This window comes from Xenia sp. Carnegie-2017, unplaced genomic scaffold, assembly GCF_021976095.1.
Source record: "Xenia sp. Carnegie-2017 unplaced genomic scaffold, XeniaSp_v1 HiC_scaffold_19, whole genome shotgun sequence".
Classification (NCBI taxonomy): Eukaryota; Metazoa; Cnidaria; class Anthozoa; order Malacalcyonacea; family Xeniidae; genus Xenia; species Xenia sp. Carnegie-2017.
Window position 1 is genome coordinate 634,017 of NW_025813481.1, and position 125,654 is coordinate 759,670.

At 35.2% G+C, this 125,654-nt stretch overlaps 13 protein-coding genes and 3 long non-coding RNA genes across 21 annotated transcripts; 8 read left to right on the forward strand and 8 right to left on the reverse strand.

Moving 5' to 3' along the window:
• Nucleotides 1–17,393: 17,393 nt before the first annotated feature.
• LOC124439157 lies at nucleotides 17,394–17,728 on the forward strand. Its single transcript, XR_006946292.1, has 2 exons — nucleotides 17,394–17,497; nucleotides 17,644–17,728. It is a non-coding gene; the product is annotated as an uncharacterized LOC124439157 (long non-coding RNA).
• A 6,974-nt stretch (nucleotides 17,729–24,702) lies between these two features.
• LOC124439666 (probable cell division control protein 7 homolog 2) lies at nucleotides 24,703–29,210 on the forward strand. The gene is made up of 9 exons (XM_046989960.1): nucleotides 24,703–24,751; nucleotides 24,906–25,035; nucleotides 25,626–25,719; nucleotides 25,880–26,022; nucleotides 26,111–26,187; nucleotides 26,327–26,651; nucleotides 26,758–26,840; nucleotides 27,900–28,049; nucleotides 28,449–29,210. The coding sequence occupies exons 1-9, from the start codon at nucleotides 24,721–24,723 to the stop codon at nucleotides 28,739–28,741; spliced, it is 1,326 nt and encodes a 441-aa protein (XP_046845916.1). The 5' UTR covers nucleotides 24,703–24,720; the 3' UTR covers nucleotides 28,742–29,210.
• LOC124439671 lies at nucleotides 26,199–27,073 on the reverse strand. Its single transcript, XR_006946406.1, has 2 exons — nucleotides 26,887–27,073; nucleotides 26,199–26,479 (listed from the first exon to the last, which is right to left on the reverse strand). It is a non-coding gene; the product is annotated as an uncharacterized LOC124439671 (long non-coding RNA).
• Nucleotides 29,211–33,780: 4,570 nt separating the features above from the next.
• On the forward strand, nucleotides 33,781–34,458 carry LOC124438675. Its single transcript, XM_046988867.1, has one exon. The coding sequence runs from the start codon at nucleotides 33,781–33,783 to the stop codon at nucleotides 34,456–34,458; it is 678 nt and encodes a 225-aa protein (XP_046844823.1).
• A 58-nt stretch (nucleotides 34,459–34,516) lies between these two features.
• LOC124439670 lies at nucleotides 34,517–38,513 on the reverse strand. 2 transcript variants are annotated; one of them, XM_046989968.1, is made up of 6 exons: nucleotides 38,142–38,513; nucleotides 37,824–37,942; nucleotides 37,539–37,658; nucleotides 36,413–36,470; nucleotides 36,154–36,256; nucleotides 34,517–35,327 (listed from the first exon to the last, which is right to left on the reverse strand). In XM_046989968.1, the coding sequence occupies exons 1-6, from the start codon at nucleotides 38,167–38,169 to the stop codon at nucleotides 35,105–35,107; spliced, it is 651 nt and encodes a 216-aa protein (XP_046845924.1). In that variant the 5' UTR covers nucleotides 38,170–38,513; the 3' UTR covers nucleotides 34,517–35,104. The 2 variants fall into 2 exon arrangements, with proteins under 2 accessions (XP_046845924.1, XP_046845925.1); XM_046989969.1 differs by having other exon boundaries at nucleotides 38,122–38,162.
• On the reverse strand, nucleotides 38,405–39,079 carry LOC124438678. Its single transcript, XM_046988872.1, has one exon. The coding sequence runs from the start codon at nucleotides 39,077–39,079 to the stop codon at nucleotides 38,405–38,407; it is 675 nt and encodes a 224-aa protein (XP_046844828.1).
• Nucleotides 39,080–42,030: 2,951 nt separating this feature from the next.
• LOC124439664 (cell division cycle 7-related protein kinase-like) lies at nucleotides 42,031–46,478 on the forward strand. The gene is made up of 11 exons (XM_046989959.1): nucleotides 42,031–42,188; nucleotides 42,262–42,312; nucleotides 42,380–42,457; nucleotides 42,613–42,742; nucleotides 43,317–43,410; nucleotides 43,584–43,726; nucleotides 43,815–43,891; nucleotides 44,031–44,355; nucleotides 44,453–44,535; nucleotides 44,906–45,055; nucleotides 45,456–46,478. The coding sequence occupies exons 1-11, from the start codon at nucleotides 42,146–42,148 to the stop codon at nucleotides 46,085–46,087; spliced, it is 1,806 nt and encodes a 601-aa protein (XP_046845915.1). The 5' UTR covers nucleotides 42,031–42,145; the 3' UTR covers nucleotides 46,088–46,478.
• Nucleotides 46,479–47,081: 603 nt separating this feature from the next.
• On the forward strand, nucleotides 47,082–58,864 carry LOC124438679. The gene is made up of 18 exons (XM_046988873.1): nucleotides 47,082–47,257; nucleotides 48,449–48,932; nucleotides 49,720–49,974; nucleotides 50,327–50,451; nucleotides 50,540–50,690; nucleotides 50,984–51,088; nucleotides 51,366–51,680; nucleotides 52,408–52,548; nucleotides 52,628–52,747; nucleotides 52,938–53,141; nucleotides 53,429–53,526; nucleotides 53,863–53,882; nucleotides 54,304–54,413; nucleotides 55,288–55,595; nucleotides 55,901–56,246; nucleotides 57,240–57,409; nucleotides 57,686–57,917; nucleotides 58,474–58,864. Exons 2-18 carry the CDS (start codon nucleotides 48,602–48,604, stop codon nucleotides 58,482–58,484), a joined length of 3,042 nt encoding a protein of 1,013 aa, XP_046844829.1. The 5' UTR covers nucleotides 47,082–47,257; nucleotides 48,449–48,601; the 3' UTR covers nucleotides 58,485–58,864.
• Nucleotides 58,865–58,872: 8 nt separating this feature from the next.
• LOC124438680 lies at nucleotides 58,873–60,527 on the reverse strand. Its single transcript, XM_046988874.1, has one exon. It carries the CDS (start codon nucleotides 60,525–60,527, stop codon nucleotides 59,415–59,417), a length of 1,113 nt encoding a protein of 370 aa, XP_046844830.1. The 3' UTR covers nucleotides 58,873–59,414.
• A 15-nt stretch (nucleotides 60,528–60,542) lies between these two features.
• Nucleotides 60,543–61,394, reverse strand: LOC124438681. The gene is made up of 3 exons (XM_046988876.1): nucleotides 61,186–61,394; nucleotides 60,760–61,122; nucleotides 60,543–60,628 (listed from the first exon to the last, which is right to left on the reverse strand). Exons 1-3 carry the CDS (start codon nucleotides 61,343–61,345, stop codon nucleotides 60,543–60,545), a joined length of 609 nt encoding a protein of 202 aa, XP_046844832.1. The 5' UTR covers nucleotides 61,346–61,394.
• Nucleotides 61,395–61,480: 86 nt separating this feature from the next.
• LOC124439669 lies at nucleotides 61,481–65,009 on the reverse strand. Its single transcript, XM_046989967.1, has 5 exons — nucleotides 64,715–65,009; nucleotides 64,234–64,503; nucleotides 62,403–62,522; nucleotides 62,288–62,320; nucleotides 61,481–61,752 (listed from the first exon to the last, which is right to left on the reverse strand). The coding sequence occupies exons 1-5, from the start codon at nucleotides 64,824–64,826 to the stop codon at nucleotides 61,577–61,579; spliced, it is 711 nt and encodes a 236-aa protein (XP_046845923.1). The 5' UTR covers nucleotides 64,827–65,009; the 3' UTR covers nucleotides 61,481–61,576.
• Nucleotides 65,010–66,878: 1,869 nt separating this feature from the next.
• Nucleotides 66,879–67,850, reverse strand: LOC124438683. Its single transcript, XM_046988878.1, has one exon. The coding sequence runs from the start codon at nucleotides 67,848–67,850 to the stop codon at nucleotides 66,879–66,881; it is 972 nt and encodes a 323-aa protein (XP_046844834.1).
• A 152-nt stretch (nucleotides 67,851–68,002) lies between these two features.
• LOC124438685 lies at nucleotides 68,003–69,490 on the reverse strand. The gene has a single exon (XM_046988880.1). It carries the CDS (start codon nucleotides 69,488–69,490, stop codon nucleotides 68,003–68,005), a length of 1,488 nt encoding a protein of 495 aa, XP_046844836.1.
• A 7,825-nt stretch (nucleotides 69,491–77,315) lies between these two features.
• LOC124439668 (rhodopsin, GQ-coupled-like) lies at nucleotides 77,316–83,487 on the forward strand. The gene is made up of 4 exons (XM_046989966.1): nucleotides 77,316–77,400; nucleotides 77,895–78,119; nucleotides 82,245–82,913; nucleotides 83,170–83,487. Exons 2-4 carry the CDS (start codon nucleotides 77,946–77,948, stop codon nucleotides 83,200–83,202), a joined length of 876 nt encoding a protein of 291 aa, XP_046845922.1. The 5' UTR covers nucleotides 77,316–77,400; nucleotides 77,895–77,945; the 3' UTR covers nucleotides 83,203–83,487.
• LOC124439667 (rhodopsin, GQ-coupled-like) lies at nucleotides 77,411–109,335 on the forward strand. Of its 4 annotated transcripts, none has more exons than XM_046989961.1 (4): nucleotides 101,719–101,895; nucleotides 101,980–102,040; nucleotides 102,389–102,613; nucleotides 108,077–109,335. In XM_046989961.1, exons 3-4 carry the CDS (start codon nucleotides 102,440–102,442, stop codon nucleotides 108,968–108,970), a joined length of 1,068 nt encoding a protein of 355 aa, XP_046845917.1. In that variant the 5' UTR covers nucleotides 101,719–101,895; nucleotides 101,980–102,040; nucleotides 102,389–102,439; the 3' UTR covers nucleotides 108,971–109,335. The 4 variants fall into 4 exon arrangements, with proteins under 4 accessions (XP_046845918.1, XP_046845921.1, XP_046845917.1 ...); XM_046989963.1 differs by having other exon boundaries at nucleotides 101,816–101,895; nucleotides 102,392–102,613; XM_046989962.1 differs by lacking the exons at nucleotides 101,719–101,895; nucleotides 101,980–102,040 and adding an exon at nucleotides 77,411–77,545.
• Nucleotides 109,336–117,841: 8,506 nt separating this feature from the next.
• On the forward strand, nucleotides 117,842–119,945 carry LOC124438725. Of its 2 annotated transcripts, XR_006946159.1 has the most exons (6): nucleotides 117,842–117,988; nucleotides 118,144–118,348; nucleotides 119,010–119,144; nucleotides 119,211–119,439; nucleotides 119,759–119,791; nucleotides 119,921–119,942. It is a non-coding gene; the product is annotated as an uncharacterized LOC124438725 (long non-coding RNA). The 2 variants fall into 2 exon arrangements; XR_006946160.1 differs by lacking the exons at nucleotides 117,842–117,988; nucleotides 118,144–118,348; nucleotides 119,010–119,144 and adding exons at nucleotides 119,521–119,577; nucleotides 119,658–119,678 and having other exon boundaries at nucleotides 119,419–119,439; nucleotides 119,921–119,945.
• Nucleotides 119,946–125,654: the final 5,709 nt, after the last annotated feature.

Here is a 125,654-nt window from a genome sequence, read left to right on the forward strand (position 1 = left end):
GACAGAGGAAGTGAGAAGAAAAGAAGGATGCTGGTGTTTGTTGTATGCAGATGACATTGTCTTGGTGGCGGAGTCGAAGCAGAAAGTCATGGAATGGTACAGAGAATGGAAAAACGGCAATAGAATTAAGGACTGAAAGGAATGATAAAGACGAAAGGAATGAGATGCCGGTAGGTGGAGGTGAAGGACAGTGATAAATGGCGGTGGTGGGGAAAAGAGTTAGATGAATCAATAATGTGGGAAAATGCAGTAAAGTGGGTCTGGGAAGATGTTCAGGTGTCCGTGGTGCATTGACAAGAGTAACTGATTTTGAGTGCGGGACGTGTCGAAGTGGTGGGCGAGTTGCGATTGAACGGTTTGAACTGGGTGACGTGAGTTTGGAAGTTGTATCGGAGTTTAAATATCTGGGCGATGTGTTAAATGATGGTGGAGGCTGTGAGCAAGCGGTGAGAACAGAGTTCAAGCAGCGTGGTGAGTTTTAGAGTTGTCGGGAATGTTAGGTGGAAAGTCGACTCGTTAGCGAAGGAGAATTGCAAGGCATGTGTTAGAAGTGTTTTGGGATATGGAGCAGAGTGTTGGGCGCCGAAAGCAGAGGACCTGAGAAGATTGGCGTCGACGGAAAGGAGAACGCTTAGGATGATGTGGTGTAACGTTGATGGATAGGATTCGAAGTAAGAGATTAGAGAAAGAGTTGGTGTTGAGTGTATGAGAATTTGCAAGGCGCAGCGTTTGAGTGTTTGGGCATGTGGAAAGGAGGAAGAAAGTGCTGAAATTCGTAGAACGTTGCATATGAATGTTGATGGAGTCTGCAAACGAGGTAGACCGAGAAAGAGATGGATGGATGCTGTGAACAGTGATATGAAGGCGATGGGTAAAACGAGAGATATGGCGAGAGATAGAGACGTTTGGCGTGGAAAAATTCATGCACCGGTCAATCCCCCTGGCGGGGATTAATACTGGCCGGTATACAAATGTTGTTTGTTTTGTTGTTTGTTTGACTACATGCTTGATAAAGTATAAACTTTCATTCCAGTAAGGGCAATGGAGGATTGATAACTGGGATGCCAAAATTCATATAATTTTGTTATGTAATCTTAATGGCAATTGATTTCAATAGAATACAGTAATACAGTAAAACAGGCATTTATTAATATTTGTTTCATCTTACTAGTTATTATCAATCCTTGGTCACCCTTGTATTTGAGACCTGTGAGTTACTTGGCCTGAAACTAGCTTCACCCGGCTTCAGAACCTGATCATTATAAAGATCAGTGAAGCTAGTAGAACAGTTAACAACAAACATTGAAATTTATTAAAACAACCTGAATTAAATATACTTTCAACTCATATAATAAAAAATTTCCATGAATATAACTGATTATAACACCGTCAATTATTATCTTCAAACATTTTGTACTGACAAAAAGCAGCATAGCTTATTCAAAGAATGCCATTTGGTCCACGAAATTCAGTTGATGAGAAAATTATTGCCTGACTGTCTGTCACCACAAATCAAAATATGACATTGTTTACATCATCGATTATCAACAACCATTTCACAGTATTATAGACTTGAATATAACTGTAATACCAAAATCTTCTCTGGAAGAATATGAAAAGCCAGAAGCTTCGAATTACAAGCAGGTAAATACAAAGTCACACATAGTAATACCACGAACGACAAAAAAATATAATCAACCGAACGATAATCGACGATAATGCTCAATGAACAGTTGTCAAATGACACGAGCGAGCACCCTTCGGTATTTGACGATAAGTAACGATTGTCAAATTGCGATTTGCAGTTTTCCCGCCTGTTTTACTCTTTCTCTTGTGAATTGTACCAACAAGTACCACTACAAAGTTTCAGCCGCATCAAAAAAAGATTATGGACAATTGGGTTAAAGAAAAACTTGACGAGTGGAATCTTTCCTGCTTAAAAGATGTTTTTGAAGGTAAATAAATGCAGTGTCAATATTATTTAGTTCTTAGCTTTAGCTGTATTCTTTTGTATTTTACCTTTTTGTTCCTGAACGGATGTCTTTCGAATTGCATTTTTTTAGAAAATATGATTGACGAGGAGGCCTTTCTCATTTTAAACGAAGAAACCTTGAAGGAGATTAAGATTCCTATTGGACCACGAATCAAACTATTGAAAAAAATCAAATTTCAGGTATACAATGCTATCTTAATTCTGAATTTGGACAGTTGAATCGGTACACGAAAAGCCTACCTAGCAACGCCATAGCAACCGTAATTTCAAAGAGAGTACAAACATCTAAAAGCAGTTTTTTATAGTTTCATTTACATATTGTTGTTTCAATGCCGACTTTCAAAGTGTTGATAAGTTTGTACGTACAAAGAAACATGAGATATTATTGGCTTTAGGTGTTTTTACCACCTTTTACGAGATTCAAAACTACAAATTGCTTTGAGTAACATAATTTGAAAAGTTAACAAACATGGCTTAAACTCAAACCAACTCAATATTTTTTTTCTTTTCCCGATAACATTACGACGAAAACTTTAAACAATCGTACGCCAAAATTCCCGAAATTACATCAGTGAATGTATATATGACTGATGAAAACCAACAAATTTAATATCAATAACCAAAAAAAAAGCACCAGGGACATAAAAATGAATAAAACTCGCAAGCTTTAGACAAAAATAGGCTAATAATCACAAAAACATAAATAAAAGTTTCATAGCTAAAGTTCATTAACAAATATACCCAATAGTTTTTATAACTCAGTTTTTTGTACAGGCAGCATTAAGAACAAATAAGTATTTTGTGTATAAAGTAAATGGTTTGAACCCGAGTATCAAAGAGTGTTTAATGATGACGTTCAGGAAATAAAGTCCTGAGAAGGACTGTTTTTGATGTTGTTGACTGACGTTTCGACAACCTTAGCGGTAGTCATCTTCAGAGTCAAATGAGGAGTAAACGTTAGTCCTTCTCAGGACTTTATTAACCTGGACGATCATCATTTACAAACATACAACGATACTCCCGGGTTCAAACCATTTACTTTATTACGATCATTTGGACGACAGAGCGAACAACTTGCTAACGACTACATACGTTTTGCAAGCAACGTCAGACGCATACGCCAACAACTCTGGTTCAACCACCGCTGCAAGGACACATTTCCTGCACATTTCCTGTACACACAATACAATGACGTAAGAACCAGACAACAAATACGGCTAACCTGACGTTTACTCCTCATTTGACTCTGAAGATGACTACCGCTAAGGTTGTCGAAACGTCAGTCAACAACATCAAAAACAGTCCTTCTCAGGACTTTATTAACCTGGACGATCATCATTTACAAACATATTTTGTGTATAGCTGTGAATATAACATGTCACAAGCAGAGAAAAGACAGTTGCTGGATTACATGGCTACTAACTATGATGAGTCAAAGAAATGTTTTCTAATAATAGAAAACTTCATCACTATCATCTTTTACAAATATGTGTGACTTATGTCTGTACAAACACATTTCTTTCAAGCATTTTACCCAGCTGTTATAAAGAGAAACGAAACGACCTTTTCTTTTGTTACCATCAATCTCTCAGTTTAAATTCTGTAAAAGCAAGGCCATTCAAATATTTAAATCCTTGCACATAGAACACAATATGAATCAATTTGAGAAGAGTTCATTATTTAGTTTTCCCAAGTCCATTATATATAATTGGTACATGAAATAAGCAGTCCATGCAGTTTGTAAGTTTTAAATCTCGTGGAAATTGGTGAATGTTCATAACGTCATAATGGGAGTAATTTATTAAGCTCTTTTGCCTGTATAAACTTATTAGGACACATTTTAAAAAGTCAAAGTGTTTGTTTTATCTGGCTGCTAAAAGTATGAAAGTACTTTTTGTTACAAGTAATGTCAAATTCTTGGGAGATGAAGTGCTTTTTTCTTTTTTCTTTCTTTATCCTATACACCGTTTATATTAAGGTTTTCAATGTCGAATAAGGTATATAAAAAAAATTGAAAACAACCGAGTACCATCGACATACTCATTCGTACGCAATTGAACTGCCAAATGATCCAAAGTGCTCGATCATTTCTTTTAACGATTTCTACAATTATTTCCCATACCATGCCTCAGAATCATATGATGAAAAAGACTTGCATTCACATGTCGTACTTCGTCACCGCACTCCTTGATGCCGCTCAAAATATTAATAAAGAAGTTTAATATGCTAACATTATACTTAATAGGAAATAGTTTTAAAGGACTTAAAGAGAGTAATGATTTCTTTATTCCGTTGACTATATGCTTTTTTTAATGATGTTTAAGATTAGAGGCTTATTATCTGTAGTGTCTTTTTTTGGTTAAATGTTCGTTTCTAAAATAACATGAAAAATTTAAACAATTTCATTGGTCAAGAGCTATAATTTATAAGAGGCCATGCACTTTTTTCATTACATAAACTACGTCATCCCTGCGAGTAATTCTATAGGTAATAGAACAGTTTTGAGTGCAATTAGGGATGAACGTGCCCAAGTGAGTTTTTTAAAGAGTAGCTCAAGTCCATTTTAGCCGTGATAGTGTAAGAAATTATACTTTCACTCAATAATAATATAGTTGGAGGTATATCTTGATAGTACCGTTAAACTCTTTCTTGCTTGGTTACTCTATATCTTCTCGTAACTGTATGCTGTTTTGTTATCGTCTTTGCATTTTTTGCAATTCTTGAATTTGAAACGATTGCAGATTGCATTTTGTAAAAATCTTTCTTTATTACAAATGCCATCATGTTGCTTTTTGAAATGAAAAGAATGATGTTTTTGGTTTCTTGGCTTTCTTTGCATTTCAGCTAATCAGGTTACATGATGTACGGAGCAACTACACTTTTCACAGTGCATTTCCACATTTTCACTGTACAATTACACTTATTCACATTAAACACTAAATTAAATTGAACAATATAAACTTTCTATTGATGCTATTTATTTTATCCAATATAGGCATCTTCAAGTCCCGAGTTTACTTGTCAGCCAAAAGAAAACGAGACAAAGCGTTCAGTAGCAGCAAATCAGTCTATATTTCAGAGCTGGGTAGCTCAAACTTTTTAACCGAGAAAGAAACCCAGGAATGATTTTGTAAGCATTAACACGTGTAGAGCAATTAAACATCAAACACATTTTTTTATCTTTTTCTTTTTTTAAAGAATATCAAATCGATTTTGGAAGAGTACGAAGTTGGTGTTCAAGTGATTTGCGAACTGGATACGGATAAATTAAGCAGAAACAGGAGAATCAAGATGGTTCAAATACTACTGGCTTACATAATTAATCAGTTTGGAGGAAGGTTTGTGAAAATATGAAAGACTCAATTCACTACTTTTCCTGCAACATGCAAGTCTACCTATGATGTCATCGTAACAGGAAAAAATCGTAAAAATAGAAAATCAAAGAGTTGTACAAATTAACACCATAGTAAAATGCGATTTTAGCGATGAAGCATCGTGTTCGAAAAAAAAGTAAATGTTTGTACTTTTTAAAAAAAGATAAATTTTTTAGAGGAAATAAGCAAAATGTTTCTATGAACTTATTATAATGTGAGATTGAAAATCCTAAATTTGACATTTCTTACATTTTCAACGACATTATAAGTACACATGCACGCTACCGTAAAAGTTCTGAAATTGTTCAACATCCAAGTTAAAATTTAAATAATTCTAAAATACAGGCCTCATGCAGACATCAAAATCCAAATGGCAAAGGCAGTGGTAGAGCAGTTTCCTTTCCTTAAAGACGAAGAGGGTAAAAGATATGTACGCGTTTCTCATTACGTTTAACTTTTGATTTGGAATCAAATGATGTATTTTACAAATGATGTATTTTACAATGATGTGTTTGTTTCTTTCTTGTACGTGATCACTTTTTCAATTTTTAGGAAACTTGGTACACGCCAGGAAAGGGAATTCATTCTGCTACAGGGTGTTTGGGAGAACGGCTTAGAAATGTTAGGAGAAAGAGCATAAAACATCGTGAGACTGAAGAAGAATTTAGCTCAACTTCAACTTCTCTAAAACACTTGGCAAGATCTCTACCAGGTTAAATTCGTCAATTAAAAAGATATTAGAAGCTTATTTGATGGTGCTTGTAGGAAATTTGCTTTTTTTTCTTAAAAAGAGCCAGTCTAAAATGAATCTGACCATATTGGAATGATGCAGTGGATGAAAGACAACTGGGAGCATATCGCAACCCTAAAAAGCTATATGCAGAAGACAGTCTTAAATCGATCAGAATGGATTAGAAAAACACCGCAACTTACAATACGAGAGGTTATGCAAAAATACCCTCGTCTTTTTGATGTCCCTTGCATGGTAAAGATAATTCTTTCGTTATACATCATCTTGTACGGCTAACCAAATTTATTCAGGTTGAAATAGACTTTGCAACATTGTATCCAGGTGTCGCGGATAATCTTTTTCTGCGATTTACACCAGAAAAAGTTGAGAAAATAATTTGTTACGCAGATACACAAACAGAAAAATAGACAAAATACTTGAAAATCGCAACAAGAAACCTAAATTCCGGTAAAAAATTTCAAAAACGTTTACATGATGCATGAAACATATGTGATACATGAAATACTTTCTTCATCTAAACTCCAAAAACACTGACTTTTATTTATAAACTACTTTATAGATGAAGAGAAAAGAAATGCTGCGATTGGTCTCCTTCCATGCGTTTTTCCTACTGGAAGAAAGAATAAAAAGAGGTGTACAACTGATGAAGCATTATGTGCTTTTATCGATTGCCAACCGGTATCCATTAAAAATATTTTCATTACTTAATCACAGTACCTAATTATACGAATTTGTCAAAAAAGCACGGGCGTCAATCCATTTTTAATTGAAGGGGACCATATTTTTATACTCTGTCATGCCAGCCTGATTTTTTTGCAAGGGAAGTTGTTTTGAAAAGAAATTAGACTGGTGTATGAGTACATGAATATGTCTGTCCCCATGCATTAAAGCAAGATTGCTGCCATTGCGAAAAAAGATATAACAAAACCATGAATTATTGAATTTTGGTACTTTATTGCATTGCCTCGTGCTGTTGTCAGTAAAATGTTTGAAAAAATTAGCATTTTTTCCCCTGAAAAAGTTTTCCTTATGTCCTATGAAACAGTGACAAAAATCACTTATTTAAAAAAAGAAGAAAGTCAATATATGCATGGACTGTTTTGCACAAAATGCTAGGTCATCACCATTTTAAAAAATTTAGGTACCAGCTCTGCTAGAGAACAATAAAGTAGCAAAATCACTAAAAATTTGGCTTAGTTTTTGGATTTTATTTTTTCTGATCATTTCTTCCAGCAGTATCTATATATTGTCACTTTTAGATACACCATGTAAGTAGTCGCATAATCAAACTCGTGTATTTGATGTAAAGTCTCAATTCTACTGTTTAATTATTTTTAGGTGGATACAAACATACCTAAATATTTAGAAACAGCCTCAAGATGGCCATTTGTTTTAGCAATTGGTAGTCGATACAGCCCGACGCAAGTGTTTGTTATAATCGAAAGCCAGGTCTTGGAGCAGCCTAATCTTTTAAGGGCAATTGATGTTTGCTTTAAACTATTTTCCGTACTTGATGTTAATTATAATTAACATCAACTACGGGAAATGGTTTAAATGGGTATACCCATGGCAGAGCTGTTCGTCGTGGGAGTTTATACAAAAGGTTTTGTATGGCATTGAGGACCATGGAAAACAGAAGACCACACCTGCTGTTGTTGCAATGAGAGCAACGTTAAAGTAATCAGACCATTGACGCTAAAAATATATTGATATAAATCTAAACTTCTCCAGCTATTGCATGTACCTGTTGTTAATATACATGATACTTGTCTATCTTCTGTTTGTAGTTTTTACTAATTGTAAGTTGTGCCCGTGCAATGTTTTTTTTCTTAAATAAATATACTTTTTGAGCATGAATATACTCTCTCAATGAATCACTAAGAATCGCCAAGGAATTTAGCAAGGCAACTAGTTAATTTTAACTGGGACAAGTGTCAAAATTTTAACATTAGGTCGTGGTTGAATTTAACCAGAATAAGGGTTAATTAATTTAACCCCGATTCCTTGTTAAAATAACCAGGATTGCGTTAGTCCTATTGGGAATACTTTCCTGGTTAAAATTTAACCCCCATCCTGGTTATTTTTAACCAGGATGTTTTTAGAGTAAACTGCACTGACTTAAACATCAAACTAGTTTTATCTCTTTGTAAAATTTGCAATCTCATTATCATCAAAGATGCCATTTCAACTTTTTTGAAATCCACTTGTTAGTTTTGAGAAAGTAACTTGTAGTACAAAAATTGTACAAATATAGTACAAAAACGTTAGTGTGGACGAAAATTAATCAATGCGTTTTTGGTGTTGGGAAAATGTGTATAAAGGTCTTAATTGAGCCAATGTTAGCGACTACATTTTTTATGTTTACGCTTATATATATGTTTATACACTGACACACTCACATGTCAAATCACTTGTTACCCTCAATAAAACAAGCTTCCGACTTGACAACCAGTTTTTTAAATTGAGCACTGATATTAGACAGCGAACGTTGTTCTGGTTCTTCGATATCACCATTCTTGGAATTCCCTTCTGATTTCGAACTCTTGAACTCACCCATATGGTTGCGGAGCTTCTTGGAAAATCCGTCTGCAGATTTTTAACCTTCTTAAAAGAGCTTCCGTCGCTAAAACACCTTTTTGTTTTCGGCTTTTTAGTGGCATAATTTTTAATTTTAAGATCCATGAAAACTTAAAATTCTTTGAACGATCTGCAAGAAGCGCAGTTGTAACTGTTCTTTAGTTTTGATTTTACTATCTAAAAATGCAATAGAAAACTTGACACTTTGTCTGGGATGGGGCATGGTTAAATCAGCTTGCTCGTTAATCGATACCTTACATTTCAAAGCGCGTGAAAGCCAACTCAATTAGTCAAAAAGTTCTCTTTTGACAAAAAGTGCGGAAGATAGTTAAATAGTGGTGGAGCTATTTATATATTTATATATATTCAACTTTATTAGTTTCTTTTGAAATCAATTCTGATTTTGGATTTATAAGATATAAGAACAAATGAATTTGAGCCCTTCCCCCTAAATTATTGATCTTCCGCAGTCTGTTGGAACTTCATAACTAATATTGTTCTTATGTAAGTATTTTGATGTGACAACTTAGCCGCAGCTGCTTGAGTTTTTTTCATATATTTAATTATTTTTGGCCCTATTGATCTCATGCAGTTCAGTTAACTTTTTTTACTGATATTCCACTTTGTTTCAGGTTTTAAATGTTTGATGTATAGAACTTTCATTTTGGAATTTTAAACTAGTTCTAAGTCGATAGATTCTGAATGTTATAGTTTCAGAATAGTTCCAATACACCATGCACTAACCAATATACATAGTTATTGAAAATATTATTTGTTGAAAAGCGTAGTGTTTTGTCTTTATTTTCAAGATATCATCAGACGGTTAAATTACAAGGTGTAAAATATTTAAATGTTAGTTATAAGTATTTGCAGCATGTGCTTTTTTATACATAAGACATAAGTAATAACTTACTGCAGTCACCATGAAACTTCAATCATTCTCTTGGTGTCTTTCCCCTCACAAACTTGCAAAGAGAATACGTCTAAGCCTGAGACCCTATATTGCTGTGTCTTTAAGTTGCTTGAGATCCTTTTTGGTCGTGTACGTAAGTGTATTTTAGTTGCCTTTTTGCCTTTTTAACATCTATTCATGTTGTAAGTATATATTCTTCTTGTAAATATATAAGCTTGTTAGGGGAAAGACATGCTCTAGGAAAATGATTAAAGTTACTCGTAACAGACGTAAGTTATATCTCACGTAAGTCAGCAAAACCTAATCCATTTAATGTTCTCAGAAACACTGACCTAATATTTAAAGCATACTGAATGACTTGGCTGGATAAAAGATAATAAAGATAGTATATAAACATTCAGATACGATAAGACGGTATTAAGTTGGACTTGGAGAAGTACATAAAAAATATGGAAAAGACCAGTGAACTTTAATATAACCAGGGGCAAAACTAGAAAGTTGGGAGGTGTGAACATTTATATATTCAGTTCTTCCCTGCAAACTTTCCTTTGCAGTAATAATCGTTAACAAACCAAATTAGTCAAGCAGAGCTGAATATATGAATATTCTCTCCCTTCCCCCCACTTAACATTTCAGTTTCGTCCCTAAATAGAACTTGGTTATTTTAGAGTTCATTGGAAAAGACATACCAGCACTAGAGAACAGACATAATAAGGCTACATCAACTAAAGGCAAATAAAGTATCTCTAGACATTAAGAGAGGATTTCGTTGTGTCAATTGAAGAATTCAAGTGGGGACCACAGAGCCTGCGCTGCGCATTTTTTTCTTTGACCGAAAATTCTGCTTACATCATAGCTTGTGGCTTGTTTATTGCAAATTTTAGGTTGATATTTTGATATTTTGGAAGAAATCCGTTTAAGTACACTTGATAGCTGTCTGTTGTGACTGAAACAATGGAAGAATTTCTTTATTCATTCGTGTTCAAAAACCTATTAGTCCTATTTTATATAATTATTTCAAAATTATATTTCACGAGCTTGATTGGTTCTTAGAAGAGAGCGGTTCCATCACGAATCGCATGCAAAGGGAGTTTTTCAAACTTTCTTCTTTTATTGGAGTTCAATTTCATATTTTATTTATTATTAAAAAATATCACGAATGTCCATGGATTGCGCAGCTGAAACCATTTTTTGCATTAACTCTAAACGTTTAAGCGATGCATATGAACTTACTTTTTTATTTTGCATTGTTCAAGTTAAGATTTTATGAGCTGTTTTAATATTCTGTCATGGGATTCTTCGTGATATTTTATTTTTATTTATTTTTGGTAAAACTTATCTAGGTCTTTAAGGATTTTTGATTCTATAGGTGGCTACACTTGAAATTTTCGGCGTTTGTTAAACTTATCACAACAAAAAATTTACAATTTCATGAATCCTACTGGTTCTTACAAGAGAAATTAATTATGAATTTCACGCAGTTGCAATATTTCAAATCTCCTGCTACTGCAGGAGTTGAATTTATGACAAGAGGTTTTGCTATCAGTCGAACATTTAGTAAGATTCCGCTTTGACTTTGTAGCTATTTATTCGTTGATTCAACTAAGAATTGAAAAAACAGCAATACAATTGTTCCAGCATAAAAAGTAGCAAGATGGAATATGAAATTTTCACAATCAAAAAAGCGGATGAATTTTCCATTATTTTATAGTGAATGCCCTCGATCAACCAAAGTAAAACATTGAAATTTTCTGTTTTTTGATTAGCTAATGAGCTATGCTTGCAGCTGCTTTTTAAAAGTTCACAAACAATTTTCATTTTTATAATTTTCAACAACGAATGTAACGGGTATTATTTGCATATCTCTGAATGCGACGACGCCGTCACACTGGAGCAGGTGCTCGGTAACTATGATCGTTTTAGTCAAAACACAGTTGCCTTGTAAAAACCGAAAGTAGTATGTTGTAACAGAATTATGAATGTTTTCTATATAAGTTGCAACCAACTTTAAAATACAATCTTCAGTACAATTCAACTGGTGCATTCTTATAGTTATGCTTCCCTTTCTAACTATCAAATGTTCAAGATGAAGAAGCTAGCGCCATCGTAATTCATGCTTATTTGTTGTCTAAGAACAGCAACATTTAATTTTTTCATAAGTTTAATAACTTTGGTAGCCACTCCAAATCATTTGATGTTTAAGTCATAAAAATAAAATATTCCCCGAACCTTAAAATTGCACATTTATCTGTGGAAATCAAGCGATGGCAAGTGGTGGTGTGCAAACTTTTTCCTATAGTCATGTGAATTATGTTGAAATTATATGGGTGACTTACCTTTTGTTTAAAGTTTGGTTTCGGTTTTGTGAACAACTGCTCTGTTGAGCGTTTGATATCATGTGACCGTCTATCGTTACATGTTGTAAATATAAAATTCTCCTTAATATCTTAATTCTTCTTTGCTATTGGTTGTTGTCGCAAAACAAAACTGCTGGGCCCCATGGGGAAACTTCACTTCACTCCACATATTGGACTAAGTTTTTCATATGCTGAGCAACTTCTTTTTGAGAGCGGGATGATTTTTGTTGAAATACATAGTAAGCATTTCATTTCATTTTTGACATTTTACAGATCGTTTTGAGCTATAATTACAATATGTCAAAATTTTCGCTCAAACATGGTATTTTTGCTTGTTTTGTTGCAAAATTGACTTTGAGTACGTGACGTTGTTTAGAAGACGGAAGTTCAATTTGAAGCTTTAAGTATATAAACATATTACCTATATATAGATACCACAACTTACCTAACTTGGGGTCTTTGTAAAAAGTCTCACCTAATTTGCAGAAATTGTGCATGATAACGGGGGGGGGATTAGAAATACGCACCGGTAACTAACATTTAAAATCCAACTAACCTTCACAAACTTCTCGAACAAACTACTTAATTTCGATAAAATGGGTGCAGGATATTTGACTCAGTCTGTCGTTTTTAAGAAACTCGCAATTCAGGGGGCGGAGTGACGTTGTCCAAAACTTACTTCCTGATTATCAAATTCCTCATAATACTGCTCGAATTCCATGGTTGCAACTTTGTAGGAGAAAATTAGCATTGCTAATAAATTTTTTTATTAAATTCGCCTGTGTTTTCTTGGTTTTTCTTCCGTGTCTAGAATTGGTAATTCCAGAGTAGCTCACTCGTCGCGCATACGAATTATAGCATTAACTAGTCGTTATTTTTGCCATTATAAAGTATAAGTTATCGAAATTTTGGGAACAATTCACCAAAGTTTTTTAAAGTTTACAACTATATGATTCCATAATTTCGTGAAAACACAATGGTTATTTTATAGACAATGCCCTCGATCAACCAAAGTAAAACATTGAAATTTTATTTTTTGATTTGCTAATGAGCTATGTTTGCAATTGCTTTTTAAAAGTTCACAAACAATATTCATTTTTGCAATTTTCAACAACGAATGTAACGGGTATTATTTACATATCTTTGAACGCGACGACGCCGTCACACTGGAGCAGGTGCTCGGTAACTATGATATTTTTAGTCAAAACACAGTTGCCATGTAAAAACCGAAAGTGAGTATGTTGTAATAGAATTATGAATGTTTTCTATATAAGTTACAATCAACTTTAAAATACAATCTTTAGTACAATTCAACTCGTGCATTCTTATATTTATGCTGCCCTTTCTAACTATCAAATGTTCAAGGTGAAGAAGCTAGAGCCATCGTAATTCATGCTTATTTGTTGTCTAAGAACAGCAACATTTAATTTTTTCATAAGTTTAATAACTTTGGTAGCCACTCCAAATCATTTGATGTTTAAGTCATAAATATAAAATATTCCCCGAACCTTAAAATTGCACATTTATCTGTGGAAATCAAGCGATGGCAAGTGGTGGTGTGCAAACTTTTTCCTATAGTCATGTGAATAATGGTGAAATTATATGGGTAACTTACCTTTTGTTTAAAGTTTGGTTTCGGTTTTGTGAACAACTGCTCTGTTGAGCGTTTGATATCATGTGACCGTCTATCATTCGGTGTTGTAAATATATAATTCTCCTTAATATCTTAATTCTTCTTTGCTATTGGTTGTTGTCGCAAAACAAAACTGCTGGGCCCCCTGGGAAACTTCGCTTCACTCCACATATTGGACTAAGTTTTTCATATGCTGAGCAACTTCTTTTTGTGAGCGGAATGATTTTTGTTGAAATACATAATAAGCATTTCATTTCATTTTACAGACATTTTACAGATCGTTTTGAGCTATAATTGCAATGTGTCGCTCGCAATTCAGGATCGGAGAAAAGTTGCTTTGTTAAGTGAAGAACGCCTGGTTTACTTAATAATTCTTAATAAAAACTCATACTCAAAGACAATTCAGAAAAACAATAATAATTGAAAACCAAAATCTCCATAATCTTAAAACTGTGGCATTTTTGCATTGTTCATGAAAATGCACTTTAAATAAATTGATTTTAGTATGCATGAAAAGAAGCAAACTGCTTTATAATTAGTTAAAATACACTAAACTTTATACTTTATATATTATATATAAAGTGTAAAGTTTTCATTTAATCAGTGTTATATTAAAGGCTATGTGCATATCTTTCTGCTATTAGCTATAATGACCTTCTAAGATCTAAGGAAACGATTGGTTAAAATGTATCATGCATTCCAATAAAAAGTGCCCCACATGTAGTTTTCCCATCGTCCCCCAGCAGTTTCGTTTTGTGACAACAACCAATAGCAAAGAAGAATTGTGATACTAAAAGAGACTCACCCGCAGCCACACGTAACCTCAATAAATCACATAATACCTAACGTTCAAGAGCAGTTGTTCACAAAACCGAAACCAAAGTTAAACAAAAAGTATGTCACCTATACAATTTCAACATAGTTCACATGAATGGGAAAAAGTCGGTAGACCGCCACTTGCAATCGCTTACTTTCGACAAACAAATGCACGATTTTAATGTTCCGAGGGTATTTTATAGTTAGCTATAACTTACTTATGTAATATCGAAGTTATTACACTTTAAAAATTAATAATAAAGAAGTAAATGTTACTGCTGCTAGACCACAAATAAGCAAGAATTACGAACATTTGATAGTAAGGGAGGAAAGCATTTAAGGACACGAATGCACCTGCTACTATGTGATGGCAAGTTGAAAATTGCAAATGCGAAAATTATTACACCTGTGATGTTTTAAAAAGCAGTTGAAAACATAAAATTTCGATTTTTTATTTTGGTTGAGAGCATCGCCTGGTTTGACTATTAAATAGCTAATGAAAAGTTCAATCGCTTTTTTGATGGTTTTATGAAAAATATTCAATCACCTTTTTATGCTGGAACAATTGTATTACCGTTTTTCGATTCTAAGTCTAGTCAAACGAATAAATAGCTACAAAGTCAAAGCGGGATCGTATGAAATGTCCGATTCAGAATTAAATCGCACATGGTGAGTTCGACTCCTCAAAAACAGAAAATTTGAAATAGTCTAGCTACATTCAACTCGTGACTAAATTTCTTTTCTTACAACGAAAATCATGTACAATTCAGTGAATTGTGATTAATAAGCTTTACAAACGCCTACATATTCAAGTGTACACATAGAGCTTATTAAAAGAATCCTTAAAAAGTAAGTTTTAAAATGAACATCAAAAGTCGCAAAGTTGATGGTAAGTTTTACAAATTTAGTTATTGCATTCTAGCTTTAAAATAGCTACTAGTTTCGTCTAAGAATATTTTCCTATAAGTATATGAGTACAAAGAAATTTACCCTTTCACTTAATACCCAAGAGTCTATCTGCCTATAATTTATTTCACTAAATTGATCGATTCGAGCCAACAACTTTTCAAATTGAAACAACTTTTTACAAAACGAACCTTCATCTAACGTATTATTTAATGACCATACGAGCTCCAGACATGTGAAAACCCTAAACCATTTTGTTGACATCACTATTCATCGCTCTAATGGAAAGTTCTTCACGTCCATATACAGAAAACCTACGTTCACTGGTCTTTTTACTAATTTCCACAGCTTCATCACACTAACATATACACGCAGTATAATATTATGTTTAGTTCATCGCTTTTTTAATATTTTCTCCACTTATGAAAACTTCCATACTGAAATCGAAAAAGCACGCAGATTCTTTATTTCCAATTTATTTCCCTGTCACATATTTGATCACTGGGTAAAAATGTTTTCTGACAAAGTCTTTCAACCCAAACTACCTCTTCATACCGTACCCTAAAAAATACTGTATTTCGGCCTTCCATTTGCTGGCTTACACTCATCCCAAATCCGCACACAAATCATTACCCCTTTGACTGGTAAACCTTCTAAACATCCCAGTCATTCCTCCATACTATCACACCTTAAATCCACAGGACACACCGCCACCTTCGAGGATTTTAAAATACTTTCTTCATGCTCAGACTCGCAAGAGCTTCTTAGTCACGAAAGCCTCTTAATCAACAAAATGCAACCATTTCTTAACGTCCAAGGAAACTCCATTGTCCTTCAGTATCTTTAATCTAATTTCGTCCGCCCTCATGTCTGTATACTTTATGATTGTGTGTGTTTTTTGTTTCTGTCGTGTTTCTACTTATCCCACGTCATACCATCTTATCCCATATTTACTTTCACGTTTTCATTCCACCGTGTAATTTAATATTATGTAAATAGCTATTATATATATATATCCCTCTATACTTGTAATTTAATACTGTCTGACGATATCATGACAGTCAAGACGAAACGTTAGGGTTCTAAATAAATATTTCTTTTTATACCTTATTTTTGTATTGAATGGCTCTTTTAAAAGCACTTTGCTGGACTTTAATATTTATATTAAGGACTTTGCTATCAACTTTAAAATATACTCCTCTGGAGCTATATTTCAACTCGTGCATTCTTGTACTTATGCTTCCCTCCCTAAATATCAAATGTTCAAGGTGAATAAGTGCCATCGTAATTTTTGCTTATTTGTCCAAAAATGTTGAACTAATCATCGCTTTTGTTGACATTTTGGGCTATGATCCCATCAGAACGCCTTATCAGGCTAAAATATAAACTAAACAAGCACTTTGTTCAACGGATTTGCTGCAATTCATTATTGATTTTTTTTGACAATATTACCGTTTCTTATAATAAAGTCAGTACTTCTCTTCAATTTTGCCTCGTGAAGTGTTTCTAATTGATCCGAGATCACAACACATATTTAAGTTCAAAATACGATATCGTTAATTATTACTTGCTGTCAAATGTAGAACGTTTATTGCATTGTCACTGAAAGAGCTTGGCGCATTTTATAAATATGTAACTATTTTGGCGGATATCGACTAATTTGAGCAACTATAATTAAAATTTTCGAGTCGTTTGGCAAGAATTGTTGAAATGAATAAGCGCTTTATATGGACGTCGGAATTGATTTTCGAGTTTTTTCAATTTATGCATATTTTCGTAGATCGCAATTCTGTGATCTATTGACAAGGCTTTAAACGAATATAAAAGCTAATACTTGTACAAATAAATGGACAGTTCCAAAAATGGTCATACTGATTCATAAAATGCAACAAGTTCCGATCAGTTACAATGTAATAAATGTTATATATGTTTAATTGTAACTAATATGTAAATTTTTTATAGAATATTAACATTTTTGTTTGTTAAATTGAGCATATAAACAAGTCTCATTTGCGGTTTTATGTTTATAGCTACGTGTGCGAGACATTCGCGATTCGAGACTTAGTTAAAAATTCCTGTTTTAAATGGCATTGACTTCAGCTGTGATGAAACAATACCGTGAAATTATGTTGAAAGAATTGGAATTGGAAAAATATAAAGAAGAAAAATTTATGAAGGTTTTTTAAGAGGCAGCTGATTTAATGTTGAAACATTATGCAAAGAATGTTTCTGATTTTATACCGAAATCAAAATAATATCTTTTGTTTTCTGAAACACTTAAAAAATATAATAAAATATTGTGGAATGAAACTGATGAATATAGATCATCGAAGAAAAAAGAAAATGCGTTAAAACGTGATGTGCAAAATTGTTATGAAGAGCATGTGTTGGAAGAAGATAGTAAAGAAGACTTTAAAAGAAAACGTTTGGAACAAAGAAATACAGCGATTAATATTTCACCAGATGTTCATGAAACTGATGCACCTGTCGAAACAGTAAGTATTGTAGTAAGTATTTCGGATATTAGGACTAAAAATTTTTTGGAAAAATGTTATGAGAACAGGTAAAAAATTGAAGAATACTTTGAGAATGTTGAATTTTATGATAAATGTTTAAATAAGAAAGAAATGATAAATTGTATGTTTGTGGAAAAGGGCTTATAACATTTTTGTCATCGTAGAATATAATAAAGCTGTATTAGTGTTGTATCATAGCACTCAATAAACAGAAGCGACACTTCTTCGAAGTTTTTAGTCATGCCGACAATCACCGGAAGTGAGCACCGCCATGTTTTTGGGTAGTGAAATGGGATACTTATAAACAATATGACAAAAAGTGGATAGTCATGTTCAAAAATGCTTTAATGGAGTGTAATTAGATTTTTAAGTAAAAAGAGTCAACAAAGTAAAAGTATGTTACCTTCTCTTTAATTTTCGGCGTGACCAAAAACTTCAAAGGAGTGTCGTTTCTGGTTAGTTCGATATTCTGTGATAAAGCTGTATAAACATTTGTATCACGGATCGCCGTAGCATCTAATATTACTAATAAACCTGTATAAAACATATTCAGTATCATCGTAGCATATATAATATATAGCTGTATGATCATTTGTGTCGTCATAGAATTTAATTGTAGTTATTGTGAGTATTATTTCTTTAATGAATACTTGTTATTAAATACTTGTATTTAATGAATCGTATTAAATAAAATAATTTTGATTTGTGCATATTTTACAATTTTTATTTTAATCCAAATCCATCGGATGTATTTTAACGTTTGAATATGTAATCTGTAGATTTCGATAACGTTGAGAATAATTTTCATTTTTCGACGTTTTACTGATCAATTTGAGCTATAAGTTGCAATGTGTCGAAATTTGCACTCAAACATGGTATTTTTGATTGTTTTGTTTCAAAATTGACTTTGAGTTCGTGACGTTGTTTAGAAGACGGAAGTTCAATTTAAAGCTTAAGCATATAAACATATTACATATATAGATACCATAACTTACCTAACTTGCGGTCTTTGTAAAAAGTCTCACCTAATTTGCAGAAATTGTGTATAATAAAGGGGAATTAGAAATACGCACCGGTAACTAACATTTAAATCCAACTAACTTTCACAAACTGCTTGAACAAACTAATTAATTTCGATGAAATGGGTGCGCATATTTGACTCAGTCTGTCGTTTTTAAGAAACTCGCAACTCAGGGACGTTGTCCAAACCTTACTTCCTGGTTATCAAATTCCTCATAATACTGCTCGAATTCCATGGTTGGCACTTCGTAGGGGAAAATTGGTATTGCTAATAAATTTTTTTATTAAATTCGCCTGTGTTTTCTTGGTTTTTCTTCCGTGTCGTGAATTGGTAATTCCAGAGTAGCTCACTCGTCACGCATAACAAATATAGCTTTAACTATTCGGTATTTTTGCTATTATAAAGTATGAGTTATCGAAATTTTGGGAACAATTTACCAAAGTTTTTTAAAATTTACAACTATATGATTATTAACTACAATAATTCCGCGAGACAAATTCTAATATAATTATGAAACAGTTTGCTTCATGCATGCTGAAACAATTTACATAAAGTGTTCACGAACCAGCAATCCCTCTGAATTGAAGATTCGTGAACCATATACTGCAGTTGAAAGAATGTATGAGAACTTTAGGTGTCCAGTTTCTGCATCAAAGCACTCCATGATTAAAATAGTAGCGAAAGACTTGCCGAGCGGAAATCGAATTCGTATAATAAAAACTAATGCCCAACATAAAGTTCTGATTAGAGCCACAGAATAGACCAAAAAACAAAAGTAAAAAAAAGACGAAACGTTACAATAAATTTAATTTTACAATTTGTTCTTTGGTCTATTTCTATGGCTCTAATCAGAACATGATGTTGGGCATTAATTTTTATTACACGAACTCCATGATTAACTTAGAAACCTTCAGGTCGTAGCCAGAGATGGATTTATCTTCGGGATTATATGTTAGTTTTTTGTATGGTTCATTAATTTCTTCCTTTTCCAATGCTGCATGGTGCTCGGATTTCTATTATTTTAGAACGTTTTCATTTATCATCGTAAGTGGTTACTCTATGCTTCACAGGTTTCTTACGATATATGTAAGTAGCAAGTATCGTGCTTCCGTCAAGGAAAATAAAAAACAAGAAACTTGGCATTACGATTCTCGTCTTTGATTTGGAATGATTTTCATAATTTACCTTTGCTATCACAAAATGCCACTGTGAGACCGTTGCTTCCAAAAACCTCGTAAAAGGCAAAAACAATAACATCCTTTGGTAATTTGGCCATGAATAATTTTGCAGTATCAGGCAAGTTTCCAAGAACATCCAAAGTAAACTGATGATCAACTTTATACTCTTCTGAGTTGTTGACTCTATCTCTTTCCATCTTGTAAACTGTTAACAAATAATTGATATTTTTTCCCAAAATAACGTACACTAGTTCATTCTTGCTCATTGTTACACGTTGTACTTCGGACGACTTTACTTGATCGAGTGTATTCGAACCTTTTTCGTTTGTGGAAATGCTTCGTGAGTAGGCTGCACCTGTTCGTGAGGTAATGGTTCGAAGACTGAAATTTTCAAAGGCAACTTGTTCCCCTTCTGAGTTTAAACAGGTGCGTTTCTTGAACTTCAAAATATTGAATGAACCAGAATCGTAGAATCTTCATTAACGTCCACGGTATCGCATGGTGGAGTTACATAGCCAATTTCATCTATATATCTCTATGATGCATTGGATGAATTATTTGCTCATCACAGCTGATCACTGGCCAATCAAAAACAGCCATTTTATAATTTATGTATTTTGAAATTAAATTAGCCTAGACTAGGTTAATTGTGAGTACAGTTTTGACAACACTGCATATCTCGCCAATTTGAGTAAAACTTTGATTTTAATGAATTCTTCATTACAATGGAGAATGATTTCTTAACTTCTGGCAAGGAGTTTAGCTCAGCAAGAGGTTGCATGAAGTCACATCTTGCTTGTTCGATGTCATCTAAACCATGTAAAATGGCGTTGGCAATGTGGACCTTGCTTGCTATTGTTTTTTCTTCTGGTGTTAGAACAGTGGTATGGAAAGCTCTTCGGGCTTCGCTTCCTGCTTGCTCAAAGGATTTTTTGCAAGATTTATCCGTTGCAACGATTGTGTATCTGTAGTACTTTCTGCAAACATTTCGGTATATCTTGATGCGTCATCTACAGATTTTCCTTGTAAATCTTCTCCTCTTAAGTCAACAAAGATTTGTTGTTGTGACATGAATCCATTTTAAGATGGCTCTTCAAAACTGAGACATCGTCTTCGAACACCCTGCTTACAGCAACTTAGACTGCCAAGGAGATCATTTCTTGCTATGTTTTCAAGAGTTTTTAATTTGCTGTCAAGCGAACCAAGATAGGGTAGGACTGTTTATATATTAATATACTAAGAACGCCTGCTGCTATTAGTGCTTCCGCCATACCTATCACAACACTTTGGTTTGTGTCGTTTCTGCAGTCTTCCTTTTCGACGTGTATCAGTCAAATCGCCATTGAACCAATCTACAACGTTGTTTTTATTCCTTCTAAGAATTGTACTTGCATCATATACAATATTTCGTTATTTATAATTTTTCGTTCCCTTATTGCATTTATATTCAATATACAGATAAACGAGGTAAGATTTTTTCCACCATGATCTACTTTAATCCATTAACAAAATTTTCTTGCTTGATTAAATTCTAGCTGCAGAAATAATGTCTACAGTGGCTACTAAGCGTACTTTGAAACTTTGAAACTAAATAAAATATTACAGTTGCTTGTGTAGGAAAAAGTCTGCAAAGTCTCATGTTTATGCATTGATGTCAATCGAATGTATGGTGACCATATTCATATGTTCTGCTATTCCAGGCTGATTTCTTTTGATTGTAAAATTATTTTATAACGAAATTAGCCAGGCATAGTAAAATATATGAAAATGGCCTCCCCGATTCATGTTCGATTAATACCAATGTGTTAATATCAGTTAGTTGATTCTGGAATAATGGAAGGGTTATAGTCATTGAAAAACCGTTCAACATTTTGTAGACACGTAATCAAGAACAGTGAATTTAACGTAACAATACCAAATATTGTAGAGTGTAAACGACTACATAATGCTGATAAAAACATTTCTATTTGAGATACTACATTTAAATCTGCAACGCTGATATTTATTGATTATTTCCTTTAAAAGTCCTCTTTAATAAAATAGGTAAAATTTTCTCACGTAGAATGTTTGAAATTAAAAACTCCGAACATTTTGGCAGTAACTATGTTTAAGTATTCATTAAAAATCATGTGTATTCTGTTGCATATAACTTTAAGAAAAATGTAAATCACTCAATAAAAACACGAGAAATCGCAATCGAAGGACTCCATATTTAGAAATTTCGCAGGGAGAGTATGCCGAAGAAAGGCTCACGCCTTTGACGTTCGAGAATATGTGCCATGAAAAAAAAAACGTTCCTGTCTTGCTACGCCATTGAAATGTACATGATGCATTTGCTTGATTTGTCAAAAGTTTTTTTGTTGACCGCATTGACGACAAAAATTGGTTGCTACACTTGTTACATTTGCCACATTTGTTAGGCTTGCTACATTTGCTACACCAAACTTGCTACACTTGCTACATTTCCTACATTTGCCATATTTGTTATGCTTGCTACATTTGCTACGCCACACTCGCTACGTTTGCTAAATTTGTTACACTTACTACAATTCATACACTTACAGCAAGCCATACTTAATACTTACTGTAAACGTTCTTGTCTTTGGCAATAAAACATCAAGGTTAGGATAAGGTTTTTTGACACGTATGACACTCGGCCTCAAAAGCAGAAAATTAGGATTGTTATACAGAAAAATGTGCTCTCTATAAAGTGTTAGTTGTAGTTAGATTATGATCACGTGTAATATTTTAGAGGTGAATTTACATCATTGCTTCAATGTTGTGCTGTCAATATTATGTGTTAATTTAACTGGCAGATTCATGCTTTTCAACATGTTCATTCTTTTGGTCATTAGATACATGTTTTGACTTAATTGAACATGCGCCTTACCCGGATGTTAATGGCATTATATTGCTTTTAAGTTTTCGTGAGCTCTGTTTACTTCCGATTCAAAATTCAGTCATAAGAGAAAGAGCTCTTGAATTTACTCTCTGATATCAAGAATTTCCTTTTTATCGTCTTGTGGAAAGACTAACACGTGTGTTTTAAAGCACACATCCGTACACAGAATGAAGCTTCAAAATCTACTCCTAAATTCTCGAGGAGTGTATAGTCACTTCAATCATTGCTACACTTGGAATTTTTGGAAAGAATCATGCTGTAATTTGCGAAATGAGTTTGATATTGTCCACGGGTGCATTGCCAAAGTTTTTACAAAGGGGTTTGTATAAACAGTTAAAATAAACAGTCATGTTATAATGATCTAATAGCTTGCATTTACTCGTTACATATAGGAATGATCAAGCGTTTAAAATAACAAAATCATAAGCTTATATTGGAGGTGAATCATTTAAATAAGTGCTTTACAAATTGAAAGTATGGCCTGTTTAATACGTCGCATTTTACATGAGCCGAATGCATTCAAAACAAAAGATAATGAGGAATTTTATCTTCATTTTCGTCTCTTATGCATTTGGCCTATGAAGTGCTGAAGAATTATAAAGAAGGGGCAGAGCCCCCCTAACTTGACAAAAAATTCTAACAAGGGGAGCCGAGCCCTCCTGAGCCCCCTTTCCAATACACCCCTGATATTGTCCAGTGAGTCAACGACAGACTAGAGCTTTGAAAACATCTTACATAATCTTATGAATGTTTTATACAGTGCGGTGTTTGAAATTAAATGAAGATATGATCTTCGCACTTTGCTGGACAATTTAAGCAATCGTCTCAGGACCTAAAAAAATCAGGTGACTCAACGGGATTCAAACCCATGACCTCTGCGGTGCCGGTGCAGTGCTCTAACCAACAGAGCTATGAAGCCACACAGTGGTGAGCAGGTCAATATTGTTGGGCTCATGTTTTCTCGTGAAAGGAATGTCGTATGAATGTTTTATGCAGTGCGGTGTTTGAAATTAAATGAAGATATGATCTTCGCACTTTGATGGACAATTTAAGCAATCGTCTCAGGACCTGAAAAAATCAGGTGACTCAACGGGATTCGAACCCATGACCTCTGCGGTGCCGGTGCAGTGCTCTAACCAACAGAGCTATGAATGTCCTTTCACGAGACATTCCTTTCACGAGAAAACATGAGCCCAACAATATTGACCTGCTCACCACTGTGTGACTTCATAGCTCTGTTGGTTAGAGCACTGCACCGGCACCGCAGAGGTCATGGGTTCGAATCCCGTTGAGTCACCTGATTTTTTCAGGTCCTGAGGCGATTGCTTAAATTGTCCAGCAAAGTGCGAAGATCATATCTTCATTTAATTACATAATCTTACATAAAGTATAGCATAAGAATGTTGAAGAAAAGCGCGGGAAATTCGGCCATCTTTTATAATTGCTTATTGTTTGATAAAATAAAGCGCAATATAAAGGTTGGAAGTTGAACCTGACGAATTCTTTATATGTTTGCTGTGTGATGGCAAAAAATGAGTGCTTTGAAAATGTGATTTCTACTGAAAGTAAGTTCAAAATATCAATACTTTTAGTTCGCCAACAGACGGTTTGAGAACATTGTTTCATTTATTTATAGATACTGATTTGGATGAACATGTCGACCAAACTCACTCAGGCTCGCACTCAGGTATGCGTTCATTTTTTGTTCTGCATGTTTAAGTTCACTTGTACAATAGAAAACTTTGAATTCTTAGATGTTGAGAAAGTTCCTATTTTAAAAAATATGTTTCTCATGAAGTCTAAGATTGGTGAAGGTAAAATGTCATTACTCTTATATTAATCTCAAAAATATCAATTCTAGCATGCACTGTGAAGCAGCTTATGGAAGTCTATTGGTGATTGTTTCTTTATAAAGTCCAGCAGTAATATAATGCATTGTAGTAATCATAAATCTTTATACATTAATAGGTACATTTAGCAATGTTTACCAGGCTCATCTTGTTGAACATCCAGATGAATTGTTTGCCTTGAAGCACATCATACCTACAAGTTCACCAGATCGTGTTGAAAGAGAAATACGATGTCTACAGGAAATGGGGTAAGTTCTTACATGCTTTGCAAGTTGCAAGACTTTGGCTATCTGATTTTTTTGTAAACTTAAAACAGGAAGACATGATCCAAACTATCTTAGTGTTCATTTTCCCATGATTAACTTTGTCAACATCAGATGGCTATTTATGCTTGCGAAAGGGAATTGGAAGCTGCATTTAGCAATTGTGAAAATTGACTTTTTGATACGAATTTGTCACACACGTTTGAACATTATATTTTTCAGATATAAATCTCTTTCAGCCCATTACTCATTCTATTTGTTTTTGCTAAATGCAAATTTCACCTTGTATAATGTTGTCTTCACAAAAATGTTCTTTTTGTTGTTCACATATCAAGTGTACTTTTACGAATTTTCATGCAAGCTTAACAACATTGGGCATCTGTAAGTTTCTTATAGTCTTGGTTTCAATAAAGCCAACAGTATTTAACATCTACCATATCCCTTTTTGTAACATAAGTCAAAGTCTTATGAACTGTAAAATTTTTATGTCTGTGTGCACGGTTTGATGTATGTACATTGAAAGGATAAAAATATGCTGAATGACATATTAATGAAGTTTGCTTTTTTTTTGCCAGTGGAAAGAATAATGTGATCGGCTACAAAGGAGCTGTACGACACTATGATCATACTGTCATCATGTTATCATATTTTCCTCATGATAGATTTCAGGTATATGCTTTGCAGCATGTGAGAATCGTTGAATGCAAAATATTTTGTTCTATGAAAGTTTAGCTAACATTTGATTGAAAAGGTTATGTCAATATGATAGTTTGCACTTTTATTAAAAACTATAGCTTTGAGTCAAAGTTTGTTTATTGATTTTTTATAGACCTACTTTCTTGAGATGACCACATCAGACATAAAAGACTACATGAAGAATCTTTTCATTGCTCTGAAACATATTCACAGTTTTGATATAATTCATCGAGATATTAAACCTGGTAATTTTCTACATTCACGACAATCTGGAAGGTATAGATTTCACATTTTTAAAAATCTTGTGGATTATTTATAATTTTTTCCCACCAAAATAAGCTATAGTTTTGTATATTTCTTACAGATATAATCTTGTTGATTTTGGTTTGGCAATGCATGAATCTCAGTCTAAAAAATCATGGCAGATAGAAAAGAAAAATGGTAATTTGGACTTGATGCTCACCATCTTTATTATTGGAGGGGGAAGCAATATTCATACATCTATATGTAAAAAAAATGATTTCTTAGAGACGTAACACGGGAAAAAACATGATTCACGATTTTTCAATTTTTTCCTTAGATAAATACAATCCATATCCAACAGACAAAACTACAAGACCTTCGTCACCAAAAAGGGCGAAGAGAAACGGCCAACCAACGAGAAAGGGACGAACAAGTCCAAGATTTATGAAGATCTCGCACAAACTTAATTCGCGTTCTCATGTTTTCGTTCCTAAAACGAAAGCAAAATGTACGAAGTTGAAAGACATCACGTTCGTTGCGTCCAACAAACACGCAAAATCAAACCTAAACCACGAAACGAGGAAAATTTCTTATAAACTTCCCGTAGGACTGTGTCAGACTAAACACAAATCTTATGAAATATGTTCTTTGTGTAGTAAAAGGTTTGTGGATTTTGTATCAATTTGTGAGCTGAATGTTTATTTACACGAATGTAAGTGTGTGGAATTTTGGTGCAGCTTAACGTATCGTTAATGTTAACGTTTCTAGAGCAGTACAAAACGCTCCTCGAGCTGGTACATCTGGATTTCGGGCTCCAGAGGTCTTGTTGAAACATCCGGAGCAGACTACAGGTATTTTAAGGAGTTTCATTTTATAAAATTACATCTGTATACTTACCTTGTACAGCCCCTGTTGTTAAATTGGCATGATCGTGTTTGAGAGGTTTCACTCGTAAAATTTATGGAAAGTGTAACACTGCATCCATCAAATTTTTTGTCATGTAGAAATGTTTATGGAAAGCTTACTGTATTGTACATAATTCAAACGAAACTCGCGCAGAACCATTAACATACTTAGGCCCTGTTCACACGATACCGGATTCGTTTGATACCGGATTACTTTTCGTACCGGATAGGCCTTGCGTTCACACGGCTCCGCTGCTATCCGATACGCTTTGTATCGTTTTTCCGGAGCGATTTGACTCCGCCGTGGAAGTGGTATGAAAACCAATCCGATACGTTCCGTTGTCGTGTGACCGCTCGAATCCGATACGTTCTACTTTGGCAACTAAGAAGTCCGTGCGATTTTTCAAAAATGAGAGCAAACATAGCGATACAAACTATGTTTTAAATGAATAATCCGCCAGCAAATATAATATATCTTCAACATGGCATGTTTAAGCTTTTAACAATGTATTATCGCAGTGTGAAAAGCTTCTTTCTAGTATTATTGTAATGGCAACATATATTCGGTCGTATTTGGACTTTACACTCTTCCAGTCCTTGCGCCCATTCGTAAAAAACCTTAATACGCCTAAGAAAAAACTCTACTTAGTTATCTGTCAAAAAAATTCTCATTTTCTTACGAAATATTTGAATTAGCAACCATCGTCGTTATCGCTTGCACGCACAAGTACTGGGGCGATATAAAAACTTGTGTATCGTCTTACGAATCCGGCATCGTGTGAACAGAGTGCATTTTTCGTATCGGATTGCTCAGCGAATCCGGTACAAGACGAATCCGGTATCGTGTGAACAGGGCCTTAGTTTAACATGTAATCACATATATAATACAATTACAATATTGGTCATGTTTTTCTGTTAGCCACCATACACAATATGTGGTATACTTTAGATAAGTTCACAACAGTTTGTGCTCCAGGAAATTTACAGTTCTCGTTGTTTATTTAGCTGTCGATATGTGGTCAGCTGGAGTAATACTGCTATGTCTTTTGACTGGAAAGTATCCTTTCTTTCGCTGTGCAGATGATATGACTGCTTTGGCTCAGATAATGACCGTCTTTGGTAAGCAACGTGTTGTTGAAAGTGCGAAATTCCTGGGTAAGTTTATACAAGTGATATAAGTTTGTGCTGGCGTATGTGCTTCTGGCTTTTTTTCCCTTATTTTCTTTCGAAAAAAATTATATTCGAACTGTATGGTTCTTGATCCGCAATACAAATTAGTTGAAATCTTTGGAAAGATCTTTTCTGCCATGATGATACAACATATTTTCAACATTCTTCTATGTATGTATGAAAAAAGCATTACCACAGTTGCTTTCACTCTCTCTGCTCAAAATTAATAAACTTGGGCTTCTTATGAATTGCTGAAAAAATTTTTAAGCTTATCATATTACTTGGTGAATTTTATTTTCCATTGTAAGAGCAAGAAATTGCAAATCTTTTTTCTTAACGATGACAGAACATATACATAACTCAGTAAAATTCCAATCTAATCAGGTAAATACATGGTTAGCAACTACACGTGCCCTGGTTATGAACTAAAGGAACTTGCACAAAGATTACGAGCATCAAATATGGAGGAAGAGCGACCTATGAACTGCTGTAAATCCTGCAAAGCAGGTTCAACTGCAGAGCAAGCGTTTACCTCTACAACGGATAAAGCAAATATCAACGGATTGGATGAAGAAGAAACGTTTTGTGTTACATTGAATAATTGCAGATGTAGCCACGATGTAAATGATCATGCAACTGGCAGAAGAAAATTAGATGTAAAAATGAATAAGAAATAACGTACATGCATTCAAAGTAAATGCATCGATGATTCTGACTCAAGAGTTGGAGTTCTCAATGATAAAGATGAAGATCGTATAATGTCGGAAAGTGGACGGTCCTTTTCGAAAGAGACGACTGAACGCGAAGGAGGAAAACTTTCCGTGAAAGAACATCTTGATGGAAGCCCATGTTTTTGTGTTTGTGGTTTATGTAAGAATTACGTTCCTCTGACCGTGTATCATCTTCTTGAAAGGTGTCTGGATTTAAATCCAACAACAAGAATAACTGCAAGCGAAGCTCTTAGTCATCCTTTCATTTGCGAAAACATCAACTCTTTAGAGTGTGCCAAGTTATATTTTATAGTTTATTTTTACGCTCTGATCAAGATCCGAACTTGCGCAGAACCATTAACGCTTTTAGTTTAACATGTCATCGCTTATATAATACAATTACAATATTGGTCATGTTTGGCTGTTAGCTACCATACATAATTAATGGTATACTTTAGATGAGTACACTACAGTTTGTGCTCCAGGAAATTTACATTTCACGTTGTTTATTAAGCTGTCGATATGTGGTCAGCTGGAGTGATATTGTTATGTCTTTTGACTGGAAAGTATCCTTTCTTTCGCTGTGCAGATGATATGACTGCTTTGGCTCAGATAATGACCGTCTTTGGTAAGCAACCTTTTGCGAAGAGTTGGCCTCGTGTGTTGTTTGTCGTGATGTTGTTTATATGTTTATGCTTTTGCTATTTCTATTCAAATTTATATTGGCCGTGTATCTTTGGCACTCAGGGGAATAAAACTGACGTACAAACCGCGTGAATATTCGACTTTAAAGGACTGAAACGGACGTACAAACCGCGCAAGAGACTAGGACTTTGGCTTCAATTTTATATCTATAAAATGTATTGTCGTTATCATTCCAATATATATATATATGTTTAGGGCAGTGGCTAGACTTAGCTTGGAGCCGGTCTAGAATGGAGCCGTAAGGCGCCTCCTTCCCTCCACTAGCCTTTGGTGTGCACCTTAGGCAAGTGCTAGTACACCCTTTGCCTCCCTTGCCAGGGTCACGGCTGGGCAGATGAGCTACTAGAGTGCTAGCATTGGCAGTTCTGATAGTCAAATCGGCTTCAGTTTCGGCAAAATGCAACGAGCTTCTCTGTGGTCACCGGCCAGGGCGGAAGGGCTCCACAACGAGCTCAGCGGCCATTATGTCCTTGTGCCTCCGAGGTAGGTTTTTGAGCCAGAGGCTAGGACAAGGACAGTCTGATGTAAAACCTATGACCCGTGGATCGCGCTGTCACCGTCCCAGCTCGCTGGACCATGACAGATGAACCCAGGTGTAAAGGGTGGGGACAGTACTGCGCACACTGCACTTCACTTTAAAATTCATCTGCGCAGGCTCGAAGGATACGTTCACGTCTGCGACGCCTTCAAATCTATGCAGTCCTGTAGCGATGGGAAAGGTGCGAAACCGGAAGGTGAAAGATGCCACTGGAAGCCGCAGTCTCAATCCTGCATGCAGGCGGTTTGAGATATTGGTCGCCTGATGTTGACCCGAGATGACAACATCACTCGGCAGCACCTTGAACGACCAAGAAGCCCTTTTTAGGGACAGCACTGCTTGCTCCACAAGGAGAGGGGCCTAGAATAGGTGGCCTAACCAAAGCTCGTCTCTATTCCCCCCAGTTGGCTTGCCGTGGTCAACGGGCATCTTTACTAGCGGTCGAACAACAACAAAGAAAGGAAGGTATGCACCCACCGGTATGGGTGCAAAAGCACTGAAACTGGCATGTTGGAACATCACAACCATGCTTGACAAAGCTGACAGCAACAGACCTGAACGTCGCTCTGCTTTGATTGCACATGAACTGTCCAGGCTAGATGTCGACATTGCTGCCCTCAGCGAAGTTCGCTTCCAAGAAGAAGGCAGCCTTCAGGAGCATGGCGCCGGATATACCCTCTTCTGGTCAGGAAAACCTACAACAGAAAGGCGTCTCGCAGGCGTCAGCTTCATGGTTAGAACCTCCATCACTTCCAAGTTGGAAAACCTGCCAACTGGTTATTCTGACCGCATCATGTCCATGCGCCTCCCTCTGAACAACGAAAAGTATGCCACGCTCTTCAGTGTGTATGCCCCAACTCTTCAAGCTGTGCCTGCAGAAAAAGACAAGTTCTACTCAGAGCTCCGCAGAGTTCTTCGAAGCACCTCCGTAGTCGATAAGAGGATAATCCTTGGCGACTTCAACGCCAGAGTGGGACAAGACGCTGTTGCCTGAAAAGGAGTGCTTGGCAGACATGGCGTTGGTAACTGGAATGACAACGGGCGCTTGCTGCTGGAGTTTTGCATGGAGCAGCAACTTGTCATCACCAACACCATCTTCCAACAAAAGGGCAGTTTGATAACAACCTGGATGCATCCTCAGTCCAAACACTGGCACCTTATTGACTACGTTCTAGTGCGCCAACGAGACCTCCAAGACGTCTTACATACCAGAGTGATGCCCAGCGCAGAATGTCACACTGACCATCGCCTCGTGCGCTGCAAACTCAGACTTTACTTCAAACCTAAACCAAGAAAGGGAGGGCCCCCAAAGAAAATGTTGAAGCTCAGTAGGCTACAATCAGCTGTAGTGAGGGCTGACTTCCAGACGTGCTTGCAGCTCAAGCTTGAAAACGACGGCTGCCCAGAAGATACCTCACCTGATTCACTTTGGCTTCATTTGAAAAGAGCCATACTGCAGAAATCAGAAGAAGTCCTGCGGTTCACCACTAAAAATAACAAAGACTGGTTTGAAGAACACAACAAGGAGATCCTGGAATTGCTGGCTAAGAAGAGATCCGCCCACCAGGCTCACCTGGCTCAGCCGTCCTGTCCCGTGAGGAAAGCTGCCTTCCCTACACTTGCAGCAATCTACAGCGCAAGCTTTGAGAGATTAAGAAAGAGTGGTGGATCAACCTCGCAGTGGCTTCTCTCAAGCAATGGTGGATCAACCTACAGAGGCTTCTACGACGCCTTTAAGTCAGTGTACGGCCCTACGCACCACGACCAGAGTCCTTTGCCAGTGCGGATGGTGAGGCGCTCCTCACAGACAGGACGTCTATCCTGAGTCGCTGGTCCGAGCACTTCCACGCCCTCTTCAGCGCTGATCGAGTCGTTCAGGACTCAGCAATCCTTCGAATCCCTCAGCTCCCAGCTATAGTGGAACTGGACGAACCACCCTCTATGAAAGAACTCACAGAAGCCATAGAGAAGATAAAGAGTGGCAAGGCAGCAGGAGCTGATGGTATCCCACCAGAAATCTGGACTGGAAAGATAGAGGCCCAGCGTTGCACAGAAAGCTCCACGAACTCCTCGTCTTTTGTTGGGAACAAGGAAAGCTTCCAAGAGACCTCCGTAATGCAGTCATCGTTACCTTGTACAAAAACAAGGGGGAAAGTCAGTCTGCTCCAAGTACCGGGGGATCACTCTGCTTTCGATCGCAGCAAAAATCCTTGCTCGTGTGCTCCTGAACAGGCTAATACCTACCATCGCAAAAGACCACCTCCCAGAAAACCAATGTGGCTTCAGAGCAAACAGGGGTACCACAGACATGGTCTTCGTCCTCAGGCAATTCCAAGAGAAGTGCCGGGAGCAGAACAAAGGACTCTATGTAACGTTTGTGAACCTGTCGAAGGCCTTCGACACAGTGAACAGGAAGGGATTTTGGCTCATTATGGAGCACCTCGGCTGCCCCCCAAAGTTCCTCAGTATGATCATCGAGCTGCATGAAGACCGGAGCGGCCAAGTCAGGTTGAACAGCACCCTCTCAGAACCCTTCCCCATCGTAAACGGCGTGAAACAGGGTTGTGTCTTGGCTCCGACTCTGTTCATCATCTTCTTCAGCATGATGCTTAGGCAAGCCACAGAAGACCTTGACGAAGTCCCAGCTACGTTGGGCAGGGCACGTTTCCAGAATGGATGATCAGCGCCTGCCCAAAATTGCCTTGTATGGCGAACTTTCCACAGGCCACCGTGGCAGAGGGGCACCTAAGAAACGCTACAAAGACTCTCTGAAGAAGTCCCTAGGAGCCTGCCATATCGACCACCGCCAGTGGTCTATTCTTGCTGCTGACCGTGATGCCTGGCGTCGTACTGTCCACCCGGCTGTCTCCTCCTTTGAGGACTCTCGTACAGAGAACTTGAGGGAGAAACGCCGCAGGAGGAAGAACTGGGAAGCTTCAGCAGCTGTACCTGACGTGACCTTTGACTGTAGCCGCTGCGGCCGAACCTGTTTGTCTCGCATCGGACTTGTCAGCCACGAACGTGGCTGTAGTTGACGTGGACAGCCCCCTTCATAAAATCTTCGTTCGCGAAGCCAAGCCAAGAGAGAGAGATATATATATGTGGAGTTCACTAGCCTGGACTCAGTTGTCAAAAACATGGCGATGTTGGCGACTTTTCGCATCGAACTTAACACAACCATTGAGTTCTGTAATAACTGGAGCGGCTAACTGTAATGGGGCGAAGACGACAAAAAAATGGTAGCAAACAGATGTATTTCCGTTGAAATGATTGCTTTGCAGAAAAATTATAACAAGGTTAAATAGTTGGAATGTAATTAAACAAAAAGAATGATAGCACAACGCTATAACCAACAACTACAAACAATAACGACTTTAAATTAACCTTCCACTCCTCTTCTTTATAAACGAGACAGGTCTACTCAAAAGCAGCGAGCCTTGTACGCTACAAGTCCAGGGGCTTGTGACCGGTATAGCAGAGTTAAAAGGTGAAAGGTTTATCATAGATTAATCAACTGAATATTCCTGCTCATTTTTGTTTGGAAGCATGTTGAACAGTTCATATGGTGTAGTGATTATTACATGAAGTCATGAAGTACATCCACCTTAGTAACCGCGCCTAGTTTAAGATAATTACTTATAAAGAGACATTTTGTAGATTTTAATTTAGTGTTGAGTAAAGCCTTATTTCGAAAGGTTGTTCTTTGGTGTTTACTTGAATTTAAACTTCTACTTCAATTTACTCAACACTACTCCTTATACCTATGGATAAAGTTTTGAGACCTGAACGGTTTGATGTTATTCCGAACTCGCAAGGCGCTGCAAAACGTTGGACGCACTGGCTCGCGACATTTGAGAACTTCATCGATGCAATACCGTCCATTCCTGATACGCGAATAAATAAACTACACATTCTGGTGAATTATGTCACCTCTGATGTTTATCAACTGTTCTGTGATACTGAAACCTACGACGAAGCCATCACCACGCTGAAAACCTTATATGTCAAGCCTCCGAACGAGATTTTTGCTCGGCATAAATTAGCAACACGAAAACAACAAGCGGGCGAAACCCTTGACGAATACCTACAAGAACTGAAACACCTAAGTAAAGACTGCAACTTTCGTCAAGTCTCTGCTGTTCAATATCGGGATGAAGCAATTCGGGATGCTTTCATTAGTGGTCTATTGTCGGGAAGCATTCGACAACGTTTACTGGAGAATAAACAGTTGGATTTACAAACGGCATTCGATCAAGCTCGAGCTTGGGATTTGGCACAAAAATCATCGGAGACATACAATTCGAATCCCTTCACAAGCGCTGTTGTTACGGCATCTAACGGACATGACGAAAATAATGAAGAAGGACTAAGCGAGAGATATTTAGCCTCCACTTCCTACTTCATATGGACAAAGCTTGAATTCCATATTAAATATCAGTAACATAATCCGGTGTTGATGTTGGACAACACATCATTGCCCTTCAGTGGAAAGCGGATGCTTATAACAATCTATGTTTAATATCGATATTAGATTCATTCTTTTTCAGTGAAAAGCGGGATGCTTTCACTGTAATGAGAACAGCTTCGTTTTTTTATAAAACCCTTAATGTTATTATTTTGAACTACATGCACAATTTCCTTCTTCTTATCGATTCTTTCACGAAGCTCTCTATTAGCCTCATTCAAATTCAAGGCAAAGCTCTCCAACTGATCTCCACCAAAGTGCTTGATATGACGCCCATCACCGACAAGAATTTTAACAATATCCACTTCGCTATCAAATTGACCAAACACGCCATCTTGAAAAGAAGGAAATTGAACTTCCTTTTCACTACTTGGCTGTTTGTAAAAATATTCAATTCGTTCATTTAGGTGTTCCACTGCAACACGAATTGCCAAAAAATTTTCTTCTATACTTAAAGCAAACAGATCATCAACGCCTAGAGCAACGTGGGCGCATGTCAAGGCGAAAAAATCATCATTCTTGCGATAGAACATTGTCAATGTACCATGAGAACCTCTGGCATTTTGGTTTTCATCCTCAATATCATTCAAAACATGTATGAAATTTGATGATTCATCTATTCTTACAGCACGAAAATTTGATAAATATCGAATCTTTGGTTCTTTGTAAAGTTTACGTCGAAATTCGATAAATTTTGATGCCGCCATTTAAAAATTTCGTCGATTTCTTTCTTCAAATCTTCGTCTGACTTTTGTACATCGCCATCGACTGTGATGAGCATATGGGAATATGGTATAGCCCGGTTTTCACCAATTGGTTCATAATCACCACATATCCATGGCAACCTTAAATATGATGTACTTTTTCAATTGACGACATTATTTTCATATTAGAAACATATTTATAATGTACGTAGGGTATGTAATGTCAAAGTAATCAAAAAATTTTAATTGGTCTAATCGTGATAAAACTGGAAAATCAGCATGCGAAATTGATCTTAAAAAGAAGCCAAAACTTATTCAACAAGAGCAAGTAAAACAGTACAACAATAGTTATCTTAACGGAAAATTATTCCCTTTACGACATTCATGCTTTTTTGTTTGTTCAATTGCATATTTAAATTATATATCTTATCAAAATTATAATGTCGTAATTCCTAACGCATTTATATTACGTTAAGAAGACAAAAATTGTTGTTGATCTTTGTACACGCAGATGAAGCATGTAAGGTTATTACTTTGACAATCATGATGATTGAAAATTTTGTCCATTTTGTTTGACTGTTTGAAGTTATATTGAAAAGTTTCCCTCACAAACACTCACAAAAGACCATGCATCGGCAAAATATATAAAATAAGACAAGCAATGGTGGTTATAAACTGCAACCAACGTTTTTTCATGATGAGAATACTTTGTATTTTCTCAAGAAGAAAGAAGAAAATTTTGCCCCAATTTTGCAAACCTTTAGAGTCTTGTGTTATTGACACAAGACCTTAGGACCTTAAAGAAACCCTTATTTTTTTATGTGTTGAACTTAACATCCATTGAAATTTAAAATATTTCATGCCTGGTATCAAGGACCTTTGGAGAAAATTTTGCTCTGGATCCCAAAGTTTTTCTCAGTGGCCTTGTTTATGTCATTACATTTACCATAGAAAATGAATAAAATACCTCTCGAGTAGATCGTGCACTTCATCTCCAATGTTGTAATCTTTATCAAGAAATTTGTTTTCGAAAATATCTTCCATATTTGCCACTTCTTTACAATCAACATCTACAAGGATATGTCAGATTTTAAACTACACGCTTGGTCTTTATGTAAAATTACAGTGAAACCACCGTGATCATGATGTCAATTGATAAAATGACATGATGTCAATTGATAAAATAATCTGCACTGAATGCATATAAGAAAAACTTATTTACATACCAAAAAAAATATTATTTAGTGCCCCTTCTTGTGTCTTCTCCGGCAGATTCTTCTTTATCTATAGATAAATGGTTTGTGGAGTTATTTATATATTCATACATATTCCACTTTATTAGTTTCTTTTGAAATCAATTCTGATCACGGATTGATTAGATATACGAGCAAATGAATATGAGCCCTCCCCCCTAAATTATTGATCTTCCGCGGTCTCTGTTGGAACTTCATAACTAATATCGTTCTTATGAAAGTATTTTGATGTGACAGTTTAGCCGCAGCTGCTAGAGTTTTTTTTTTCATATATTTAATTATTTTTGGCCCTATTGATTTCATGCTGATCAGTTAACTTTTTTACTGATTTTCAACTTTGTTTCAGGTTTTAAATGTTTGATGTATAGAGCTTTCATTTTGGAATTTTCAACTAGTTCTAAGTCGATAGATTTTGAATGTTATAGTTTCAGAATATTTCCAATACACCATGCACTGACCAATATACCTAGTTATAGAAAATATTATTCGTTGAAAAGCGTAATATTTTGTCTTTATTCTCAAGATATCATCAGACAATCTCAAATTGGAAGGTGTAAAATATTAAGTGTTAGTTATAAGTATTTGCAGCATGTGCTGTTTTATACAAAAGACATAAGTAATAACTTACTGCAGTCACCAATAACTTCAATCATTCTCTTGGTGCCTTTCCCTTCACAAACTCGCAAAGAGAATACGTCTAAGCCTGAGACCCTATATGGATGCGTACTTAAGCTGCTTGAGATCCTTTTTAGTTGCCTTTTTGCTTTTTAAACATCTATCCAGGTTGCCAAGGTTATTACATATTCTGCTTGTAAGTATATAAGCTTGTGAGAGGAAAGACATGCTCTAGGAAAATGATTGAAATTACTTGTAACAGAGGTAAGTTACATCTCACGTAAATCAGCAAAACCTAATCCATTTAATGTTTTCAGAAACACTGACCTAATATTTAAAGCATATTGAATTACTTGGCTGAATAAAAGCAATATATAGTAAGCAGACTAAATGCTTTTAAGCTATTTCATGCAAAATGGGAGCAATGGTTCATCTGGATCCACACAATTACAAGACAAACAAGTCAAGCTGGGTTGCTTGATACCTCATCATAATTTTCTTCATGATCAGCTGAATTACTCGGAATGTCTGGATTCACATCCTTGTTGATGGTTCTGATGTTGTTGGAAGTGACACAAGAATGTGTTGTTAAAGCTGATGACCCCTATTAATAGATGAAGCCTGAAATTTTACTTCTGGTGAAATTTTACTTCTACTTTTATAACGACACAATCAAAGCACATGGCAGAAAAAATATTATCAACAAACCAATAACAAACCAAGTATTTTGAACCATTTTATGAAGAAAACCTGTAAGGCTTCAATTTACCTTTTGAGTAACGACATTCCAAATACACGTAAGCTTCTTGCGAAGTTTTATTCGAGGAATCATCTGATAAATATCATGTGGTTCTAAATTGAAAAAATCCTCGCCGTCGACTTGATTAGCTATAAAAGCAAAACGTCAATGAAATTACGTTATTGCTGTTGGTATTTTCTAAAAGCGCTCGACCAAATCTGCCTGCTAGCAAAACGTAAACAAGGCAAGTCATCTATAAATCTAATTTTGAATTATTTTCTACACTAGATTTATGCACGAGACAACAACCCTTACACATGCGACCTACATTTCAGGATGAGACAATACCTTCAAAATCTTCGACAATTTGATTCATTTTGTTGTTTTTCTAAAAAAGAATAATGTCAGCGACAGATGATTGTTTGTTGATTTCCATTTTGCCCACAATAGAAGAGTTTAAACGCTCATCATCATCATATCTTTTCGCGCCAGGGCGATCCAAACTCGGGCTGAAGTTTAGAAGTGTTGCGCGTGTTGTAGCAATCAGTCGAAATCAAGGACGGCACGTGAAGCCTTGCTACTTGTCACCGTTTAAACGCTTAAAATGCACTTCAACAAAGCTCAAGAAGTTTAGAAACACGCCACGCGACTACATACATCAGCAACAGGCAGTCAGGCATGGTTTTGTAGCACCTCAAGATGGTGACCGGAAGTTGATCGGAAAGTCCAGATTTACCTATGGATACTTCTCTAATTTTAGCAGGATGACTACAATAAATATGGTTTAAGCACGCATCAGAGGCAGGTCTTGTTACTCTATTTACCATCTGCGTTAATCCAAGATTGTTCAGTGCCTTTGCGAGAAAATGTTTTGAATAACAGTTGAAATCAATATAATCTAAATTGAAGTCTCCCAGAATAATCAATTTATTGTGTTGGAGATGGGCATTTTCAATATTTTTACCCAAGCTCTCATTATAATCTTTGTTGGCTGAAGGTGGACGGTAAACACCAGATATCAAAATCGGTGTCTTTGATTTATGAGGACAAATTTGAAGGCAGTGAGTTTCAAGATCATCCAGTTCCAAATCTCTTCGATGTGAAGCTATAACTTTCTCATTTAAATACGCAATTATGCCGCCACCTTTCTTCCCGATTCGATCTTTTCTGTGTAATGTGTAGCCTGGTATCATGTAAAAGCTGTCTGGAATTTTACTTGATCCGAACGTCGCAGTGAGAATTAAGACGTCGAGTTTGGCAGCACTGTTGTTGTTCGGGGTGAGCATTAGAGATAGTTTTTCCAATTTGGTGTCAGTCAGTCTTTGGATGTTCCAGTGGCAGACTGATAAACCTCTGAAGCCTACAAAAGGTTGAAGGTTATTAGGTCCTGGATTAACGGCAATATCGCCAGATGGAAGAATACACAGACAAGACTGTAGAGCGATCGAATTCAGGTGTAATTGAAGTAAATAGGCCAAGTAAAACGCTGATAATAGTCAATAGAAGCACGACTGCAAAAACATGTCTGCACGCCATGACTAATTTATGAATATGAAAGCTCTTCGGGCTTCGTTTCCTGCTTGCTCAAAGGATTTTTTGCAAGATTTATCCGTTGCAACGATTGTGTATCTGGAGTACTTTCTGCAAATATCTCGGTATATCTTGATGCGTCATCTACAAATTTTCCTTGTAAATCTTCCCCTCTTAAGTCAACAAAGCTTTGTTGTTGTGACAAGAATCCATTTCGAGATGGCTCTTCAAAACTGAGACATAGTCTTCAAACACCCTGCTTACAGCAACTTACACTGCCAAGGAGATCATTTCTTGCTATGTTTTCAAGTGTTTTTTATTTGCTGTCAAGCGAACCAAGATACGGTAGGACTGTTTATATATAAGTTAATATACTAAGAACGCCTGCTGCTACCTTTACTGCTATTGGTGCTTCCTACATATCTATCACAACACTTTGGTTTGTGTCGTTTCTGCAGTCTTCCTTTTCGACGTGTATCAGTCAAATCGCCATTGAACCAATCTACAACGTTGTTTTTGTTCCTTCTAAGAATTGTACTTGCATGATATTCAATATTTCGTTATTTATAATTTTTCGTTCCATTGTTGCATTTATATTCAATATAAAGATGAACGAGGTAAGATTTTTTCCACCATGATCTACTTTAATCCACTTAACAAATCTTCTTGCTTGATTAAAGTCTAGCTGCAGAAATAATGTCTACAGTGGCTACTAAGCGTACTTTGAAACTTTGAAACTAAATAAAATATTACAATTGCTTGTGTAGGAAAAAGTCTGCAAAGTCTCATGTTTATGCATTGACCTCAATCGAATGTATGGTGACCATATTCACATGTTCTGTTATTCCAGGCCTATTTCTTTTGATTGTAAAATTTTATAACGAAATTAGCCAGGCATAGTAAAATATATGAAAATGGCCTCCCCGATTCATGTTCGATTAATACCAATGTGTTAATATCAGTTAGTTGAATCAGAAATAATGGAAGGACTATAGTCATTGAAAATTCGTTCAACATTTCCTAGACACGGGACCAAGAACAGTGAATTAAACGTGACAATACTAAGAGTGTAGACGTCTTCATAATGCTGATAAAAACATTTCTATTTGAGATGCAACATTTAAATCAGCAACGCTGATATTTATTGATTATTTACTTTAAAAGTCCTCTTTAATAAAATAGGTAAAATTTTCTCAAGTAGAATGTTTGAAATTAAAAAATCCCAAACATTTTAGCAGTAGCTATGCATAAGTATTCATTGAAAATCATGTTTTTTCTGTTGCATATAACTTTAAGAAAAGTGTAAAATTACTCGCTAAAAACACGAAAAATCGCAATTGAAGGACTCCATGTTTAGAAATTTCACAGGGGGAGTATGCTGAAGAAAGGCTTACGCCTTTGACGTTCTAGAGTATGTGCCCGCAGAAAAACGTTCATGTCTTGCTACGCCACTGAGATGTACATGATGCATTTGCTTGATTTGTCAAAAGTTTTTTTGTTGACCGCATTGACGACAAAAATTGGTTGCTACACTTGTTAAATTTGCCACATTTGTTACTCTTGCTACATTTGCTACGCCACACTCGATACGTTTGCTAAATTTGTTACACTTACTACAATTCATTTACTTATTGCAATCCATACTTAATACTTACTGTAAACGTTCTTGTCTTTGGCAATAAAACATCAAGGTTAGGATAAGGTTTTTTGACACGTATGACACTCGGCCTCAAAAGCAGAAAATTAGGATTGTTATACAGAAGAATGTGTACTCTATAAAGTGTTATTTGTAGTTAGAACATGATCACGTCTAAAAGTCTAGAAGTGAATTTACATCATTGCTTCAATATTGTGCTGTCAATATTATGTGTTAATTTAACTGGCAGATTCATGCTTTTCAACATGTTCATTCTTTTGGTCATTAGATACATGTTTTCACTTAATTGAACATGCGCCTTACCCGGATGTTAATGGCCATTATATTGCATTTAAGTTTTCGTGAGCTCTGTTTACTTCCGATTCAAAATTCAGTCATAAGAGAAAGAGCTCTTGAATTTACTGTCTGATATCAAGAATTTTCTTTTTTATCGTCTTGTGGAAAGACTAACACGTGTGTTTTAAAGCACACATCCGTAAACTGAATGAAGCTTCAAAATCTACTCCTAACTTCTCGAGGAGTGTATAGTCACTTCAATCATTGCTAGATTTGGAAATTTTGGAAAGAATCATGCTGTAATTGGCGAAATGAGTTTGATATTGTCCACGGGTGCATTGCCAAAGTTTTTACAAAGGGGTTTGTATAAACAGTTAAAATAAACAGTCATGTTATAATGATCTAATAGCTTGCATTTACTCTTTACATATAGGAATGATCAAGCGTTTAAAATCACAAAATCATAAGCTTATATTGGAGGTGAGTCATTTAGTACGTCACATTTTACATGAGCCGAATGCATTCAAAACAAAAGATAATGAGGAATTTTATCTTCATTTTCGTCTCTTATGCATTTGGCCTATGAAGTGTTAAAAAATTATAAAGAAGGGGCAGAGCCCCCCTAACTTGACAAAAAATTCTAACAAGGGGAGCCGAGCCCTCCTGAGCCCTCTTTCCAATACACCCCTGATATTGTCCACTGAGTCAACGACAGACTAGAGCTTTGAAAATATCTTACATAATCTTACATAAAGTATAGCATAAGAATGTTGAAGAAAAGCGCGGGAAATTCGGCCATTTTTTATAGTTGCTTATTGTTTGATAAAATAAAGCGCAATATAAAGGTTGGAAGTAGAACCTGACGAATTCTTTATATGTTTGCAGTGTGATGGCAAAAAATGAGTGCTTTGAAAATGTGATTTCTACTGAAGGTAAGTTTCAAAATATCAATACTTTTAGTTCGCCAACGGACGATTTGAGGAACATTGTTTCATTTATTTATAGATACTGATTTGGATGAACATGTCGACCAAACTCACTCAGGCTCGCACTCAGGTATGCGTTCATTTTTTGTTCTGCATGTTTAAGTTCACTTGTACGATAGAAAACTTTAAATTTTTAGATGTTGAATTCGCCGAACTATTTGAGAAAGTTCCTATTTTAAAAAATATGTTCCTCATGAAGTCTAAGATTGGTGAAGGTAAAATGTCATTACTCTTATATTAATCTCAAAAATATCAATTCTAGCATGCCACTGTGAAACAGCTTATGAAAATCTATTGTTGATTGTTTCTTTAAAAAGTCCAGCAGTAATATAATGCATTGTAGTAATCATAAATCTATATACATTAATAGGTACATTTAGCAATGTTTACCAGGCTCATCTTGTTGAACATCCAGATGAATTGTTTGCCTTGAAGCACATCATACCTACAAGTTCACCAGATCGTGTTGAAAGAGAAATACGATGTCTTCAGGAAATGGGGTAAGTTCTTACATACTTTGCAAATTTAAGTTTTTTTGTAAACTTAAAACAGAAAGACATGATCCAAACTATCTTAGTGTTCATTTTCCCAATATTATTTTTGTAAACATCAGATGGCTATTTGTGCTTGCGAAAGGGAATTGGAAGTTGCATTTAGCAATTGTGTAGAATTGACGCTTTGATACGAATTTGCCACACAAGTTTAAACATTATATTTTTCAGATATAAAGTTCTTTCAGCCCATTGCTCATTCTATTTGTTTTTGCCTAATGCAAATTTCACCTTGTATAATGTTGTCTTCACAAAAATGTTCTTTTTGTTGTTCACATATCAAGTGTACTTTTATGAATTTTCATGCAAGGTTAACAACATTGGACATCTGTAAGTTTCTTATAGTCATGGTTCCAATAAAGCCAACAGTATGTAACATCTACCATATCCCTTTTTGTAACATAAGTCAAAGTCTTATGAACTGTAAAATTTTTATGTCTGTGTGCACGGTTTGATGTATGTACATTGAAAAGATAAAAATATGCTGAATGACATATTAATGAAGTTTGCTTTTTTTTGCCAGTGGAAAGAATAATGTGATTGGCTACAAAGGAGCTGTACGACACTATGATCATACTGTCATCATGTTACCATATTTTCCTCATGATAGATTTCAGGTATATGCTTTTGCAGCATGTGAGAATCGGTGAATGCAAAATATTTTTAAGCCATCTTTTGTTCTATGAAAGTTTAGCTAACTTTTGATTGAAAAGATTATGTCAATATGATAGTTTGCACTTTCATTAAAAACTATAGCTTCGAGTCAAAGTTTGTTTATGATTTTTTATAGACCTACTTTCTTGAGATGACCACATCTGACATAAAAGACTACATGAAGAATCTTTTCATTGCTCTGAAACATATTCACAGTTTTGATATAATTCATCGAGATATTAAACCTGGTAATTTTCTACATTCACGACAATCTGGAAGGTATAGATTTCACATTTTTAAAAATCTTGTAGATCATTTCGAAGTTTTTCCCATCAAACTAAGCTATAGTTTTGTATATTTCTTACAGATATAATCTTGTTGATTTTGGTTTGGCAATGCATGAATCTCAGTCTAAAAAATCATGGCAGATAGAGAGGAAAAATGGTAATTTGGACTTGATGCTCACCATCTTTATTGTTGGAGGGGGAAGCAATATTCATACATCTATAGATAAAAAAAAAGATTTCTTAGAGACATAACACAGGAAAAAACATGATTCACGATTTTTCAATTTTTTCCTTAGATAAATACAATCCATATCCAACAGACAAAACTACAGGACCTTCGTCACCAAAAAGGGCGAAGAGAAACGGCCAACCAACGAAGAAGCAACGAACAAGTCCAAGATTTATGAAGATCACGCACAAACTTAATTCGCGTTCTCATGTTTTCGTTCCTAAAACGAAAGCAAAATGTACGAAGTTGAAAGACATCACGTTCGTTGCGTCCAACAAACACGCAAAATCAAACCTTAACCACGAAACGATGAAAATTTCTCATAAACTTCCTGTAGGACTGTGTCAGACTAAACACAAATCTTATGAAATATGTTCTTTGTGTAGTAAAAGGTTTGTGGATTTTGTATCAGTTTGTGAGCTGAATGTTTATTTACACGAATGTAAGTGTTGGTGCAGCTTAACGTATCGTTAATGCTAACGTTTCTAGAGCAGTACAAAACGCTCCTCGAGCTGGTACATCTGGATTTCGGGCTCCAGAGGTCTTGTTGAAACATCCGGAGCAGACTACAGGTATTTTAATGAGTTGCGTTCTATTAAATTACATCTGCATACTTACCATGCACAGCCCCTGTTGTTAAATTGACATGATCGTGTTTGAGAGGTTTCACTCGTAAAATTTATGGAAAGTGTAACACTGCATCCATCAAATTCTTTGTCATGTAGAAATGTTTATGGAAAGCTTACTGTATTGTACCTAATTCAAACGAAACTTGCGCAGAACCATTAACACTTTTAGTTTAACATGTAATCGCTTATATAATACAATTACAATATTGGTCGTGTTTGGCTGTTAGCTACCATACATAGTCAATGGTATACTTTAGATGAGTACACTAAAGTTTGTGCTCCAGGAAATTTCCATTTCATGTTGTTTATTTAGCTGTCGATATGTGGTCAGCTGGAGTAATATTGTTATGTCTTTTGACTGGAAAGTATCCTTTCTTTCGCTGTGCAGATGATATGACTGCTTTGGCTCAGATAATGACCGTCTTTGGTAAGCAACGTGTTGCTGAAAGTGCGAAATTACTAGGTAAGTTTATACAAGTGATATAAGTTTGTGCTGGCGTATGTGTTTCTGGCTTTCTTGTCCCTTATTTTCTTTCGAAAAAAATTATATTATTCGAACTGTCTGGTTCTTGATCCGCAATACAAATTAGTTGAAATCTTTGGAAAGATCTTTTCTGCCATGATGATACAACATATTTTCAACATTCTTCTATGTATGTATGAAAAAATCATTACAACAGTTGCTTTCACTCTCTCAGCTCAAAATTAATAAACTTGGGCTTCTTATGAATTGCTGAAAAAATTTTTAAGCTTATCATATTGTTTGGTGAATCTTATTTTCCATTGTAAGAGCAAGAAAATGCAAACCTCTTTTCTTCACGATGACAGAACATACATAACTCTTTAAAATTCCATCTAATCAGGTAAATACATGGTGAGCAACTCCACTTGTCCTGGTTATGAACTAAAGGAACTTGCACAAAGATTACGAGCATCAAATATGGAGGAAGAGCGACCTATGAAGTGCTGTGAATCCTGCAAAGCAGGTTCAACTGAAGAGGAGGCGTTTACCTCTATAACGGATAAAACGAATATCGACGGATTGGATGAAGACGAAAAGTTTTGTGTTACATTGAATAATTGCACATGTAGCAACGATGTAAATGATCATGTAACTGGCAGAAGAAAATTATATGTAAAAATGAATGAGAAAAAACGTGCATGCATTCAAAGTAAATGCATCAATGATTCTGACTCAAGAGTTGGAGTTCCCAATGATAAAGATGAACATCGTATCATGTCGGAAAGTGGTCGGTCCTTTTCGAAAGAGACGACTAAACGTGAAGGAGGAAAACTTTCCGTGAAAGAACATCTTGATGGAAGCCCATGTTTATGTGTTTGTGGTTTATGTAAGAATTACGTACCTCTGACCGTGTATGATCTTCTTGAAAGGTGTCTGGATTTAAATCCAACAACAAGAATAACTGCAAGCGAAGCTCTTAGTTATCCTTTCATTTGCGAAAACATCAACTCTTTAGAGTGTGCCAAGTTATAGAAAAGTTGATAGTGAGAAGTTAATATGATGAATTGTTGAAGTTAAAATGTGTAAGCCTGTGTCTTGTTAGTTTAAACTGACTACTATTAAATATTAGCTAAATAAACTGTAAATTACACGGCAGATATTCAGGCATCTAGGAATTTTAAGTGCTTCATCTGTGTTTGTCATTTCTAATACAATGCCATATCTGTCTAGGATTGCTATATTTTTGTTCACACCATGAATAGAAGTCAGTATTTGAATTATAAAAATGCATTATTTTTGTATTAATTAACAGTTATAAACTTAGAACTAAATTCTCATTACTTCAATTAGATGCATCTCCGTAATCTTATAATGATAGCATATTAGTTTTTTCCATATCCAACATATTATATAGAAATTTATACTTTGGGTTGTGTTATCTTTAAATCTACGTCGTATTTGACAGTCCACATCATGACAAGATTTAGATTTTAAGAGGTTTGAAAGCATCAGAATTTTTGCTAAATTGTTAATATTAATCCTCTTGGAAACTGTGATATAAACAACTCTATAGCAGGTTGTCGTGGGACGTGATGTGGCCATTTTGTTTCGTCAAATTTTGGACACTTAAAAGAACGTCATCTCTTGCATGAGGTCAAATTAGTTTGCCTGCTAAATTTTCTCAGTATGTTTTAGAAAGAGTGCATTCTGACGACTTTCCCAGAAGGGAATGATCATCAAATAAATAGGTGAGTATAACTATGTCTTGTATAATTCTCATCTTCACCAAGTATTAAGATATCCACATTTTGTCGGTTAAATGAGCCCAGTTTCATTGCAAGAAACTGTTGTCGTAATATATTTCGGCAACATCCGGTCAACTTCATCCTACTCTAAGTTTACAGTGTTTTTTCAACCATTGTCTGCTGTCTTGCTAAGCCTTGCTTTCTTTTTCATGATTTCTGACGTAACAACGATTTGCCACCTGTTTTAACTATTTTATACATTCAACCAAAAGACAGCTTCGTCAGCGTTGGCATTTTTGGTCACCAGCGATACATCTTCGGGCTTAATCTTCTTTATTTCATCCACCATATAGGTCGGTAGAAGACATGGAACTGATTTATCTCTTGGCAATGTCCATTGGCCTGATTTTCATCTTTCAACATGGCAATTGTGCCCCAACGTCGAGTCCCATAACAGGTATGTTAGAGCTTTAGCGTGTTTTGCGTTACAAGATGCAGTATATGCGAAGAACAGGACACAATGTTGGAACATTTGTTGTACATTGTATTAAGTTTTATTCGTGGCCCTTTTTCCGGCAAACGTATTTTTTATTGAAGTCTTTCGACATTTTATTTTATTTTGAAATTCTCTGGGAAAATTTAGCCCCCCCCCCCCAAGCGTGATGCTTGACAATACGCTTGTGTTCATAATTCTTTTTGCGTGAACTATTAAAACATCAGTGGACTACCGCCAGCATAACTTATCGAAGCACTAAATATCATCAATAATTTTTTGAATCATTGTTTATGGCGCTGCTCTCTTGGATTGAATCATCCAAAATTGAAACATTATTGGATGCGTGGAACAAGTCTTTGAAGAATGAAATTTGTTTGGCTTTAAATCGCCTTCTGACATTCTTAAATTGCATTTGGAAAACTTTAGGGAATAACATTCTTATGCATTTACTATTGTTTCCTTAATTTACTGGTTTTCATAGGGTCATTGCGGAAATATGCTGCTTTTGCTACTATGTCAAATATTTTGTATTGGTTTTTACCGATTTGAATTCACCTTAACGTGAATTACATCCTGCTTTTTGTAAACAGTTTGAGTGTTTTAATACTGGAGCCTGCTGGTCAGGGACGAGACACTGGGAACTTTTGTGGGCCCCTGTAACATTATTTGTCCCTTACACAATGAATAGAAAATTGTTAAGTCAAGAAATTACTAAATGAACATGAGTTAATAATTCAAGCAACTTATGTAAAAGAGTTGTATACTCCTTATATTGTGTTTGTTTGAGTTTTAAACCTGCAATCATCTGTTTTAAACCGGCTCATCTGTTATTCTTTGTGGAGGTCCAGCACGCCCCTGTTGTAATTTTGTGATACCATATCAACCGAAAGTGCATACTGTACACACATGCCCTGCTCTGTGTGTATATGCCCTACACTGTACATATATTCCTTCGTTTTTGATTGGTCGATAAGGTTGCCGCCAATCGTTTTGTTCGTTCTAAATTTCCTGATATTGTAAGTGAAAGAAAGTTCATTAAATGAAAGGAAGTTGTTTGTTACATATTTCTTTTGATGGGTATAGATATAACTCAAACACATTTAATTCGCATGGCCAAGATATTTTATGTCGTTTATATAATAACTAATATAGGATTGATGAATGCAACTAAAACAGGATTGATGAATGCAACTAAAACCGGATCGATGAATGCAACTAAAACTGGATCGATGAATGCAACTAAAACAGGATTGATGAATGCAACTAAAACCGGATCGATGAATGCAACTAAAACCGGATCGATGAATGCAACTCAAAACAGGATCTGATGAATGCACTAAAACAGGATCGATGAATGCAACTAAAACCGGATCGATGAATGCAACTAAAACAAGATCGATGAATGCATCTAAAACAGGATCGATGAATGCAACAAAAACAGGATCGATGAATGCAACAAAAACAAGATCGATGAATGCAAATAAAACAAGATTGAGGAATGCAACAAAAACAGGATCGATAAATGCAACTAAAACAACATTGATGAATGCAACTATGAAGAGTTTAGTTAATGCGAATGTAAATAGGACTACAGTGGGTAGAGAAGATCCTGGTCCAAGCTCCATACTATATCCTGGTAAGTTATGATACTTTTGTAAACTGTTTAGTTAATGCTCTTTCTGCAACTTGATTAAACTCATTTCCATCTTGAAAGGAACGTTGGTGTTTGTTTCATCTTGACGAGAAGTGCAAATTTCGGTCTTTTAGACTTTCGTATTCTTTGTAAGTGCAAGTTTCCTCATAGCCGCCATGTTGGATGATTTTAGCAAAGGATTTTCTTTATTTACAATGCAAATGCCATCCAACATGGCGAAACTTTCATTATCTCACTCCCACCTATAAGGACCCCAAAAATTTGTTTTATTTTAAATCTTTTGATCATTTCTGTTGGCTTATGATGCTTTAAATGTCCCCTGGGTTGCGTGTTGCATCTTCCTCCCTTTTCAGCAAACTTTCTTCATTGCTCAAAGAATTCAATGTTATCAACCAGCTGGTATGTCCGTACGGAAAATGTTTTTTAAGTACGTACCGATCAAAACAGTAAATAATATTTTTATTTTTTTTTATTTTTATAATAAAGCAATTTTTAAAATGGCCGACATGTTGCTTGTTTATTCTGATATTGGATTGTTTTCTACGAAGTTCGCTTCGTCTGAATAGTAAAATTCACTCTTGCTATGATAACTACCATCCGAATATATTTTCTCTTTGAACAAATTACGTCGCTTTCAAATCAATTTTAAAATTCAAATTTCACTTTATAAAAAATACATGATCACTTCCCAGAAATATCAAAATATCATCAGATTGCAGAAAATCAAAAATAATAAATTATAATATAAATTATAATTTTTTTTTTGCAGTATGCAATCAGTACCTCGGTATCAGCGACATGAGGCTCCTCAAAGACGACCAAATGACCTCTAATCTCATGAAATACAACGAACATACGTTAGACTCACAGGAGCGAGTGCACAATAAGACCTCCACATCATCTTCATCGTTCAATTTTACTATCAAAGGAAATAAAACTGCTCCATCTGATGGGAGGCTTGGAAACAACGAGGGCTCCTGGTGTACGAATCCTTTAAAAGTGGAGCGTTTGGTTGTCGACCTGGGTATGCTATAGTAGGGGATGCATGTGTGTGGCAAAATAATTATAACCGCTGATTTAAAATGCAAAACAACGCAACAATTTCATTGGTTATAAATTTCTAAAGGCTAAAATCTGACCAATCGATGAGCTGTTGTAATATATTTTGCGTAACAATGGAATGATGGATCCACCAATAGTTTACACCATTTTCTTTTATCAATGTACCTGTAAACGATGGTATTGAAATGTTTGGGAAATTGGTGGCTATTGTATGAGCTTTTTGCTTGCGTATTATAATTGATTAACCAATTTTAATCCTACCCCTAACTTGTTCAATTGCAGATCATTTAATTCGTGTTGCTTTCATTGTACAGGTGATATTTACATACTGGAAGGAGTATTAACTCAGGGAAGATCAGATTCTGACAATTGGGTGACAGAATACAATATTGCATATGGCGTTGACGAGCATCCCAGACACTGGGATCATATCAAAGAGGTATGATGCAGATAGAGGAAAAAATGGTTCAAAGTTGCGGCTATAGTTTGAGCAATACAATTGAAAATGATTTCATATTTTTCAATAGGTATTCAAAGGGAACAAAGATCGTAACTCTATCGCTGTTGCTAGCTTTCCTACACGAATTGTGGCACGATATTTGATGTTCACACCAAGATCTTATCATGGAGAATTGATTTGCATGAGAGTTGAAGCTATTGGTTGTCATCCTGATGCTGGTACGTACTTAAGGATCGATAGGTTGTCACCTTTATGCCGGTACATAGTACTCCATAGGTTATCACCCTGATGCCGGTATATAGTGCCCGATAGGTTGTCATTCTCATGCCGATACATGATACCCGAAAGGTAGTAGCCGACTGGGCTTAAGACAATAAACATTACCGAAAAGCAAAAATACATACCAAGCTAATCTTCAGTTGATTTCCAAGCACGTTTGTGAAACCTGAAACACTTTTCGTAGAAATGTTATTAGTTTGTCAATGCTAAGCAATACTCATTATTTCTCTAGTGAATGTAGCAAAAAACCAACCCGTTTATCTCTCAAGTATCAATGGTAGCGCAAAACTGTCACCAGAATTAGTTGATGGAAAGTTTGTGACAAATTCTGTCAACGGTAAGTTTGATGAGTAAAATTATTTCGCTCTTTCCGATTAAGTACTATTTCATTTTGCAATGAAATTATGTTTACTATTGCTGATTGGTAAATATGGTGAGTTTTACAAGAATTTGTCATTAGATGACAGAATGACATGTGGAGTGTTGCAATACATACGAATATCTGCCATTGCATTATTGATGATTTTGTAGGGGGCACGTTCAAATAGGACTTTGCAACTTTAAAGTACTTAGAAATAAAAGGCTTAATGATTTTCATCATAATTTTCATTTAGAAACCTGTGCACATATTCTTAATGAAACCTATCCATGGTTACGCATCGATCTGCGTCGTCGTTATTACGTGAAAGAATTATTCATTTCAAACCATGATCACGGAAATGACTTGGACATGCGTGAATTTGAAGTACGTGTTGGAGATAGCCTTGAGAACAACGGAAACAATAATTCTGTTTGCTGTTTCGAGAACACCATACGGCAATCCCAGATTCGTACTGTTGTCTGTGGAAACAATAGTGTTGGACGCTATGTAAATATAAGGGCCTCGAAAGTGCAACTGGCCTTGTGTGAGGTGACAGTGATTGGAATTGGTAAGATATGATTTTTTATAGATTGTGTAGGTGCTTCTTGTAGATTCTAGATTTTTCTTCATTATTCATATGCTACGTGGTTATGAAAAAATTTTCATGTACATTGCATCATACTGATTATTTATTAGTCAGTTTTGTGGGAATTCCTTCACGAACCATTTATCACAGAGATGAATTTAGTGGAGGGGTACCCACCCACCTCTCCCTAGCCTTGTCTAAAATCACGCAACAACTCCCACAAACCAACCACCAAAGTCAAATCCAAACAACACTGACCATCTTATAAGAACTAGAGCACCCCTCGCCCTACAAAATCATTCTACACCATCCCTGGCTTATCACAATTATTAACTATAAGCAGTCGCTCACCAATCCAAAATAATTATTTATATTTAACGAGCTTTCGGCAGCCAGACTGTGCTTTTCTACTGGATCAAGATTAATGTAAACAGCTAACGTGTGTACTTAGAATATACATATTACATCATAGTTTTGAAATTTCAACTGCTTTTGACAAGGTGATTAGCGTTGGTTTGTTTGTTTGTTTGTTTTTTTTGTGATTTTGATGTATTATTTTGGTAATGGTCTAGAATAGTAATCTTAGTCTTTAGTAGTTTCTTCGTTCCAAAAACTCCAAAGTTTTTCTTTGTCTGAAATTTCCTTTTTCAATTTAACCGCATTTCATCCATATTCACTCTCAAGTATTTTATTAAATTTACTTTCAAAGCTGATACAATTGTCAAACTCAAACTGGATGACATCGCCGACAGTCTAAAGACAGGAGCGCGTATTACTGAAAACGGTGAAAAAACAGAGGCTTTCGTTGGAGGTCTTATTGGCCAGTTACAGGAAGGACAGCAACAATTAGGTAACAGTCTTCATGAGTACTATGTCGTTTGCTTTATTCATTTTACAAACGTTGAGAGTTTCCTGTTCCGTGTTTGTAGGTGGAATGTTCTTTGGCCAAGGCATGAGCTTTTTGAACAATATTGGAGGCCAAGGTCTAAGTATGTTCAACAGACTTGGCAAACAAGGAATGGGAATGCTAAACAATCTTAAAGAGCAGGGTATGTATGTGCTAAGTATTAGTTTTTTAATCGAAAAGGGAAGGGCAGATGTGGAGAGGAGGAGCGAAGATGTTGCGTGAAGGAAAGACAGCTTGTAGATTAGACTGGATCTTGATATTTGCCTCACAGTTTCATTTTTCTGTGTCGCAAATCATTGGTGACGACGAGACTATGCCCCATTTTTATTCAGGTCAAGATCTTACCAATGTCAAAAAATTAAAACAGCAAGGCTTCGATTTGACCAATCAGATGAAAGAACAGGGAACGGGGATAGCTAACCAAGTGAAGGAAAAGGGGGTGGACATTGCTAATCGGGTGAAGCAAAAGGGAATAAAAATGACAAACAAAGCAAGAGAAGAGGTAATGAAGGTGGCCAAGGAATTACAAGGACAAGGTACATACATATGTTAAGTTAACAGAAGAAAAAAATATTTGCTATTTTTTTCTCATGTGTTTCGAGACGTGAATTTATGTTTGACTGTATATTTTTCCGAGGTCTTAACTCGACTCTTTTTCTAACGAAAATTATCTGTTACCTTAGTTATCGTGATTTAACGGCGTACCTCAACCAATGATAACGGTCATATTATGTACATCATAACTTCTTTGTTTCGCCACGTCATTATGTATTGCCATCTCCCAATTAATGATAATTATGATTAAAAAGTCATGATATCCTAGGTGAGAAGTTGACTAAAGATTTGCGAAATCAAGGTTCAGTTGTGGTCGACGACATACAAGGACAGGCGAATGAACAAAAAGATACATTAAAAGACAAGGTATTTGTTGATGTAATTATAGAATATACGTTCTCCGTAACCTTTATTTTCACTAATTTTGTATCATACATATATCATCTTCTGATTCATAATCATTCATCACACACCCACTGAAGGTTACAGTTTTTTTAGTCGAAAGTTCGTGAAGAAAAATCAATAAAATTTAAAACTAGAGAATGTTGATTTTATCATTTTATCTGCAACTGGTTACACTTCATCTGAATTATTGATGTTTGTGCATAGGATGAAAGAAAAATTGTTATTTTATAAACAGACACAAATAAACACGCCTTTTAGGTGGAATTTTCAACATTTATTGGAATATTTTTATTTTAGCTCAAAAACTCTTGGATAAGGTAAGTGTGGCCACGTTTCGTGCACGAATGAAAAGTTTTGTTTCAGAAGTAGACCTCTGGTGAACTTTTTGCGCAGCCGTTGAAATTATAAAATAGGAGCATGGAATAATATTTTTGGATCTTGAAAATAAATATAAGTCAAATTAATATCACGGTAAATGTATCAAGACATTTCAGATCTTGGAAGTCTTTCAAATGAAGGAAGTTGAAGAGTTCTCATACTTGGAGTAATAGAATATCCTGCGTTACACTTAATTAGCTACCTACATGCCCGTCCCTCACCCATAACCTTAATTATTAAACTTCGTAATCCTAACCTTGCCCGAGTTGTTGTTTAGAGTCCTTTGTTCCTCTGTATTCTATTTTCTCGCACTCTGCTGGTTATATAACATACGAAAAATGTCGACTGATAATTGTTATTGTTAGAATTGTATTCAGGCTTATTTATAATGCAGGCTAAAGAATATTACGAGAAAGCGAAGGAATATAAAGATAAGTTTATGGAGGAAGGATATTTAAGCACGGGAAAAGGTATTGTTTACATCAGACCACCTCACTTTGTGTGGGGATTTTCAGGAGCATAGCCAGCCCGCAAGTTTTAAATGTTTTTGCAGTGAGTGAACAAAGAAAAATATCTTTGGCAGGATAAAAATTTGCATTTTGGCTACGTCACTGTTTATGATAACAGCAACTGCATCTGAGCTATAGTAGTTACAAAAATTATTTTTGAATTATGTGTGAAGTTAACTTGAAATTGACTTTGCTAAAGACAGAATTATAAACAATTGTAAATTTGCTTTTACGGTCCATAGTTATTAATATATAGCTTATGTATGAACAGCTCTAATTTAAAGTGTCTGTATATCAGGGGCAAAGAAATAACTTTTTCGATAGCGTAGTCGATTTTAAGTACATTTGCAATATATCTCATTTTAGGTCACTTCCGGTGAAGAGTCACCTGAGCCCTATTTACACGACATAAACCCGGGTTTAACCGAGGTTAGTTTTTTTGCATGTAAACACCACTTACCCAGGTTTTACCTTGGTTAAACTCTACCCATCTCAAGAGGTAGGTTGAGTTTATCCTAGGTAAAACCTGGTTAGTAGAGCTTACTCGCAAAAAAATGCACCTTTGTTAAACCTGGGTTTATGTTGTGTGACTAGGGCTTTATGCTAGACCCCAAAAGCATATGAACATAAAATTTTCGACGCATGAAATTTTCCTAAATTTAACTTCTAAAGAAGTTATTTCCTGACCCTGACATAGGTACTTTAATTGTTTATACATGCTGAATTGTATTGTTTTGGTATTATCTCTGGAGTGGAGATTTAAGAAATCTATAATGGTGAAAGTTGTCAGTTCATTTTTTTAACCTTCAACTCAAACTGCCGTTTTATTCAACAGAATATCTAGATATTGGTATTAGTATGACGATGAAGGGACTTCGTTATTTACAAGAGAAACTCACAGATTCATTAAAAAATATTGCCGGTGATTTGACGGGTCAAATTACGGGCAATATAGACGAGTACAACACTGACGGTGTTAATGGTTTGCTTGACAATGTGGACACTGATAAGGTCAGGGATATCGTCGAGGAAGCGAAACCAAAGATCAATGATTTCATTGATGAGATGAAGAGGTTGATAAAGAAGTACACGGAAGTTGTTATCGATAAAGCTAAGGAGTTGAAGGAGGATATAGAAAGCGAGGTAAGAGGTTGATAAAGAAGTACACGGAGGTTATTATCGATAAAGCTAAGGAGTTGAAGGAGGATATAGAGAGCGAGGTAAGAGGTTGATAAAGAAGTACACGGAGGTTGTTATCGATAAAGCTAAGGAGTTGAAGGAGGATATAGAGAGCGAGGTAATAGATTTATTGACGATTTCATTTCAAAAAAGATTTTAACGCAGTCGTCTGCAGATAGTTTTCTTGTCTCTTTTGAGACCTCGTGAAAATATTTTTCAGTACGAATCTCCCCGACAGTAAATACGTAACGCATATATTGTTGTTTCAGGTTGACAGTGCGCAGAAAGATGTAAAAAGTATTGGGGAAAAGGTAGCTAAACAGGCTAAAAATACGGGTAAAAATATTGCGAACAAGGCCAAAACTGTTGCCATCGATACTGTGTCTAAAGCGAAAACTGCTATCACAAATGCCACGAACAAAGTGAAGGATGCTGGGATGAAAACGTTCAATACAGCACAAGAGACTGGAAAGAATGCCGTCAATGAAGTTAAGGATTCTGCCAAGGATGTCGTTGATAAGACAAAGAAAAGCGGCATAGATGCTGTGGATAAAAAAAGGAAAAGTGTCATGGATGCCATGAGTAAGGCAAAGACAAGTGGCGTGAATACTTTTGGTGAGTTTAGATGGTGTCTACAAAATAGTATTATATACAGAAGGTAGAACTCAGACTGTTTAGTGAGTTTAGATTGTGTACACAATAGTATTATCTACAGAAGGTAGAAAAAAGACTGTTTGGTGAGTTTAGATAGTGTACACAATAGTATTATCTACAGAAGGTAGAATTCAGACTGTTTGGTGAGTTTAGATAGTGTACACAATAGTATTATCTACAGAAGGTAGAATTCAGACTGTTTGGTGAGTTTAGATAGTGTACACAATAGTATTATCTACAGAAGAAAGAACTCAGACTGTTTGGTGAGTTTTGATGGTGTACACATTAGTATTATCTACAGAAGGTAGAACTTAGACTGTTTGGTGAGTTTAGATTGTGTACACAATAGTATTATCTACAGAAGATAGAACAAAGACTGTTTGGTGAGTTTAGATAGTGTACACAATAGTATTATCTACAGAAGGTAGAACTCACACTGTTGGGTGAGTTTAGATAGTGTACACAATAGTGTTATCTACAGAAGGTAGAACTCAGACTGTTTAGTGAGTTTAGATTGTGTACACAATAGTATTATCTACAGAAGGTAGAAAAAAGACTGTTTGGTGAGTTTAGATAGTGTACACAATAGTATTATCTACAGAAGGTAGAATTCAGACTGTTTGGTGAGTTTAGATAGTGTACACAATAGTATTATCTACAGAAAAAAGAACTCAGACTGTTTGGTGAGTTCAGATGGTGTACATAATAGTATTATCTATATAGAAGAAAGAACTCAGACTGTTTGCTTTTTGGCTTAGATTTTTTATCAACTTGCGCTGTAAGCTTCGAAATTTTGAAGTGAAAATCAAACGAATATAATATGGCGTGAAATTTGGTGCAATTAATCGAATTATTTTATATGAATTGTTTTATTTTAGTCTATAGTCATTTTAACTATCTAAAGTTTAGACTGAATATCTGTATTGTGACAATTTTCTGTTATTGTTTGTTAAGATCAGGCAAAAGATGTGGGAATGGGAGCGTTTGGTAACTTACAGACCGCTGGCAACAATGTTTTTGGACAGGCGAATAACCTGGGAATGGGTGCTTTTGGTAAGCTCAAACAAACAGCAGGGAGTGTATTTGGTAACGTGCAAGGATTTGGCCAAGGAATGTTTGGAAAGGTGATTGCAGTATTGATTGAGTCTTGAAGCATATTTTACTAAACATTAAAATGTCGACCTTTTTTGCCGTTGCACCCTGTATTATACAACAATTTTCATACAAGAGAATGGCCACCAACGTCGTGATATTTTTGCCTTTTCTTTTTTTTGCAATTATACACCGGCCTAATTTTTTCTTTCATTGCTTAAATCTTAAAAATTTATGTCGAAGCGATAGTTTTGGGTGTTAAAATCATTCGCCTTAATAACCCAGTTTTTATTTTTCCCTTTTTTCAGCTCAGCGATGCAGGAATAAAATTGTTGTCCAAAGTTAAAGATGCCAAACCAAAACAAGTGAAGGAAATGCAGCAGATCTACACGCTTCAGCAACTCAAGCAGATTAAACACATGCAGGATCTTGTGAAGGAGTTACGTATGAAAGAAGATATACAATGGCAAAAGTTGGAGGAAATTATTGCTGAAGTCGAAGAAAGGAGGAGGATGGTAATGGAGAAGACTAAAGTGAAAGGTGCGTTTCAATGAAATTTTTACTCCGCTTACCTTTTTATAGTATGTTGTTTGAAAGGAAGTTAACTTATTTATGATTTTCAAAACGAAAATTTTGTGAAAGTTTGTGTTTAACAATGTTTTTTCCGGTGTGGAAAATTGCAGTGTTAGGATGTTCTTTTGTAAAAGGCAGATAATCCCAGTTTTCTTGAAATTTGTCTCGATGGTATGTTTTTATCGGAGCAACAGCTGTTAAGTGTTTTGCTAATCCAAGGCAAGGATGGGTGCACTATGGTTTGGAAAGAGGTTCCTCTATTTTGGATTAGATTTCGGTGGCCACTTTTTTTAGTAGTATGTCAAACTTCTTTTGTTGAGTTGTTTTTGTTTAATTGTTTGGTATATTAGTATTTTGTACGGAAATTTTCTCTCTCCAATCCCCTAAATCTATTCCTGATCCTACGGTGTTTTGTCTATTATTGTTCCTCCTATTGATTCAGTTTGAAAGGGTGTGCTGATTCGTTCTATAAGAAAATTATTGTTGTCAACTTAGCCTTATGTGAATTAGTTTTTCATTACAGATACAGACTAAGAATTTCACTCTTTTGACGAAGACTTGTAGGAGTCACGGCTTAAGCCTAAAGTGTACTAAAGTAATTACATTTATCAAAGTTATTGTGAATTATAAGACAATCTTTATATTTGTGTACTCTGTCGAAGACCTTAGTATCAATCGTGATAAAAACTAAAGTTGAACATTTTTAAAATGTTGTCATGATTTTTCTTTGCTTTTGTAAACTAAACTGGGTTTTATGATCTTACGTTAAAGATTTTTATTGTATTTATTGCTTAAATAGTAAAATTTTAAACAAATCATAAATTAATGTTTAGCTTGAGCTGATCGTTTGTAAATTTATGAAATCTCTTGCTGTAAATTTTAATGTCAAAAAGTATCAAACCGTAAACTAAAAAGCCAAGAGTAAAAGAAGGAATTTATCAAAATATTTTGTTTTTCATTCTTTCATCAATATTAACAACTCTAATGCAAAACAATCGTTCACTATAAACAAAAATAATTCATTTCGACGAGGTTTCACAAACTACATTACATTATACCTTAACCTATACTATACAAACTGTGCTTCATTCGTATTAACAATACTCTTAAACTTCCTTCAGAAAGGTGTTTCTGTGTTTATCATTATTGTGATTAAACCGCCCATTCTTTTTAAGAGTTCCTATTCTGCTACCCCATGTATTACTAACCTTTGCTGTAAGGTGAGTGGTTTGAAACCGGGAGTATCGTTACACGTTTGTAGATGTAGATCTTCCAAGATAGTGAAATCCTAACGAGGACTGTTGCTGTTTATTTCTTACTCTGAAGATGACTACCGCTTAGCAAGGCGTCAGTCAACATCAACACCATCAGACCTTCTCAGGACTCCAGTAAACTGGAAGATTTACATTTACAAACATGTAAACCTTTGCTATCAAATGCTTGGATAGTTCTTGCTATATCCTGCTACGGTGTGATATATGATCTTCTATGTGGGACCAAACAACATCGAAATGGACAAAACGTTCCACATTTTGATCTACACACATCTGGGCATATCCATCTCCTTGCTTTAGATTGAGTTAATTTTGAGGCTGAGACTCTTAATATTTTATTTCTTTTGTAAGGCATTGTGGAATCGACTGGATTACTTTTTGGTATCCTGTTTCTTCGGTATGGAAGATTGCAGCAGTATGGTGGACATTGGGCGGTACAATAGGTTTTACAAGACGGGATACAGTGGGTCGACTGTCCCAATTGAGCTATGTTTTGGCCTAAGTTTCTTATTTTTACCGAAAATTTATTGATTTTCTGTTTCAGTTTTGTTAGTTTTAGAGCTTCTCTTGCTGAAGATCCACCCTTGTTAGTGTTGATGTAGGGTATTGTTTTTCCTCGGAACACTCTTGTGTTTTGATTTAAAATGTTTTTCATGTTTGCAATCACGTTTCCGTGCTTTGCTACAGAGCTCTGTTTATAAGGTTGCATTATATTTCGAAATTGCTGTGACCTATAGGAGTTAGGGAAACTTTTTCTTGGAGCTGGTGTTGGCGGGTTTACTTTGGAGGTGGAATTTTCACCTGTTTGTTTCCATCCTGCCTTGTAAAACGCAGGTTTTGATGGTATTGACGATCGCTTGGAAATGCAGCAATGCCAAGGACAATCATAAGTACAACGAGAATTGCACATGTTGGGACATGACACTGGACTAACGACGTTTACACGAAGTGGGGTTCTACAGCATTGCGTCGCACAATGCGGAGAACATTGTGCCGAGCATGAGGGGTGACAAGGTTTTTGGTATTTGTTGATTCGTAAGCGAATTCTACAGCACACCTGTGGACATGATGCCGAACAGTGGTCTTTGCATGTATTGGGACACCACGAGAATATTGTTGGACTTGTTGTGGTTGCTATGATAGAGGGTGGAAGTGTTGGTTGGGGCATAGGAGAAGGAGGAAGGGGCTGCGGAGGAGGAGGCGGTGGTGGGGGAGGACATGGTGGCGGACAAGGAGGAGGACATGTTGACGGACATGAGGAGACATGGGGGGGAGGAGGACATGGTGGAAAGGAGGAGGACATGGTGGACATTGAGAGTTATCTGGAGAGGGAGGAAGTGGTATTGAAGGAAGAAGACATGGTGGACAAGGAGGAGGACATGGTGTTGGACATTGAGTAGTTATCTGGGGAGGTAAGGAGGAAGTGGTATGAAGGAGGAGGACATGGGGACAAGGAGAAGAAATGGATAAGGAGGAGGTAATGGGATAAAGAGGAGGTAATGGGAGGAGGAGGTAATGGAAGGAGGAGGAAATGCAGGATAAGGAAGGGGGAGGAGGTGGTGGGAATGAATGGGGGAATGGTTCGGAAGGATAAGTCTGTGGTTGATAGTATTTCTTGTATCCAGTTTGTAGGAAATTTCTGACCTCGGGACAACATTTCACCGGGCAATCTGGCATACATGATTCTGTACACACTCTGGGACACGGAAGTGGCACGGTCAAAGGCTCTGTCGATGTACAACATGACTGCGGGCACACTGTGCTGCAGTGTGTATAACAGCTCGGTGAGCATATGTTTGATTGAGGTTCACTTGGTGTGTAGGACTTTGGTACCATGTCAGTTGATGGTTTCTTTGTTGTTTCATAATCTGTGTGATGAAGAACTTCAATGTTTTTTCCTGAAAAAGATATTTTATTATCTTTCCGTGAGAGTCGTTTCCTGTCCCACACAGTTACACTACCTGCGCAATACGCCCAGACACCGTCATTGTCGTAGTCTTTGGTTAATGAACACCACGGTCGGGATTCACCGTCAGTAACACAATGATGATGTAGAATTTTCTTATAGGTGAACGGTAACTGACAACATTTTTCATTTCCATTACCGCCTTCCGTGTTCATACAATCTGAACAGGAATTTTTTGTCACATGGATGATTCTATCAGATTTTGGGTGCCATTATACATCTTATGTGAGTGACAAGCATTCATGATTGCTTATTTAATTGGCTGTGCGATCGATTGGAAGAAATTGTTTGTCCCTTCTAGTTACGTATAAAGTACTTTAGTGTGACGTGCTAGGCCTGTATTGTAACTTGAAATGAACTAATCCTAACTTACCCTGTCTACACCCCTACTTACCCTGGCAATACCCCCATTGTCCATCTCTATCATAATCGATTGTTGTCGCGCACCATATCCTGTCATTGTGCTGAGATTTTGTACATCGATCATAAATTTTGTCGCGATATATGAAGGGGAAATGGCAACAGGCTCCCATTGCGTTTCCATCGTGAGTGCTCTGACATCCTGTTGATATTGAATTACGGGATATGAACGTCGAATCTATCGTGATTTTGTTTTTGTGATTTTATCGTCAGAGAAAAAACTGAAAGAATGATCTACCGTACGAGATTCATTCATATTGTATTCCGAGTCTTTATTTAGCTATAAATTCATTTTCAATATTGCCTACTACGAAAAAAGGTTTACTTCCAATACACGTAAACAATCAAATTTTAAATTATATGCAACTGAACCCAACCTGTTGAAATGTAAATTAATCAGGTGAGTGAGTTGGTCATCAACAAATATGCCAACCAATCATGTTCTTTGTTCTTTGCTGATAGACTTTATACAATAACAAAAATAAAACGCGTGCGATGATTGGTCTATAGCTGAGTCTGCATTAGCCTGTACAAACGATCTTAGCTCAATCAATTAAATCAATCAAAGAGAATTTACTAATCAATCACCAGCAACTGAAAACCCTCGACCTTCGGTCTTGAGTCCCCTGGATTTGCACGAGTTGTGCACATCCGGATATTACTCATATCTTTCTTACCTTTCTCACTGGAGGGCGTCGTCTTTATTGGATCTATATGCGTGACATACACATCTGGTTTAAATACATTTGACACTTTGCTTTGTAAAACTCATAACTTCTTGCCTTCTCTCACCTAGATTGTCTCCCGATGGCGTACTTATTTGTTTTGTTGGTACGCTGTTACCTGAAACTTGACCGTTACTTCCTGGAAGACTGGTATCTAAGAAAATGGCATCTTGTCTGCGTGGAGGACCTGTTGACAGAAAGTGTTGACATAAGGTATGCATATTGAACTAAAATACATGGAACGCTGTCTGTAATGCAAAACCCTAATAATTTTTCGAAGCCGTGACTTTCCCCAGACACGCGATATTTTACCCCAGACACGCCTGTGTAGTCAATCAATAGAGAGACTTAGCAAGAGTACGACTACGACGACGAATACGAAGTTTGACCGTTTAAGGGAATGGCACGTGGTAGTTTGTTGTCGTTGTCTCTTCGTCAAAATTTTGTTTTAGTTGTAAACAACCATTGAACTAAGATACATGGAACGCTACCTGTAATACAAAACCCTAATAATTTTTTGAAGCGTGATTTTACCCCAAACACGCGAGACTTTACCCCAGACACGTGTGTGTACTCAATCAATTATTACTCCGTGAGAGAATAACGAAACACTAAACACGCGAGTCTAGGGTAAAATCTCGCGTCTGGCGTAAGATATGGCTTTAATTATTTGCTTGAGGTAGCGTTCCATGTATTTTAGTTCAATGAAAACAACAGAACGAGCCTCTTTATTGTATAAAACACCTAAGTTTGCGAAGCAAGTACGGCTCTATTTGTCAATAATGATATCAACGAATCGGTAATACTGATTTTGCGAGAATGTAGGACTCTTTAGACTGAAAAATCTCCACTATTTTAAGTTTTATGTACGATATATGTGTACTATTTTGTTGTTTGTCTACCTTTCACTTTGCGTAGGAAATGCATGAAAGTTTTCAAGGTCACATTTTCTTTTTGATGTACATCTGCGCTCAAAAGGTTCTAAATTAAAGCCTGGATGCTCGAAAATAGTACTGTAAACTAATTTCTTACACAATGAAAAATGTGCCTACTTTCTTTGCTTAAAAAGACATCATAGTCGCGACTACGAATTATTTACAAAACATCGTACTCAGATTGATGACGGCTACGTCTTTTTGTTGTCGCAACAATGTTTTCGCGTTAAAATGACGTAATTCGCACTCGTAGTCGTACTCGTAGTCTTTGCTAAAGCTCGCTAATTATTACTCCGCAAGAGAATCTCGAAACACTACACACGCGATTTGGCTTTAATTATATGCTTCAGGTAGCGTTCCATGTATTTTAGTTTAATGCGTATGTATCATAACAAGTTCCTATTTTTTTGCGACATTTTTTAAAACGTGTGTTTGAGAATTGCGATAATCTGCAAAATTGCAGCGATTGATAAGGCAATGTGAAGTTACTGGATTAGTAAGTCGGACATTACAAAAACTTCATTATCTTATGAACCAAAAATAGATATGACTAAATTCTTTTTGAAAGTCCGCAGCCATTTTAAGGTTCTCATGTAAACAACAAGTTTGTGTTTTACTATAGTTTATTAATTGTACGTTATTTATGTTATTTGTTTTTAAATTGTGTTTTGTGTTAAATGTTACACACTTATTCTTTGTATAAGTTGTTTATGGAATGTACGTTATTTATGCTATGTCTTTTTTATATATTGTGTTTTGTATTAAATGTCACACACTTTCTTGTTGTATACGCTGTATATTGGATGTGCGTTGTACATGTTTTCTGTTTTGAAACGTTTATGCATGTTTTTCTGTTGTGCATGTTAATTCAATCATCTTATATGTAAAATGTATACTTTGCCATCATGAGTTCATAGATAGTATATTACATTATATCAAAGACAAAGAAATTGTAGAACACACCTTCTCTTGCTGTGACAATGACATCAGCAAAATTGTCGCAGTCATCCTGTGGTGACACGGATATTGTTCTCTCTCCATCCAGTAAGATTTCTCTGTTTATGCTGTCATCGAATCCGTGAAATATGACGAAATGCCTTAGCTGCGAATGTCTGAAAACTGTTTTGAGTTTATACTCGTCCGTGTTGATCATGTATCCTTCTGGCTTCATTGTCGAGATGATTTTGAAATGTCCCCCAGCGTGATTCATGAACCGCAAGGCAATGCATTTGTCTAAGGAAATATTATCATGAATAGTTGGAGTGGTTTGCAGCCGAGGGGGGGTTGCTATTCATATTCGTTTCTGCATGCACGAGAACAAGATTAGTTGGAAAGCTGCTGTTTCTTTACCTGCTGCTCGCCAAATTAAAGCAAGATTTTGATCATTCGCGTATTTTTAAATCAATTCATATTATATGGTAAAGGGATTAGTTTATGGTCTTACATTCCTTGTTTTCTCTCGTCAGAACGGATCCATTTCCTTTGTGCAAGTTTAAACATAGTATAATTTGTATGAAAACAAATCTATTCCACGCTTCTTGTCTTTTATACACCATTGTGTGCTGATGAAATCATTGCAAAGAGGATTTCCTTTTCCTAACGCATTGCGGGCTCAATTTTTGTAGATGTTTCTATATGATGTGATATTCTGTTATGATTTAACACCAAGTCTTTGTAAGTCGCGACCAGGTCAGGACTTGATATATTTAAATGCTCTCCATTTTTATATAATCGTGTTTGTCTTCGTCAACAGGTAGAACGGCAGGAATTTGGATTAACCTTTTGTTTACCAAGTGAATTATATCTAAACATGTACAGGTGGCAAAACTGTTCACCAAATTAAATAATTTCTTATGATGGGCTTATATACAGGAAGTTTTGAAACAAGGTTATTTCCACTAACTGACTTGGACATGATACTGACTATTTATTTCACAGAAATGCAGCAGCATTGAAGGACAATGTAGACTACAAATTCAGTGTGTCGTTTAAGCAACACTGCTGTTATTTTTCATGAAACCTAATTTTAAAGTAAATGGTTTGAACCCGGGAGTATCGTTATATGTTTGTAAATGATGATCGTCCAGGTTAATAAAGTCCTGAGAAGGACTGTTGTTGTTGACGTTTCGAACCTTAGCGGTAGTCATCTTCAGAGTCAAAGAAGATGACTACCGCTAAGGTTGTCGAAACGTCAGTCAACAACCAAAACAGTCCTTCTCAGGACTTTATTAACCTGGACGATCATCATTTACAAACATAAAACCTAATTTTATTGGTCCTTTTATTACGATGTGTTATACGATGGTAAACTTAGCACTTAACACCTTTGATGTTGGTAATCACTTTTCCAAGTGTTTCCACATGATATTTTGAAAGCTTATGATTTTCGAAATGGAAAAGGGAACTTTTATTGTTGAGACCATGCTACCTCTTATGGATGCTTAAATTTGAGGCGAGTTCTATGTATGCATATCTTAAGCGATTGCTTTGAGTTGTTAGAGTTGGTGATATTTTTGTGGTAAGACCGGTTGAAATCAGTGAAAAGGAAGAGAAGTGAGTTTCAAATATACTTTTTGAAAACATTTAAGATATGCATAAAACTTCTAGATAATGCTTTCAAAGATGCAGAAATCCTTGACATCTGTCTAATGAATGATATATAATGCATGTTCATATCGCTTGTCGTATGTCTATGGTCGATAAAGTTAAACGTATATGCAATGCAACAACATTAATGTGCAATCTGCATATTAGTAGATCAGATTTTATCACAGCAAGTGGTCTCTATGCTTGAGTAAACACTTCTTATCAATTATGGAGCGAAATAGATTTATAATTCAAGTCCTGTAATTTAATCAATGTAGGAGTGAATGTTGCAGCGTGTAGAAAAATTGATTTGATAGAATATAGAATTTCTTTACTTTTTCAGATGCGATTGTCAGGGCTTTAAATGAAGATAACTAAACTATTGACCTTGTGATCGCGGTCAGAAACGGTCATGTATTTCTGTTAGAATACCATCTTGTTGGTTGTTGTCGACAACTCACAGACATACGTTTTATGTTTGTAAATGATGATCTTCCAGGTTAATAAAGTCCTGAGAAGGACTGTTTTTGTTGTTGTTGACTGACGTTTCGACAACCTTAGCGGTAGTCATCTTCAGAGTCAAAAATTTTTTTGAACAGTCCTTCTCAGGACTTTATTAACCTGGACGATCATCATTTACAAACATATAACGATACTCCCTGGTTCAAACCATTTACTTTATTAGACATACGTTTATTCAACTAAATATATTGTACTCATGCAACCCCAAGTTGCCGTTTTGAATACAGTCACCGCGGACGAACGTTTGCTCTTATTCTAATCACAGTACAGATACTAATGAATAATCGTAATGGTACATCACTATTTCACTATCATAAAAAACAACCCACTTCTAAGTCCCTCCCAATAAATGTCAATCATATTTACTACGGTATGTCCGTTAGTCCCGACACACTCCCCTATATATTAATTTTAAAATATATAACAGAATAGACTGACTTCGTTAAAGTTCAAAAAGGGATTATTATGCATGCAAATGTTTAAATATAATTTTATAAATGTCACCACTCTTCAGTTTCCACATGTTGTTGCATTGTCACTTCTGCAGCGACTGCTGCATCACGTCGTGGTTTCGGTTGGGATTCAGGAGCTGCAGGATTCAATTCGCCTTTGGGATCTAAGTCACACGATAACTCTAGAGGGTAGAGTTGCTGCACAGCCCGCTCGAGTCTTCCCTTCGCTGTTCTCAACCTTACTCCCCGTACAACTCCGTCCCGTCCACGGATCAGGTCTTCCAAAATACCTATCTTCCACATATTCCGGTTCCTTTCTTCACCTTCAATTGTTACCACATCCCCATGGTTCGGATAATCTGATTGCTTTCCACCATTCCTTTGCTTGTGGTGCTCTCTCAATCCTCTGATGTACTCTTGCGTCCATCGTCGCCACATCTGATCTTTGTATTTCTTCAGCTGTTTAGCTCTTTTCCGTAGATCGGTCGATTCTTGATGATGAGGTTTGACTTCAGGAAGATCATTTGGGTTTATGTGCAGCAGCTTGTTGGGAGTGAGCACTGGTTGCTCAATTTCGTCTTCTACGTAGCTTAATGGGCGATTGTTAAGTGCTACCTCAACGTCCAAGATGACTTCAGACAACTCCTCCCATGTCAATCTACCATTTCCAACGCTCTTATAAAAGCTACGCTTAAAAAGACCAATCAGTCGCTCAAATGCCCCCAACCACCAAGGAGCTCGACTTAAGTTAAACCTCCATTCTATCTTTCGTTTAGTAAGAAACAAGTTGAGCTTTTCATCTTTCTGGGCCAATCTAAGCCACTTTTCTGCAGCCTTAAATGTAGTAGCGTTGTCCGAATATATTATTTCCGGTCTTCCTCTTCTTGCAATTAATCTCTTCAGGCTCGGGACGAACTCTGCAACTTCCAGTGATTTCAACAACTCCATGTGCACTGCTCGGGTTAGACTGCACGCGTAAAGAACAAGGTATGCCTTTCTTTCCATTTTTCTTTTCGCCATGTATCGAATAGGGCCAGCGAAGTCGACTCCTAGCACTTGAAATGGAGTTGACCCTTGGGTTCTTGTAGTTGGCAATCTTCCTTCCGGTGGGTTTTGGAATGACTGTGCTCGAAACTTTACGCAACCATAGCATTTGGACCTCACTTGCTTCACTAGTCGACGCAGTTTCGCGATCCAATTTCGCTCTTGCACTTCGGCCATGGTTGCTGAGACTCCCCATGGAGCGTTGTTAAATGTGCTTGTTCCACAATTCTCCTCGTAAATGTGGATTTTGTCGGTAGGAATATGGGATACTCCCCCTCTCTTCCACCGCGACACTCTAGTGTTCCATTGCTCCTTGGTTGAAGGTTTAATTCCAGCTTTTGGGTTTGATAACAAGACTGCTCTCTAAAACTATTTTGTTCACGTCTGATCCACCACAGTGTGCAGTTTTCAATTTCGTGGTACTTTATAGGACCTGTCTTTCGTTCATCGCGTGTGCGCCTGCAATTGTTGATGAATCTTCTTATCCAAGCGCAGATACGAAGGGTTTTGCATAATGGATACGATTCGACTAACTTGTCGAACTCGTTTTTCTCCTGGTCTTCCGCTCCAACCATGACGTGTGCCGAAGATTTTTCTTCCTTTCTTACCTCCTCAGTGACTACAGGAAGTATCTCTTGCGGCCAATTCCCTTTATTGCTTAGCCACATTGGTCCACGTCTCCAAAGCTCGTTGTCGACAGCATGCCCACCGCGGCTCCCAATGTCGGCTAGATTTTCAGTTGTTGGAACATGACGCCAGACGATGTGATGGTGCTGTTGGATCTTTCTCACTCGATTTGCTACAAACTGGCGATATTCACCCTGACCGTTTATCCAGCATAACGCTACCGTGGAATCGAGCCAACAATGAATTGATGTCACTCTTTCTTTACCAATTGCACGCTCTACATTGATCACCAGGTTTGTCACCATATGTCCAGCAACAAGTTCTAACCGTGGAATAGTAAGATTTCGTTTCGAGATCCGCGATTTAGAACTGACGATGCCTTGAGTGAGGTTATCTTCTTGATCCGTTACAGCATAAACTACCGCAGATACACCATCCTTGCTAGCATCTCCAAATCCGTGTAGATGAATAGACCGTACAGGCACATGAAAGGGTGCTAGTGGACGATTGACTGTATATGCAGTAGGCAGTCTGTTGTACCAATCCCGCCATAACTTTCCCATGACATCATCAATCTCCTGATCCCAAGATAAACGACTTTCGCACATTTTCCGATACAAAAGTTTCCCAGTAAGCATTGTCGGAGATATAAGAACAATTGGATCGTAAATCTTTGCTAGTTGCGACAATGCTCCTCTCTTTGTCGTCGCTGCGCTTCCTTCCTTTTCTACGACGACACTGAACGTATCTTGCAGTTTATTCCAAGTCAGGCCCAGTATCTTTGCTACTGTGTCCACTGTTCCGAGTTGTTCCTTTGCGTAGGTTGCGTTTGTTTGTTCTATGTCTTGTTCGGGTAGATCATTGTTGGATTTCTCCAGTTCAGCTGCATTGGAGTGCCATTTATGAAGCTTAAAGGTAGCATCACTAAAAATTTCTATCGTTTTCTTCTTCTTCAACAACACTTCGCCAACATTTGTGCCGCCTTCCATAAGGTCATCAACGTAAAGACCGTCCTTCACAATTGTTCAAGGTCATTTTGAGAGTTTGTGGTTATCGTTAGTAGCATCATATTCTGGTCAACTTCAACGCCAGGGTTCATGATGATCCATCTCAACTTTGTCAGCTCTGCTATTGGGTCCCCTTCGTTACCAACCAACGGTTTTGTCCTGGTTTTTATGCGAGCATACTCGCCGCTTCCAAGCACGAGATGTAACCTAGCCTTCGAATAAACATCGTCCGTTTTTACCGAATTTAAATGTTTGTATTCTCTCACGAGTTTTTCATATTGGGGATTACTAGTAGTTAATAGTTCTGGGCGTTCTACTTTGTTCAACTTTACCCTCATCACTTGAGAACCGTCTAGTGCACTAATCGTCGCGCGATGAATTTCGATACGTTTAGTTTGTGATGTCATGAGCATGTCAATACGCTGGTGTTTAATATCGCTAGGTTTTGTTTGAAGTGCATCAATTAGCTTTGCAGAGGCGTATGAGCTTCCAGCACCGGAATCAATCAACGCCCTACACTTAACATTGTTCACTTGAACTACAACAACAGGAAATATACCCTCGGCATGCACGCCATCGGTCATTAATGCTTTACTGTCACTTGCGTGTTTATCGTCTTGTTTTCGAATATTGCGTGGCTGTTTACAGATTGACGTATGATGACGTTTGTTACAGTGCCGCACGCAATCTTACTTTTACACTCGGATGCCCTGTGAAATCGTGGCACAATTGAAACATAGCCCTTCTTAGCTAAAATTCGTTTGCGTTCATTCGGCTTGACTATTTTGTGGCACTTTGTAGCTTTATGATCCATATCACCGCAATAAACGCAGCCGGATAATTTCTCTTCGTTTTGTCTGGCATGAAATACTTTGTGCGTTCTATTTCCTTCGTAACGCGAGTCGTTATTGACTACTGGATTTCGTTTTACCCACTGTCTCAAAGCGTCAGAAAGCTGACCAAAACTCCAAGACTCCCAATCTGTGTCGGTACGGACTAAATCTTCCCTTATCCCTGATAATTTTTCTAAGTTCATGGACACGTTTCCGTTTATCTCATCAAGCTTCTATGTCAATATGTAAGTTTTTTGCTAAAATCTGCAATTTTACGCGGATTGTTGCCTGAAATGTGCGGCAGTTCGAGGATTTCCTTGACATAGCATTTTACAATAGTAGTACATAGCATTTTACGTAGTCCTCGACAACTCACAGACATACAATTTATCAATTATGGAGCGAAATAGATTCATAATACAAGTCCTGTAATTTAATCAATGTAGGAGTGAATGTTGCAGCGTGTAGGAAAATTGATTTGATAGAATATAAAATTTCTTTACTTTTTCAGATGCGATTGTCAGGGCTTTAAATGAAGATAACTAAACTATTGACCTTGTGATCGCGGTCAGAAACGGTCATGTATTTCTGTTAGAATACCATCTTGTTGGTTGTTGTCGACAACTCACAGGCATACGTTTATTCAACAAAATATATTGTACTTATGCAACCCCAAGTTGTCGTTTTGAATACAGTCACTGTGCACGAACGTTTGCTTTTATTCTAATCACAGTACAAATACTAAAGAATAATCGTAATGGTACATCACTCTTTCACTATCATAAAAAACAAAACACTTCTAAGTCCCTCCCAATAAATGTCAATCATATTTACTACGGTATGTCCGTCAGTCCCGACATTGTCTTGCACACTTGGGAAATTTCCCTAGAATTCCACACGTAACGAAGCAAGTCTGTTTCGTTTCACCTGTTAAACAATTCTGGATTTATTAAGGGAAAATAAAAGTTTGTCATTTTTCAACGAGATGGTACGACGCAATATATATGGTAAGCAAAAGTTTTGCGATATGATGTCTAACGAAAAATTGGAGTGAGTTGCGGTGATTTAGAGAAATTTTGATTGACGAGATTTGTAAATTTTTCTTAAACTTGTCCGACAAAATTAGATGGAATTCGTAGTTTGGACCCAGATTAATGGTCTATTTCTTATTAAAGGAATCTATTCTTTTCCGAGGTCTCCGTTCATCACTGACATTAAAAGCAGAAATTATAGTTGGGTATTTTTGTCGCTTAAAATTGCATAAAATTTTAGTTTTATCCTTTTTCAATAAGCTAGCGTTAATAAAAAGAAAGACCGAAATCGTTTTTAAAATATTTGTGGAAAATTATATTCATTTCACAATTCTCATTTTTACACGTGGAGTTGTGGGAACGTATCAAGCTGACCTTTACTATAAAAAAAATATGTGACTTTGTCATACATAACTGTGTTAGGTCGTCATTCTAAAAAGGAAAACTTTGCTGGATAATAAAGCTTAAAAGACTAGAAGTAACTATCGCAAGGGAGGAGTCCTGCCCTGACCCCTTGTCTGGAGAAGATTGCACTGTACAGACCGTACACCCCTTAGAACCACCTCTTCGTTTACAGCAATCTACGTGGTTTCATACATACGTTATGATTGGCTGATTTTAATGATAGACAAAGAAATTCTACATGTGGGTCTTTTTAACTTTTAACATTGAATTGGCTAGATATATTTCGTCATGTTTAAAGTTTTCTTTCTATCTTAAGGCCGTTCACAGGCTCCAATTTGTCGGATCCGATTGTTTTGGTTGCTTGTTCAGACGGTCAGATAGTTTTCTTGATATTTAGGTATGTTTACATATTTTTAGTGTTGTTCAGTATCGTACTGTGCAATCAGTGGTATTTGATGGATGAACTGCTAGGTCCTTTGTATGTAACATTGACAAATATGATGGCTCATTCACACATCCATAACGGCCAAACAGAACCATTTATGTAGTTTTGGATGTATGCCACATGTTGAAGCTAGCCCGAAACAGCTTGGGAGACAAAAAATATTCTACACAGCCACTGGTGGGAAAATCTGCTGGAATCACATCATAGAGTTGTATAATGTTAAAAAAATGATGTATTGCTTATTGGACACAAACTAAAAACAAAACATATAAAGTGGCATAATCAAAAAATGAAAGTTGCTATAGCAGCACATACCCTTAGTAATTCTGTGTCAGCTGGATTGGTGTACCTCAAAAACATGAAAGTATCACAGTGCCTAGACAGTGATGAAACAACAGAATTTGTTATGACAATCAACAACTTGTTTGACGTTCTGAATTCAAAAAGTAAACATTATGGTACACATTACAAGAGCCCATTACTTTTCAAAACTTAAATGAGCTTCAGTACTATATACATGACGCATACAGCAATGGAGTGAAACTAATGGTTGTCCTAGAAAAACGTTCATCTTAGGGTTATTCTTGAGGTGAATATTTCTTAAGAGACGAATTTCTCTTTTGTCTCTGGGAAAGGGAGAGTCAGAAACCCTTGGGTTGAAATTAATTTGAAGTTCTGAAACGTGACCAATTTTATATCCATGAAATATTCCATATTTTCATCAATGTCTAAACAAATTCTTTTGTGCAATTGTGAAGACGAATATTTGGTGCCTTTCAACAGGGCTACTTATTTCATGAGGGAAAGGGCTGGGGAAGTAAATTTTCGGTAGAATGGTTATGCATAGTGAAAGACCAAACAAATTTGAATTGGCAGAAATTTTTTAGGGTTTTCATATAATATGACAGTTTGTGTTCCTAGGCACCAATCTGAACTCCTCTTGTAGTGGTGTGAAAGACCAAACCAGTGGACTTGGCAGAAATTTCTTAGGGTTTTTCATATAATATGAAAACCAGTGGAGTTGGCAGAAATTTCTTAGGGTTTTTCATATAATATGACAGTTTGTGTTCCTAGGCTCGCTGATGAGACAAATATTGTCGACTTGATAGTTCTTAAAAGTGTCAAAAATGTGATGACTAACTATGTCACATGACACTATACCGAGCACAGTGCTTGGGCACGCACGGGCTCTATTGTGAACGATGGGGCAACAAACTATGGCTAGTGCAAATTGCACAAACGAAACAAAAGCCGCACGATGAATATAAAATAGATAAAGACAGCGGGTACCGTGTAATGTGAACGGCCAACTGATCTGTGATTTAACTCGAGTTCTGCTCTTAGACACTTATTTTGAACGTGCTGCAATTCTGACTATTGAATGACTATTTTGACTCATTTAACATCATGACTATTTTCACTTAGAGACCACATGCTCTCCGTCGTCTTTTATCATCTGGTTTTTTTTTGCATAATGATAATTTTTGGTTTATCTTTGAGTTGATAACCTCTTGCTCTTTGTTCAGTGCTTGTACATTTGGATGTAACTACATTTAATTGCTAAGACTGTATCATACATTATATATTCTCAGATGCTACAACAAGTCAGATGTAAATATTCTCCAATATTTATACCTGACTGGCTCTAGTCGTTACAGATCATTATGCAATAATGCAAAGAAATCAGATGCTGTAAGTCAATAGCGTTTACCGAAAATAGATTTTATCAAGTTTTATATTTCATATACTACGTACAACAGCCCATTGATAAGCCATTCATTATTGCTCATACATTTAAAAAAAGTAAATACTACGGTGAATGGTCAAATACTAACGCAATATAGTTCTTAAAAGAATTGTTTAAGCCAGAACACTTAACGAACATTTCTAAAAGAACTGTTTCTTAAGCTTGAAATGACAGCATGCATTTCGGCAAACTACTCATCACGTGTCAACGACTGCTAGATGAGAGCTACAAAATCATGCGATATTTATAACATTACCAAAAGTCAACGTCATCTGTAAGTTTAGAGATGATGCTTAAAGAAGAAATAAATTAAACACGTAATCTCTCTGCTAAGAGACGACGGGATTTGTCAACTTAATTTATACAGACTCAATGACGCGTAACTGAGATAAAAAGCAACATTTTTAATAACTCTAAAGTTAATGATCTAAAAATGTTTTTAGAGAACTAATTTTAGCTTGGTCAAAGGATGTAGAATTTAGCTTTGGTGACACAAAGTATAAACAAATAGATGGGGTGGCTATGGGTTCTCCACTTGAATGCAAAATGTTTTCCTCTTCACAACCTCAGGAGGGGCTTTGGTATAAACGTTACGTATATGACACTTTTTCTTTGTTTGGTAATAATGAAATTCGCAAATTATTTCCACAAAAACTTTCTTCTCTTCACCCTGTTTTAAACTACACCTCTGAACAAGAGACAAACGATCAATTAGCTTTTATAGATGTTCTTGTTCATAAACGCAACGGTCAATTCTTAACATGCATTCATCGAAAAGCAAATTTCACTGGTTTGCACACACCCTTTGACTCTTTCTCTTCGCACAGAGAAAATACTTCTTTAGTGAGGTGTTTGATAAAGCGAAATCATGTAGATTGTCGTCGAGTGAGTTTATTGCGAGTATATCTAAACTCATTGAGGAAAATTTTTGCTTCGAATGAATATCCGGAAAATTTTCTAGACAAACATTTCTTATCAACTATTAATGAACGAGATAAACCTTTTGGACCGGTAAAGTGTCCTGTATACTTTAAACTTTCCTGGATGGGAAACGCCTCAAATGACATCGAGAAGGGAAACTAAAAGTATTAGCTACTGAGATTTGTTTTTCGCCTGCAACTTTATCTTCATATTTTTGAAAAAACAATTACACCACCCACCCCCAAAAAGTCTTTGCCTGTGCAAATGTCAAGCAATGTAGATACACTATGTTGTTCTAATGTGTGTTCAATGAGCTCAAATGTGAAAGTGATGCTCGCTATGTAGAAAGAACTTCTCCAAGTTTGAGTAATAGAATAAAACAACATGTACCAGCTTCTATTAGGAACAAAACTGTTTTTTAAGACAACAGTCAAAACGCAACTTTAAGATTGAAAAAATTCGATTTCATGGGACTCAGCGATTGGAAAACATCTTTTGACCAACACTCACTGGTCCAATTCATATTCTGATCATAAATTTAAAGTTATTAAAAAATATCGCTCATTATTTCAGTTACGCGTCATGAAGTCCCGTCCTCTGCCGACAGAAAGATTACGTCTTTCATTTATCTATTTCTAAAGCGTCATCTATCAATTAAGAGATGACGTTGACTTTTGATTATAATATAAAAATCTCATTTTGCAGTCGTTGACACTTGATGAGTAATCTGCCGAAATGCATAGTGTCTTTTAAGCTTAAAAAACAGTTCTTTTAGAGTTTTTGGTTTAGTGTTCTGCCTTAAACAGTTCTTTTAAGAACTAGTACGTTAGTATTTGACCATTCACGATGGTATTTAGTCTTTTTGAGACAATTTTTAAATTTTCCACCACGACAAGTCTTTGTTTTGCTCATATATTCTACTTATAATTGATCTTTCTTCCTAGTCACGACTATGTCAACCACAAAATAGAACTCTTCGACTGACTACCTTTGTTTGATCATTTGCCTAACTGACGTTTTTTATACTCTGCTTAAAATAAAAAAGTGTTTGTTTTTATGGGCTCATATCGATGTTTTCATAAAAAAGTCTAAATATTTGTTTTTCAGATTTTTCCTCGGCAGGCTTTTTTTCAATATCAATATTTCAACTAACTTTTTGAAATTTTTCATAATTTATTGGCGATGTCACATCCTAACACCCCTTCTAATATGAGTTTCGCACAACCTGTACGAAGTGCTGGTTCACTGCTCTCGAGACTTCACTCAAACGATGGGACTGTATTTTGACAATTGTATTTTAACACTTGATAGGATATTTACAGTGGTTTGTGCAAGATTTGTGATACGGAGTTCCAAACGTTGGTTCTTTACGACACAAATATGTTATTGAAACGTTGAGATTACGGCCAACCGTCAATCTTAAACTTGAAACTTATTCAAACGCTATCGCCTCCTGCGATACGACTTCTAACTTTCACTTTTGTACATCTAACAACGTCTGTTTTTCCGAACGCCGAACCAACGCTTGCAAGCTCTTATTTATATTGTAATTATTCGGACATCATTTTTGGGCGTTTTCACGACTTGCAACTACGCCATTGCGTTTATAGAGTACCGTCGTTACCTACATCCTACCGCAATGCCACATTGGGTAGAAAAATTGTTCCTAAGTATTTTGAATTTACGTACATGATTTCCACTGAAACCACAGTTTAATAACTATATACGTATTTTCCTATTATATGACTAACATTTTACAATTTATATGAGTAATATATGACTAACATTTTACAATTTATCATACGGTATATTCACACACTACACAACATAACATGACAATTTACAACAATGTGCCCCTGCATGCTGTGTGCATATCATGGTGCATTCAATACCACTGTTGCCTCCTTTGTTTTGTGACATGGATTTATATTTAGTGGAATACGTAATAAAGTGCTGTTTTTGCAAATTAACATGAGTTGGTTCCTCTACTGAACATTCGCAACGCGTTATTGAAATCGGTAGCTTTATTACGCGGTGAGCCTTCTAGAATTGCTAATCCCCAACGCGCATGAAAACTCTATCTGTTTATGAAAGATTTTGACGTGAAGTCACTCGTTTGTTGAAGGATGTAACCATTCTGCCTGGGTTACCTAACTTTCATGTTAAACAGGCCCTTGCCGGTTCGAAATTTTGTGAATGTTTTGACCTTTGTGAATGTTTATGAATTTTGAAAGTTTCAGATTTTGACTTCCGTTTGAAAAATTCTGTCCTGGTTTCAAGATACAGCATACCTTTTAAATATCTTCGCAGACTTGACAAATAAGTAATTTGATTTTAGAGAGGTTTCCTATTCTGGAGAGGTTTCCTGTCTAATTATACATTAGACAGGTATTGCATGCATTAATGAATATCCGCATGAAAAAGTATATTTTAAATGCATTCATTCCTCTGTGTTCAAGAAATAATATATATAAATATCGTCAAAGAAGAAAGAGTCGCTTCTCCATTAGGTATCCATTTACTCGTAAATCATCTGTTTAGACTCAGCAGACTGAATTCTTCAAACGAATAAAAAGATCTTTCTGTGTCAACAGAACAGCAAAAGTAAACAAGAAGATTCAACAGCAATTTTTTTGGATCTTGTGATAATATCTGGTCAGGGCTTGTTAATGATCTTAGTCAAAATGTGGGAACACATAATGCTTAAATGAATCTTAAATGTTTTATTGTGTTAAGGTTTTATATTTTTTACAAGTATTACATGACACAGGCGTCACGTTCGAAGCGTCAACATAGATATTTCTTCTTGAACGTCGTTTGGTGAAATAAACATCGTGCCTTTGTGAATGGAATTATTGAAAAAACATAAATGAATTAAGTGCTATGTAGGAAATAAGCTTTTAGGAAAGCTAGTTAAATTGTAAAACCTGTCTTTCAAATTTTTGTGTAATCATCATGTGCGACGATCGTATATAAATAATAATGTTTATATGTTTTTTTTCAGAAGACAGCCTGTTTTCATTGTTTGAACGTCAAACAGATACCATAGCAGATTATGATGATTACTATTTGTATCGTTGCCTTATTTGTATTGGTGAATTTTGCTGAACCAAGTGAAAACTGCAACACTAGATATGAACGGAAATACAAACGTAAAAACTGTAGCTGCTCAATACCGGTCAAACAACTACCAAAAAACTGTATAGATATCAGAAAAGAGATTCATAAGGTAAATTTACTAATTGAAGAGATATATGCACAAAATTAAAAGCCAATAGTTCTAAAATGACCAAAGGGTAATGCAAAACGAGAATACGACGGCAGGACGATCAATATGGATGAAAAATTACGGACGGATGAGCATACAAAACGTGAATTTCAAGGCTCGTCCGTGTGTGTGACTTTCTTTCTGTTTCATTTTTTAAGTATTTTTTGATAATTCTAATAGCTATGATTCATTGCTCTTATAAGTTTTTCTTAAAGTGCCCCTTCCACCAAATTTTTTCGCAATATGAAATCTGCCTATGATTTATGCATCTCTGTATGAGTAAAAATTTTTGAATTTTGTCAAGTCAACAAGCTTTTATGGCGTCTTGAATTTGTGCATTTTTGGCCCATCGCCGTTGTTTTCTATAATACGAAAGAAACTGGCACTAGAAGGTATTTCGATGTCATCTCAGGTGGTCGGAATTAGGGCATATTTAGTTTAATCAGCAGTGTTCCATCAGATGATTGTGACAGAAACTTTTTACAGCGATACGCTATAGAAAGCTCGGCAGGCAAAGAAAACTTTAGCAATTTTGACCCCAAAGCGTGAATGGTCGGAAAGACACAAATTTCAAGCTTATCTCTTTAAGCCTTGGAAAATTAGCGTTCTTTTCAATCGGCAAACTACTAAATCGACGCTCAAAATCCTCTGGTCTTAAGTGATCTGAACAAATTCTTGAAACTCTTGACGGCTCAAATACGCTCTTTGATTTAATAGAATGAACCCATATTTTCTGCCTTCGCTTAGCCTCAGTCATCTTATCATTATAATAAGGTATATAGTGTGAAGACTTCCACCAGAGCTAAGGCTTGATATATTCGTTCAATTGGCCACAACGCAAGTATTTACCATTTTTCTGGTCTTACTAGGGCAAGAGCAAAGCTATTAGACGCTTATAGACTTAAATATGCCTCAGCAATTACTAGAAAGCAATTGAATACATAAGAAGAGTACTTTGGATGACGTCAGAAAATTAACTAGTTTCAGACTCCTCATTGTCACGGACATGGTTCACAAGAATATACGACTTTGTGAAAATTTTACACTTTACAAAAAACAAACGATTTTATAAAATTCAAAAATTCCTTCTTAAAGAAGCTTAAAATCATAGACAGATTTCATAATGCTAAAAAAATTTTTACGGAAGGGGCATTTTAAACATATGATTGAAAAAGCTCGCAAAAAATTATATTTCGTTTTATAATATGTCAAGAATTATTCAAAGGTAGTTTGAATTCCATAAATCATTCAATTGTTTGAAAACCATATCACTCAAGTAGCTAGTTCTCAGGTGTAGTTATAAAAATTGTGTTCAAATTAACATAAGTATCTCCAATTGTCTTAAGTACGAAATATGTTACGGTGAGAATTATGGCGTAACCCAAATGTTTACTTTTACACAGCTGAGGTGAAAAAAATAATGTAATGTTGTATACAAATGCATTTCACTTTATTGGAAATAGACGTTCCCTTTTTATTCAGTTTTCGCATGTGATAGGATGAGTGACCGTTCGAGAAATTTTGGTATGGTTTCAGTCTTTTAGACATTCAAAACAAACTATGTAATGATCTAAATAATCAATTCTAACACATAAAATCACCACAGTGATGTATCGTGTATATTCACAGTGGGAGGGGTCCCAATTCTTAGTTATTTTGTTAGGAATGACAGTAAATAATGTTTTTTTAGTTAGGAAAGAACAAACAGTGATGATGAACATGCAAATTGTATTGGCAATGCCTCCCCCTTTCCGTCTTCTCAGTTGCCGTGAGATAAAAATGTTCCCAATGCAAAAAGTGATTTTTTGTTCCTGGAAAAAAGATGACAAACGAGTTCAGCGAAGAAATAGGAGCTCAAATAATTCCTCTTAAGAACGAACGTATGTCCCAATAAAAACTTGCAGAGAAGATGAAAATTACACAGAGTGCAGCACAGCTAACTTTTAAAAGGTTGTTGAGTCAGCATCTTCCTCTATAATGAAGTGATTTTGGAGGCCAATAGAGCCACAACTCCAAGACGACTTCTTTGCCTGACAGAATAGCCAGTTAAGGATGGTAACATCCTGTTATTACAAACTACAACACATAAAAGTCAATTAGTGAATAAATATAGTCTAAACGGACGAGTTTTAATTTCGAAACCATTGCTTAGAGCCTGCAACAAAATAACACGAAGGGTATGAGCTCGAAAATATAAATTTCACCCTTAAAAGGATTGGGATTTTCTTTTTAAGGATGAATAAAAATTCAAAATATGCAGAAACAAGCGGCTGGTTTACATGTCAGTCGTCGGAAGAATTGAGAAACTTGTCGCTTCTTGCATTAAACCAATAACTAAAATGGTGGTATAGAAATACTCAGATCTGAGGAGCTTAAGTAGCTATAAAATGGCGTTGGTGATCTCAATAAAAATACAAACCATCTGGACAGAAAGCAAAACCATATTTAATTATACAGAGATACGTCATAATATTGGGTTGAAAAGTTTTGTGTTGTAGCAAGATAATGATCTCTGACAAAAATCACTTCTCAAATTCCTAAAAAAAGGAGATCTGAAAATTATGGCTTTTTTGTCTTAATCTCTACAACTATAATCTGACTGAGAATTTATCGCATTGTTTTTAGCGAGATATATGGAATAGTGTTAATCCATGAGTACTCTAGAAACTTGTTCACTCTAAGCTCACCAGAGAAGGAAGACATACACAATATTAAAAACTTAAATTGATGTTAACTCACTCTAAATGAGGTATATTTTTTATATAAATACATATTGCTTGCATTTATAGTGATTTGTTGAGTGACAATGTGTTGAATTCCAATAAAAACTCAATCGTGTTGACTTGACTTAGGCCTCTGACCCCCCTTGTAGTTGCAAAATGAATGAAAGTTGAAACAAAGATAATTGAATAGTTGTGAACCAGCAGAGGACTCAATTCTTTGACAACAGAGAGACAGGATTATACGCGCAAAGGAAACAATCGTTTGGAATTATGGAAGATTACATTGTTCATGCTACATCTAGTTTGAGCATATAGATCAATGTAATTGATGAAACTCAGTCATTCGATCGGTCAGTTGGTCGTTTATGTTGATTTGTGTAGCTCATCTTTACTTTGAATAATTCATTAAAAATATGAGATTTAAATTAAAATATACTTTTTTTGCATGCTTTTTCATTTCAATCAATTGTTCAAGAAAAACTCATAAGCATGAATCATAAATTATTGATACTATTCCTTTCATAAAATGTTTGAGCAAAGAAACAGCATGAAATTCTCATCTTAAACCACATCAGATTTATGCCCTTTCGATTAAAACACGGTAGTCTACAAACAGCGTAAAAGTCACATTTTGAAACAACTGCTTTATACTATTTCGAGTAAAATGCGGATGACACTTGAGATAACGCGAAAGTGATATTTTACAACGTCTATAACATTCTTGAAATCCACGTTTATAGGAACTAAGCTCTTCACTCCGCCCGTCCGGAAATGCTATCCGTCTGTGATTGTTTATCTGCAGTGATAATATCAGTCCGTTCTTTTTGACAATTTACCCTGTAGCTTTCATAAATAAAAATAAATATGCACTAAGTTTTTAAGGGATTCAGTTATTAAATTTTTCAATCAAAGCAAGTCAGAGAAAGAACTTCAAAATGATTTATTCAGTGCAATGTTTTCAATGAACATATCCTTCAGGTTGTGCATAACAGAAACTGCATATAACCTGTTGAAAAGTAGGAGAGGCGTGGTAAAAGAACCGAAAAGCATACTTTTTTGTTGGATACTGAACTATATCTAATAATTGTGTGGTCTATGTAGAAAGTAGTATGTCCACGCCCTCACCCAAGCTCGGCAATCATTTCAATGTATCGTATGAACAAACCTAAAGATTTAGGTATATTTATACTATATGCAGTATCACTGATGTTCATGCGATCTTTGATCAATGATTTACATTTTGAGTACTCGTACAAAAATAATTGTCTTGCGAATGAGCATTAACGAAGTCTAGTCTGTATCACTCAATTTTCGATTTTGTCTTAAAAACTACTCACAACGTTCTTTTTCTTTCGAAATTCAGAATGAATGGGAAAGGACTTACGGAAAGGTTCATTTAGCGATTATAGCTGTGGGACCAGTTGGAATTATTTTAAACACTTTACTGGTTTTGGTAATGCTTCGTGATCCCATGAAGATCCTTCATCGTGGAGCATGGATAACAATCCTTAATCTTTCTTTGTCCGACACAATGGCTTGCTCAGCAAGAGTGGCATCTTCAATTATCGTAAAATGGTGGGATATTGAAGTAAACAACAAGTCCAAAATTTATACAGAGTTCTTCTGGCAATTTGGTGTAGTTGGCTCATTCTTTTTTCTTACGCTCCTCACAGTCCAAACTTTCATGATAGTTAAATATCCCATAAGAAGCCGCCTTGCCATGACAAGAAGAAGAGTTTTACTTATCATTGGGATTGTGTGGGTTATGTCGTTGGCGCTTGCTCTACCTGAAATCGACGACATTTCTAAAGATAAAAGACATTATTTTTTCTTGGCAACCATATCTGTTTTGGAATTTGCAACAATCATTCAGATCATAATGAAAATATTCATAATAAAAGAAATTCTCTCACCTATAGAAATGATGACAAACGACTTCAGAAACGAGCAGCAAAGAGAAGTCGCCAAAACTGTTATCCTACTCAATGCTATTCTTATGGTTACAGCCATTCCATACTTTATTTTCAAACAGGTTGAGTACATAGACAGATTAAATGGTAGATTTGATGATTTGAAGGTTAAACTTCCATATTACTACGAGCCCATTGCCATGATCAATTTTGTCGCCAATCCATTAGTTTATTCACTTCGTCTGAAAGATTATCGCAAAAGTTTACTTCACTTGTTTTTCCGTTTTAAAAAAAATCGTGTTCCTTCAGCGAAGTATAGCAAGAAAACTATGACTACAAATATGTAAAGTATTTACGTAAGTCATTCTTTTTCTTCAGCGTACATTTCTACTGCATTTTGTTGAAGTCTAAATGATGGATGGCTCTACAAAATTCAACTGTTATTTCTCGCATTTCTTCATTTTAACAATTCTTGTTTATGTCATAGATATTAATTTCACTACTAAATTATTTTGTTAGCAACATTCATCATTGGAAGTGCACTTGAGGCACTATAATTTTGCCATGGTCCATGTATATATGTAATATGTGCGATGTAAACGGATTCTATTTATATCTTAAAGCTCAAACCAATCCCAAACTTGTACAACTGTTTCATTTCTTTGATAATAATGAAATGCTCATACGTTTTATTCATTCCAGCATTTATGTTGAAGAAGAGATCTAAAGTGCAATAGTATACAAAAAAGTATACAACGCTGCATGACCAGTATTAATGTTTCGCCTAACAATTACTACATATTCTTACAATGCATTAAAACTTTTAAAAAATTAACATTAAACTTAAATAAACGTGCAAAAAAGTTGAAGCTGGGGCCATACAGGATCAATAATTGGGGATGGGGCTCATTAATATATTCGTTTTTTTTTAATTTTAATTTTGTTAAGCCATGGTCACAATTTATTTCAATGAAAAACTACTGAATTAGAACACATATGAATGTTGGCCCTCCAATGATCTAGCTAGCGTGGCCCCTGTGCAATGCAATGTCCACCAAAATTGTGTAGCTTTTACAGCAAGTATTTTAAACATGATAATATCAGAATTATAACGAGCATACATGGTTGAATTAAAATATCAAGAGAAATTGTTTTAAGGACGATGCAAATCCAGAAGACATGAGGGTGGCAAAGACCTGAGCAAGCGCAGATCGCCACATTTATCTCAGCCATCAACGCTTTCTCGAAATTATTCTTAAAGAGATTTACTACTTTGGTTGATAAACTAACCCGATCTATTAGATATAGAGGTTTTAAATACTTGTCGAACAAACAAGAACATCTTCGACTTCAGTGAGATGAAGAGCATTAGTAAAGAAGACAATATTCTATCTAACAAAGAAACATACAGCACAAATATTAAGGGGAAAAAAGGCAAAACCAAGAACAAAGTATGATGAAAAAAAAGTATCATTAAACATGAAACGCATTGTTATACTCTTGAACACTAAGCAATACATTTCATGTTTAATGAAAATTTAACTTTCATCAAAATTAAAACACTTCTACAGCACCTCAAAAATTGCTTGTTATGATTTAGGAGATATTATAATTAATGTCTTTTCTTTAATTTGAGTATAAAGAAATTTCAAAAGATCGATCTCCAGATGTTTGTGAGCTGCATACTATATTATAATGAATAAATCGATGACTAATTAAAGGCGTGTTATTATCCAACTAAATTTCAGCATAAAATTGAATTGATATTTTCCTGTTTATGACCTTGAGATACTTTCTCCCTAAATATTTTTGGTTCCCACTTTTGCAAAAATTTTCAATAAAAATAAAGAAAATAATCTTAGAAAAGACTATCATCAATGAAGACACGACATAAAAATAAACTTGGAAAACGGAGAGCATGAAAGACACGAGGTGAAGGCAACCAGAAGCTCGAGTTCAGAAATAATCGATATTTTCAAAGAATACAATTTATGGAAAGAGAAAGAAAAAACGAAGAGCATATATTAGACTATCATGATGAGACGAGAAAAACTATTTTAACAAATGAAGGACTAACTGATCAGTTTTAAGGAGTTTACAATATCTTCTCTACTTCATTTTTTATGTGAAAAAAACAACTTTTAACGTTAATTGCTTAAGAGAATTTTCAGAACATCTTTGCAACTTAGCAACGTCTCCAAGTGCTCTGAAAGGAAGACTTTTAGTTACAACTTTAATTGACATATCTACCACTACGTCATTAAGAAAAACGTAATGAATATTTTCCTAAGAGAAAAATGGACTGTTCGGCATATATCAGCCCTAAAACACCTGTTAAAATAGAAAAAAGTTTTTAGTGTTTAAAAGACCTTTTAAAACATTATACTTTTTCTCCTCCAACTGTTCAAGTCTCATATATATATATATAAAGGCAAGAAAGACTTTTAGTTTTAACGTGAATAAAGCCAAGTGTTTTCGGTATCATTTTTCACAAGAAATTTACGACAATGGCAGCATTGCAAAAACTTTTGGTAGTTGTTTTCCTCACTCTTGTTGTCCATGGAGTATGTTTGGAAGCACATCAAAGAATTTGGGACGATTTGTTCCACGGTGATAACAACGAAGTAATCATGAAAAATAAAAGAGAGCACAAGCCCTTTGCTATACCTGGATGCACAGGTTCCGTGTCTTTGTGTCCTTACAGTAAAAGACGTAGTTATGGTGACTAGGCTACAGATATTAACATTAACCCAATCGCTGAATATTTTTAGTTAGAACATACTGTCATATAGACATATTTAAAACAGTCATCGTTTTAGTTAAAATATGCAATGTATAGTTGAAGCAATAAAGTTACAAATATACTTGTTGCTCCATAATTTGCGTTGTTTTGTTTTAAAGGAAGATCAGCACTATTTTTTTAAAAAAATTAAAGTACTAGGCTGATAATATGAAGAAAAGGAACGCGGAAAACTCGTAGAGATCATATTTTACACTTGAAATTTCCAAACATGCATTCTCGGCTCGTATCTTTAGACAAAAAGCGTGCTAGCAAATGTACCTATAGTTGAAAATTTACTAAATAGCTAAAGCAAACGATATAGCCATTAAATATTACCAGTGCTGTATGATAAAAAATCAGTTTTTTGTGATCTCAGAATTATGATTCTCATTTAGACTGCATGACTTATGATTTTAGTCGATTTGAAGAGAACTTTATTTAATGCTTTGGCTACATCTGTTAAAGGTTCTCCTTTTTCCAACTCAAAAAAGGAACTATTTTAATTGAGATATAAAGAAAATTTTATTTGCAAATGCATGCTGAATATTACATATTTTCTTCGATATCAGCTTTTGAAAAGTTTGTTTTTATTAATTAAAATTAAGAAATTATTCTCATTCCATTCAAAAATTAATAGCAAAACTAAAATTTCGACACTCGTTAAATTAAATAAATTATTGAACATTGTTTAGCGTATGACACAACCCAGGGATAAACTTGCCATTCATTTGTTTTTGAAATGGCAGCGAAGCCTTGCTGCTCTCAATGCCCAAAGGTGAAAAAACTCAATTTGGACTTGCAATCATTTTGTGAGGAGTACTTGGTCATTTTTTTATTATCATGCATGAAAGAAAAAACATAACTTGGGAAAGCTAAGTTAATCGTTTGTTCAAGCGTAAAACACAATATTAAATGCACAATAGCATATTGAAGTTCGATTCAGTTTTTTCTTTACACACTGTCGTTTTGTGCTCATGATGACAAACTGCTCTGGCAAGCATTATTTCTTTACCTGAAGTTAAGAGGAGAATACGCACTAGAAAGAATAATCATAGCTTTAGTCCTCTTGCTTGTGTCAAAGAATAGTGATTATACTGAGGGTCACTTAAGTGTGCACCGCGTCCTCATGGCCGCCATTATTCGAGCAAAATACTTTGGGTTTTTCACTTGTTTCCAACCACAGCAATTATATGACATCGTTTCTTCGTAATGAAATTAAAAATATTTCAACTTAAGAAATGACGCCGGGTCGTTTTAGTGGTTGGGAGCAAGTGAAAAACCCTAAATGTCTTGCCCAATTAATGGCAGCCGATATGTGCGGCACAACCATTGAGTTCTATAAGACCTGGAGGGGAAACGTCATCAAAATTACTATAAATTATAATCGCGCGGCCGCGTGGTCAAAAACATGGCGGTAATGGCGGATTTTGGTTGTCAAAACTTCCACTTTGAGAAAAATTTTTAACATTCGCTCCCTCCCGAATCCTGATCTCTATTCCTACTTATATTACGACAACCAGCGAAAACAACCACGATACCGTAAACATAAAATATTGAAAATCACGCTTCAGATTTTTGTGAAATAGACACACACATTTAAATGAGGTAAATCTACTGTAAAATAACGTATATTTTGTCAAGTAATGCTTTAGCTATATTAGAAATAAATATCAAACGGCAATCTTTACACTGTCAATGTGTTGTTAAGCTTTAATGCATAATCCCATGCGCAATACTTGTGTTTTTGACTATTTGTAAACAGCTTGGTGGAACTGTCTTTCTTGAATAGATGGGTAAATCTTAGTTAAAATGTCCAAAAAGGAGTTAGAAAAAGTTAGCTTACCCCTACGACTTAAGTCGACTGGAAATATATTATAATTAGGTATGTAATTTTTTTGAGTTTTTTTTGGTAGGATTGATTCTGGGTGTCTTATAAAGTATTATGATATTCTGATAAATCTACTGAGAACTTATGAGGAAAATATCTTGAACTAGGAGAGCAAAAGAACGAAATTCAGAAATTCTATAATCATGTTGCTGGTTCTGTTTTGAGCCAAGATATTAGAAACTGGATTGTCATTGACATAACACTTTTCTTATTGCTGCATGAAGGCAAACCTGTTTAAATAATAATAATGTAGGTGAAGATTTTTAGCATGTTGTATAATTGTTATTGTACAGTCATTATTTATAATATTATGGCCTTGTGTAATGTATGTCAAGAAGAACATATTAATTCTCAAAAATGCTAACCTTCTTGCACTACTTTTCTCTTGTGTCCTTACAAATTACAGTTACCTATACTAATTTTTTCTAGGTTCAAACAACTTGACAAACTTTTGAATTTTACATTATGCCTTTGAATTTTTCTTTTTGTCTTTTGGTAAAAATATCAGTGAATGACTTTAAAATCAAGTTTATCTAAAATAGTATTTTGTACAAAGTAACTATACATAATTGAAAAGTCTCATGTTGAAGGCAGATGTGGCTTCTTTTACTAGATTGCTACTCTTATTCTTTTAAATGATATTGTAATTCTTCAAAAGACATAAAAGTTCTTTGCCATCAATTTTGCTTCTTCCACATTCAACTTCATTGCAACCGATGCATCTTATGTGAATTTTAATCACCTGGAATTGAAAACGTATGGATTTTGTCAGATGATGCAGTACTGTATTTAATGTTTCATGCATGTCATGATAAGCTTTTCTTGAGCAAATATTTCAAGGTAGGAGCAAAATTTGGCACATTATTGAACAAAGTAGTTTTTATCTTGATTTTGATGTACTAACCTGTTTACTACACTATGTAACAAACAATTCATTTACAGAAACACCAGATGGCATTTATAAAACTTTTAGCATAAAGCAAACCTTTACACACCATCATTATGATTGTCCATAATCTGTCAAATTGTCCAGGCTAGCTGTTTAATACAGGTATTTTTTATTGTACGACATGTACCAAAGAGCTCACTAATTAATCCTGCACTGCATTTGATTTTAATACAGCTCTGTCCTTAATATTTGCTTCATATTTTCAGAAAAATATGAAAAAATCCTCCATTTCAACTCAGTTGAAACAAGGAGTTTCAACTGGTTGCTTTGCCTCGTCTAGCAAGCGATTAAGTAAAGAAGAAATAAAGCTGGATAAACATAACTTAAATTATAACTTAGGAGTAAAAACATTCACAAAATATAAGCCATCACACTTCAAGTATTGACTTAAAACAAAACACTGAACACTTTAAATAGTAAACAATCTTACGTTGCTTAACGGTGTCATGAAATGTTTCCTTTTCTGGCATTACTTCAGCATCCGTATACCAAACAAGTTTGCAGCATGTTTAAAAAGATAAAATTTCTAACAGTTTTTGTGCTTGGCATTGATATTTTATATAATCGCAATTGTGGTTGTCAAATCCGGGTGGGCGAAAAAAATTTCATTTCATGAGCCCGCGTCTTTCCGCTGACTTTGACAACCAAAATCCGCCATGTTTTTGACCACGAGGCCCAGGCCCCTTTGCCCCTCCAGGTCTTATAGAGCTCAATGGGCACAACATGCGTGAGGACAAAAACATCAAAGGTTGCGACATGAGTGGCCCTTCTTTATCTTGCGTATTCTGTGCTTATGTAAAATAAAGTGATAATATTGAAAAGAAATGTGTTGAATGAAAAATGTTTTATTAGCTAAATACTATCTCATTTTAACGTTGCTGTATAAAAGAAGAAAAAGTTCGTGCACCACCGCTGAAGCAAACAGATTTTAAGGTTTAATGACTTTTTCAAGATTACCTTCATTATTGATGGGATGAAATAACAAGAAAATATAGAAGTTATGCTAACAAAGACATACAAACTATCTCAGCTCTTAATCAAAGCATACAATGGCTTTTTAGTCACCAAATGTTTGAGAGCTGCATGCAATTGAAATGTGAAAAGCGATGACTAATTACAGCAAAATGTGCTTGAACTTATACATCTAGAATACAAAATTTTCAGCACAATTATTATTCATTTCTTTAAAAAATTCCATTCCATTCATTGATGTTCAAATGACTGTAGAAAAAATGTGGATGACAAACACTTACGCATTATATGAAAGATTGTATAGTAAAAACAGGTTATCTTTGCTTTTGTATCTAAGTAAAGGGAATCCACACAAATAAATAAGATGACATTTTCATATTGAGGATTGTGAGATATTTTATCGCTAAAGATATTTACTTCTAAATCATAAAAAATATAGCGTTTCCAAATGTATATTAGTGCTATTGAATGATCTGGTAACTGTTTAAGTTTTTCGATTCGGGCACCAAATAATTTGGAAAGAAATGTTCAACGATGATCACAATGAAGTAATCCTGAAAAAAGAGAAGAACATATATAGTCATAAAATTGGATCTGCAGTTTTTAAAATAATTTTAGACCTTATACACTGGTAACGATGATTTAAGTCGAAAAAAGCGAAACAATGGCAATTAGACTAAAGGCAATAACATTAATCGCATGATTATTGATTAAGAAATAAAAAATGGCTACTGTGTTTGCACAAGTACATGCAAACCAAACAGACATTCAGGAGAACTTGAAAGATCAAGGCAAGCCTGAGGCAACTGCTCGAGAGTTCCCACAAACGTCTGCAACATTTGTAGAAGGTAGTGTATAAACACGAAAAACGTTTCTTATTTCTTCTATAAAATAACAATATTGAGAAACAGATAAATTTAAAACAAATCTTTTTCATCTAACTTGTATTCATGATTGAATTGCAAATTCTCTTCAATATTGAATTAATTGAGCTCAGATCTGCTTGCACTGCTATACACAGTCTAATGCAAACTCAGTTTTAGTTTTTCATAAATATAAATATTCTAAATTCTTGTCAATTAGATTCTTAGAAAAATCATGGCTCATATGAAAATATTCAGTATATGTATGTAGCAGTATAGTTTTTTTATCTCTATATGTATTTTTTCGTATTATTTGAAGAAAGGGCTGGAGCATTTCTACAAAAACCGAGAAAAATGCTTCATTCCAGTTGAGGTTTTTATTCAGCTGCATGATTCTAATGAAGTCATTTACTTTACACTCCTGTCAGCAAACACCGATCAATTTTGCATTTTGCGCAAAAACAAGTAATTCCATGAATTTTGTTAAAAGCTCTGTCATTGGGTCGCATTGCTGGAAAATATTTTGACTAAGGTGTAGGGAAATCAAACATAGACGAGGGTTTGCGATAGTTTGCTCAGTTCATTTTGAGAAAGTACGAATTTCTTCAGGATTATAATGGAAATTTTAAATGAGGAAGTTTAAGATTTAGAATCTCCCTCTGTAGCCTGGAAACGAATGTTAGGATTGTTGAGGAATTTCATTTCGGAAAATATAAAACTAAACAAACTCTGAAAATAAATTCCATCTTCAGCTCGATATTTAAGATAAAAAAGAGAACAAAATAAGATAGAGCAATATTTTTTACAAATTCATTCATTAAAATTCCAGGAAAGTTTGTTTTCGTATGGACATTGCATCAATGATCAATAAGCAATCCTTTATGTTGAATAATACTAAAGTGTGAGGGAGAATACCTTTACATTGTCTGTGTATCTTCTGCCGTAGGGTAATGTTATGGTGTTGTTTTTGGTGTTATCTAAAATTTGAATGAATCTTGTAAAATTTCTTAGGCTTCAAACCATCCCACTTAGTTTTAACCCCCTATCTTCCCCACACACAAAACAAGAAAAAGTCACATCTTAGCGTGTGTGGCATTATTAACTCAGTTAAGTGAAAATATTAAAAAAAATGTGTTGAAAGACAACATTTTTCTTTAAATATTGTCTCGTTTGGACGTTGCAAAAACAAATAAAAGTCCATGCAATCGATTAAAGCAAAGATATTTTAAATAAAGTAAATGGTTTAAATTCGGGAGTGTTTTTTGATGTAGATCTGCATGTTTTTTGATGTAGATCGTCCAGGTTAGTAAAGTCATGTAAAGGACTGTTGCTGTTCATGTTGACTGACATTTTGACAACCTTTTCAAATTTCAAATAATAAATAAATATATATAAGAATATTTTCGAACTTTATGAGGTGAAAAACATATAGACAAAAGGCGACACACAAACAAAGACATTTACCTCGGCACAAGAGTCGAAAAAGAATGGAAAAAATTAGAACCGCATCATGAATTCAAGAAAGATATTTGTTCACGAGCTGACAATCATTGCCAACTAAGAGTAGATAAAAACTCTCCTACCGTCTTCTATGCACTGTAAGATATTTTCTTCTTGAATAAAAAAAAATATTATTAAGCTTGGATTAATAATAAGATGCAATGCCAGTAACGATTCCTGTCTGTGGGAGAAAGCCAAGAAAATTGATTGAAATAGGCAAAAAACTATACATTTTTAGGCCTTGTTGCGCCCCCTAAGAGGACATTAAATTTGGCCCTGTATGACACGGCCACTATAAGTTTGAATTTTTTCACACTAGCGCTATCGCGAAAAGCAACGCCACGCAAACGGACAAGTCACTGCGAAAATAGTTTTTTATCGAGTTTGTTGAGAGAAAGGATATGTTTTAATAAAACTTGCTGAAAAGGCAGTGATAAGTTTTTTCACTTATGCCAATTTATTGCGTTGTGCCTGGGTGCACGAGCAAGCAAAATGGCAAGAAAATACTTGGTGAGAAAATTTCTTTTCATCGGTAGGTAAATTTCTAAAATCATTCGTCAATACCATTTTACACAATTTCTTGGGCTGTTATTTTTTTCTCCTAATAAAAATTAACAAAGGAACTGGTCTCAATTTCTTTGTTCATGAATATTTAATGTTATCCACTGACACGCCCCATTAAGAATTTTAAGTACATGCATTTTTGAAACTCGCGCTCTTAAACCAATTTTTCAAAATAAACAAAGATGGCAAGTATATGAAAGTGCAATCAAAGTGTTAGTGGAATAAAAGACAACGTTTATGGGAAAGCTACTAGTTGACGTGTGTCATTACTTTTATATATGTTCTATAAGAACTGTATTTCAAGCGAGATACGAAATAACTGTAAACATGGTTTGTCAAAAATTAAAGGAAAACAACTGTTTTTCACTTTGTAAACATTTGTGTGTACAGTAAAAAGTGCATTGTATCCTCAAAATTTTGCCGAATACTCACGTTATTCCGAAAATTTTGAATTTTTTATGCGCTGATGATGTTTTATCAGTATAAACGTAATGAAACTTGGCTACCAGTAAACTTGACTAATTTTTTCTAACGAAGATACATCTTTGTTGACTTTTGATATTAAGCAAGTGAATGCTAGTAGTGACTACATGTTTAGATTTGATGGAGACCAGTCAAGTTAGCTTAATCTTTGAAGCAAACTTTTTCATTGTTAACGTAAGACAGTACTTACACAGACTGGCTACTGAAAATGTGTATGATGCATCAAAACTTTGTACAATAATTCTGATATTCTTTTGTCACTAAACTATAATACAACAATCATTTGCATCAAAGATTACAACAAAATGATATAACAAAGAAGAATATAAAATAACAACAAACTTCAATTGTTTTCTAGAATTATATATGTGTATATATGGTTTTAAATATCATTCAGTCTGAGGATGACTTTGAAATAAAGTCGAAAATTTACAGTTTACTTCTCGTCTTGTTTTGATTCATATTTTGCAATCTCAAGATGTCTTGCTTCTTTGGAGTTTGTTTTATATTATACTTCTTTAAATTGTCGGCTGGTCATGGTTTTTACATTAATATATTTATGATAACAGTGTCCATGTATGCATTCACTTTAGGTTTCCTTTAAGGAATACTCGATTGCTTGCTAAATGGGAGAATTCTTTTATAAAAGATGATAAACACAGAAACAAATGGCAAGCAAGCCAGTCCAGCTTCATTTGCAGCAAACATTTTTTAAAACATGATTTTACTCATCCAACAAGCTCAAGACTTAGATTTAATGCCATTCCTTCTGTTTTCCAAAAATTCCAAACTGGTACAAATAATTTCCTATGTTCTCAAGACACAATATCAGATATACATGCAACACCATTTTTAGCAAATTCATTTCATGTCAACCAAGAATTCTTACCACAGTCTAGTGAAGTGACTTCCACTACAAAAGTAACCACAAAGCATCGGCAAGATCTAACTAAGCTTGTCAGTACTCTTCTTGATGATTCAATGGACTTTCAGCAGTTCCAAAGTTTTCAATCAGTACAAAATAACATCCAGGAGTATTTACCACATTCTATTGCAGTTCCTTTCACTACAAGCACAACCACATTACATGAGCAAAGTCTACAAGCACAAGTAAATATTTTTCACAAATCCATGGAGTTGCAGCATTCCAAAAATCAAACATTAGCTGTTGCCACAACTTCAAATGCAATTCAAAAAAAAAAATAAAAAAATAAAATCGTTGCAACAAAAATTACGAAGAAAAGAATCTGTCATGAAGAACACAAAAGAAATAGCTTGCACCTTGAAAAAAAAGTCACCAAAAATTCAATCTGAAATGTCTCAATTACAAAAAAAAAAGTTTTCAAAAAATCAGTATTCAGGAACATGGTCCAAAATTCAGAACTGAAACCAACCAACAGAAGATATAACAATGCAACAAAGGAATTTGCATTAACATTAAGCTATTATTCTCCGAAAGCATACACATATGTCCGATCAATTATGCCCCTTCCTCAACCATCATCAATCCGTAAGTGGGCAGGCAATGTGAATTGTGAACCAGGTTTTATAAGTGAGTCATTTCATATTTTGGAAGAGCAAGCAAAATTGGACAAAAACAAGAAAGATTGTTGCCTGGTTTTGGATGCAATGGCCATCCGTAAACAGGTTCAGTGGGAATCTGCCAAAAACAAGAATAGGGGTTTCATTGATTATGGACCATTAGATGCACCCCAAATTGTTGCAACCGAAGCCCTTGTTTTCTTACTTGTTGGATTACAAGGTCATGGGAAACAGCCAATTGTGTACTTTCTTACGGACAAAGCTTCTGCAAATGTGCAAACACAGCTTATCAACATTGCACTGGTGAAAGCAAGTGATGCTGGTCTGAAAATATGGTGTGTAACATCAGATGGGACAACAACCAACATCAGCACTTTCAAGAAACTTGGATGTAGTTTTGGCAATACCTATGATTTAATTTCACCAAAGTTTCAACATCCTATAAATGGCGAAGATGTGTTTGTTGTATTAGATGCATGCCATATGCTAAAACTTGCAAGAAATGCGTTACATTTCTTGGTACGATCTGTTCAAGTGATGGAGATAAAATACAATGGAAATTCTTTCACGCTCTTAATTTACTGCAAGAGCAGGAGGGTCTAAAACTTGCTAACAAATTATCAAATGACCACATCCAGTTTGAGAAACACAAAATGAATGTGAGTTTGGCAGCTCAAACACTTAGTGCCTCAGTTGCAGATGCCATTGATTTCATGAACATAGTCCAAAAACAGACAGAGTTCCAAAATAGTGAAGCTACTGTTACATTTATCAGAAACATTGATAGACTTTTTGACCTACTAAATTTAAGGAATCCTCATGGTAAAGGTTTTAAGAAACCACTAACATTGTCAAATATGAGTGGATGGCAATCAATTCTCGAATCATTAGCAAAGTATTTGCTTGGTCTTACATCACATGAAGGAGTACCCATTATCAAGCATCCTCGCAGAACATTTGTCTTAGGATTTGTAGTAAGTATAAAGTCCACCTTGGAAATGGTGAAGCAGATGCTAACATTGCCAGAAAATCCTTTTAAGTATGTGCTGACGTACAAATACTCTCAAGATCACATAGAGCTTTTGTTTTCATGCATTAGGGCAAGAGGTGGTTGGAACAATAACCCAGACAGTCTCTAGCTCAAGTATGCACTTCGACAAATGCTTCTTGGAAATTCAGTAACAGCATCACCTAATGCAAATTGTCAAGTTTTTGATGATACTGTTATCATTCCTGTCTTTCGATCAAGAAAGCATGCATCTCCATTAAAACAAGATTCACACTGCCAAGAACACAACAATATCCAAAAAACAGATAAAGAAAGTGAAATGCTTTGCAATATTCTGAAATCTAACCCACATTCTGAGTTCATCCAAAATATTTTGGAATACATTAGTGGTTTTATTGTTGCAAAGTTAATAAAGAAAGTCAAGTGTCCCTTCTGTATTTCCAACTTAACTGGAACAGCAAATCCTTTAGCTCCATCAGAACATGATTATTCTATAAAACCAATGAATGCATCCAAACCATCGCTTCTTCATTTTCTAAATAACAAAAATTTAAAAACACCATCAAAATTTGTTGTTGATGTGGTTAGATATGCCGAGCACATGTTCAAATTATATATAGCAAGCCCAAACTCTGATCAAGTCAGTAACAAGAGAAATATCAAAACAAAGATGCTGGTAGAATTGTCTAATCACTTTAGTCAGATTGCTATAAATTTGCTTCCTCCTCAACACGAAGACTCAACATTTTTTCCCTTAAATGAAGATCATCGATTATGGTTGTTAAAATGTGTGGCTGATGCATATTTGACAATACGACTACACACATATGGAAAAAGTTACACTGAAATAGTTGTTAATTCTGGGGAACCTAGCCAAAGACATCAACTAACAAAATTTATTTTATTCAATAACCGATAAAAATATTATTGTGAATGTGATACCAACAATGTAACCAACCTGCAAGTTTGGTAATGCTAGCTAACATTCAGATTATTAGCATCATTCGTTTGTAATCTATTGTTTTATATAATTGAACACAGATCAAATAGTTACATAGCACAACCAAACTTGTGAGTTGTGAGCTGGCTTTGCCACACCATTGTTACATATATACATTAGATGGGCAGTTGTCAGACTTTTCTTCAAGTCTAAATTGGAGAAATAAGACAGCTCCATCCCTCCACTAGTCTTGGGGTTCACCTTCGGCAAGTGATAGCACCTTCCAGCATCCCTCCCGGGGTCACAGGTTATTATTATAGTTTAAAAAGCAAATCAATGTCATCGATTGCCACTATAGCAAAATTCACATAAAATTAACTACGTTTTCAATGAAAATATAGTTAATCTGTTTGTTTTGTATTTATAGTCTATCGTTAAAACATGCATTATATGATAAAATAATCCGAAACTTTGGTTTAAACAAAGAAGGTTTATTTAACAGTATTAACTTCACATAAAGCAGGCACGTGTAGAAAGCGCCATATATAAGCAAAACAGGAAAGTTATCGAGTTACAGATTATGGAACACATGATTACATTATGACGTAACTATTATATTCTAACACTCCCACTTAATAGTTACATATTGTTCCAGTGTTCTTTAACAAGATTGAACGTTCAATAAATTTCTGAGTTTTTGGAATTGATCTTTAGATAATCCTTTGGTCATTATATCGGCTATCATATCCTTTGATGGACAATAGCAAACTTTTACTTCTTTAGATAATATTCGTTCGCGAACTAAATGGTAAGCAACATCGATATGTTTAGTTCTGTTATGGAACTTTGGATTTCGTGCGATTTCGATGGCACCTTGATTGTCTTCGTGAACAGTAGTGGGCGACACTGGTTTAGATCCCAAGTCAGACAACAATCGTTGTAACCAGATTACCTCTTGGGTAGCTTGGCTTAGGACAACGTATTCAGCTTCTGTTGTCGATCTAGCGACGGTACTTTGTTTCTTGCTAGACCAGCTAATCGTTGAGTTAGCTAACTTAAAAACATATCCTGAGGTTGAGCGACGATCATCCTCATTATCCAAATTACCGGCGTAATCAGCATCCGAGTACCCATGTAATTCATCATTTTTATCACAACTGAATTTCAAACCATAACTCATTGTCCCTTTTATGTACCTCAAAACTCGCTTCACTCCTTGAAAATGAGTTTTGCTGGGATCTGACATAAACTGTGACAGGACTCCGATATATGCAGCTATATCTGGCCTCGTGGCCGTGGAAACGTATGTCAAACAACCAATCATCTGCTGGTAAACACTCTGATCGGATTGTTCCTCACCATCGCATCTCTTTTGAAATTTCTTCCCAGTTTCAATTGGTGTGTGGACTGGATTGCTATTTTCCATTCCAAACCGATTCAGGACACTTTCCAAGTATTTTTCCTGATTTATGATTATTTCCTTTGTCGTTCGATCCCTTCTTATTGACATCCCGTGAACAAAGTGAATTTCTCCTTGATCCACCATTTCGAATCCTTTCCAAAGCCTTTTCTTCTCAGCATTCAGCATTTCGATGTCATTAGAAACTGGGATTATGTCATCAACGTAGATTGCTAGTATCACAAAACTAATGTGACCATGTTCCTTTCGTTCAGTCTTCGTGTATATGCAGCTGTCTGCACCACTCTTTCTGTATCCGCTTGAAACCAGGAAACTATCGAGGGCTTGGTTCCAACAACGTGCGGACTGCTTTAAACCATACAAACTTTTCTTGAGTTTACAGACATAATCGGGGTGTTCTTCGTCAGCAAAGCCTTCGGGTTGAGTCATGTAGATGTCATGATCAATTACTCCGTTTAAGAAAGCGGTCTTTACGTCCATTTGGTGTACCTCTAAATCATGCAAATTTGCCAAAGCGAGCAATGTCCTGATGCTGGAATACCTTGCTACAGGTGAGAAGACTTCTTCATAGTCATTACCATGTGTTTGGGAGTAGCCTTGTTCTACGAGTCTTGCCTTATATCGGTCGATATTGCCATTGGCGTCGCGCTTGACGTTCATCACCCATCTTGATCCAACTATATTGCCATCTTTCGGTGGCGGCACCAATTCCCATGTTTCATTCGTCAACAGAGAATTGTATTCTGCTTCCAATGCGTGTTTCCACTTTTCTTTGTTAGCACTTGCCATTGCTTCTTTTAGAGATTGGGGTTCATCATTTTCAGAAGTCAACGAATTGGTCAGCAAACATTCATCTGGACGGAATCTAACGGGGGCTCTTCTCTGTCTGGTAGGACCAATGTCTTTTACCTGACGCATAAAATTTTCTTCGTAGGTATCTCCCACTGAAGGTATATTCTCTACTGGATCTTGTGTACCAGGATTTTCTGGATTGGCTTCAGGCTCTGCCTCTTCTCTTGTTTTGCAGATGAAGAAATGGGTGCTATTAGAGCAGCTGGTGTCTTGGAAAGAATGAAACTTATTTTCATGGAATAGGACATCTCTGCTTCTGATGAATCGCTCTGCCTCTAATACATACAACTTGTATCCCTTAGTATCCTGAGGATATCCAACAAATATTGCTTTCTTAGCTTTGGGTTCGAGTTTGGTTCGTAGACTATCTGGGGTATGTACGAAACACACGCATCCGAATACTTTTAAATTTGAAACATCTGGTTTCTTTCCGAACCATCTTTCAAATGGCGTTTCATTTTTCAGGGTACTTGTTGCACTACGATTATGTAAATAAACAGCAGTATTTATTGCTTCGGCCCAAAAATGGAGTGGTAATTTGGCATGGTAGAGCATTGAGCGAGAACTTTCTAGTAGTGTTCTGTTTAGTCTCTCAGATACGCCGTTCTGCTCTGGGGTGTGGGGATTGGTAAGCTGGTGTTTGATTCCTTTTTCCACACAAACTTGACGAAATGATTCCGAGGTGTACTCTCCTCCATTGTCAGTTCTAACTGACCCCACTTTATAGCCTGATTCATTCTCAACCATGGACACGTATTCTTTGAACTAGCACGTTACTTCCGCCTTTCGTTTAATGAAATATACTGTGACGAATTTGGTGTAGTCGTCAGTGAACGTTAGTACATACTTGCTTCCACCCGTGGATGCGACATTCATTGGACCACAAAGATCACTGTGAATCAATTGAAGTGGTTGGCTTGTCTTGTTGATGCTTTTCTTCGGAAAAGGTAGCCAATGCATCTTTCCCTGAGCACAAGCTTCACACTCTTTGTTGAATTCATTACTTGAACATTTCAAACCTTCAACTAGCTTCCCTTTAATCATCTGATTTAAGCAGGAGTAGTTCATATGACCATACCTGCAATGCCATTTCTCCAATGAAGGCATATCAGTACGAGCTACTTGGGCATATTCATGTGTATTCATTATATACAGCTTGTCTTCAATGATATGTACAATAGTAATACTTCTGCCATCTTTCGAAACAACGCACCTTCCTTTATCAAACAACACTTCGGCTCCAAGCCTAGTCATGGCAGGTACAGATAATAAGTTCTTCGAGATTTCAGGCACATACAGCACATTGCTTAGGGTAAGAGTGATAACATTAGATCCATCATAACAGGGAATTTTGACCTTTCCTTCACCATATGCATCAATTGTACTATTGTCACCAAGGTATATCTTAGATGGCATCCCATACTCACTATAGTCGAGGAGTTGATCGACTTGAAAAGTCATATGTTTTGTTGCTCCACTGTCAATGAACCAGTTAGTGTCTTGGTCTTTACTACTAGCACTTGAGTAGGAATTAAGAGCAATGTTATCAAAATGTTGTTTCTTTCCATCTGTCTCTGCAATGCTTAAGTGATGACTTCTACGATTGAGTGGGAAATTCTTCATCACATGGCCAACTTTTCTACATTTGAAACACGTCGGACCTTGACCTGATCCAGTTTCGTGGTGCTGATTCTCTTTGAACTTGCCAACATTGCGATCACCTTGACCACGTCGATTTCTTCCACGAGACGACCAATTACCTCTTTTAGAAAATAGTGCTTCATTTTCATTTCTGTCACCTGAATTTTCACATTTGCGCTGTCTTTCTTTCTCTTCACGCTTCTTGTATTCTTCGATGAGTAAACCTTTCACATTGTCCCAATTTAGTTCATCCGGTTTGGTAGCGTTGAGGCTAGAAATAAAACTGTCGTATGAATCTGGCAAACTTCCAAGCACTACGGTTGCGAATTTCTGTGGCGTTATTTCTTCTCTTAACTCTCGCAATTGCTCTGCCAAAGACGTCATGTACGTTAGATGTGTCATTATATCAGTGCCTTCTTTCATAGTAGCGGCGTAGAATCGACGATTAAGTCGAACGATTTGTGTTATCGAAACACATTCAAACTGTTTTTGTAGGATTTCCCAAGCCGCGCGAGGATCTATTGTCGACAAAATATGGACTTGTAGATCTTTCTGCACGCTGAGCGTGATTAACGAATATGCTTTGTTGGAACGCAGACGATATGAATTTCTTACAGTTGTTGTCGCCGTGTCATCCGGGGCAACCTCTGTTCCTTCAACAAATCCCCATAGACCACGCTCCATCAACACAAGCTTTATATTATACTTCCACGACTGGTAATTTTTGCCATCGAGGTGCTCTATTTTTGTAATCTCGGCCATCTTAAACATACGGCTGACACGCGCTTTTACTTCACAATTTATCCCTTATCGTGTCAATAATACACATACAAATTAGTAAAGCTTCAACGACCGTTCTGGGCCCATAACCTGATAAAATAATCCGAAACTTTGGTTTATACAAAGAAGGTTTATTTAACAGTATTAACTTCACATAAAGCAGGCACGTGTAGAAAGCGCCATATATAAGCAAAACAGGAAAGTTATCGAGTTACAGATTATGGAACACGTGATTACATTATGACGTAACTATTATATTCTCACATTATATATTGCATCCTTTTGTTAAAAAAAATAAACGTATGGATTTCATTTCAACGATATATATTTATATTTATATATGATTCGCTGAGTTCACCTCACCTTGCTTCTCGATTTATCACTTTGATTCACTTTCCGTGAACCTTTTCATTCCAAAAAGTTCGTTATTTTTACGCTCTGATCAAGATCCGAACTCTACCATTACCAAGGGACAAATGATTTAAAAAAATTTAAATGAACACGCGAGAGACTAGAGCCTGACGTGTGATGACGAATGATGACGAAAAATATTTTTTTGGCTTCAATTTTTGGCTTCGGTTATCATTCCAGTTATTCAAATGTCGAGTTCACTGTTCCAGGTCAATTAAAATTCAACTGATCTGGTTACCAAGGAGATATTCATTGGATTAGTCATTAGTTTTCAATAATAAATAAAGCTGGATTTTTATCACGAAGTAAATGCATTGAGTTCTATAATTGAGGTCTTATAGAGCTCAATGAGTAAATGCGATAATAAAGTAAAAATAAATAATGAATTTTTAACTAATATGAATAGGTAATTTTTGAATTTCAAACATCAGTCGCGCGACGGATTTGACATACTCTAGATCCGCCCCTGTAAATATCTTCAAAGAAGAAGGAGTCTCTTCTCCATTAGGTATCCATTTACTCGTAAATCATATGTTTAGACTCAGCAGACTGAATTCTTCAAATGAATAAATAGATCTTTCTGTGTCAACAGAACAGCAAAAGTAAACAAGAAGATTCAAGAGCAATTTTTTTGGATCTTGTGAAAATATCTGGTCAGGGCTTGTTAATGATCTTAGTCAAAATGTGGGAGCACATAATGCTTAAATGAATCTTAAATGTTTTATTGTGTTAAGGTTTTATATTTTTTACAAGTATTACATGACACAGGCGTCACGTTCAAAGCGTCAGCATAGATATTTCTTCTTGAACGTCGTTTGGTGGATAAACATCGTGCCTTTGTGAATGGGATTATTGAAAAAACATAAGTGAATTAAGTGCTATGTAGGAAATAAGCTTTTAGGAAAGCTAGTTAAATTGTAAAAACTGTCTTTCAAATTTTGGTGTAATCATCATGTGCGACGATCGTACATAAATAATAATGTTTATATTTTTTTTTTCAGAAGACAGCCTGTTTTCATTGTATGAACGTCAAAGAGATACCATAGCAGATTATGATGATTACTATTTGCATCGTTGCCTTATTTGTATTGGTGAATTTTGCTGAACCAAGTGAAAACTGCAACACTAGATTTGAACGGAAATACAAACTTAAAAACTGTAGCTGCTCAATACCGGTCAAACAACTACCAAAAAACTGTATAGATATCAGAAAAGAGATTCGTAAGGTAAATTTAGTAATTGAAGAGATATATGCACAAAATTAAAAGCCAATAGTTCTAAAATGACCAAAGGGTAATGCAAAACGAGAGTACGACGGCCGGAACTATCAATACGGATGAACAATTACGGACGGATGAGCATACAAAACGTGAATTTCAAGGCTCGTCCGTGTGTGTGACTTTCTTTCTGTTTCATTTTTTAAGTATTTTTTGATAATTCTAATTGCTATGATTCATTGCTCTTATAAGTAATTTCTTAAAGTGCCCCTTCCACCAAATTTTTTCGCAATATGAAATCTGCCTATGATTTAGGGCCTGTTCACACTTAGCTCACTTTAAGATCGATCCGATAAGATCGATCTGAGATCGATCTTGTGAATGACCAAGCTCAATTTTGTGAGTGTTCACACTTAACTGACGCTGCCCGTAAGCCGAGCTAGTTTCCTTGACAACAAAAGTAATATTTATAATTAATATTAAGTAATATTAGTAATATTACCTAACTGACGCTGCACGTAAGCCGAGCTAGTTTCCTTGACAACAAAAGTAATATTATAAGTAATATTAAGTAATATTAGTAATATTAGTAATATTAGTAATATTACCTAACTGACGCTGCACGTAAGCCGAGCTAGTTTCCTTGACAACAAAAGTAATATTTATAATTAATATTAAGTAATATTAGTAATATTAGTAATATTAGTAATTTTAAGTAGTATTATTTATTAAATAATATTTATAAGTAATATTTATATTATTGCAATCCAAATATGGCGGACGAAGTGATCGCAACCATTTTCAATATTACATCTGAATACCACAAAAAGATGCGAATGCGTCGTGAAAGAAGAAAGAAATATTGTTTGAAACTGAGAAAGCAGCGAAGTAAAGGCAGCGGTTTGTTCTGGGAAAAAACGATCGATGTGTGGAAAGATGATGGGTTGTGGCTAGAAAATTTTCGTATGTCTAAACATTCGATTTCATTTGCGACAAGATCAATGACACTCTTTTGCGAGAAGATACAAATTTCAGAAAGGCTAACCCTGTGCCAAAAAGAGTAGGAATTTGTCTTTGGCATTTGGCTACCAATGAAGATTTGCGTTCTTTAGCTTGGCGTTTTGTTATAGGAAAAAGTACAGCCTGTGAAATCGTGAACGAGGTTTGCCAAGGTATTGTTGACGTGTTACTGCGTCTTGTTATCAAATGGCCAACGGGCGATCGACTGCAGAGTATCGTCGATGCCTTTCTAACAACATGGGGCTTCCTCAATGCGTTGGAGCCATTGATGGCACTCATATTCAAATTGTAGCACCTTCAAATTCTGCACAAGATTACTAAAATCGAAAAGGATTCTACTCTATTGTTCTCCAAGCTCTTGTTGATCATCAATACAGGTACCAAAACGTACTGCTTTTGTCAAGGTTGACTTAATTGGTTTTTGCCTCCCTGTTATGCAACTGACATTTTCACCTTCTAACAATTTTTAGATCCCATTGTGGAGTTTAACAGTGACTGATGTAAAATAGGTTTCTTATTAATTTAGACATGTGTTTCAACTAGTTGAGTAAGTAAGTTACACAAAGTGAATTAAATTGCACACACTTAAAAGGTAAAAAATATATATCTAAACGACCAGTGTGAACAGGCCCTTAGTCATCTCTGTATGAGTAAAAATTTTTGAATTTTGTCAAATCAACAAGCTTTTATGGCGTCTTGAGTTTGTGCATTTTTGGTCCATTGCCGTTGTTTTCTATAATACGAAAGAAACTGACACTAGAAGGTATTTCGATGTTATCTCAGGTGGTCGGAATTAGGGCATATTTAGTTTAATCAGCAGTGTTCCGTCAGATGATTGTGACAGAAACTTTTTACAGCGATACGCGATAGAAAGCTCGGCAGGCAAAGAAAACTTTAGCAATTTTGATCCCAAAGCGTGAGTGGTCGGAAAGACACAAATTTCAAGCTTATCTCTTTAAGCCTTGGAAAATTAGCGTTCTTTTCATTCGGCAAACTACTAAATCGACGCTCAAAATCCTCTGGTCTGAAGTGATCTGAACAAATTCTTGAAACTCTTGACGGCTCAAATACGCTCTTTGATTTAATAGAACGAACCCATATTTTCTGCTTTCGCTTAGCCTCAGTCATCTTATCATTATAATAAGGTATATAGTGTGAAGACTTCCACCAGAGCTAAGGCTTGATATATTCGTTCAATTGGCCACAACGCAAGTATTTACCATTTTTCTGCTCTTACTAGGGCAAGAGCAAAGCTATTAGACGCTTATAGACTTAAATATGCCTCAGCAATGACTTGAAAGCAATTGAATACATAAGAAGAGTACTTTGGATGACGTCAGAAAATTAACTAGTTTCAGACTCCTCATTGTCACGGACATGGTTCACAAGAATATACGATTTTGTGAAAATTTGACACTTTACAAAAAACAAACGATTTTATAAAATTCAAAAATTCCTTCTTAAAGAAGCTTAAAATCATAGACAGATTTCATATTGCTAAAAAACTTTTTACGGAACGGGCACTTTAAACATATGATTGAAAAAGCTCGCAAAAAATTATATTTCGTTTTATAATATGTCATTTCTTTCAAGAATTATTCAAAGATAGTTTAAATTCCATAAATCAGTCAATTGTTTGAAAACCATATTACTCAAGTAGCTAGTTCTCAGGTGCAGTTATGATAATTGTGTTCAAGTTAACATAAGTATCTCCAATTGTCTTAAGTACGAAATATGTCACGGTGAGAATTATGGCGTAACCCAAATGTCTACTTTTACACAGCTGAGGTGAAAAAAAGAATGTTGTATACAAATGCATTTCACTTGTTTGGAAATAGACGTTCCCTTTTTATTCAGTTTTCGCATGTGATAGGATGAGTGACCGTTCGAGAAATTTTGGTATGGTTTCAGTCTTTTAGACATTCAAAACAAACTATGTAATGATCTAAATAATCAATTCTAACACATAAAATCACCACAGTGATGTATCGTGTATATTCACAGTGGGAGGGGTCCCAATTCTTAGTTATTTTGTTAGGAATGACAGTAAATAATGTTTTATGAGTTAGGAAAGAACAAACAGTGATGATGAACATGCAAATTGTATTGGCAATGCCTCCCCCTTTCTGTCTTCTCAGTTGCCGTGAGATAAAAATGTTCCAGCGCAAAAAGTGATTTTGTGTTCCTGGAAAAAAGATGACAAACGAGCTCAGCGAAGAAATAAGAGCTCAAATAATTCCTCTTAAGAACCAACGTATGTCCCAATAAAAACTTGCAGAGAAGATGAAAATTACACAGAGTGCAGTACAGCTAACTTTTAAAAGGTAGTTGAGTCAGGATCTTTCTCTGTCATAAAGTGATTTTGGAAGCCAATAGAGCCACAACTCCGAGACGACTTCTTTGCCTAACGGAATAGCCAGTTAAGGCTGATAACATCCTGTTATTACTAAATACAACACATAAAAGTCAATAAGTGAATAAATATAGTCTGATCGGACGAGTTTTAATTCGGAAACCATTGCTTAGAGCCTGCAACAAAATAACACGAAGGGTATGGGCTCGAAAATATAAATTTTACCCTTAAAAGGATTGGGATTTTCTTTTTACGGATGAATAAAAATTCAAAATATGCAGAAACAAGCGGCTGGTTTATATGTCAGTCGTCGGAATAATTGAGAAAATTGTCGCTTCTTGCATTAAACCAATAACTAAAATGTTGGTATAGAAATACTCAGATCTGAGGAGCTTAAGTAGCTATAAAAGGGTGTTGGTGATCTCAATAAAAATACAAACCATCTGGACAGAAAACAAAACCATATTCAATTATACAGAGATACGTCATAAAATTGTGTTGAAAAGTTTTGTGTTGCAGCAAGATAATGATCTATGACAAAAATCACTTCTCAAATTACTTAAAAAAGGAGATCTGAAAATTATGGCTTTTTTGTCTTAATCTCTACAACTATAATCTGACTGAGAATTGATCGCATTGTTTTTAACGAGATATATGGAATAGTGTTAATCCATGAGTACTCTAGAAACTTGTTCACTCTAAGCTCACCAGAGAAGGAAGACATACACAATATTAAAAACTTAAATTGATGTTAACTCACTCTAAATGAGGTATATTTTTTATATAAATACATATTGCTTGCATTTATAGTGATTTGTTGAGTGACAATGTGTTGAATTCCAATAAAAACTCAATCGTGTTGACTTGACTTAGGCCTCTGACCCCCCTTGTAGTTGCAAAATGAATGAAAGTTGAAACAAAGATAATTGAATAGTTGTGAACCAGCAGAGGACTCAATTCTTTGACAACAGAGAGACAGGATTATACGCGCAAAGGAAACAATCGTTTGGAATTATATAAGATTACATTGTTCATGCTACATCCAGTTTGAGCATATAGATCTATGTAATTGATGAAACTCAGTCATTCGATCGGTCAGTCAGTCGTTTATGTTGATTTGTGTAGTTCAACTTTACTTTGAATTATTCATTAAAGAAATGAGATTTAAATTAAAATATACTTTTTTGCATGCTTTTTCATTTCAATCAATTGTTCAAGAAAAACTCATAAGCATGAATCATAAATTATTGATACTATTCCTTTCATAAAATGTTTGAGCAAAGAAACAGCATGAAATTCTCATCTTAAACCACGTCAGCTTTATGCCCTTTCGATTAAGACACGGTGAGTCTACAAACAGCGTAAAAGTCACATTTTAAACAACTGCTTTATACTATTTCGAGTAAAACACGGATGACACTTGAGATAACGCGAAAGTGATATTTTACAACGTCTATAACATTCTTGAAATCCACGTTTATAGGAACTAAGCTCTTCACTCCGTCCGTCCGGAAATGCTATCCGTCTGTGATTGTTTATCTGCAGTGATAATATCAGTCCGTTCTTTTCGACAATTTACCCTGTGACTTTCATATATAAATATGCACTAAGTTTTTAAGGGATTCAGTTATTAAATTTTCGATCAAAGCAAGTCAGAGAAAGAACTTCAAAATGATTTATTCAGTGCAATGTTTTCAATGAACATATCCTTCAGGTTTTGCATAACAGAAACTGCATATAGCCTGTTGAAAAGTAGGAGAGGCGTGGTAAAAGAACCGAAAAGCATACTTTTTTGTTGGATACTGAACTATATCTAATAATTGTGTGGTCTATGTAGAAAGTAGTATGTCCACGCCCTCACCCAAGCTCGGCAATCATTTCAATGTATCGTATGAACAAACATAAAGATTTAGGTATGTTTATACTATATGCAGTATCGCTGATGTTCATGCGATCTTTGATCAATGATTTACATTTTGAGTACTCGTACAAAAATAATTGTCTTGCGAATGAGCATTAACGAAGTCTAGTCTATATCACTCAATTTTCGATTTTGTCTTAAAAACTACTCACAACGTTCTTTTTCTTTCGAAATTCAGAATGAATGGGAAAGGACTTACGGAAAGGTTCATTTAGCGATTATAGCTGTGGGACCAGTTGGAATTATTTTAAACACTTTACTGGTTTTGGTAATGCTTCGTGATCCCATGAAGATCCTTCATCGTGGAGCATGGATAACAATCCTTAATCTTTCTTTGTCCGACACAATGGCTTGCTCAGCAAGAGTGGCATCTTCAATTATCGTAAAATGGTGGGATATTGAAGTAAACAACAAGTCCAAAATTTATACAGAGTTCTTCTGGCAATTTGGTGTAGTTGGCTCATTCTTTTTTCTTACGCTCCTCACAGTCCAAACTTTCATGATAGTTAAATATCCCATAAGAAGCCGCCTTGTCATGACAAGAAGAAGAGTTTCACTTATCATTGGGATTGTGTGGGTTATGTCGTTGGCGCTTGCTCTACCTGAAATTGACGACATTTCTAAAGATAAAAGATGGTATTTTTTCGTGGCAACCATTTCTGTTTTGGAGTTGGCAACAATCATTCAGATCATAATGAAAACATTCATAATAAAAGAAATTCTCTCACCTAGAGAAATGATGACAAACGACACCAGAAACAAGCAGCAAAGAGAAGTTGCCAAAACTGTTATCCTACTCAATGCTATTCTTATTGTTACAGCCCTTCCATACTTTATTGCCAAACAGGTTGAGTACATACACAGATTAAATGGTGGATCTGATGATTTGAAGGTTAAACTTCCATATTACTACGAGCCCATTGCCATGATCAATTTTGTCGCCAATCCATTAGTTTATTCACTTCGTCTGAAAGATTATCGCAAAAGTTTACTTCACTTGTTTTTCCGTTTAAAAAAAAATCGTGTTCCTTCAGCGAAGCATAGCAAGAAAACTATGACTACAAATATGTAGAGTATTTACGTAAGTCATTCTCGTTCTTCAGCGTACGTTTCTACCGCATTTTGTTGAAGTCTAAATGATGGATGGCTCTACCAAATTCAACTGTTATTTCTCGCATTTCTTCATTTTAACAATTCTTGTTTATGTCATAGATATTAATTTCACTACTAATTTATTTTGTTAGCAACATTCATCATTGGAAGTGCACTTGAGGCACTATAATTTTGCCATGGTCCATGTATATATGTAATATGTGCGATGTAAACGGCTTCTATATTAAACGGCTTATATTTATATCTTAAAGCTCAAACCAATCCCAAACTTGTACAACTGTTTCATTTCTTTGATAATAATGAAATGCTCATACGTTTTATTCATTCCAGCATTTATGTTGAAGAAGAGATCTAAAGTGCAATAGTATACAACGCGTGGCTCATTTATATATTCGTTTTTTTTTAATTTAATTTTTGTTAAGCCATTGTCACAATTTATTTCAATGAAAAACTACTGAATTAGAACACATATGAATGTTGGCCCTCCAATGATCTAGCTAGCGTGGCCTTGTGCAATGCAATGTCCACCAAAATTGTGTAGCTTTTACAGCAAGTATTTTAAATATGATAATATCAGAATTATAACAAGCATGCATGGTTGAATTAAAATATCAAGAGAAATTGTTTTAAGGACGATGCAAATCCAGAAGACATGAGGGTGGCAAAGACCTGAACAAGCGTAGATCGCCACATTTATCTTAGCCATCAACGCTTTCTCGAAATGATTCTTAAAGAGATTTAATACTTTGGTTGATAAACTATCCCAATCTATTAGATATAGAGGTTTTAAATACTTGTCGAAGAAACAAGAACATTTTCGACTTCAATGAGATGAAGAGCATTAGTAAAGAATACAATATTCTATCTAAGAAAGAAACATAAAGCACAAATATTAAGGGAAAAAAAGGAAGAACCAAGAACAACGCATGGTGGAAAAGAAAGTATCATTAAACATAAAACGCATTGTTATACTCTTGAACACTAAACAATGCATTTCATGTTTAATGAAAATTTAACTTTCATCAAAATTAAAACACTTCTACAGCACCTCAAAAATTGCTTGTTATGATTTAGGGGATATTACAATTAATGTCTTTTTGTTTAATTTGAGTATAGAGAAATTTCAAAAGATCGATCTCCAGATGTTTGTGAGCTGCATACTATATTATAATGAATAAATCGATGACTAATTAAAGGCGTTATTATCCAACTAAATTTCAGCATATAAAATTGAATTGATATTTTCCTGTTAATGACCTTGAGGTATTTTCTGACTAAATATTTTTAGTTCTCCACTTTCGCAAAAATTTTCAACAAAAATAAAGAAAATAATCTTAGAAAAGACTATCATCAATGAAAACATGACATAAAAATAAACTTGGAAAGCGGAGAACATGAAAGGCACGACGTGAAGGCAACCAGAAGCTCGAATACAGAAATAATCGATATTTTCAAAGAAAACAATTTATGGAAAGCGAAAGAAAAAACGAAAAGCATATATTAGGCTATCATGATGAGACGAGAAAAGCTATTTTAACAAATGAAGGACAAACTGGTCAGTTTTAAGCAGTTTACGATATCTTCTCTACTTCATTTTTCATGCGAAAGAAAAATTTTTAACTTTAGTTGTTTAAGAGAATTTTCAAAATATCTTTGCAATTTAGCAACGTCTCCTATTGCTCTGAAATAAAGACTTTTAGTTACAACTTTAATTACTATATCTACCACGAATTCATCAAGAAAAACGTTATGAATATTTTCCGAAAAGGAAAATGGACTGTTCGGCATATATCAGCCCTAAAACACCTGTTAAAATGGAAAAACGTTTTTAGTGTTTAAAAGACCTTTTAAAACATTATGCTTTTTCTCCTCCAACTTTTTAACTTTAGTTGTTTAAGAGAATTTTCAAAACATCTTTGCAATTTAGCAACGTCTCCTATTGCTCTGAAATAAAGACTTTTAGTTGCAACTTTAATTACTATATCTACCACGAATTCATTAAGAAAAACGTTATGAATATTTTCCGAAAAGGAAAATGGACTGTTCGGCATATATCAGCCCTAAAACACCTGTTAAAATGAAAAAACATTTTTAGTGTTTAAGAGACCTTTTAAAACATTATGCTTTTTCTCCTCCAACTGTTCAAACCTCGTATCTATATACAAAGGCAAGAAAGACTTTCAGTTTTAACGAGAATAAAGCCAAGTTTTTCGGTATCATTGTTCACAAGAAAATTACGACAATGACAGCATTGCAAAAACTTTTGGTGGTTATTTTCCTCACTCTTGTTGTCCATGGAGAATGTTTGGAAGCACATCAAAGGATTTGGGACGATTTGTTCCACGGCGATAACAACGAAGTAATCTTGAAAAATAAAAGAGAGCATAAGCCCTTTGCTATACATAAATGCACTGGTTCTATGTCTTTGTGTCGTAACAAAAGACTCAGTTATGGTAACTAGGCTCCAGATATTAACATTAACCCAATTGCTGAATATTTTTAGTTAGAACATACTGTCATATAGACATATTTAAAACAGTCATTGTTTTAGTTAAGAGATGCAATGTATAGTTGAAGCAATAAATTTACAAAAATAAATGTTGCTCTATAATTTTTTGCGTTGTTTTAAAGGAAGATCAGCAATATTTTTTTAAAAAAAATAAAGTACTAGGCTGATAATATGAAGAAAAGGAACACGGAAAACTCGTAGAGATCATATTTTACACTTGAAAACTTCCAAACATGCATTCTCGGCTCGTATCTTTAGTCAAAAAGCGCGCTAGCAAATGTACCTATAGTTGAAAATTGACTAAATAGCTAAAGCAAAAGATTTAGCCATTAAATATTTCCAGTGATGCATGATAACAAATTAGTTTTTTGTGATCTCGGAATTATGATTCTCATTTAGACTGTATGACTTATGATTTTAGTCGATTTGAAGAGAACTTTATTTAATGCTTTCGCTTCATCTGTTAGAGGTTTTCCTTTCTCCAACTCAAACAAGGAACAATTTTAGTTGAGATTTAAAGAAAATTTATTTGCAAATGCATGCTGAGTATTACATATTTTCTTCGATATCAGCTTTTGAAAAGTTTTTTTTATTAATTAAAATTAAGATATTATTCTCATTCCATTCGAAAATTAATAGCAAAACTAAAATTTCGACACTCATTAAATTAAATAAATCATTGAACATTGTTTAGCGTATGACACAACCCAGGGATAAACTTGCCATTCATTGTTTTTGAAATGGCAGCGAAGCCTTGCTGCTCTCAATGCCCAAAGGTGAAAAAACTCAATTTTTACTTGCAATCATTTTGTGAGGAGTACTTGGTCATTTTTTTATTATCATGCATGAAATAAAAAACAACTAGGGAAAGCTAAGTTAATCGTTTGTTCAAGCGTAAAACACAATATCAAATGCACAATAGCATATTGAAGTTCGATTCAGTTTTTTCTTCACACACTGTCGTTTTGTGCTCATGATGACAAACTGCTCTGGCAAGCATTATTTCTTTACCTGAAGTTAAGAAGAGAATACGCACTAGAAAGAATAATCATAGCTTTAGTCCTCTTGCTTGTGTCAAAGAATAGTGATTATACTTAGGGTCACTTAAGTGTGCACAGCGTCCTCATGGCCGCCATTATTCGAGCAAAATACTTTGGGTTTTTCACTTGTTTCCAACCACAGCAATTATATGACATCGTTTCTTCGTAATGAAATTAAAAATATTTCAACTTAAGAAATGACGCCGGGTCGTTTTAGTGGTTGGGAGCAAGTGAAAAACCCTAAATGTCTTGCCCAATTAATGGCAGCCGATATGTGCGGCACAACATGCGTGAGGACAAAAACATCAAAGGTTCCGACATGAGTGGCCTTTCTTTATCTTCCGTAGTCTGTGCTTATGTAAAATAAAGTGATAATATTGAAAAGAAATGTGTCGAATGAAAAATGTTTTATTAGCTAAATACTGTCTCATTTTAACGTTGCTGTATAAAAGAAGAAAAAGTTCATGCACCATAGCTGAAGCAAACAGATTTTTTAAGGGTTAATGACTTTTTGAAGATTACCTTCATTATTGATGGGATGAAATAACAAGAAAATATAGAAGTTATGCTAACAAAGACAGACAAACTATCTCAGCTCTTAATCAAAGCATACAATGGCTTTTTAGTCACCAAATGTTTGAGAGCTGCATGCAATTGAAATGTGAAAAGCGATGACTAATTACAGCAAAATGTGCTTGAACTTATACATCTAGAATACAAAATTTTCAGCACAATTATTATTCATTTCTTTAAAAAATTCCATTCCATTCATTGATGTTCGAATGACTGTAGAAAAAATGTGGATGACAAACACTTACGCATTATATGAAAGATTGTATAGAATTGATAAAAAAAGTTAGCTTTGCTTTTGTATCTAAGTAAAGGGAATCCACACAAATAAATAAGATGACATTTTCATATTGAGGATTATCGCTTAAGATATTTACTTCCAAATCATAAAAAATATAGCGTTTCCAAATGTATAAGAGTGCTATTGAATAATCTGGTAACTGTTTAAGTTTTTCGATTCGGGCACCAAATAATTTGGGAAGAAATGTTCAACGATGATCACAATGAAGTAATCCTGAAAAAAGAGAAGAACATATATAGTCATAAAATTGGATCTGCAGTTTTTAAAATAATTTTAGACCTTATACACTGGTAACGATGATTTAAGTCGAAAAAAACGAAACAATGGCAATTAGACTCAAGGCAATAACATTAATCGCATGATTATTTATTAAGAAATAAAAAATGGCTACTGTGTTTGCACAAGTACATGCAAACCAAACAGACATTCAGGAGAACTTGAAAAAAGATCAGGGCAAGCCTGAATCAACTGCTCGAGAGTTCCCACAAACGTCTCCAAAAATTGTAGAAGGTAGTGTATAAACACGAAAAACGTTTCTTGTTTCTTCTATAAAATAACAATATTGAGAAACAGATAAATTTGTAACAAATCTTTTTCATCTAACTTGTATTCATCATTGAAAAGCAAATTCTCTTCAATATTGAATTAATTGAGCTCAGATCTGCTTGCACTGCTATACACAGTCTAATGCAAACTCAGTTTTAGTTTTTCATGAATATAATTATTTTAAATTTTTGTCAATTAGATTCTTAGAAAAATCATGGCTCATATGAAAATATTCAGTATATGTATGTAGCAATAAAGTTTTTTTTTATCTCTATATGTATTTTTTTCGTATTACTTGAAGAAAGGGCTGCAGCATTTCTACAAAAACCGAGAAAAATGCTTCATTCCAGTTGAGGTTTTTATTCAGCTGCATGATTCTAATGACGTCATTTGCTTTAGACTCCTGTCAGCCAACCCCGATCAATTTTGCATTTTGCGCAAAAACCAGTAATTTCATGAATTTTGGTAAAAGCTCTGTCATTGGGTCGCATTGCTGGAAAATATTTTGACTAAAGTGTAGGGAAATCAAACTTAGACGAGGGCTTGCGATAGTTTGCTCAGTTCATTTTGAGAAAGTACGGATTTCTTCAGGATTATAATTGAAATTTTAAATGAGGAAGTTTAAGATTTAGAATCTCCCTCTGTAGCCTGGAAACGAATGTTAGGATTGTTGAGGAATTTCATTTCGGAAAATATAAAAGTAAACAAACTCCGAAAATAAATCAATCTTCAGCTCGATATTTAAGAGAAAAAAGAGAACAAAATAAGATAGAGCAATATTTATTACAAATTCATTCATTAAAATTCCAGGAAAGTTTGTTTTCGTATGGACATTGCATCAATGATCAATAAGCAATCCTTTATGTTGAATAATACTAAAGTGTGAGGAAGAATACCTTTACATCGTCTGTGTATCTTCTGCCGTAGGGTAAAGTTATGGTGTTGTTTTTGGTGTTATCTAAAAATTTGATCGCTTTAAACCATCCCATTTAGTTTTAACCCCTTATCTTCCCCACACACAAAACAAGAAAAAATCACATCTTAGCGTGTGTGGCATTATTAACTCAGTTAAGTGAAAATATTAAAAAAAAATGTGTTGAAAGACAACATTTTTCTTTACATATTCTCTCGTTTCGACGTTGATAAAACAAATAAAAGTCCATGCATTCGATTAAAGCAAAGATATTTTAAATAAAGTAAATGGTTTAAATTCGGGAGTATAGCTGCATGTTTTTTGATGTAGATCGTCCAGGTTAGTAGAGTCGTGTAAAGGACTGTTGCTGTTGATGTTGACTGACATTTCGACAACCTTATCAAATTTCAAATAATAAATAAATATATATAAGAATATTTTCGAACTTTATGAGGTGAAAAACATATAGACAAAAGGCGACACGCAAACAAAGACATTGTGCAATTTACCTGAGCACAAAAGTCGAAAAAGAATGGAAAAAATTAGAACTGCATCATGAATTCAAGAAAGATATTTGCTCGCGAGCTGACAATCATTGGCAATTAAGAGTAGATAAAAACTCTCCTACCGTCTTCTATGCAAAAAACTTACTGCATGTTTTCAAAAACATTATTACGAAACATTTTATTCCAGCGTTTTTTGTTTCAAGTATATATGGAGAAGCTCATTAAAAATTCTTACCGTCGCAGATGTTTGAGAACTGCATACATGCAATTAAAGAGAGCTATCATCCAAACAATTTTAACATATAAATTGTACGTTCAAATTTATGACTGTAAGATATTTTCTTCTTGAATAAAGAAAATATTATTAAGCTTGGATTAATAATAAGATGCAATGCCAGTAACGATTCCTGTCTGTGGGAGAAAGCCAAGAAAATTGATTGAAATAGGCAAAAAACTATACATTTTTAGGCCTTGTTGCGCCCCCTAAGAGGACATTAAATTTGGCCCTGTATGTTGTCTACAGTCATTGTGACAATTGACAAGTCAGGTGTTATGGCCACATAAGAAACATCAAGAATGCTCCTCAATTACTTTATTCCCTAATAGACTGTAAAACGACCCCCCTTTCAAGGTTTCGTTTTGATCAGTATTGCTTTTCCCCCAAAGGTAAATTCATTAACTGTATATTATAACTGTGGAAATAACTATTCTGCTTCAATTCATTTTTCTAGCCCAAATTTAAAACTTTGAGACTAGTTCTTTTGGACCCGATTAACAACGTACAGGCAACAAAAATGTGTTTTTTTTTTCGTGAGAGCGAACATTGCGCACGCCGTCCAAGTGAAAAGCCTACTCTTGAACATTTACCAGATTTAAAAACACGACCCAAGAATGTGTATTTCATCATAGAAGAGTATTACCGGCAATCACAGGCGTACGGGCAGCCCCCCAAAATTTGGTAAGACGCCGTATTTTTGGCAGCAAATGGCAAAGATTTTATATTTTAATATTTGTTCGTGTTGAGTCTTTTAGTTGAATATTTGAGTCTGCATGCTCTCAAACACAATCAAATAGCACTTAGAGTATAGTGACGTACATAATTTGCGAAAGCGTTCGAGAACGCATTGTTACTGATGTTTGAGCTAGCGAATGGTATGGCATCATTCTTCATGAGACTTCTGACATCAGCAAGACAAAGCAAGTGTTACTTTGCCTAAGTTTTTGTATAAATGAAAGAAAGAAAGAAGCATTTGTCGGCTTCTATGCTAGTCGAATTCACAACAGGCGAGGTTCTTTTTAAAGGCATTTGATTGAGCCGCAAATATGAATGGCATTCATAACGACCTTTTGTTCAGAATGAAAGAATTTTCTCCTTGTGGCATCTATTTTTATTGCTATAGAGTATAGACACCTTCTAAACCTTGCTCTTCTGGATGCCATGAAAGAAATTGAGCCATTGCCGCATCGCGGAACGCTTTGGGCAACATCCAAGCTCTTTACAACTTTCTGGAAGCCAGCCCCAAGCGCCATGCCATTGAATCAAAAAATGAAGGCTTTAAACAAACGCTTAAGTTATTAAGTATAACCAGGTGGTCATGCCGATGTGAAGCAGTGAATACAGTCCACGGCCAAATCGAACGCATAGTGAAAGCTCTTCTTAAATTGTCTTCCTACAATGATGCGAAGACCTATTCAGATAGCAGGGCACTACTGATAGCTGTTTGTGATATGGATTTCGTAACTGGACTGTGCGTGGTGAAAGTCATCCTCAGCAACACACATAGTTTGTGTCAGTATCTCCAAGGAAAGAATGTTGATGTCCTTTCAGCAAGAAGAATCGCCAACATGACCATGGAGACACTTCGACAATGCAGGAGTTAGCGGCAGTTTGGCTTTGTGTGGCAGATGGCATCATTGATGAGATTAAAGATGGAAACTTGGCTGGTTGATTCTCCCTTTGAGTTTCGAGAAGCCAGGTCACCACGGCAAATACCTCCGTGAAGCCTACAAGACCTTTTGGGTGAGTCAGCAGAAGGTCATATTCAGGTAATCCGGAATCCCGGCACCATCGAGTTAATATGTACTACCAGTCCATTGACAAGGTACTCTCTGAGCTTGAATACAGATTTAGGAAGAAGGATAAGGAAATATTGTATGCTCGTGGAGATGTCTGCCACGGTCAAATTCCAATGAACACGAGCTTTGCCACTGTAGCTGAATTTTATGAAATCGACGAAGAGATTCTGAAAGTTGAGCAAAAAAAAATTCGCATGTTTTCGTCAAGAGCACGAACTCCCAGAAGCAACGAAAGTGTCAGAGTTACTTGAGATGATGAAAGAGAAAAAGGTATTTGACATGCTCCCTGATTTTGGTTGTCAAAGTCAGCGGAAACACGCAGGCTCATGAAATAAAAATTTTTTTGCCCACCCGGATTGCGATTACTATAGTGATTACAATTGCAATTAAATTGGCGATATACTATACCTTTCTTTTCCAAACTTATTTTTCAACTTTATCCGCAAATATGCTTATAACTTATGTGGTGTATGGTTGTGGAAATAGTACAAGAAATGGAAACTTTTCATGGCACCGGTAGGCAAAATAATGTTTATTGCTCAATAAAAAAAGTACCTCGTTTTTGTAATTTTGTCGTGTGATGGCGTGATACCATTTCTTGTGTAATTTATTTTTTAAAACATAAACTTTGATTTAAATTGTATTTATCTCAAACTCTCTGCTAATTATAGCTTTCCAGACGCAGCAAAACACCCACATCTCCAAAACATGTGGGTGTCTAGCATTAAGCAAAACTCACAAAGAATGAATGAGTTTGCCCAAAAGAAATGGAGTCTGATTTGTTCAGAACATTTTTCTGACCATATGAAGGGAAAAGTCGGGAATAGAGTTGTGTTAAAGCTGAATGCGGTGCCAACTATATTCAAAAATGCTGTGGTATGTATCATACAATAGAAGTATCTAAATTTAAAATGTGTCCTTAAAGCTTCTTGTTTTTGAACAATGTAGACTACAGTGATGAAGGGGCTAGAGGTTTAATAGATGCTGCTAATTATATACAAACACAACTCAATATTCCTGGGAATGAAATATGTATTGGAAAATCTATTTTAAGTGAGGGGGTTAAATTTGGAATAAGCCTGGTGCCCATGCCAAATTTAGTCATGGATGATAATCAAATAAATTTGACTCAGGATTACTGTACTATTGAAGAACATGATAATCAGGTGATCAATTTCAACTGTTTATTGCATGATCAATACATACAGTTGTCAATCTCCTTTTGACTGAAGCATCAGTTAGAGGAGGTCATTGAGAAAGCTGAGTCACTTAAGAAAAAACTTAAGAACAACAGGATGCGAAATGGTAGACTGAGAATGAAAGTCAATGATATGTCTTCTGTTGTTTCTAGTTTAACAGAGGAAGGTTTTGTTAATGTTGATCAGGCTGAAATACCCTTTCAAGAGTGTCTAGGGATATATTGAATAAGTTAACACATGAAGATAAAACACATGTTTCCTACCCTACTGAGCTAAGATTATTTGCTCTTACATTGCAGTTTTATTCCAGGAAAGCTTATGACTATGTACGTGAAAAGTTTAATTTAGCATTGCCTCATCCAAGCCCAATCCGCAATGGGAATAATCCAATTGATGGTGATCCAGGATTCACTCAAGATGCATTTGTTGCACTGAAATTTAAGGCTGAAGAAGCAAAAAAGGAAGTGTAATGGGTATGTTATGGGAGTCAGAATTTTCAGCTTAAGTATTTGTTGTTCTTACACTTAATATACTTGCAGAAGTGGAGGATGCTACTACAGACCATCGAAAGAGGCCACAAAAAGAAAAAATCATGTGGTCATCCTATGGTATCTCTACCAATTCTCATTCCACTAAAAAAACTTCCAGTAGTGCCAGTACAATTATATTGAAATTGGAAATGAAATACAACAAATTTTTTTTAACCTACTTGATTTATATTATTGTAATACTTTTATTATTTTACATATGGAAGAAACAAATTTAATGGTATGGTGTAATATATTGCGATTCATTAAAGACTTTGTTGTAATAACTTCTAATTCAATATACAATATTTTCCAATTGCAGCATATGAAGAAAAAGACACTACTAGTGTGGTTGGGACTGGTGGTGATCCATCCAAAAGTATGACTTTAATCTTTTTCTACAGAATATTTTTAACCCTACTTGATTTATATTATTGTGATACTTCTATTATTTTACAGAAAGAGGAAACAAATTTAATGGTATGGTGTAAAATATTCAATTCATTAAAGACTTTGTTGTAATAACTTCTATTTTAATAGACAATATTTCCCAATTGCAGGACATGAAGAAGAACATGCAATTACGGAGAGAGGTGGTGGCCCAGCCAAAACTCTGATTTCAATTTCTACAAAATTTTTAAAATATTTTGAAATGTAAAAATTTTTTTGACCCTACTTGATTAATAATATTTTAACATTGTATTACCTTTATTACATTACAGATAGAAGAAACAAATTTCCATGATACGGTACATAATATCATAAATTGTTAAATACTTTGGCAGATGTCAGAAGTGTGGTCTTTTTGGGCACCACATAACTGAGTGCAGAGCAAGTAAGTTCACATTTTTGTAGTATAGACTTGTGTTTTTAATATAAAAATCTGAAACATTAATATTTTTTAGGAATGATATGTTGCTATTGCAAAAGAAAAGGGCATGTTAAACAAATGTGCCCTATTTTAGGCAGGAAAATTTTGTCTTCTCAAAAAAGAGTAACAAATGTTTTTAGCAGTTGCCAATTTAAAGGCAAATTAATGTAGTTCGTCAAAACACAAAGTTAATCTGCTAATTATATTTTATTGGACATTACAGTTTATCTTATTTATCTTTCTGCATATTTCTTTTAATATATATTGGATTCATTTCTACCATGGCAAGCTCATTTTCTTTTTCAATTTCCTTTGAATGTACTTGGTACAACTGCTTTAACAGCATCCTGCTATAATAAGATACACACCAACATTGACATAACATTTAATACATACATATTATATGGATTGATTTTACCTTTTTGCAGAAATTCACAATTTTCACCAAATAGTTGTTTACAAAAAAGCAGTATATTGCATGAAAATGTTATTCACTTAATAAATCTAAAAAAAGTATAGATTAAGTTTATTGGTTTCTTGAGGCTAATATCCGTTAAAGGCCCCTGTTTTTTGTTTGCATTATAGTTCACTTTAGTGCTCGCACTCAAAGTAAGTTATATCGTGAGAACAATGGTTTTAGTTTATAAAAACCTCTCATGAGCCGTTTGATAACAAGTATTTGCTCAAATTTTAAATTATAACTAATCAATTTAATCAAGATAGGCAGTTAAAAGAAAATATTTACCAACATTTGTAGTTAAGGTGAGTGGTGTTTTTAAAAAACGTTAAATATTGACATCTTTGATTTTCGCAGGTTTTAATCACCAGCTATATAACTGACACGATCACACCTCAAAATTTAAAACAACTTTACTGATTGCCATCAAAAATATTCAAAGTTTCTTACCTTGAGTTTTATTCGTAATATCAATTTAGCATGTGCCGCAATACCATAAACTATAAAATAAGAAATGACCTCGTCTCATCAAATTTAGAAGCAATTTCCATTGAAATTATTAAACCGCATAGTAAACCATTTTTAGTTGCCACAATTTACGGACTCCCCATTCCTCCCTCTTAGTTCTTTCGTGAATTTAAAGAAATTTGCAGTCGATAGATGATGAAAATAGAGAAATGTACATATAAGTAAAAAGTACCTCTAGCATAAAAGTACACAAAATGTGTTTCATTCATTTGGTTTTATGGCCTTGCTATAACATATCACATGCATATCATTATTCTTGAATGAACACAACATGTGGATACTTAGAGGGAAAATCCACCTGCAACTGCTTGTGAAATTAATTGAGGTCAAACTGTATTAATCACTCAAATTGTGCACTTACATCTCAAATATAGGAAAGACAAAACAATGAGAAAAGGACAAGTAGAAGTATTGAATTTACACAATTGATTTATAAAAACCATTGCAGGCAGAAGTGTTTTGATAATTATTTACATTTTCCCCAATTCATATATCAATACAACAAAATCAAAATGTGCTACAACTTTACAAGTATTTGATGCAGTTCCACTTCAGAACACCACAAAAAGGTTACTTAGTGATTTGCATACAATATTAATTGTTTTTATTTATCAAACCTATGCAAATTTGAGTCTTTTTGAAATGTAATATGAAAATCAATTACAGAAAACATATACAATAAGTCAAACCGTAAATATCCAAAAAAGAGTAATTATTCATTTTTATAAAGCAACAAGTACACAAATTATAGCATTGTGGCGAAAAAAGCCATTGCACAATGCATGAAAAGAAGCAAAAATTAATGATGGCGAATAAGCTAACTTTTCTCTCGGGAACCGTTGAAATAAACCATGGCATGATTTTTTGTGTGGCACGACGAAACCAACAAAAAAACATGTTAATTTCATTTAAAATAAAAGACTATAACGTAATCCGAAATGATATATAGCTCTTATGGAATATTTGTTAACAAAGTTAAAAGATAAAGAAGGTGAGTGATGCATTCAAGCTTTCATGTCACTGTTTTACTATTAACTCTTGTTGAAATTAATGCAATGTCCAATTGACCTTAACTCAAAAGTTTAACGTGATATTGTCGTTTGATTAGTCGGTTTTTATTTTGCTCTCTACCTGGAAAGTTTCAAGGTCGACATTTAAAACTTTGCTTTCAATTAAGCCTAGACCAACCTTTCATGAAAATGTTTCATGAAATGTTCGTGGTCAATGAACTCTAATACAACTGGAAGGCTAACTCAATATATACATGCCTAGACCAGTGAACTCGACATTTGAATAACTGGAATGATAACCGAAGCCAAAAAAATATTTGTCGTTATCATTCGTCATCACACGTCAGGCTCTAGTCTCTCGCATGTTCATTTTAATTTTTTAAAATCATATGTCCCTTGGTAATGGTAGAGTTCGGATCTTGATCAGAGCGTAAAAATAACGAAATTTTTGGAATCAAAAGGTTCATGGAAAGTGAATCAAAGTGATAAATCGAGAAGCAAGGTGAAGTGAACTTAGTCGATCTGCTCTTACGCTGCGGTTTCCCTTTAATACATATCAAAGTCTTTAAGGATATTCAATTACTGATGTCGAGATGACAACCATTTGGTATTTCAAGCACTATCAAAATCGATGGAAAATACAATCGCTCTGTAAAATTAAAAATGCGAGTTATAGAATCAATATTTTTTATGAAACTGGATATTCAAGTTTCTATTTTTTTCGGAAAAACAGATCTTTAAATCCACAGAAATGACAAAAAAAGACAAACACTGTCTGACACCGTTTGAAAATTTGCCTTCCGATGTAAGAAAAATTTTTGCTTGAATATTTTCTCGTCATAATTTCTTATTGTATCGTCTTTTTAGCATACAGTGTAATTTTCAGTTGGCTTTTCCTCGTTACAAGTTGTAAGTTACAACGAACTCACTGTAGTAAAGTTTCAGCTGTAAAAAATAACTTTTTGCGAAGAGTTGGCCTCGTGTGCTGTTTGTGGTGATGTTGTTAATATGTTTATGCTTTTGCAATTTGTATTCAAATTTATATTGGCCGTGTATGTTTGGCACTCAGGGGAATGAAACTGACGTACAAGCCGCGCAAGAGACTAGGACTTTGGCTTCAATTTTATATCTATAAAATGTATTGTCGTTACCATTCCATATATATATATATATATATACAAAGTGTATATATACTGTTTGACTTGTCTGAAGCAATGAACTCTAATTCTTGTAGAGTTCATTGGTCTGAAGGCACTTAGAAGCTGATTTGCCGCTTCGCGTGTATCTCGCGTAGACTGTTTTGTTTGCGTGACGGATTGTTTTGCAAAAACTGCTAACTTGGAAATAGAATGCTAGCCTAAATGCTTTATTTTTTTAAAAACCGTTAGCAAAATTTGGTTATTAATGTGTTAAGATGTATTGTGGACGTTCCAAGACATGTTTTGTATACGTAACGCTGTATTATATAAAACATAAAAGGGAGAACTTCGAAATATGAATTTCTCATTTGTCGTCGAAAGACCAAAAATTTAAGATAAAACTGATAACAGGTAGTCTGTATCTTTGAATGCTGTGCAAAATACACACAATCCACTTAACATAACATGTTTCTTAACAATTTTATTGCTTTTAAAGTTAGACTTGCTTTGTAAGATATTCACATGCTCTTTTTGTAATGTGTGAAAGTGATGATTTGAAATTTTGAACTTTGGGTGATTGTTGGTTCTTGTCATTTATTTCTCCCACTTCTTAAGAACTGGTGGAAGATTTGAACACGCATCCATATTTGTGTATTGAGCATTTTATAAGCAAGTTCATGGTATAATTAAATAGCCAAGTGTACAACATGACATGTATTGCTAATATAACCAGCTCTACATAAATGCCAAAAAGCAACCCTCATCCTCAGAGGTTTGAACCATGGTTTTAAAATGATTATAAAGCAAGCAAAGCAATATCAAGTATCAAAATTTTATAGTATATCATATTGATTGTAAAATTAGTTTTTTCTTATAATACAGAGGATGATAAATGTATAGGTAATATATTATATTTCAGGATGTGTGTTTAAAATGTTTAGTCATATTTGTGAAAATATATGATGATTCTATAATATTAGACTAATAATCCTTTTCATATTTGTATTGCATTACAATATTTGCTTAAGTGTTTCAAAAGTTATGAATATGGAGTGTCATTCGTGTTTTTGTCTTTTTTTTAAGTGGGTATTAAACCTTTTGACTCCTTAATGGTGCAATTAATAATAACACAATAATATGGCATAACAGTTTTTTTAAAACGAACTCAAAATATTTTTTGCCGACTTTTTGAAATATTTTGCAAAGTGTTTTTCTTTTTGTTTACGCTCTGAACTTTCAAAAAGGACTGGGGCGAGCGAATTTTGCTCGGAAACACAAAAATTACCAAAAAAGAGCGTTTTTTGCCCCGACAGCTTCATTTTCAAAGATTCAAACAATATTATAAGGATAGTCAAGTGTATTTTACATCCTTTTAATGAAAAAAAACGAGGGGTGTCAGTTTTCTACTCAATTTATAAGGCATGTTTTCACGTGCCAAAACAAAGTTTGCTTTCATCCTCCTAAAAAGAAGCTTAAACATTAACAAATGTCGTTCAAACTTGTTTTATATTAAAGTTCAAACTTTGTTTAAGGTTTTTAGACATTAAGCTGGCTCGAAGAGCACTGTTTTGTGCAAAAAGTCCGGCAATTTCGAAGTGATGTATTTCGCCTCCGTACCCTCAATGGCGGGGATCATGCAGGCTTCAAAGATGGAGGCCAAGTTAGACTTCCAGTTGTTGTGGAGTTCACTGGCTCGTGGTTAGTTTTGTTTTATTCCTTTAATCAGTGTTGCCAGAAAAAAATTTAAAATATTCATGCTCGCTTGCGTCAAAAGTTCACAAAAATGGCGAAAAGTTCATATTACATCTAATTTTTAAGATCGGAAGTTAACGGATTAACTCGGAAATTTCTGAAAACTCTCGGAAGTATTCAGAAAACATCAGATTATCTTAAAATCGTCGTTGTTTTGAAAGAACTGTCGAGCTATGAAGATTTTCTTTTCATTAAACTATGATTTATTTATACATTCTTTATAAAAATGATGAAAATACAAAAATGCATAATATTTAGAAAAGTTCACAAAAAGTTCACAAAATTTTAATGTTCATGAAATGTTCCTGAAGAGAGCAAAAAGTCACAAATCTATTAACTTTGTTCACGATCTGACAACAAAGCCTGGTGTGTTTACAATTAAAAGTCATGAACAATGCGAGCTTCACTACTAATTGCAATGTGACCAGCTAACAGCCTCACAAGCATTGAAAGTAACGAGAAAGTTATAATATTGTTCTTCTTAAGCCAGCTATATTAATTACTTCGATGAAGGCATTCAAATTTTTTATACCTTACATATAATAAAATTCAAAGATAATTAAAAGTAAGGTTTATGTAGCGTTGATATGGCTTTTAAATATCAATCAACAGCAAAAACACCAATGATTCTAATGGATATATTAATGAAAAGTTTATTCATTTAAAGCAAAAGTCAACATGGAAAAAAAATATTGCTGA

Bases quoted from the DNA above. Each gene is read 5' to 3' on its own strand.
- LOC124439666 (XM_046989960.1), top strand. From the start codon at position 24,721: ATGTTTCTCATGAAGTCTAAGATTGGTGAAG. The intron at 24,752-24,905 runs GTAAAATGTCAT...ATACATTAATAG, and splicing joins GAAGTCTAAGATTGGTGAAG to GTACATTTAGCAATGTTTAC. The intron at 26,841-27,899 runs GTATTTTAAGGA...TTGTTTATTTAG, and splicing joins ACATCCGGAGCAGACTACAG to CTGTCGATATGTGGTCAGCT.
- LOC124438675 (XM_046988867.1), top strand. From the start codon at position 33,781: ATGGATAAAGTTTTGAGACCTGAACGGTTTGATGTTATTCCGAACTCG.
- LOC124439670 (XM_046989968.1), bottom strand. From the start codon at position 38,169: ATGAATCAAATTGTCGAAGATTTTGAAG. The intron at 37,943-38,141 runs GTATTGTCTCAT...TTGCTTTTATAG, and splicing joins AATTGTCGAAGATTTTGAAG to CTAATCAAGTCGACGGCGAG. The intron at 37,659-37,823 runs GTAAATTGAAGC...ATCTATTAATAG, and splicing joins GGAATGTCGTTACTCAAAAG to GGGTCATCAGCTTTAACAAC.
- LOC124438678 (XM_046988872.1), bottom strand. From the start codon at position 39,079: ATGCTCACCCCGAACAACAACAGTGCTGCCAAACTCGACGTCTTAATT.
- LOC124439664 (XM_046989959.1), top strand. From the start codon at position 42,146: ATGGCAAAAAATGAGTGCTTTGAAAATGTGATTTCTACTGAAG. The intron at 42,313-42,379 runs GTATGCGTTCAT...TTAAATTTTTAG, and splicing joins TCACTCAGGCTCGCACTCAG to ATGTTGAATTCGCCGAACTA. The intron at 43,727-43,814 runs GTATAGATTTCA...TATTTCTTACAG, and splicing joins CATTCACGACAATCTGGAAG to ATATAATCTTGTTGATTTTG.
- LOC124438679 (XM_046988873.1), top strand. From the start codon at position 48,602: ATGCAACTCAAAACAGGATCTGATGAATGCACTAAAACAGGATCGATG. The intron at 53,527-53,862 runs GTATTTGTTGAT...TTTTTATTTTAG, and splicing joins AAGATACATTAAAAGACAAG to CTCAAAAACTCTTGGATAAG. The intron at 57,410-57,685 runs GTGATTGCAGTA...CCCTTTTTTCAG, and splicing joins GCCAAGGAATGTTTGGAAAG to CTCAGCGATGCAGGAATAAA.
- LOC124438680 (XM_046988874.1), bottom strand. From the start codon at position 60,527: ATGTCCTCCTCCTTTCCACCATGTCCTCCTCCCCCCCATGTCTCCTCA.
- LOC124438681 (XM_046988876.1), bottom strand. From the start codon at position 61,345: ATGAACACGGAAGGCGGTAATGGAAATGAAAAATGTTGTCAGTTACCG. The intron at 61,123-61,185 runs GTAGTGTAACTG...TATCTTTTTCAG, and splicing joins TGTCTGGGCGTATTGCGCAG to GAAAAAACATTGAAGTTCTT. The intron at 60,629-60,759 runs GCATTTCCTCCT...TTACCTCCCCAG, and splicing joins TCCTCCCCCTTCCTTATCCT to ATAACTACTCAATGTCCAAC.
- LOC124439669 (XM_046989967.1), bottom strand. From the start codon at position 64,826: ATGGTGTATAAAAGACAAGAAGCGTGGAATAGATTTGTTTTCATACAA. The intron at 64,504-64,714 runs GTAAGACCATAA...ATATTTCCTTAG, and splicing joins GACGAGAGAAAACAAGGAAT to ACAAATGCATTGCCTTGCGG. The intron at 62,523-64,233 runs GTGTGTTCTACA...TTCTGTCAACAG, and splicing joins CATTGTCACAGCAAGAGAAG to GTCCTCCACGCAGACAAGAT.
- LOC124438683 (XM_046988878.1), bottom strand. From the start codon at position 67,850: ATGGCGAAAAGAAAAATGGAAAGAAAGGCATACCTTGTTCTTTACGCG.
- LOC124438685 (XM_046988880.1), bottom strand. From the start codon at position 69,490: ATGGAAGGCGGCACAAATGTTGGCGAAGTGTTGTTGAAGAAGAAGAAA.
- LOC124439668 (XM_046989966.1), top strand. From the start codon at position 77,946: ATGATGATTACTATTTGTATCGTTGCCTTATTTGTATTGGTGAATTTT. The intron at 78,120-82,244 runs GTAAATTTACTA...TTCGAAATTCAG, and splicing joins TCAGAAAAGAGATTCATAAG to AATGAATGGGAAAGGACTTA. The intron at 82,914-83,169 runs GTTGAGTACATA...CTTTTTCTTCAG, and splicing joins CATACTTTATTTTCAAACAG to CGTACATTTCTACTGCATTT.
- LOC124439667 (XM_046989962.1), top strand. From the start codon at position 102,440: ATGATGATTACTATTTGCATCGTTGCCTTATTTGTATTGGTGAATTTT. The intron at 102,614-108,076 runs GTAAATTTAGTA...TTCGAAATTCAG, and splicing joins TCAGAAAAGAGATTCGTAAG to AATGAATGGGAAAGGACTTA.